The 114,491-nt window shown below is 38.2% G+C and overlaps 6 protein-coding genes across 11 annotated transcripts; 3 read left to right on the top strand and 3 right to left on the bottom strand.

Annotated features, from left to right (window-relative positions):
• Positions 1-3,291: 3,291 nt before the first annotated feature.
• LOC139134393 (amidase-like) lies at positions 3,292-13,377 on the bottom strand. The gene is made up of 13 exons (XM_070701254.1): positions 13,267-13,377; positions 12,914-13,054; positions 11,854-11,961; positions 9,661-9,787; positions 9,366-9,538; positions 8,897-9,036; positions 8,077-8,277; positions 6,826-6,900; positions 6,386-6,548; positions 5,780-5,842; positions 5,018-5,118; positions 4,592-4,784; positions 3,292-3,437 (listed from the first exon to the last, which is right to left on the bottom strand). The coding sequence occupies exons 1-13, from the start codon at positions 13,301-13,303 to the stop codon at positions 3,292-3,294; spliced, it is 1,668 nt and encodes a 555-aa protein (XP_070557355.1). The 5' UTR covers positions 13,304-13,377.
• Positions 13,378-13,580: 203 nt separating this feature from the next.
• LOC139135221 (sulfotransferase 1C3-like) lies at positions 13,581-32,437 on the top strand. 5 transcript variants are annotated; one of them, XM_070702502.1, is made up of 8 exons: positions 13,581-13,680; positions 16,247-16,386; positions 19,734-19,931; positions 20,841-21,067; positions 22,008-22,125; positions 28,727-28,821; positions 30,230-30,407; positions 30,927-32,437. In XM_070702502.1, the coding sequence occupies exons 1-8, from the start codon at positions 13,673-13,675 to the stop codon at positions 31,043-31,045; spliced, it is 1,083 nt and encodes a 360-aa protein (XP_070558603.1). In that variant the 5' UTR covers positions 13,581-13,672; the 3' UTR covers positions 31,046-32,437. The 5 variants fall into 5 exon arrangements, with proteins under 5 accessions (XP_070558603.1, XP_070558605.1, XP_070558604.1 ...); XM_070702504.1 differs by having other exon boundaries at positions 13,592-13,855; XM_070702503.1 differs by having other exon boundaries at positions 13,592-13,855; positions 16,235-16,386.
• LOC139135220 (RNA helicase Mov10l1-like) lies at positions 32,182-54,960 on the bottom strand. Its single transcript, XM_070702498.1, has 20 exons — positions 54,861-54,960; positions 53,215-54,077; positions 52,622-52,765; positions 51,460-51,651; positions 50,615-50,851; positions 46,672-46,786; positions 45,976-46,074; positions 43,760-43,909; positions 43,018-43,109; positions 42,344-42,402; positions 41,418-41,783; positions 40,756-40,865; positions 40,302-40,379; positions 39,554-39,775; positions 38,761-38,925; positions 38,091-38,267; positions 37,415-37,564; positions 37,132-37,239; positions 36,576-36,716; positions 32,182-36,065 (listed from the first exon to the last, which is right to left on the bottom strand). Exons 2-20 carry the CDS (start codon positions 54,054-54,056, stop codon positions 34,263-34,265), a joined length of 5,250 nt encoding a protein of 1,749 aa, XP_070558599.1. The 5' UTR covers positions 54,057-54,077; positions 54,861-54,960; the 3' UTR covers positions 32,182-34,262.
• Positions 54,961-56,450: 1,490 nt separating this feature from the next.
• Positions 56,451-71,121, top strand: LOC139135217 (potential E3 ubiquitin-protein ligase ariadne-2-like). The gene is made up of 14 exons (XM_070702496.1): positions 56,451-56,639; positions 59,916-60,218; positions 60,807-60,874; positions 61,289-61,361; positions 62,593-62,743; positions 65,225-65,346; positions 65,769-65,878; positions 66,040-66,157; positions 66,813-66,863; positions 67,128-67,173; positions 67,897-68,024; positions 68,503-68,646; positions 68,804-68,956; positions 69,454-71,121. The coding sequence occupies exons 2-14, from the start codon at positions 59,973-59,975 to the stop codon at positions 69,523-69,525; spliced, it is 1,482 nt and encodes a 493-aa protein (XP_070558597.1). The 5' UTR covers positions 56,451-56,639; positions 59,916-59,972; the 3' UTR covers positions 69,526-71,121.
• Positions 71,122-72,599: 1,478 nt separating this feature from the next.
• On the bottom strand, positions 72,600-77,552 carry LOC139135219 (uncharacterized). Its single transcript, XM_070702497.1, has 10 exons — positions 77,446-77,552; positions 76,902-77,060; positions 76,268-76,474; positions 75,597-75,698; positions 74,938-75,033; positions 74,520-74,645; positions 73,802-73,906; positions 73,392-73,496; positions 73,047-73,142; positions 72,600-72,801 (listed from the first exon to the last, which is right to left on the bottom strand). Exons 1-10 carry the CDS (start codon positions 77,510-77,512, stop codon positions 72,650-72,652), a joined length of 1,215 nt encoding a protein of 404 aa, XP_070558598.1. The 5' UTR covers positions 77,513-77,552; the 3' UTR covers positions 72,600-72,649.
• A 2,153-nt stretch (positions 77,553-79,705) lies between these two features.
• LOC139135204 (uncharacterized) lies at positions 79,706-97,763 on the top strand. Of its 2 annotated transcripts, XM_070702475.1 has the most exons (14): positions 79,735-79,897; positions 82,445-82,606; positions 83,037-83,088; positions 83,607-83,642; positions 85,205-85,439; positions 85,837-85,938; positions 86,318-86,503; positions 87,375-87,581; positions 88,537-88,687; positions 89,003-89,186; positions 90,193-90,976; positions 92,506-92,705; positions 93,310-93,467; positions 93,867-97,763. In XM_070702475.1, the coding sequence occupies exons 1-14, from the start codon at positions 79,807-79,809 to the stop codon at positions 94,064-94,066; spliced, it is 2,748 nt and encodes a 915-aa protein (XP_070558576.1). In that variant the 5' UTR covers positions 79,735-79,806; the 3' UTR covers positions 94,067-97,763. The 2 variants fall into 2 exon arrangements, with proteins under 2 accessions (XP_070558577.1, XP_070558576.1); XM_070702476.1 differs by lacking the exon at positions 83,607-83,642 and having other exon boundaries at positions 79,706-79,897.
• The last annotated feature ends 16,728 nt before the right edge of the window (positions 97,764-114,491 follow it).

Here is a 114,491-nt window from a genome sequence, read left to right as displayed (position 1 = left end):
GAACTAATTTTTGCTTCCTACTTCACTTTGAATTTGTTTTTATTTTTTTAAGTGTGCAAATTCTGGCTGCTATTTTATTTATTTTCCCTCTAAGGGACTAATTCGAGTACCTAATTGCCAATATTCCCAGTCCTTTTTGTTGAAATGTTTTTATTTACAAAAGCAAATTGTGAACAAATGCTCAAAGGCGCAAAGTTGACAAGTAATTAAAGGGATATTAAGCATCTGCTTCAGAACGCTGTAAAAATAGAACAAAAAGCAGGCTGTACTACAGTAAGATATACTAGTGTAGGCAACGAAGATATATTGCAGAGAAGTAGGAAAATAAATAATGCAGCTGAAGGTATCAAACTGAAATGATTTAAAATTATTCATAACATGGCGTTCAATGGATGAAAACGGGGCAGCAAGAGGGCGCGACGAAAATGTTTAGAATATAACGAGTAAACGTAACTGTAGTCATAGATCATTTTTACTTCAAGTCTGTTGGCAACTTTTTTCTCCTGACTTTTGTTTTCCAAAGGCAATCTCTTGGAATGCCCCTTCAATTTTCTAGACTTTCAGAAAATCAAAAATGGTCCACACCACCCAGAAGAGAAATCAATTTGTTCTCATTTTCCATAGGGTATGTTGAATCACCAAGCAATATGTAGTAAAATGCAGTGTTCACAAATGTAAATAAAAAGAGTCCAGACTCTAGTTCAGTACAATACAAGCAAGCTATGTTGACTGGAAGATTACAAGGCAAGCATTTCGACACTATTTTTGTCGTACGAGTAGCTCAGTAGCTGCACTTACAAAACCAACAAACATGCTGGAAAGGACATTAAAAGTCTCCGCTAATGAGGCCTTGAAGAAATCTGTTTTGAAGACACTTTCGCCTCAGCTTTACCTTGAAGCATTATTTTCCCAGCAATGGCAAACCGAAGTTCCACTCTCCCCCACTGCCAGCGAAGTAGAGTTTACGAGATAGACGATTGTCCGTATATAAACGTCAGTCAAATGTAGGTCGATTGCGACTTCTTGCAATTATTGAGACATCACGGAGATGTGTGAGCTACAAAGGTGCTTTCAATATGTTTCCATGAACTCTCATCGGTCACATGCCTTATGTGGTACGAGATAAATGATAAACCAAGCACTTAAAACTACACCTTCAAGGAATAACGATACAAACTCACAATTGCCAGCTTTGGGGACCACTAAAGTCGTTGTCTTCAATTCTATGTTTATTTCAATGCATTGCAGCATTTTTTTCTGACAGTCACCCTGCAATAATTTTTCACTGTTTTCAACTACACTAAAGGAATCATTTTTAACATTTGACAGGCAACAGTTATTCTTCCAAAATCCTCCATCTCAGGTATCAAATGGGTCATCTCTACCTTTGAGAAGGGATGACTATGGCATTGATAAAGTCGACAACGGAAGCAAGCCCTGTTGACCCTGTCACATTCTTCTACCGTACTGATTTACTGTACTGGGCTTCTGTTGTATGATTTACAATGACAAGTAGGATCTATACCTGCAGTGGTCAGCAAGGTTATCATCCACCGGCCGTAACTGACCTAGACTTGGTTCAATTCTGTGATTTGTGAATGTTTGAGCTTGGTGAACGCGATGATTTGTGTTCTGTTTTCATATGAAACGCGTGAGTGGGTGAACTCGATGAGTGGGGTGAACGCTAAACAGGGGAGTTTCTCCCGGAATCCGGCGGAAACTAACTCACTGCTGCGCAGACTCAAAGGTGACGCGTTCAATCGCGAGGAAAACCTGGCCTGCCAAATTTCCAAATAGGTTTGTATGAACTGTGCAAACGATTTTATTTTTTAGACATTCACCGACTTGAACCAAGTCTATAACTGACCCTACTTCACCTCTGTTACAGTATAAAGTCCATCGTATACTGTGCAATGCGGACTTTGAAAGCGGTACAGGGGTTACGGTATCTGTGCACATGCTCTGTGTGTTGTCAAAAGTGTACGATCACGTGTATACATATTCTGTTTTAATCAAACCAAGAATTAGCATACGATATTATGTATCGCGATAGAGCAACGATGACCCGTACCCATCTCTTTGAACGAGCTGGAATGAATGCGCTCAGGATCGCCTTCTTCAACACCGAGATGAAACGATGATGATATCATGACAGCCCTTTCGCCGTATCGGTGTATACCCGACAATTTGACTTTTCAAAAGCACAACATTTTAGCGTGTTGTCAACCATATCCTCAAAGCTCCAGTATTTCATCGGAATTTTTAACGATTTCATGAACCAATGAATTACTCTGTAGATCTCATTCACGACACACGCGATCTGAATCCATGATGCTAAGCCTTGCCACCGGATTGATTTTGTGTCCCAGAAATCACGGTGTGAAAAAGGAAAAGGGGTCTTCCCAAATTAACAGAACTAAGATGCGATTTTCTGGGTCTGACGTCGGGAAAAAAGTATTCAACTTGCAGCAACGAAGCAATCGGTGCTCTTGTATCAATCATTCAAGGGTGGTGGATTTTTGCACGTGCGTCGGTGAGCTCGATTATCATACAAACTGACAAAAACTCCTTTTCAAACTGTTCATGTCCTGCGTAGGGAGACAGTATCTTCAAATTTGTCACATTAGTGTTGTGTTTCTATCGGTGTAAACTTTAAGGGACTTCCAATCCCCGTCCATCTGGCTTTAAAATCGGACTGAATCAAATGTGCGGCCTTTAAGAATGGGCCTCTTTTGTAGAATTATCTAACGTTCACGGGCCTGATCGCTGGATTTATTGAGAAGCTGCTCGTCCGCTGACTTTCCTTCAATAGGTTTAAATTTGAGAATAATCTGTCTGCTATGAGGTTGTTTCTCATTTACTATAAATATTGAGCGTATAAGATTGGTATTACTTTCAAAATGTTAAAGTCAAAAGAAATATCACTGTTGAATATTTGATTTATTAACTTATTTGCGAGCAAAAGCCGTGTGGCACATTGCCCTGTAAACATTGTTAGAAAGAATTATAATCTTATGTAATTAATATAGATAAACGTGATGAAATATGGCTTGATCCGTCCTCCACGTACATACTAAAGTCGTTCGTTGTAACCTGTCTCGACTAAAATTATTTAAGGAATCGCTACAGGTTTATCAAATCTGAGGATACCAATAAGGACCGCAGCCTAGCTGTAAATGGTTACTCGTTACATTAAATAAACGTCATTTGAAGAGCTCATATAGTGTCATTAATTTTTTGAAAGAGAGCAAGTCCAAGAGAAGGCCATTTATGACATCACACAAACTCCATTTAGTGGGCGTTCTGTTCGTCTCTCAGCTGCTCGAACGCATGGGCAACCTTCAAAAGCGTCGACTCCTCAAACTTCCTTCCAACAATCATCATGCCAACAGGAAGGCCATCGGAAAAGCCTGTGTTAACAGTAATCGCTGGATGACCTGTCAGGTTGTACGGAGCAGTATTGTCAATCATATTCAGAGCGACATCAAACATTTCGGAAAGGGCAGAAGAGAAGAGAAAGTTGTACTGTTACTGGCCTGAATTCGCTTGAACAGATTTACCCGAACACCCTAAAGATTGATTGAATGGTCTTGTTGTGTTGAGCTGACAAATAAAGACCATCGTACTAATTTGCTATTCATGACATTCGTGATATCACTGTAACAACGCAATTTCATTTGCAAATTAGTAACTAATATTAATGAAAAATTGTCATACCAAACATTTTAGAGGATACTACACCAACGAGGTTTAAATCGTACCTCGACATTATATTCGCCTGATAGTTCATTTCTCGTACGGCGTAATGAGATCTCGCGATACTTCAGTATTCAATGAGTAGTCAGTTGCCAACTGGGTGAAGCAAGCAGACAGACTGTACAGTTCAACTCAATTCCACTGAAACGAGTTACTTTTACGCTACCCATGAGACTGAAATAACGCTCCGTTTTAGGCCTGAAATCATCGTCCTATAAGATGCTATGCAGTGACTTTAGATGTATTTCGAAAGTTATTCGGAGTTGACTTAGCTGTCACCATGAGGATGATATTAATCTGACGTTTTTGACATAAAATCACTTTGTCATCTTTAATGCTAAAACGTACATATTGTTTCATGCTTCGAATGGCAGAATGGCAGCCTGCCTTGCCTAAAATCATCCATCCACACTTTGCTTATGGCCATGCCTCACTATGCAATGAGTGTAGATTTTAGATTCTTTTATGGAAATGTGAAGGTTTCAACTGTATCTTCTTATGATCTTTGCCCCGATTCATCGTTAATTAAGACAAAAAACAAGTCATCCTATATTTGTGTCTACATGATATGTACACTGTTAATTAATTTATATGCAAAAGTTCACGACAATGTTATATAATTATTTATGATGAGTATTCTTTTCAAGTTTTGTTGAGTATAATTCTTCTTTTTCTGAAAGATTTCTACTACTAAATAAATAAGATATCGATTCCTTATTAAATATTACACCAAACACGCTCCCTAAAATATGGTCAGGCTGTCTTGAGACGGACGGATTGGAGAATAGATGCTGAAACTGTGCAAAAGTTAACGTCACTCTGTAAAAAGTTGCACATATACCTCGGATTGAGACCCCTTCCTTTGGTAGTTTCGGTGCTTTGGCGGGCACTGTGGGCATTACCAAGACATCGTAATGCTCGAATGTCTTGTCAAATTCTTCAGTGACGTCCATACGAATGTTCTGAGCCTTAGCGTAGAAGTAACCGCCGTATTCGTGTTTCATATAATCTCCGAAAAGCAAAATTGTCTGTGGAACAAATTAGAATGCACTTTATTATAGCGCTCAGGGCGACTTCAAGATTTAAACCACTCTTAAACTTACGACCATCTTGAAGATAAGACAGAAAACGGTCGCAGGCGGATATAAAATGAATTGTTTAATCGTGTCTTGTTCAATTGCAACTAATATAGGTTCCAACAGTTTGCCAGTAGCAAGATCACAAAATTGGGTTACATAAAGTACCAATGAGGGCGCTTTACCTTCAAGACGTGAGACATGTCATTTATCCTCGTTCGATACCCTCTGTGTAAGGCATTCACAATACTTGATGGGTAAAATCCCTTGTACTGCGAACCAGCACCTACAATGGACACATGAAAACAAACTGATATTTTGCCGAGCTGGACATATACAACCACCACAAAATTACGCTTGCAAATTTGCGAGTAGCACGTACCCATGCGTTCTGGGATTTGTAGATGGGAAGTACATGTTTTGTGCACGTGTATTCGGCAGACATAGCATTGAACACAAAAATATCGGGCGCATATTTTCAGATGTAAGAAATTTGCCGGATTATAAAAGTCAAAGATACTAGTCGAGCTAAGTTGTGCAAGCCACGTCTTGAATAAATTGATTACGAGTATTTTCAAACCTCTCTTGGAATATTCTAGCTTGTACTAGCTTGTAAGCCAATCAAAATCGTTTACAGACTCTTTTGCATATGTTGTGCCATTAACAGTAACACCTATCATAATGGTTTTAGATTCATCTTCATTTTATATTGTATCGGAAGTTGCCAAATTCGAAGTGTAATCACATAAATTTAATGAGTAATATACCTGCAAACGTTGACCAGACGGTGTCACTTATGTTTTCCTTAAGATGGTTATTGAATTATTGGTCATAGTGCCGACGATACCATTCTTCGTTGAAAATTTCCACCTCGAGTGGATTTTCTTTTACGATAACCACGTGACTAGGAAGCATTTTTCAGTGCAAAGAAAATCTTAGAAACTTACCGCACCCTTTCAGGACAAGATCGGCACAACCTTCGAAGTCAATCGCTGGGAAGAGTTTGTTTGCTGCAGAAATTGAAACAAAATTATCAAAGAAACGTGCTATCAACATGTATTAGATCAAAATAAATGCACCGGCTATCAGAGTTGTACTATAAATCATTTGGAATAATCGAAAGGCGTTGTTGGACGCACGTTGGTGAAGTCAAAAACAGAGAAACTGCTCCTGATACCTGGAGAATAATTTTTGCACGTTTCATTTACTTCGAACCCATTTTGCATCTATTTCTGTAGTTTGCATGTTTAAGTCAGCTGCTCTACGTATGACATTGCTAGGATAGTCAGCACCTCTCAAGTGCGTCATAAGGGCGTTGTTGGACGTCTGTTGGCTCCTGATAAAGACCAAAACAGATATTTCCTTTTGATACCTGTTGGAGAATTATTGATTATCTTCATTGATTGAAGATAATCGGGGTTGACAAGACACGTGTATTCATTGAGTACACAATTGTGTACACAATGGAAGAGCCAGGGACATGGTGCACCTAAAGCACTAGCTTTCGGAGACACAGAATTATTCACCTTTATCACCACAGTTTTAATACTCACCGATTCTGTGAGCAGGTATAGAGATCTCTTCAATTGTGGCACCAATGTCAACCATTTTAAATGCTGAATCCTTAACCATAGCATCAACTTCTGCATCAGATTTTGCAAGACCAAACCCTTCTTTCAGAATGCCAATTTTTATTCCTGGTATTGTAGTTGTTAACTGAAAGGAAGGTTTTCCCACATTTAGTCGTTGAGACTCCAAGAGTCACGCAAAATGCGATCTACATTTAGATCGGGAAAGGTCGCTTGGAGCGAATGTGAATGAAGACATTGAAATGGAAGACATGGATGGGAGACCAAAGAGCTGAGGGACATGAAATTCGAGTATATTAAAATGAGAAAGACACCTTGACCTAACCATTCCACACCTTTAGCTGGCGTCACATTTACCAATATCTATTCAGGCAATATCTTTACTCGACGCACATATGCCTTACCATTTTGGTGTATTCGGGAACTTTGAGATCCACGGGTTGCCTTGGGTCAAGCCCGTCATCATAGCCAGCAATAACCTGTATAAAAGAAAACACATATATTGAGGAAAGGGTCTTTCCTTTAGCAGCTGTAGATAGTTTCTCAACGAGGAAAGTACCGTATCTCAGTAGTTTTTGTCAAAATGGAATGCCATTGGTATTTACAACTCTATCAGTGTGTCATTCCGGTGAGTTTCAAAAATGAAACTTCTGTGCTGTGCAGTTCCGTGAAGTATATATTTTGACGATCAATACTTGCACATCTTTGAGATTAGCATTTTATTTGTTGACACACTCCTATTTGAGGAACGTTTAAGAAAGGTATCAGTCATCCTTATGCTTTCTGACATACGTATGTCCCGTCAGTCTGTCTTTCCGTCCCTTTCACTCGGTCTCTCATCTGTCAATAGATGCTCAAGTTCAAGTATTATATTCTTATAGAGCTTTCATTAATTAAGAGGTGGGGTGAGGAGGGTCATGTTTCTCAAACCTTGCCTTGCAGAGGGTCATATTATGTAAAATCGAGAAAAAATGTCGAAATACGAAGCAGAATAAGCTGCTTCAGTAGTTTCCTTCATCTCCAATTCAGGAGGATAAATCATAGGGAGATAGTCACTGTATTTGAAATTATTCAGAGAAATGACATAATCGATGTATCTGAATGTAAAGTTGGAAGTTTTAGCCAAAGAGACTTTCTTTTGTTCGACTAAGTTCTGGATGTATTCTGCTTCGTATGAATATAAAAATAGCTAAGCAAGCAAAGGGGCGCAAAAAGTATTCTATGGGAATGACCAGGCACTGTTCGAAAATGTGTACTTGCAAATTCATGTACACCTACCAGGTAGTGAGTTCTCCATATGGGTGAATTATAATGAGTACTAGTTCTTTTTTGGTGAGAGTAAGCCTTAGTATGTTATGAACATGAGAAACCAGGTCAAATTCCAAAGAATAAACGAATGATAGGGGCACAAATGAAGGGGTATAAAGAAATGCTAAACATTGGGGTTAATGATGGGGCAAAGCAGCTCTGGTAAGGTCGTACGAAAATATAAAGCGTTAAAAATGTCATGTTTTACAAATTAAAAAAAAGGAAGGAAAAGGGTACTGGGGAGGGTCACATTGTACATGATGGAACACCACTGATTTCCCCAGGTCAATCCCCTCATGGTAACTGAAATCTTCCTTTCTTCCACGGCATTTATTGCACAAACTTACTTCCAGAGCCAAGGCTGCGTCACGGACATTTCTTGCAATGGGTCCTGCGCAATCGATGGTGAACTCGAGGGGTACGATTCCAGTGTAAGGCACTAACCCAAATGTTGGCTTCAAACCGACCACACCGCACCAAGATGCGGGCAGACGAATTGAACAGGCTTGGTCACAACCGATGGATATGTCCACATCACCGCTGGCAACCTAAAAAGAATCAATCCGAGATTATGTAGACGTTTAGCTGTTGTTCATTGGATGAGTTTGTTTTGAAGATGGTGAAGACCGCAGTCATCGCACCAAGGAGACACTGAGTTGATGGAGGGACGTGTACAGACCAGCCTCTTAAATTGTCAACACAGGAAAATTGAAGCTTAGATCAAATCTAGGATCCTAAACAATTGCTCTTTTATATATTCTGTCAACGAATGTACTACTCGGGAATTGGCAGGAATATATATCTTTACTTTTTATGTTTCTTCTTACCTAATGTTCTCAAAATCTACCGTCATTTTAAAGTCGAATATTGAGCTTCATTTTCCTTTCGAGACATTACGCTCTCGTCACTTGCTATTTCATTGATTTCGAATGTAGAATTCATTTCCTTAGTTGTATTTCTTGAATAATTGCGTAGAAAAGCTTTCATGGGAATAGCAATATATTTATCGTAAATCACATTATCCTCAACAAACAAATAATAATTATTTCTCCTACTTCTTTTGCTACTACAACAACTACTACTACTAGCGCAACGAATAAGCTCGTTCGCAAGTAGCAAGTAGCTGTTATATACTGCGCGAATCTTTGTAAAGCATTCGACACTCACCGATGCACAACTCCCGCTACTGGATCCCCCAGCACAGTGGTCATTTTTAAAGGGATTTCTAACTGCCCCCGTGGCGGAGACAAAGCTGTTGCCAGAGAAACACAGATCTTCAGTCGACGACTTGCCCATGATACGACCCCCTATACTTGGCAATGCAAATAATAGATTTTGTTAGTACATAAATGAAGCAGCTTTAAGAACGGTAGTCTCGTTCCAAGCGAATGAGCACGTCTGCAATCATGCCACACTGTCACAAACATAACAAAACACGATTAAATACACCAAATTCTCCCTATTCAGTGGCAAAGCTACATCTTAACATTGTTTTGAATTCATAACAACTCGTCACACCACGTCTGAAACTCCAAGGCACAATGCACCATCGAACTAGTAATAAGGTATGTACTGAAAGTGTGTATAGCCAACTAGTGGTGCTTAGAAAGTTAAGAACTCCAAGGGCTTGTCGCACCTGCATCCAATATCCTCGATATGACAGTGGCGTCGAACTCTGGCACGTATCCCTGCAGTATATAACTTCCGTCCATCATTGGAACACCAGCTACTGGGATATTGTCCTTGATGGAGAAGGTCTTGCCTGCTAATTTGCCAGTATCTGCACCCTTAATGTCGCATCGCCAGTACCTGAAGTGTAATATCTGATTTAGCTCACAATTTGCAGTAATTCAAATTACACATGTAATGATATCTTTCAATTAAAGACAAGAAAGAAATGAACATGTGAACATGTCAAAAATCAATTTTACCAGGCATTTAGTTTGTTTTCTTCAGGTCTTGGTCTGTAACCAGGTGTTCTTGGATACTTGACTGGGAGTAACGGTTCAGGTAGACTGTCCACGACATCAAAGGACTTGCATGCTGATGCCATGAAGTCTGTAGAAGGGCAGAACAAAACACCCGTTACCAAGAAAAGCCGATAACTATTATCTTGTAGTTGTGCACAACAACCCCAGTAAATAATAAAGTTCTGCAATTCGCCGAATATGTTCTTCATATTGTAGACATACGTCTGTGATCTTGTTCAAATACGTAAAGGGTTTTTACCCCGATCCAAGGGTACTAACTATACTGAATTAATCGACATGCGATGTATCCTCTATTCAAACTTTCATGAGACTCGTTGCATCAAGTATATTTCAATTCACTGCACCCCTAGGCATAGGGGAGCGTTCAGTTATCACAGCCAGGGTGGACCGGCAAATTCCTCTTGCACCTTTCTGAAAATAATAGAACCCTCTACCCACACAAAATACTTTGATGCCCCCTTAAAAGATAACAAAAAATTGATGACCCCCATTGCACACCATTGCCAGGGAAAATTTTGATATTTTGTTATTTCAATATTTAAGCTTATGTTGTATCTATAAGCGCTACAGTAACTCTAACTTTTGACAGTATTTTGGTATTTTTGTTCCATGTATCAACTGCAGATTATTGGTCTCCTTCCAACAGCATTTTGAAATACCAAGTATTGTCACAACGCGACTTGTCAGCGTGACATGTGCAATGTTATTGTTGAAAACTAAAGTCCGGACCTGAATTTGATTATCAACACTAACAACGCAGGACACAGACATACAGTCAATGTCAACAGACTGGGTACTGGGTATTTCAATATGCTGTTAGAAGTACACAAAGAAACTGTCGCTGGCACATGCAACAAAAAACCAGTCCTTAAAAATACATGCATGTTGCATTGAGCATGCATTATTTGGTGTGGGATTTTAGTTTGTGTATACATTTATACACAATGTATACGGAATATGCCATGTTTCATATGTCAACACTTCCCAATTTGGTTTGAAAGCTATTGAAATTGAAACTTCGTTTAAATATACTGCAATAAGTGCAATATTCTTAATACATCTTTCTTTGATTAAGATCCAATATCGAGTGAAAATAATTTGTGTCAAGAATAGCATATGTTCTGTTATGTGTGCCCCAATGTATAAGGTATAGACCAAGCTATGTCTTATAGGTAAACACTTCCTTAATTTTTATAAATGGGCTGTTACCATTGAAACTTGAATTAAATATCGTGTACTAAACGTATTATGCTTAATTAACCTTACTTGATATCAACCACGGACTAAAATAACTCAAGTTGTGTCAAGTATCATATGTTCTGTGTTTATGTATTGGTCCGTGTATAAGCTATATGCTAAGCCATGTCTCACAGTTGCACCTAACTTCAACCGCAGCTACAAAGAGCCTGCACGACCCACTCTGCTGGTCGAACCTGTTGCAAGATAAGTATATATAAACTTGCAAAGACAAGAGGTCAATAAGAGTGAAAACCCATGTATTTGTATAAAACGATTGGAACTAATTTGGGATAATTGGATGGTGAAGTAATGTCTGTTTAACCTGCCAATGTAAGCTCGTCTGCTTTCCTTTTTAAGGTATACACTTGTTTTTATGGGTAATTTGTAATATTGCAACAATCAGCTATAGGGCTCCTAACACCTGTGAGAAATTTTAAAAATATGAAAATCCAATTATCTCAAATTAGTTCCAATCGTGTTGTATTCAAACCACAGTGTACTGACTTCAGAGTCGCATGTTTTTGTACTCTTAAAATCAAGTGACCCTCTCTGCACTGTTTAAAAAAGCATTCCCCCCCCTGCAGTTTTCCCAATTTCAGATAAACCCCTCCCCTTCCTACCCGGGTTGTAATGACTGAACGTCCTCTTACATGTAAGAGAACAAGATATGTCACCGGTTGCCACCATTAAATGTATTTATGGTACGCGTTCCTATCATTCAACCACATTCTCCGTGCCTACCATAGCATAAAGACCGCTCTGTTTACTGTCACTACAGATTTTCAACTCGTTTAATCCTTATATGCGACTGAAGGTACATGCAATACTTCAATTTTGTATATATCCGAGAGAGCTTTACATTCATCCATCGTTTTGCTTCAGTTCTGAACTAACCTCTATATTGCAGTAACTCGTCCGTTGTTGCATCCAGTCCATATTTGTTTGCTATTCCCCTTAATTTGTTTAAAGTTGGAATGCGGACAGCAGGAGCCCTGTAAGTATCTACAATGAAACCGGAATGTAAAGGTATTAGATAACAATAACTTTATGAAGAGTAACAGCTCCATAAACTGTATCTTTTGATATTGTCCATTATTTTTGAACATCACGTTTCTGTTGATAATTGAATTCCATTCCGCAACTCATTTGTTAACAATGACATTGCACATTAAAAACAGCGAGATGGTGTTGACATAGCTAAAGATTGTAGTTCAACACATTTTATTTTAGAAAACAAAAATCATGAACATATCATCAAACTTTATAAGCAGCGTCGCTTAATCGAAACATAGATGTAAAAAAGAGACCCATGATCGAAAGAACAGCTATCTTTCCGGGTTGTACATGTACTCCAGACGGATCATTCAAAGAAACTTGTATTTTCATCACAGTCACTGACACACTTTGAAGCCCTTTGACCTTTGATCTAGACTAGCGACACCAATAAGAGACAGAAAAGGCGCAAGGGACTGTTGGTAGTCTACCTTTGATCGAATGTGTTGGGAATGTTGAAAATATTATGTCACATTTTCGAAAAAAAAAGATAGCTGTAACCATATTAGTGATGAAGGCAGCGTTACTACTCAAAATCATACGGTACGCTTGCCGGCAGAGAAGAGTATAGCTTTGTATACACCAGCAAAACGGGCTTATAAGAGATACGAGGATTGGGGTCAAATAAGCGTTCGCGTTAATACCAGTTTCTTCATCGCATCTAATCGTTCACATTTAAATCCCCGCCATCATAGGCTCGCAGTTTTTTTGAATCTTCATGACCTAGTAATTTGTGATATAACAACAGAGATCCTGGTCTTTGCGAGAGAGCACTTGGTGCATTTGTTGAACACTGTTATAGAGGCAACCATGCCCTCTTTCTGACTCTGACCCGGAACGGATCTGTAAAAGGTGGCTGCGGCTTATACATTAGTGCATTGGTCTTCAACATAAAACATACCGTCAATATCTTTAAGCGACTCGTATTGACCACTTTGCGATGTCGAGCTGAAGTTTTGTGAACCAAATAATGCCGTTGACGTTCGCAGGCATTTCGAAGGAGACTTCAGTGAAAGACTTCGTTTCCATAGCCGCTGCATACCTGTAAAACAGAGGTCGATGAATGGATTATAGGGTCTTACTTGTATGAATTTTGTAGAGACAACGGAACTAATGTCCAAGTATATGTGATAACAATTTTGTACAAAAAAGCAAACCTAAATTACTTGTCCGTTCACACTACAACAAAACTGTGCTGTCTTACAGTCTCTGAAAGGGCAGCCCACTCGAACCTTTACGAGTCGAAATTCGTACCAGTCGATCGTCTGTTAACGTCGGGAATTCTAGTCATTTGCACCGGTGTCACCTGACCTCTCACTGACCGTTGTTGGTTGAAGAGTTTGGTTCACCTACCGTATATGACCCTTTAACCAACTGAGGCCAGAGCAAGCGATAGTCTGATGATATCCAATTAGAATTCAAAACAACTCCAATGATGAGTATCATTCAAGGTAAATAAGTAGTTTACCAGGTCCAAGAAACAAATAGAAAATGACAATAACAATTGAGTTACCTTGAATTAGTCGTTCTAGCATGTGTCTGGAATGGGTAAGTCCAAGGTCATTCAAGTGGAGTGACCGTGGCAAATCACGGTTGCTGTGCCGCATAGTTACTCTTCCCCGCTGGTTTGGAAACTCACAAGACTCGTTTGTTTCAATCCATGTCTCGGTAAGCACTTACGATTATTTACCTTCCAGGTAAAAACTGTAAGTGAAGAGCGAAACAAGATAGGGGTAGAGCGACCATCCATCGGTATGTGTACCCTGCGAGCAAGATTGACGCATGTGACATTTTTAATGTAATCTGGTGAAGCCACAAAGTTACTGTTGTGAGTCAAAACCAGGTACGCTGTCACTCATCATTCAAGAAACAGGTTTTTACCATATTTCTATACAGCATCTCCATACCTACAATAGAACTGCTCAAATGATTTCACTAATCTACTTTCCGAGAATCCTTGCCTTACCAGCTTTTGCGCACAAACAGTCTGTGTCTCTTTCGAAAGTCTTAATGTGAGATACAAGCTCTTCCTATGTCAGGAGTTGCAAGTTGCAACATGTGGAAAGTATGCACGTAAGCTGAAGCAGGTGGCATATTACTTGACGAAAGGGAATGTTTATTATTTCAAAATGAAATTCGTCCGTTTTGTCATCAAGCTTTACATCCTGTGTGTCTTGTCTAATTTCGAAAAACTGAGTCCGCACTTTAAGTTGTTTCTTTGATTACATAGTCATCCGGGGTAGATGTTGTGGAGATGATTAGATGTACAATGATTGTGTAAACGTATGTGATCATCACTATATTTATGTGTTATCAAAACGCTAGGCAGTCCTCTTACATGCCGATCTGTGAAGGGACTACATAGGAATACAAGATTAAGTCTGTAAGAAGCACTACACAGTTTGTTTTTCATGAGAATGCCTATAGTTTGCCTTAATGTCACACCAGCAAATTTTATAGATATGTTGTCTATTCGGAAACATAGCATCTTACAAGCCTGTAGAGTAAGTGACGTTTTCACTGTCGTTTTAGCGGAATTCAAAAATTTAATTATTTTCCGTCATCATAGCGTACAGCGGGGAATAGCAGCCAATTTTTAGTCCAAATATAGGCAACTTTGGGGTAACTTGCTTCTCTTGTATCAAAATTGCAAGATCACCCCTGATTCCAGAGGAAAGTTGCGGGCACGTTATAGTACGGCACAGCTTTGTTGAGGCTGCATATGAAGGGCAGCTGTGTACAGAGTGCGGAGGACTCAAACAGTAATTTAATAAATAATCATTCACAGTCAGCTTATTAGAAATACAACCATTTTCATTAATAGAGCGCGAAGCCACTGCAGTGAACTGCAGTAAAACTGCTCACACTTAGTGTGAGGCTGCATTCACATACACTGGGTGAGTGGGGCTGGAGGAACTGCGATTGAAATCTTAATTCATCTTAGAACCCCTCAATATCCTTAAGTCCATCTTAGTATATGATCAAAAGGTTTGAATCTCCCACTATTATATATCCTAACATTTATTAAGCCAAAAACATTAAACTAAAATTTTGATATTTTTCATTATTATTTGTGCGCTTTGTAGTTACTCCAATCTCTTGTTCCACACCCCATTAAAGGACTTTCATCACTTTTTCATCAACCTGCTAAAAAGAAATGACATTCGGCTGATGATGCAGTGACCGAACGTGCGATGCAATCAATAGTATTGGTAGTATTATGTTGAGCCTCTGAACATATACTGTACATTTGTACTGTTGACAAAAGAATTTTATTCCGGACGCCAAGGCCAAAGTAATTAAATTCTTTGTTTTGCGTCCCCACCCGCTTAGGTTTTTTAAGGTGTTCACATAAAACACACACAGTGTATTTGAATAGGAAATTTTAGGACATAACCGCTTAGCTTTTCTAAACTAAAAATTGTGGTACAATTTTTTTATTTGCTGCAATCAAATTACATTGTGTTCATTTTCTTGTGTGCGTTTTTCAACCGCTTGGACGCGTACCTTGTCCCATTTTGAGTGGACGCAAAACAAAGAATTTAATTACTTTGGCCCAATTCAATCATGAACAATACTATAAACATATACAGGTTTTGTTGACACGTTGAATATTGTGGGCACAGTGTAGGGAGATAGCAAGGAAATGTAGTTGAAAACAATTATCAGAACTTGCAGCATCTGTCCCCTGTTACGAGGTCCCCTTGTTGATTTTCTGATTGAAATTCAATGGCATTCTGTTTTAGATTTTTGAAAAGAACATTTAAGGTCATGGGGGCTATAAGATGATTCCAGAATTTGTTTGATTATAATTAACATCAGAGCCATTGGATGGCATAATTCATTGTTTGTTGTTGTTGAATTACCTACCAAACTATGGAATCTGGAAAAGCAAAAAAAGGGAAGCAAAAATAATTTCCGATCCCACCCCTAAACCAAGTGCAAACCGTTCAAATACATCTATACTACCCCAGAACATTCAAATCCCCCTTGCATTCTTCCAGTCCCCCAACTCCCCCGCCCACCCTTTACTTGTGAATGCAGCTTCAACAGAGTACAGATCGCGCCGTAGATACACGACGTAAAAGCTAGAATATTTGTATAGGTTGGGTGCAGTCATCATCTCTCTTACTGTAAAAACAAGGTCATGAGTTGAAAGGTCACAGTATATGATATACCAGCGTTTTACTTTTCGAAACCTTCCCGCTGATGGTCGCATCAGTTTCACTTGCAGTTCAAATATAGCAGTCCTTCCAGTTCACGACCTGATTGCAATTCGTAAACCATCAAGCCAGAGCTCTTCGGACTTCGGATGGGCTGTGACTGAGTGGCACTTCATTGAAGACCCGGAAATACAAGTGTTATTTATCAGAGGTAAGGGTGTAACTGTAAGTGCCATTTTCAGGTCTTTCGTTTGATATTTGTCTTTGAAATGGTGCTGAATCGCACAGTATATGTATGCCGAGACTGTCGACGATCCAATGTGCCGCCTTTTCTTTCTTTTACATGTATTGGTACAGCCTCTCGCAAATACTGGGGTTGGATTGGGGTCGCAAACCACAGTCACCTGTGGTCGGTCTGTTCCGCTCGGCGTCTATGCCCCCATAGACGTGTGTACATATGCCTGAGAAGTAGATCTTCTCAGGCATGTACACACGTCTATGGGGGCATAGACGCCGAGCGGAATAGACCGACCACAGGTGACTGTATCGCAAAAGTAGCGCCCAGGGCGCAATTCGTGTCTCTCTGGAGGCACTGCTCTGAGCCGCTGCGCCCTCGCCGACAACAATACCAACAATACCGGAGGAAACCCTGTGTGCTTGCTCTAGAAATCGACAGTCGACCCAACCGTGTCCAGCGCTACTGCAGCGACGAAAATGGCACAAAAGCCTGTCGACAGTCTAATGTATGCCCTGCCGGGCTCACAATCGCATACAATGAATAACAAAAGGGGTGAAAAAAGAATTCTTGTCCGGAGAAGACTTCAAACTTTTTACCAAGTTTGCTAAATGAATTGATGAGAGAGAGAGAGAGAGAGAGAGAGAGAGAGAGAGAGAGAGAGAGAGAGAGAGAGAGAGAGAGAAAGACAGACAGACAGACAGACAGACAGACAGACAGACCATTACAAATAAAATTCATCACTTAACCGTCGTAATCTTTGAACTAGACTTTTTTGCTTCTTGTGCCGTTGAGCAGAGTACTCAACATGTTTTATATTTTTTGCCGCTGCGGTCATTTTGTACTGTCATGTGATTTCCACGCGCACACGTTATTAAAATTGACGTCACTTTCTCTGTCGCACACAGTGAGGAATTTTCCTCGCGAGGCAAAAATATCAAACATGTTGAATATTCGCTCAAAGCCACAAAAGGAAAATCGTCCACATACGAGAGTAAAATGGCTGAGCAAACACCCTCAAAGGAAATTTTTTTCAGCTGACTTATCTCGTGTTCCGCTAGCTGCAATAATTGTAGCCCACGGGCCTACGGGCCCTACTTACCGGCGCTTCACAGCCCAACACGTCGGCCCGTGGATTACAATAATTGCAGCTAGTGTTCGGCAGACTTTGACTAACGGGAAAGTTCAACCGTGCGCCATCTGATGATGGCATTCAGAACCGCTGCTCATCACTCTCCTCGCGTAAATCTACGATTCCATAAATGTCACAGTCAGTGAGTTGCGACAGACAGACTCATTCCCGTAGGAAGCAAGTCCAAGTCTAAATTATTTTAAAATGCCACAAGTTAGTATCAAACACGGTAATCATTTATTTTGAGGGAGGTATCGCGAAAATGCATAGGAGCGGGTCTACAATACCTGAACAAGTAGACCTAAAGTTGAGTTCACAAAAAAAACCCGGAGGGGGGGGGGGGGGCTTGAGGAATTCGGGGGGGAGGTCGAAAATTTTGGGGTAGTAGAGGGAAACTTGAAAGTTTTGCTCTGCCTATAGGGGACCAGAAAAATCTTTGGTTCCCTTTTACTTTTTACATTTCCCGATTCCGGTTTTGTAGGTATAAATTCAATGAAAAACGAATAACATCTTAATATCATCAAATTGTTGTAATGTTAGTAATAGTTAAACAAAATCTAAAACAATTTTGCACATTTCATGACTTTCATCTCGAAAAAATCTAAACATTTATGATTCTTCATTAAAAGACTTAGGCCTAGTGACGGGGCAGAAGTTACAACTGTTGACTCTTTTTTCAATATTTCTATGCATTGTATCAAATACAATTTCTTGCTGTCTCCTTGCCGCATTCGTCTAAAAATGAATCAATGTAGAACTTGCCTTGGGAATATGGCTCTACAAACCGTTAAAACAGTTAGTGTCGAACACCTGCGCGCAGAACTGCCCAATAAATGATTATTTTTACTTTGTGTGTATCCCTCATAAATATGCAGCTATATGATAATAGGGGACTTGAAAAGTTTTGATCATATAGCCGGGGGGACTTGAAATTTTTCGAGGGTATTGAGGGGGGATCTGAAAAAAAATAAGATTTCAAGATTCCTCCAGCACCCCCCCCCCCCCCACCGCACCCACCGTTATTTGTGAACACAGCCTAAGATAGAAAATATCGATATCGGAATTATGTGAACATTGACACTTAATTGGACACACATTCACGTGACAGGTAAACTCAGCTTTCAGACAGTACACGGATTGTTATCATGTAAGATATATTTTGCATACTTTTTAACACTTCCCTCACCTCCTCAGCTCTGTCAAAAAATTCTCTAAAAAGGGGTACAAAATAAAACACAACAAAAATAAAAGAAAATTAAAAATTACAAGCATTGTAGAATTTAGATATTATTATATTACCCCTGGCTGGATTAATATTCATGCTGTGTGTGAGGAGACTCACAAAGTACATGTTATTATAAGATGGAGGTCGAAGTATCGACCATAAGTAAATAAAGCGTAATGATGGTGGACCTAAAGACGACGCATTCAGACGCACTGCATTTGGATCCATTTTGCTTTTCTTTCACCTAGAATTACAACAAGGGAATCCTATTTCAATTATTTTTTTTTACTATGTTACCCTTTCTTTATTAACCTACCCATAAATCCCAGTGGAAATAATCCATAGATTTGCACGCGTCGGCATTGTGGCAAAGGTGAAATGTGATCGTGCGCACCTTGGCAGTCGCGAAAAGCTTTATGAGAGAAACGCTCATGACGTCATCGGCGATATCTCCGACAATTAGTTTCGTCTCAGGTGACACCTGCAAAGTGGTAGACGGTAGGAGCTTCTTGTCGTTTCGCGCTAATGTTTACTTTCTACATTTCGGAACCATTTTTGTTAGTGTCCGGTCATTCTAACGCATGCAAATTGTTGAGAAAAACCGATCTAGAATCATTAACAAGTTTTACTCGCTGTTAAATAAAATTTTGTTCAGTCCATAAAACACATTGTCAAAACCGGCCAGTACCTCGATTGCTATACTGGTATACACAAGTCAAAATGATTCGCTTATTATCGTCTGAAACAACATCCATGGCGTCTCTGTTTGCTTTGACAATATGTTTGCCTTGCAACGCGGTCAGTTGTTCATGATCGTAACGTGTTTTTTGCTCGTACTTTGGTCTCATTGATAAAAAACCCAACAATCACGTCGAGATAATTTTGTCAGTTGTCAAAATGAAAAGAATATATACACCATAATTATCACCATAAACCCACTGTACGATACCATTTGTTGTATTGCAGGTCCGGCAGTTCAGTTGCACTCAAAGTTTGAGTCAAAAATTTCACACGACAAAAACATGGCAAACTTAGTTGGCGGATCCTACCGGTACAAGGGGATCCCATTTCTGGACAAGGTGTTTCCCAAATATTGCTTGGAGGCCATGGAGACTTTTGAAGTGAGAGAAGACGATGTATTTGTCGTGACTTATCCTCGATCAGGTGGGCATAGATATTTGAATAACGTTGTGAGGGGTAGCTACATTTTACATTAGACGCAGTCGTCTGACATTTGACCTCACGCTACCTGACAAGTGCTACAGTAAAACTCTGTCGATTGGAAATTAAAACTTTTCTTTGAGCTTGCTACCAACACAGAGTTTTTTCATCTGAACAATTTCATCGTCTGTCTTACTTAAAGGGAAGTGGTCGTCGGAACTGCGCACGTGCAACTTTCTTGTTTACAAACATTGTATTTCATGCACTATATATAGATGCATCATGTCAAAATAGCTGCGACATTTAAATTCTACGATGTACATTAAGACAAACATGTTTTAACTTTCATCAATCGCCAACTTACTTTGGATATAGTGTTTATATCAGTCGTAGGGGTCCCTAGCGACCTTTGAGTGCCGTTCCGACGACCACCGCCCTTTAAGGTGAGATTCTATAAAGCATTGACCCGAAGAAGACATCATTGATTTTTATTTTGTATAGAGAGCTTCAATCCACCGAGCGTGTCATTGTAAAATTTGTGCCGGATTGGGTTCATGCTTCATGCACAGTCACTCGGTCAAATCAATCAATCAATCAATCAATCAATCAATCAATCAATCAATCAATCAATCAATCAATCAATCAATCAATCAATCAATCTTTATCGCTTTCTGTCATTTAGCTGTCTCTCAGATCTGTCTGTCTACCCACCCATTAACTCACCGATGTGCAGCGATCCAGCCATCCACTTACGTACGAACCTACCTAGACCGACCTACCTACCTACCTACCTACCTACCTATCATCCTGTGTTGGTCCATACGTCTGTCTTTGTTATACATTTATCTTCCGATACGTCAGTTTGTTCACGTGTATGCTTACACACACTTGAACACACTTTTTGCTTCGCAGGAACCGTCATGATGCAGCAGATTATCTCTCTCATCGTCGATCATGAAGACGCAACAGCTCCAACAGAAGTACAGCTGCGAGATAGGATTCCTTTTCTTGAGCGTCACCACCCCGGGAAGGAAAAGCCGGAATTTGAGATTTTGCAAACCCTTCCATCGCCTAGATTCATCAAAACTCATTTAGCCCGCCAATTAGCGCCACCTCAGATGTTTGAAAAAAAGGCAAAGGTGCCGTAATCTCACAGTGTTTTCCATAAATATAGTTGAATCAAAAGAGAGGCGGCGGGGTGTTCTTGAAAGCATTACATAGATTTTGTCGATATATATATATATATATATATATATATATATATATATATATATATATATATATATATATATATATATATATATATATATATATATATATATATATATATATATATGTATATATATATAATATATATATAGTGTGTATGTGTGTCCATTCTCATGTAGCGATGCCTTCTCTAGCAGCTTCAGGCACGGTCATTCGGGTGAACGTTACCGATGCACAATATAAGAACACAGCATTTCATTCAAACCACTCAAAATGCAGCAATTCACTTTTAAACAAACTCGTCTGGTCCAAATTTCACATTGATATGTATGAAGAATAATTTGTCATCGAGCTGAAGGCAGCACAAAATTCATATGGATGCGAAAATGAATTTGCCATCATCACTGGTGCTGTTGCCAGTAACAGTGTCAGTAACAATAATGTACGACTCGTAATATACAAATTAAGTGAAGATGATCGTCAACTTTAGGACATTCATCTTGAACTGTTTTGATTTGCAAAAAACCATCAAACTGCCAGACATTATCATTGAAATGCTAATTATATATATTGGTACAATTATTTAGGGTGTGTCCAATTTTGTCTAGGTAAAGTAGTTGCATAGTAAACGCGACTACACTTTGCGTCCTTGCCCCACATTGGAATGTAGTAACGTAGATTAAATTTTATTTATCCTATATTATTCCTCTGCCACCGTTGACAGTAATCCCTTATATTTTTGAGGACATGAATCTCAGTAGCTGTTATGGCTCTGGTACGAATTGCAGATTTTCTCATCGTTTCATGTGATTTGCAAACATATGATATATACATTTTTAATATTAAATCAACATCTTTGTTCCTTTCCAGGTACTTCACCTAGTTAGAAACCCGAAAGACACATTCGTGTCTAATTATCATTTTCAGCAGGCTTTCAATCCTAACACATCCTTCAATGACTATCTGGACAATTTCCTTGATGGTGAAGGTCAGTAAAATTTCCACTTGTGTCACCGTCAGAAGTATTGTATTCTCAAGACTAGATTTGATGTTATTCAGTCTGTTCTGTACGCGACTGGAAAATGTCTGGTAGCCCTCATTTTTAGGGGGCATCAGCACCTAAACGGAGAACATAGTCAGTCCTGTTTGTATGATCTATGCTGTAGCATGATTGGTTTATTTCCTCCTGCATGCATGCATGCACGTACCCGGAGCACAGTCATCATTGGTAGCCATGTCTTACTGTTCTATGTAATCCTGCCCCTGTCGTAATATGAATTTGTAAATGGGTTATTATCAATAAATTTTTATTCTGGAATACGATGATTCCTACAAGGTCGGAATCTATATGGGAAGTTCACAGTCACATGAAATCTCATCGTAATCATGTGAACAGAAAATACAGGTTATTTGAAGGCATGCTATTGCCCCTAGTTGGCCATCTTTGCTTAGATTGTCAGTTTCTTTGTTATGAGCATCTTGTACGGTGGCCGATATAGTCATTCACGGTTCAAAACAACTCGGCTTGTTTTGCCTCCCTAAAATCCTAATTCGCAATAATAAATAAATGTCATAAAAATGAATAAATCAATATCGTCGACAAAATCATTAACGTGGTTCGAGAAAATAAATGCTGTCAAAATACTGCTATATTGCTTTAACCCTTACTATTAGTGCAAGATGCGAGGTATAATGATATTCAAATATGCAGATTACACTAATGAGCATTGTTTCGGTATTAAAATTCTATGCTAATGACCCTTAATCAATGTGGAATATTCATGTACCTCGGATCTTGCATTGTATAAACCCTTACCCGAGGCACTGCTTCATGTTTAAAACTTGCCTAGGCTACTACTATTATTATTGTACTTGGGCCTCAGCCCAAGTACATTTGTTTTCATTCCGTGGGAAAAAACTGTAAGGTATAACCATTTCTGGCTGAGACCAGGGAGGGCAAAATGTATTGGCTTCATCTTTCTTGGCATAATAAATGGCGTAATGATGTTAACTGAATGGAAATGCTGCTCTCAGCCAGTCTTGAATAAGTGAGATGTGAATATAAATGCTTCTCTATCTGAGTTTTTGCCACAAAATCTTCTGAATATAATCAAAATGTGCATCGAAATGCAACAATTAATGCACCCTCCGTTTACTAGGCGATGGCACGACCCTGTGCTACACCCACTGGACGAGCCAAAGTGGGAGGGGTAATTTCGGTTTGGTCGAACAGGAGGGCTCGAGACCAGAATTTAACATTTAAACTTGAAACATGTTTAATCACTGACAAGATGTGGATTAGTGTTAATCAAAGAGAAAGTTTGAAAAGGAAAGGTTTTATATCCCGGACACAATGAAAAACATTACGACTGGAAACTGTACCCCCGGTTGAGAATAGTAACGCCCACAGCGATGGAGAACACTTATCCTTGAGCTGAGAAAACCAGACTATCATTTCGAAATAGAGCTGCAGATTCGAGAAGCTCGTTAAAAATAGCTAGGTATACCCCGTAAGGGGTGGTTTCGAGTCTTGAGGGCAAATTTCGCCTCCTTCATTTAGAAATCGTACGTTTGTTTTTCCAGGGGAACACATCATTTGACACAAAATTTGCATGAAAAGGGGTCGCCAGTAAGCACGTGGTCAAATCTGGCATAAGAAACAATATGAAATGTTGGGTAAAGCCAGTCCAAAATAAACTGATTTGAACTTTTGTGTTTTGTAATTATACCACTGCAGTAACATGACTTTTTTTTGACAACATCACACAATGTAATACGTTTTGAAACTGAATACTCCGACGTATTCTGTGTCCCCTTTGCTAAAAAATACGGTATGCCGATTACCATGTAAGGAGATGATGACGTCAAGACAGATTTGTAGTGCGTTTGGTCTTGGATGGTGCACGAAGTTTTGTCGAGGTAGCTTGTGTATTTATTTCCTAAATGGGAGATATTAGGGTCGATCTAAAAGGCCGAAAAATGTTATGATACTCTAAGCGAGCTGAACTCCAATGCGAATGGTTGGATAATTTGGAGGATGTCTAGACTGATCTCGTCTCATTTATTTGGCGGTCAGTATTGAATTTCAACTGCGTCACAAGTTTGCGTCGAACGGTCAAGGAACGATATTTTAGAAATCTGGAGATATGGCACATCGCAATTTTATTTTAGTATTTTATATTTTACAAAAGATGTAAGAAGCAATGATTTTGTTGAAAATTCTGAAAAAAATATAGGAAGATTTGATCGCGAACACATTTTCACTTGGGGGTCAACTAGCCCTGCGTACGATGCTGTGTGTTCCGCTGCAGCTAACCGCCCCGCTCACCACAGCCCTGCAAAGACCCGTACGTTGGGTCGGTGACTTCAAATCCATTTTGGGACTTGACGTAAAAAGCCAAATTACTGCCGAAATTCAGCGTTCTTGGGCCCAAGTCGTATCCCAGCCTACCTCAGCTACTCGATCGCTTCCAAAAATGACAGTCTTTTATTCACTTCTCGTAAATAACCGTCGATGTCGGCAACTCTCTCGCTGGCCCTGCGTACGATGCTGTGTGTTAGCTGTAGCACATAGCATCGTACGCAGGGCTAGGGGTCAACATGGGGTCGCAGCCATGTTAATTGCCTCAAAACTTATTTCTGTCTGCACTCAAAACTCAAAAATGTCGCATATGAACCTGAAAAATCGATGTAATTTTGTCAAACTTCGGCGAAATTTCAGCCTATAGACAAAATTTCATCTAGGTAAGGTAAATTTACTGAAATTTGATCGACAAATAATCCTGAGCTTGAACGTGACAGCTCGCCTTCTCCGGGAAGTCATGCATCCGGCCACAGTCGCTCGAGAGCTATTCAGCTCTGGGACTATTCGCCCCATAGACGAGTATACAGAAGCGAGAAATACCTCGCTTCTGTATACTCGTCTATGGGGCGAATAGTCCCAGAGCTGAATAGCTCTCGAGCGACTGTGATCCGCCAGCTGCCCATATGGCCGGGTGCATGAGATTGTTTTCAAGCGACGGCGGCAGACCGTACGGGGCTCTGGATATGAACCTACCGCCGGTGTAGCTGTAATAACTGTTGCGTTTGTTTTTAATCACCACGGACGAAGTCCGAGGGGACTTATAGGTTTGGTCATGTCCGTCCGTCCGTCCGTCCGTTCACGCCTACAGTACCCAACCCCATACAGATGCACGTCGATTTGTTTCACAATGCTATCAAATTTGGCCGTGTTAGAGGACTTTTTAGTTTACACCTCCATAGACTCCCATGTATAAGGCAGTTCTCCATAGACTCGCATGTATGATGCCAAGAAAAATAAAAATTTAGTTTCTCATCGTATTCATATTGCCTAAAGGATGCAGTGACACAGTTTTTTTCCCACGGATAAAGTCCAGGGGGCTTATAGATTGGCTCATATCCGTCAGTGAGTGCATCAGTGAGTCCATCGGTTCACGCAGATATGTCAGACATTTTGACAAAATATCATGTGACCTTGGTGACCTTTGACCTCAAATATACATTATTGTCCATGACTCAGTAACCACAAGTGCTAAACCTTTCATATTTGGTATGACGGGACACCTTATGATGCCACATATTGTACTCCATTAATTATGTGCATATCTAATTATGAGCGAGCCAATAGAGCAAGAGGTCTGACTTCTGGTATATAGGGAAAGGTTAACAATATAATTTGTTTGACAAAACTTCACGTGACCTCAATGACCTTTGACCTCAAATATACATATTTGTCCACAACTCAGTAACCACAAGTGCTACACCCTTCATATTTGGTATGAAAGGACACCTTATGACACCATATATTGTACCTCATTAATTATGTGCATATCTTATTTTGAGCGAGCCAATAGAGCTAGAGGTCTGATTTTTGGTATATAGGAATAACTTAGCAATACAATTATTATGACAAAATGTGACGTGACCTCAATGACCTTTGACCTCAAATATATATATTTGTCCACAACTCAGTAACCACAAGTGCTACATCCTTCATATTTGGTATGATAAGACACCTTATGACACCACATATTGTACCTCATTAATTATGCGCATATATAATTTGAGCGCGCCAATAGAGCTAGAGGTCTGATTTTTGGTATATAGGAATAACTTAGCAATACAATTATTTTGACAAAATGTCACGTGACCTCGATGACCTTTGACCTCAAATATATATATTTGTCCACAACTCAGTAACCACAAGTGCTACACCCTTCATAAATGGTATGATGGGACACCTTATGACACCACATATTGTACCTCATTAATTATGCGCATATCTAATTCTGAGCAAGCCAATAGAGCTGGATGTCCGATTTTTGGTATATAGGGATAACTATAGGGTAGAAATCTAAATATGCCCATCTAAATATTAGACATCTACCATCGAGAACAAAAGAAATTTGCTGTAATTTGAATATTTAAGGAGTTTAAGCAATTCCCGCTATAAATAAAGAACCCCTGCCTCAAACTCCACAAAAGTTGCTAGACATATTTTGCCGTTGTCATGCCATTGCTTCGTTTAATAACCAGTTAATCAAATGCCTCATTGACAGGAGGAAATTCAAGACCATATTTGAATAGTAGTATATATTGTCCTCAAAATTACTCTATCACGGCCCAAGTACTCATTGCCTTCAGCAATACTGCCTTGTTATTATTATTATTATTATTATTATTATTATTATTATTATTGTTGTTGTTTATTTCAGATAAAATAATCCATACAAAAAAAAACAAAAAAAAACCAGAAAAATAAAAAGTAAATGACAGAAAAGGAGTTAAAAAATCCAATTACACCAGTTTTTCCATAATTTACTACATGTGAAAATGGTTCAACAGCAAAAGTATGCTACTTAATTATCGATAGGATATATTTTCTTTCTTCCTGTCCTTTTACGTTTTGTTTGTTCATTGCTTATTTACTGACATATATACCCTTGCTTTAATGTCGATGAATTCCTCGGAAATAGTGTCTGAAAAAATGATTACAAATGTGGCAGTCTTATGGTAGCATTTGTTTATTTTTCACTAGCAAGTCGGTTCACCCTGTCAATGACATTGCTTCATTCATTTGGATCGTATTGTTTTATTTGTTTGATAAATTTTAGGGAAAATGTCAGTCAAAGTGGCACTACTATCCTCAATCAATGGCTCTCACACTTGTTCTTGTTGACATTAACTTATTTACGTGGTATTATCCTTTGTCTTTCCTTGAAATTTAATACATTTGTTTTCGAGATGAGGCCGACAAATGACCCGAGCCTTTTGGTTGAAAGGTATGGGCCTTGCGCGTTTCTGAGTTTTGAATTGAGCATTTAAAAAACCTCTCTGAGCCATCATCAAATTGTGACAGCCCGTTTCGCTTGTGTCTATAAAATCCGACAACATCGGGGTCGCTCACTGGTTTGAGATTACGAATTTTCTTGAAAAAGTTTGTCATTCATAATATTTTAGTGACAGAGGACGAGGGCTTGATAGTAATGCTTGAACATAGACCCTCAAGTTTTCTTCTCGGTCTATGATTGAAAGACAAAGTAATATGGTACCAGTTCATGAGTGGTCTAATTAGCTGTAAAAGTGAGTAGTTCATTTAGGATTTAGTTTGCAAACGGTGCTGTCCCGACAAATTGTCTTGTTGACATAAATTGAGGTGACAAAGAGAAGGAAGTGGCATATTGCAGATATTGCCTAGCGCGCAACGGGAGTGTTCTCTCATGTCTCCAGTTAAAGGGATATAGTCGTCGGAACTGCGCCTGTGCGGGTTTCTTGTTTACAAACAATGTATTTCTTTCACGATATCAAGATGCACCTCATCATCATAGCTGCAACATTTAAATTATACGATGATAGATTATGACAGACATGTTTTAACTCTCATCAATCACCATTGTGCCTTGGATACATTGTTGCCATGGGTCGTATGGGTCCCATACGACCTTTGAGCACAGTTCCGACGACTATATCCCTTTAAGTTTCGCAGGGGCTGATGATATCGCTGATCGGTAAACGTTCAGCGTACTGTACTCTTTGCCTGCCTCATTTTGTATTGGTAATTTATGATGATAGAATGGCCGTTATTTTGTGAATAACCTTTACACCTTCTGTTTTTATGAGAAAAGTCGAAAGTATAGTCTTTTGAGAATGCCATGTTGCACACTGCATGGTGCTATCGTGAGCAGACTGCACGACTGCGACTGAGAACCCGTTCAGTGTGTTACAGAAGTGCAGTGCACGTGCTAGAAATTGCAGTTCAGCAGCAGAATTTCACATAAATTCACAGGTTTTAGACTGAAAATCATTTACTGCATGATTTAGTCAATGTCAGATGTAATTTTTTTGAAAAAAAAGTGAAATCTCCTCCCCCCCCCCCCCGATGTTCACACACAGAAAACTTGAGGTTAAAGGTCAAATAGTGCAATTGACACCAATAATTATTTGTTCTCCGCAATACACCCTTGTATACTGAAAATTAGTACGATGATACTATTTAGCTTACAGATATATGTGTACAATTATAACCTTTATGAGCCTGCATTAATCATTAGCTGTTTTCGTCCCTCTAGTTACATTTGGCTCGTGGTTTGAACATACCAAGCATTGGCTGTCCTTAAAAGATACAGAAAATGTTATGGTTCTACATTACGAAGATGTCGTACGGGTGAGCCTATTATTGACATTTTTTTAAAAAACCGAAAAATAGCATGGATTACACTGTGTTCCGATTTGATCAGAAATGACGCACAACTGACAGAAGAAATTTAAAGGCTACTTCAAGAGTCATTCCTTTCGCTGCTCTTCCCAACGTCAAAACAGGGCCATTAGACATTATTAGTCAAAACAAACGTGTAAAACAATGGTTGTTAATAAATTTATCATTATGAATACTGTTGATAAAAATTTAATATTCCTGTTGTTACTGCATACTTACAAAAAGTATCAAATCTTCAATGATGATCAGTATGTATGCCAAATTCACTGTTGTACTTGTTACCTTAGTATTAATAGTTCTATGATTACAATTATTGTTGATAAAAATTTCATGTTTTCGTCATTGGGTTGTATTTTTGAGGGTCTCTACTGCAACTGCGTGACTTTGGCATAAATACTGATCATTCAGGATTCCAGTGTAGTTGGTTACTTTCTCATCAGTTTAATACATCAACATTGAGTCATCTCTGTGAGACTGTACATATGATAGCTTTAAGCTGTGATAAACGTCTTTGGAGGGAAAAAACCTACTGTAAACAAAAATGGGAATATTGGCTCCAACATGTGAATTTTGCCATCATTTGAGTAAATTTGGATAAGGTGGTTTGTATGATTCTTAAACCAATAAACAAAGCTATCAGACAAATAGCTTCATATAAAAGTATTTTAAGATTTCTTCCAAAAATGAGGAAACATTCTGAAAGTTTATATGGAGCTTTCATGTGCACTGAAACCTACCTAGGTCACAGCACCGCAGCGAATACATCTACCAAATATGAAAGCCGACCAGTATTTCCAAAGTTTTGGTTTTTTGGGGGGCATTTTCACTTTTATCTGTCATATTCTTTGCATATTCTTTGAAGCTGCCCATTCATCTTAATAAATCCCATCTGTGAAACTTGTGATAACTCTACACACTGGACAGGATGTCTGCAGAAGTCTGCAAGTTTTACAGGGGACATATATACATGCATATATACAAACAAACAAACATACATACATACATACATACATACATACATGCATATATACAAACAAACAAACATACATACATACATACATACATACATACATGCATACATGCATGCATACATACATGCATGCATGCATGCATGCATGCATACATAACTACATACATATATCCTTTTACCAGCTTACATGATGAGCAGTATAATGGCCTAATAATCAAATGTATGCTTTGCCTGAACTGAAAACCTCTTCACGCAGCACTTCTTTTCACAGCAAATACACCCAGTGTATGGTCAATGGTCAAAATGATACACAAAAGAGAGATTTCCAAAGTTATCACCATTGTTTGGAAGGAAAACTGTTAATTTTCAATGTGTTTCTCTCCATAGGATATGAGCCATAATATCTTGAAAATAGCTGATTTCTTGATTGCCAAAAAGATTTCGGAAGAAAAGCTGGAAGAAATAGTAAAGAAGTGTTCATTCGATAACATGAGAATGAATAAGTCTGTAAATCATCGTGGAATTGATTTTGGCAGCAAGGAAAAGAACATAGTTGTTCGCAAAGGTATGCAAAAGCAAAATGTGGAAACAAAACCTATCCTATTAAATCAACTTTTGCTGCAATGAATGATCTCCCACATTTATGGGATCTTTGTGCGTTATCTCTTCTATGAAGTCTTATTATGCCCTGCAAAAATTTCATGGTTGCTTTTTAGACATTAAATAACACACAAAAATGTTGAAAACGAATTCACCACTTCCACCATTTCAATGGCATTTTACAATGGCCGATCAAATGTCCCTGATGCATTAGATTTACATGTGAGCTGTTTAAGTTGGTAAAAAATAAAACGTGGATTTACACTAGCCAATCAAATGCCCCTGATGTATCGGAAGATTTTCATATTGAGCCATCTAAGTTGGTAAAAAAAAATGTGGAACAGTTACTTTGCCCACAACTTTGTTTTAATAAAACTGCTCAAAAGCAATCCTCTCTAAAATTCAAACAAGTGATTTGAATTCCTGTATCAGATTATGTGGGAGAATCATTTAGTTTTAACAAGTTTTGGTTTTTTACTTACAGGGGTTATTGGTGATTGGAAGAATTACTTCACTGTTGCTCAGAATGAGCGCTTTGATGCAGAGTATCGCAAGAAAATGGCAGGTGTGGATGTAACTTTCAAAGATGCAGAGCTGTTTTGAATCGAACTGGAAGGTATTTGTACGTGAATGTTTCGGTAATCTGCACCTGAAAGGAAATAACAGTGCTTCACTCCAAATCAGTTCTGTCCTTTTTTTGAAGGTTAAAATTTGTCATGAAGCGATGTGAGCCGGATGAGATTCAAGGGTAATATGCACTTCGACAAGATGTATCTCAATAAGCAAAATGGTCATGACTGTTCAGGGATGATGACCTCGTTCAGTTTTCTTTACAATGATGATGAAATTTGCATATACACATTTTTAGGCAACTTTTCTATTTTTAGTCAAAACATACTTAAATCATAGGTTTTAGAGCTTTGAGATTCAATGTGTAGCTTCTTGGGGATATAATATTAATTTTATGTTCATAATCACTTCTTTATTATTTGGCATTTGGAATTACAAATTTGTGCATTTCTTCAATGCTATAAGCAAATACATGTACCAAAATCAGTGGCCTTCACTACAATGCATATCTGCAGGTAGCTCACTCTTCTCATGTAATAGAATGACGCACCATTTGACTAATCTGAGTTTTAGAAAAATTGCAATTTTCCCTAGCCATGTCATTTTTCTTCAAATGTAATTTTGGTTGGCTAGCAGTGACTCTATTTTTTGTTTTCGTAAAAACTAAGAGCGGAGCTATTTCTGCCCCTAGGTTGCTTTTTATCATTATATTTCTTGACTTCCCGCTATTACCTACAACATATAAAATTGCAATACTTTTACTGTGAGTAGTCACCCACCTTAATAAACTATATTGGTATCCTGGGATTCTGATCATACCCTTCTGTAGAATGTTGCTACTACAGTGAGAATTTTGACCATGTATGAAGAGTTTGTGTTAGAAAAAAAAAGTTCCTATGAATGACCACTACTGAAATAAATGTATTTTAGTTTACTGTAATTGGACTATAACAGAGTAACTTTACTGCCCTTCATTGAAATTTTCAATTTCACAATAAAATCTAAATTGAGAATAAAGGGGTGACATTTCAAAAGAAACACAAATATCGGTAATTAATTAACCACAAGGATAAGCAAAACTTCACTAAAACATTCACTACCTCTGATCTCATGGCACTTCCATGGCAGAGAGTGTTGCCAGTCATAATATGCAATTGTGTTTCATCAAGGTTTTACCTGGGTGGATGGCGTGTGCAAAACAGATATAGTGTGAAACAATTGTTGTTGAATCATCAAGAGCTGTAGTTCGCTCCAGGAGATTACTCAAAGAGAAAGATGACAGGACAAGAAATGTCGTACCCCGCTGGGTACTATATGACACTATTAAATATTGTAAAATCAGTACCCTATATCCCACAAATGTGTTTGAACCAGTGTAAAAGAAGATACATTTCATTGATACAATTAAAGAAAATGATAACATCACTTCGTCTGGGCCTCTTATTTTTTGCCTGATCTTAAAGTAGAATGCGTCGCTAGGACTTTCAAACTTTCAATTCTTTTCCGATCTATGACCTGTGGGGGTTCATTTTAAAGCCCCACTAGCTGTAACTCTTGAAATTTGTTGACCTCAAAATATCTTCCTATTCTCTCCTGGTTGCCTTTGAATTATACCCTCTGAAGGGATATGGGCTTTTACTGCATTAGGAAACCATTCCTTTGTGAAATATTTGTCAAGTAAATTCAAATTTTAACAGTCATTTTGATTTCCCGGCATTTTCAAAAATAGGTAATATTACAAAGGAAACGGAACATACAATGTCACAGTTGAAAACATTCACCCCTATGCATTACCGTACATTGGACTACTCTGTGCAGTTTATGTGAAGATTTCAGTGCAGATATGCACAGTATCCACGGTTTTTGCTTTTCTGCATGGGGCTGGGATTTAATGTTTGGACATACATTTAATCGCAGTGTAATCTTTATCTTGTTCAAAATTGCATAGACAGTCCCAGAGAGGACTTAATAGTAAATGTATAAACACCTAAATTAGTACATTCTCACAAACCTATTTAAATTTTAGCTTGAAAGAAAAATTATACCAGTAAAAATAATGCTAAAAGATACAGCTAGTGGGGCTTTAAAGCTCTAGGTGAAAGAAAACTTTTTACACTCTTAGTTGTTCAGAACTTCCATTTTTCTCCAAAGAGTTACCACAGGGATGGCAGTCATTGAGAATTTCAAATACTGTTAAATCTTGGGTAATTTGTATCTCTAGTACCGAAACTTGCATGGTGACCTCCGATTTTTATTTGTGATTTTGAAATAGAATGGTTGAAATATTCCTTGAGGAAAGTTGGCGCAAAAGTTTACACACTACCTTAAAACATTTGACACAACATGTGCTTTACTGTAATGATGTACTAAAATGTCAGATTACTGTTCTGTACTGGAAATGTTAAACTGCTGCCCATTGTCGCATGAGCAATCACAATGATTGAGATCTTAGTGATGACTTGATTTGGCAAAACCAGAATCAGCAATGCAGAATTCAATTTTACCCTTTAATGTTACAAATTAGAGTAATAAAATCCTGTTGGTCCCGCTGTACAATAGTCGTATGTGTACTGTTCAAATGACATATGACTTTGTGTGATGTTTTCTTACATTGATACATCAGTATTGAATGGATGTATTGTCACCAACACTGCTCATAGAGCTAAAAAGGTATAATTTAGAGGGAATGAGACAAAAATTGAATATTATCGATGTTAAAGAAAAGGTACATAAAATGGCGCTAGTGGGGCTTTAAAATGCACTGCTTGAAAGTCATTTTGCCAGCTGTGCATAAAAACACATAGAATACAGCAGAAAGAGGGCTGAAGACTGACAGGATAACCTTGCCTCTGGAATAATATGTGACGTACATTCATGAACATATTGTCAAACAGGCATTGCATGTCTACTGTGATAATAACAAGATTTGGTTGCCATCAATTGTTACATGCAATATCATACCAGCCCCTGACAGACAAATACTTCATGAAGTTTTTGAAATCAAGTCATCAATATCCATACAAGCAGGAAAGATTCTTGTACTGCATTAAAATAGGTTCTCATCAGCTGTCTGCTAACAGGTTTTCTAATTTATGTCAATATGAATGTCCTTGAGGGGGTTTTTCCAATTATCATATCAGTCCTCATCATTAGACCCCTTATGGCTACTTTGATCCACACCATGTACCATCTGAACGCAAACAGGGTTAACTTTGGGTGTTAAAATCAGCTGTCATGTCATGGCTTGGAATTAATCCTCTGCAGCAGACTCCTCACAGCTACTTTCAATGATCACATCCACATCACCATACTGATCCTCCTCATCCAATGTGCCATCTGATACTTCAGACAAAGACAGACTCCCATAAATCTCTTCAAAGGTAACCATCCTCTGATCGTCTGCAGACTCCCTTCTGTGTCTGCCAGCTTTGCAGACAACCTTGCATCTTGGTTTTGTAAGTGTCTGCCTTGCTGCTTCATTCTGGTCACTAGGGTTGTCAAATTCTGTCGGGGCAGAATCACAATCTTTTAGGATGCACTCTTTGCCATCAGCACTATCGCTACTTTCCGTGACTTTTTCCGGATCCACTTCTTTATTCAGACATTTCCCCTTTGTTGTGCAAGGTGTAGATGTATGTACTTCTTGAATCCTTGAAGAGATGAATTCCTTGCAAAGGCCAATGGCTGACTTTTGTGAATCAGACAGGTGACTTAAGTCTTCAACTACAGCTGGAGATGATACATGGCAGGTTGCCCTCCTACTTTCATGAACGATATCCATCATCTCTTGCTCTGGATCTTTTTGGATATCTGCTTGATTGTCATCTTCTGATATATCATTCTTCGGTACAGTTGCACCTTTCTCACCAGTACCATCTTTATCTTCATCTTCATCTTCATCGGCATCATCCTGCCCACTCCAGATGTCAGATGAGTCATCCTGCCCACTCCAACTGTAAGATGAGGAGTCAGATGCAAGTGATGAGGTGCAATGAGTTTTTGTACCAGAGACCCTCGAACCTTCATCATTGGAAGGAGTGTCTGACGCTGCATCATCATCTGAAGACTCTGTGAAGTCAATATCTTCAAAAGAGGACATCTCGTCGTTTGTGGAATTACTTGCTTCATCACCCTCTTCTGTCTCTGATAGAACATTAGAATGACTGGAGCATGGAAATTCTGTAGGAGCCCTGTCAAGATCTGTAATACTACCAACAGGAGGTGTTGTAGATCCATTTGTTTGATGAATAGCAGCTTCGTGATTCAACTTGTTTATGGGGTCTTTAGAATTCTCAAAATCACTACTATTACAAGTAACTGAGAAAGGCCTTTCAATATCCCGATCCACACTAAAGACCTCATCATTTGCTTCCTCTCTGCTGTTGATGGTGAAGCTGTTGCCTGGTGATCTCTTTTTACCTTCTCCTTCCCCATTCATGATGTAACTGTTGTCTTGCAATGCCTTGTTATCGCCAATGTCATCACTGCAATTTGCCTTATCATTACTGTTCGTAGTATAATTTCCTCCTTGGCAGCCTACTGAAGTGGCACTACTATCAGTTACAGCCTCTACAACAGTATTCTTCACTTTCCTTGCATTATCACTTGGTGTGACTTCATCTACACCCATATTACACTCGACCTCTGCTGCTTGCTTCTCACTTCTTCCACAAAAAGTTGCTTTGTGTTTGTACTCATCGGCATTCTGACTCGGTGTGCCGAGGCGGTTCTCTGTTGCTTGAATCACCTCCTGTCCGCTATAGCCTGATAGATCTTGATCGTTACGGGTATCTTTTACATTAGAGTCTTCCTCTGTGTCATGGCAGATGCCTTGGTCAGCCCTTGAACATAGACTTTGGGTGTCTTCGTTGTCCTCTTCTGCAAGACTTGGTGAGTTAAGGTTTTCCCTTGTGTTCTGTTTAGATGTGTCCTGGTCCACACCATGCTCAGTGAAGAGAACATCAGCCACTTCCTCATCAAAGTTTGGGAGTTCACATCCTGTGTAGGCATTGTTTCTGACACAGTAACGCAACAGCTGTAACCAGTAATAGTCCTAGCAGAATGGAAAACATTGTCCATGTAGTTTTAGACACATGAAAGTCAAAATTTTAGTGTTATACAGTTATGATCATTATAAGTTACGTGTTAATAGCAAAGTCTGAAAGATGTTTGACAGAAGTATTGTGCGACCACCAAACGATCAAAGTTCTCCTGACTTCCTCATATTTTTGCTTCTATAGTCTGTCTTGAACACACAATTGCACCAAAATATTTTGTCTCTTATATAGTTCTCAAGAAGTAAGAGTATCCTTTAACAGTACCTTTGAAAATTCATGCAATTCGTATACATGTTAACACACTGAGTTTTCAGGAATGGATCTCACGGTCACCTTCTTCTTAATTATCTACTTGAAATGTACACAGTATCCAGCAAAGAATAATTGCATTGAACCTTTGAAACTACCATTTTTTCAAACTGCCACTTAAGGCACCTCGGCTGGTGAATGCTGGCAACTCATTTTTGGCAGTCCTACCACACATGATAGTTCATATTGAAACATACCTGGACAAGGACGTGTGGATTACCAATGATGATGAGCAATGCCTTGGCCCTGGTGATGGCAACATTGAAGCGTTTTGAATTGCTAAGAAACCCTATATTGTGTCTTGCGTCAAAACCAACTAAGTTCTCAGAGGACCTCACCTTCAGTGGGAAAAACGGGAAATGTTATTGATTTTGCATCATGCATCCTACTGAGTGAACTGCTGTGCCTCTTCATGTCTATCTTTAACACCATAAAATAGACAATGAACTCGTCATTGTTGATTGTCTGCAACTTGTAGTCCACCAGGCAACCACAAAGCAAAGAATTTCCATACATGCATCTCACAATTGAGAAAATATTTGAAAATGGCAACTCTGAGTCAATTTGAAGGGCAAATATCTACAATACATAATATCAGAGTCTAAAAAGAATTAACAGAACTCAACCCCTCCCTAAGATTGGGAAAACATAACACATACTGCATCAATCTCTCTAGCAGTTCCAAAGGTTTTGCATGCTTTATAATAGTTCTTGCTCCTCAGCATGTAAGAAAGTTTAATGAGTTCACTTTACCGTGGAGATGATAACAACCAATCTTTCTTGTCCTTGAAATTCTTCCACTGATCCAACTTTGATGTCTCCCATTCCCAGGCTGTCTTTCAAAAGACGTATCTTCTCCACCTGAATTTCAAACATTGGATTACTTCAAGTGACATCAGCACTTCATGTCTAAGAATTAAATCATCTGGATTTCAGAGTTCTGTTTCCAAGTTTGTACAAATGTCTTTGTTGGGTCCTGTCAGAGAAGTTTTGATAATTTACTGACAGATACTCTGAGTCAACTTTAAAGATTTACCTGTTTCCTGTATGGTGTAATGACACCAACATCACTCCATCGCAGGTGGTGGACACCGTTATTCATCACAGCGCTTAGGTACTTCATTACTTGGACTGCTTCCACAGGATTGAACCAGGATGGACTGTTACCTTCTCTCATATCTTCACCCTATTTCAAAGGTAATTACACAACGGAAAAGTAAGTTAGGTGCCCGATCTCTTATCATTGATATGTGTTAACAGCACTATCAGCATGTTAAATCAAGATGCGCTGACAAAACTAAATATGTTTCCTCAAAATTCGTCTTGTGTTTAGCACTGAACATGGAAAAGAAAAGGTAAATTGTTGACATACCATTTTTCAATTTGAAATATAAGACACATAGATATCAACTTGCAATTCTGGATGAGAAAATATGAAAACTAACTTTGACCATTACTGTTTAAACAAATCATGTGACCACATGAAATATGCCAAGTGAAACACACATACAGCATGTGCGTGGCACGTGGTCACTTGATATAACCATGTGACCATAGTAAACACACCATGTGATCACTTCATCCATTACATTTGGAAATTAGGGGAAGATGATGACCATTATTTAGGTGTTTGAAACTGGATGCAAATACCAAAAATAACGCTTTCACAATGATAGATGAGATGAAATATCATTGCAATATATATTATTTACCCTAATGCCATGGAACAGAATTGGAAACGCATCCTTGTTTGGTAGGAGATCCAACGTACATAGAGACTCTCTAATCTTGACATCAGCTTTTGCCGATAACTCATCGTGATAAAAAATCTGTGATGGAAGCTTGAGTAGCGCTGGATGTGATCTATAGTTGTCAACCAATTTAGAGATCTGTATAAGGAGATAATGGTATATCAATGTGTTGATGACACTTAGCTTCAAGTCTTGTGAAATTTCTGGGTTTTTTTTTCACAACTCACATTGAGAACAAAGCTTTGTTTTGAGAGCATTGCTTTCCTTTAGGACCATGCAATCACGACCAACTAACCTGAGCTGCATTTGTTGCACATTGCTGGCAATTTTACACCTTCACCTTTTGTACTGGTTTGTAAAACATTGTAATTTGTCATGAATATGGACAAACAATTACTTAGACTATTTCATAGACAGAGGAGGAAACTTAAAACAGTCTCCTGTAAATGCAAAGTTGATTTATGTATATAAAAGAAATGTAATTGATTTTTTTGCAGTAGGCTCTGTCAGGTGAAAGTGAAAGGAATATTGTGTTTGTAAATGATATTAACTTGGACATAATGATATTTTGGTAGCGGTGTTATCATGTCCACCCATGGTCTGACCAAACATTCCCACAAGATGTTCTTACCAAATATGGATTGTAATTTCCATGTGCTTTGTACTTCGCTTCATCCCTACAATATGGCGGTCTTGACGTCAGTCTCTCAAGGAAGGACACGTTCAGCCCATACTTGATGGCCGCCCTGCTGGTCAGTACTGGTCCGAGCTGCCTTGGATCTCCTGCAAGAACAATCTAACATACAAATTCTCCATGACAAAACTCTGATGATTAGAATATCCAATTCACATTTGCATATCCTGTCCATCTTCTCCCGCTGCTCCCAACTACTTGACTGATAATATCACACCGATTGTACAATGATGGAATGAGCTCCCCTCTCTTATCAACCTGAATTACGGTAATCCAGTGTTTTTGCTTGGGTCAGGATATGTCCCTACAAATACATGAATTGGAATCCAGGGTACCACTTTAGCTTTCCATAGAGAGTATTTGTTGATACGGAGGGGGTACCCCATTAAAACGGTGTGACAGCCAGACAACATTACTCCTTTACAACCAAGTTAATACTTTTTGATGAAGATGTCATTACCTTTTGAATTTCACTGACACCATGGCATTAGAGTTACACCCATTTATTTCCATGCATGTCTAGTTATCACGTTCCCTCCGATTACCATAGTTTCAATTTTTTTTCACTCCTGCTGGTTTTTGGTGTTTGGTGCTTGACAAAATACAGACACTTCATAAGCTTTATGAGCTCTGCATCTTCAAGAACCATTCATACGCTGATTCATCTAGAACAGTCACTTCAATTACTTTGAGCACAAAATACAGTTATATACAAGAGCACAGTTCTTACCTGTCCATCTTCTCCCGCTACCAGACCCACAGCAATCAAGCACTCTGGTTCTGTTGCCTGTCCAGCCTCATCCACAAACACATGTGTGAAGTGGCCTGACTTTAAACCCAACTGATACAGCATGCCAGCTGAGGCGCAGGTGGACACGACAATCCTGTGGTGAGCTACAAGCTCAAGGTCGTTGCCATCACTACAGTATGGTTTAATCACATCCGATACGGTCTGTTACCATATGAAAAGAATTGATATTGTACAAATACGGTTCAAATGGTGGTGACTCAAATGCATGATATTCCATCGTTATAACACCTGACATCACAATACCTACACATCCCATACCACATGGTCAAATGACATACGTGCTCTTGCATTATATTGCCTTTAACAATATCAGTGACAGTGATGTGGATGCCTTAATTTGCTCTGATAAGATCCTTACCTCTATCACATACATGAGCAACAGACAATTCACATATGAAAAGGACAAAATCTCAAGGCAATCGTGGTGTGGTTTGTGAATGAAAAACTGCATTGTCACAGGTGACATGATCCTTCAGTATTGAAAAATGGTATTACCTAAACTGGTACTAAAGCAGATCATTTGTTTCTGACTGTCTTAACCAGCCATAGACTAAGTAAGTTAGCAATCGCTGCCTGAGGGTCATCAATTGGATCTCTACATCAATATCATTTTACACTTTAAACATGAACAGTTGCCATCATGTATTGACAATTTGCAATGTCTTACCTCCTCATGCCTTTGAAAACCATTCAGTCTTGACATATCTGACAGCTTCACTCGACCACTTTCATGCAGCCTTTCGGCCTATCGAATTTAAATGAGGGAGGTGTACATAGAGAAGAGATTTGCTAATTTTGAGAAACTTTGCAGGTACAATATCTACCTAACAAAGCCAGGATTACAGATGACAAAAGTTTAAAGTTTTATGGAAACATTGTTTTGGATTCACTACATCACAGCTGTTGACAACACAGTCAATCAGCACGTACTGGTTGTTTGATGTGTGCAAAACCAGTATTTAATACTTTCCCACATTTTATTTTTACATTTTGAACATGCATCAGAATATTACATGAACAACCCACACAAATCTGTAACTTTCAAGGTATGTTACTGGATGAACTAAGACAGGAATATGTGTCCAACAAAAATGGATAAATGGTCAAAAACATGTACATACCAGCAAATCAGCCGCACTGTTTGACGGAGCACACACAATAATTCTGCTTGATGGAATGTAACTGAATACTTGAAGAATAGCTTCAGCTACGGTAACAGTCTTTCCAGTGCCTGTAACAGACATTTGGTTTTCAACATGTTGTAAACACTAAACTTTTTGGGAGGGGACGGTAAATGATAGGTTTACTTCCCACCAGCTGAAATTATGCCAAGATCTGTCTCCAAAGGCTGAGACATACATCAGCCAAATATCATTTTTAATTAGTAAATGGTAAAAGGCAAAATTATTCTGGAAAAAGTGTGTTCACGGAAGCAAAAACTATTTTATCTTGGTGTGAGCCAACACACATGAGAAGAGTTCATACCTTGGACATTTACGCCACTGGAAAGAAATTGGCAGTTTACAGCTGTGAGTTAAGTTGGTTTCTGTACCTGCCTGTCATTGCAAAGATACTATTACATACTTACAGCTTTCACAGACTGCATTTCTACCTATATTACTGCTACAAAGCTTCAGAAGATGTTTAAAATGTTGAACTTGACTGTTTCATGATACACCTGACACATCACTGCTGTAGGTAAACACAGCGTCAGAATACCAGTTCTGATACAAAATCGTACACAGTGACAAAGCTATGATGTCATACCTATAAATTGACATACCTGGTGGTCCAAATATCACATAGGGTGTGGGTCTGGCCAGTCCCTCCAGGATTCTGAAGACTGTTGACCTCTGCCTTTCATTCAAATGACTATTGAAAAAGGGCGCCATCTGGAGACCATTGACGTGTTCAACACACCCATGATCCCTATCTGCTTGTGTTGCTGGTTGCACTGGGAACATGGAAGTTTTGTCCTTTACAGCAAAGTTGCTAAATCTGTGAAGAGCTAAAATGTCTGATACATTTATCATCTCTGTAGCCACACGACATCTTGTCAATTCTTGTGATTTATTCTTCCACTGCAAGTTTTTTATGGCAGCCAAACTCCACTGGGGTGATTTCAATGCCACTGTTGTTGGAAAAAGCACTGTGGATGAAGATGAAAAAAAATGAGAAGACAAATTCCTCAAATGCACACAGAGAAAGTGTCAGAAACTACCATGCTGTCATTGGTAGCGCAAAATGACTGCAGACGAACCAATTGAAATATCATGGTATACTATCCCACAACAATTATGAATAGCATACATATACAAACCTCATTAATTTAATATTTATCTGGTAAAGACTAAAACATAATGGAATTTATCAAAATGGCTAATGTACATAGATAATTTAAAGCCCATGAAGTGTTCTTCACTGAGTGAATTTTACATTTGGAGAACATTTCATTTGAAGAAAGATGATGGTGACAATGTAAACAGTCAAGAAGGTATAAACTGGTCATAAACATTGCTACTTATTCCTGTATCTGTCACAAAACCTTTTCAAAAAAGAGCACCTCATCATGCTGGTTGCCATTTTTATCCACACAACTAAATAAAATACTTAGAAATGATAGGCTTATTGTTAATGAAATGAAAAGACAGGAATATATATATACACAGAAGACATGAGACCAGAGGTGACTCTCACACACATTCCTACCTTGTTCACCCACATTTCTGGCAAATTCAACAGCTTGATGGCATCTGCGTAAAACAGCCCTGATCAATTTAAGAATACATTATGACAAGTTTTAGAAAATATTTTTTCAAAGCCTTCTTTCTGCTAATTTCCTCAGCTGACAAAAATAATAATTTCACAGTCTACAATTTCACAAAATACACTGTATATTATATATGTTATTCTTAAATTTACTCTGATGTGCCACCATGAATCTTGTTTGCACTGTATGCACGACAGGATTGCCTTGCTTAATTTTTCATTAAAAGGTTAGAAATTGACCACTGTGCAAATTTGTTGGCCATTCCAGGTGTATGTACATGTATCTTGTTTAGAAAATTGCAAATTTGTAACCATCAGGACTCATGAATGATTTTCAAGCTAGTGACAAGATCTTATGAAACTCTGAGATATAAAATGTACAAGGCAGTATCAGATTGTGTGAAACAGGTCAACTTTGCATGGAAGTGAGCATGTGTTGCACGACTGTACTGCAAACACTACAGACAAAATAAAGTATTATCCAGTGTGGGTTGCCCCATCTGGAAGTCCAGTGTGTGGACATAATCTTGTATCATACTGCAATCACAGAACAGAGGTGTGAGACCAAACAAAAGATGGTTTCCCTCAACGTGACAAAAAAAACCAAGACATACCTGTTGAATGTAAACATAACATCATATTCCTCTCCTTTGTACCTCTGATGGAATTCAGGATGAAACTTCAACAGCAATTCCTCACTCAGCACCTGTCATAAAAACAAAGTCGTTGGACTAAATTGACACTATGAATTTGTGAATTCTTGGGACATTGTGTATTTTGAGTTGAGTGAATGAACTGAAGTTTGGTTGTATCACTGCAAACTATTGGTTACAGTTGGCAGTTCAGCTGTCAATTACAAATGGCCTTATGCTATCAGGAATATTATACAATGAAAGCTGAATTCTATCGACTAAAGACTATGGCACAAATCTTGACACTATAAGTAAATAAATAAATAAATAAATAAATAAATAATAAATGAATAAATAAATAAATAATAAATGAATAAATAAATAAATTAATTAATTAATAAACAATCATAGCCAATGTTGCACCAGCAGACAATACACAAGAATGAAATGGTAAAACTACACTTTAAATGCACATGTACCAAGGAAGAAGTGAAGCATGATGGATGTGATATACCGTACTTCCCACTGTGAACGTGAAACATGTGCAATTGCACACAAAGTTAAATGAACAAGCAAATAGCTCAACTGTAATAAAATAGGCATCTGTAAAGAATGTGATCCTATGTTCAGTTACAAGAAAACAGAACTCAGTCACCAGCAGTATTGAAAATACAAGAAATTGGACCTTGAACAAGAGAAGACTCTTGAAAGTATTTTCACTTACTTCATGTACAAATCCTTCATACTGTGGGCTACCAATCACTCCATCCGGTACACTGAGTATAACCTTATCACCAACTAACACAGAGGGTCTACCCTCTGCCAGGCCAGGTACTTGTAACACCAAGTATTCATTCAGTGGTTTCATGCTCACCTTTTTCATGGGCAAAAAACACATCTAATTACTTGTCATTGACAAGATATCAGTACATCATATCTCTGTAAAGCCCAGTGAAAGCAGTCTTGTAAATATATCATGATGGCTGGAACTCATTTTCATCACTTATTGTCTTCTTTCTGGATACATACGTACATACATACATGCCTTCATACATACATGCATGCATGAATGAATACATTAGCCTGGACTCCATTCTCCTCTTTGAGCCTTCGTCTACACTCCGTCTAGCTCCGTAGAATGAAAAAACAGCTCATTTGAAACAAATGTTCTTCAGGAGAGGTGATGATTTCACTGGTGTCCCTTTAAAAGTTAATCAGTCATAATGGTCATCTCATAATTGGCCTATAATTAAATGGGTGTTGCTCTCATGAGAGGAACATTTGGACTGATTGACTCTCAAAGGGACGAAAGTGACATCATCATCTCTCCTGGAGATGATTCACTTTCAAATGAGCTGTTTTTTTAGCTACTATAGACTATAGTCTATAGAAGCTATTGGGATGGGTATCCGTCCGGCGTCCGTCGTCAGTCTGTATGTATGTATGTATGTATGTATGTATGTATGTATGTCCGTTTGTGAGGCGTCCGTCCACTCAAATATCTTGAGAACCGCAGTACTTACTGATTTGATATTTGTTGTGTAGATGAAAAATACGATTTTGAGAAACTATTTTTTTTAATTTTTTGATATTGTTGAAAATAGGCAAATTAATGCCAAAAAAGGTGTTTTTGGTAAAAATCTTCTTCTTCATAACCGCTGGTCAGACAGCTTTGTTATTTGGTATACAGGTCCCTAGGGGTAACCCAACTTAGACTTGTTCAAATTGTGATGAAATATGCAAATCTGTATTTTTAAGGAATTTTTTTGTCATTTTTGGTCAAAATTTGACTTACATTGTATGTAATTCTTGTACTGTATAAACCCTATCAATTCACCCAGAAAAAAATAATTAATATGATTTTAAATAATTGAATTAATTAGGAAATCATCAAAGCCAAAATAATTTTAGTGTAGAATTATCAGAAAGTTCAACTTTTTTTGACAGTTCATAGTGAAACCATCTTGGAGGATTAAAACATGTAAAGGCAACTTTCCTTAATCCCAACTTTGACATATTCTGAACCGTCATTTATTGTGCCCTGTATGTTATCTAAAAGAAATTGCTCAAAATAGTCAATAGAGATAAAGATAGAGATAGAGATAGAGAAAGTTCTAATTTCCATTTATGGTTGACTTGGTAAGAATAAAATAAAATTACTTTTTGAGGAAAAAAATAGAGTGGTCAATTAAAAGAGTGGTCAAAGTGATAGGGTTTTTATGGTAAAGCTGGGCTGTATAAAGATTCCTCATGTGCTATTTATAGCAATTATGCAATCTGTGTAAACAGTGCAATGAAAGTGTAACATGATTCCTTATAATGCTTTTGATGACCTTGAACTTCTTAAGTTTCAAACCTTTGTCTCTTCAGTGTGCTCTCTCTGAGTATGTACAGTCTCAACTTATTAAACAGAACTCACAATGTTAATCAAAGATATCCACCTTCTTCATCAATACATGTATCACAAAAGGTTATTCTCTACATAACTCAACAGAGCTCTGTCAACTGTTGAGTTGCTTGTTCTTTCAAAACCGCTGGTCAGACAGCTTTAATATTTAGTTTACTTGTCCGTAGGATGACCTTAGTGAGATAATTTCATACAGTCAGGAGACACTTAATTTTGTATCCATGTCTATAGTAGCTTCAGGGACTTTGGCCCTATGTTTATTCTAAGGCGCTAAAAGTGGATCTCGAGGCCAGACGGTGTGTGGACCAAGGCCAAAAGCAGAGAATGGGGTCCAGGCTATGAATATGCACACACACACACACACACACATACAAATATTCAAGAGATAATAGACTTTGACATGTTCCTACTTTTGTGCTATACTATCAACAGTCACATGGGAGATACAATTGTGAATGATAAAGAATACATCAAAGGGCAGACATCTTTTCTTTCTGTAAAGAGTCATCTAAAAGAAGGACAACAACTCTTACCTTCTCCAAGTCAAAATCTCTTATGTCAATCTCCATTTGCATTTCTTCTAAATGCAGCAATGTTGAGAAATGTGAAGAATAGTTTTGAAGGCAAAGGTCCTGTCAGGATGTGAATAACAATGCTATGATACAAATGATGGAATGTGTGAGCGTTCAGTGATTGGTTCATGTCTGCTGTGGATGGTTCAAAATGACATGTGAATTCTGTCAATTACTAGATCATTCATTTCATTCATGAATAGTAAACATCAAATACTCCATCTGTAATTATTTGTCAAATATAAAAGGATCATGACAACATTCCTTGTGTACTCGATAAGGTAAACACCACGGGTAAAAACAAGGTGTTTCTGGCAATTTGCAGCAGCTAGGAAGTTTGTAGCTTATTGGTAGGAGATGTTGTAAAGGAGATGTTGCAAAGCAGACCAGGTGTTTCTTTTCATTAAAACTTTTCTTTGAACTAAAATGAGAGGCATTATTTAAATACATATGCATTATTCTCACAAGGTGAATTTTGTGACTCAATAGAGTTGCTCTGGGTGTAATACCAGTATATAAAAACATGGAATTTATAGACTGGAAGCATTTTATTTTTTACATGATAAATAGAACCTGAAATATTTTCTCCTTTTTTTCAAAGCTGTAAGGTCAACTTTTTACATCTATGCAGGATAAAGCAACTTTATTATCCTATACCTGTGAAAGTTCAGGTCTTATCCTACTCAAATCTTGTCCATCACTGACACACTCTCTGAGCTCCATGGGAATGAAATACTGGGATAATTTCACTGGTAGTATTACATTTTTCACTCTGGAAGAGAAAAAAAACAAGAGCAGATCATGTTTTCCACAATCATACAAACTGTCTGGTCAGAAATGAACAGCCATAGGATGGAGATTTGTATATTTAACACATTTTAAACCTTGATTAGGATCATCTCAAACCAGCTGTCTTGCCCCCTGAGAAAATCCCTACAGAATGAATACCTGACATTGTGACTTCAATATTTTTTTTACCTCCAGCCTACATCTGGCAAAATCTACAGGCAGTTTTTCTCATGACTGGACAGGGAAAGACACTTATTTTTTTATCCACTTGCCCTTCGGGCAAGTGGGAGGTTCAGTTCACTTGTCCGAATTGGAAAACCACTTGCCCAGTATAATTTACGTGTTTGAAAGAAGCTAAAACATCGGTTTTTCATTTCACCCACTTTCTTTTGAAAATTATCATGTTATCATGAGAAAATGTTAGACATTCTCATAGGGTTCTCCTCACACTTCTAAGAGTGCAGGACGGCTCATGTATATTCAATTAATTATTAGAGCCCCACTAGCTGTATCTTTTAGCATTCTTTATGTGATTTTACTTCTGAACTAAAAAACTAGTTTTTGGGAATGTGCTCTTTGAGGGGTTGGAATACAAGTATTGTTAACTGCCCAGTGAGACCGCATGTGCAATTTTGAACAAGAAAAATAATAAATGTGTGCCCAAACGCAAAATGGCACCCCATGCAAATATAGCAAAAACAGTGTACACCGTGCATATATCATTTGAATATTCACGGAAACAACAGAGTAGTCCAATGTAATGCATTGTGTTTAATATTTTTCAGTGGGACACATATGCTTTGTTTTCTTTGTAGTATGGCGGGCAATCAAAATAATGGTTAAACTTGTCCAATTTTTCAATAAAGAATGTTTTGTAAAGCTGTGAATGATTATATCCTGTAAATAGGTAGAATTTAAATAAAACCACAGAAAATAGGAAGCCTTTTTTAGATCAACAAATTTCAAGATTTACAGCTATTGGGGCTTTCATATTCATAGAAAAATTCTTACAGTTCGTATAATAACAGCCATTTCAATTGTACCTTCAAGGTATTTTTGCAGTTAAAGTTTTAACTTATCTATACTAAAAGAAAACAAGTCATCGTTGATGACACAGTCCCCACTTGTTAATGGGTGCTTTAATTACAGGTCCTCAGAGAGGATAGAGTCCTCTTCATTCGGTCTGTGATAAAAATACTTTTGAATAAATTAGCTTGATACATGTCTGAGTTGTAGTTCAGGACATGAAAAAATCGTAATAAAATGGTCACATGGTGGCCACATTGGATCGAATCACAAAACAAATCAATGTGCATATGTATGACATAGGTCAATGTCCTTGTACCAACTTTGATTAAAATCGGTTGAAATATGCCTGAGTTATGGCTTTGTACATGAAAAAATCATAACAAAATGGCCGCACAGCAGCCATATTGGATCGCATCACAAAACAAATTTACATGCATATGTATGACATATATTACCAATTTGGTCAATCTCCTTGTACCAACTTTGAATAAATTTGCTTGATACATGTCTGAGTTATGGTTCTGGACATGAAAAAACGTAATAAAATGGCCACACGGCGGCCATATTGGATTGTATCACAAAACAAATCAATGTGCATGTGTATGACATAGGTCGATGTCCTTGTACCAAGTTTGAATAAAATTGGTTGAGATATGCCTGAGTTATGGCTCTGTACATGAAAAAATTGTAACAAAATGGGCGCACGGCGGCCATATTGGATCGTATCACAAAACAAATTGATGTGCATAGCTATGACATTGGTCAATGTCCTTGTATCAACTTTGAATAAAATCTGTAGAAACATGCCTGAGTAATGGCTCTGTACATGAAAAAATCGTAATAAAATGGCCGCCTGGCAGCCATATTGGATTGTATCACAAAACAAATTGACGTGCATGTGTATGACATAAGTCAATGTCCTTGTACCAATTTTGAATAAAATCGGTTGAGATATGCCTGAGTTATGGCTCTGTACATGAAAAAATCGTAACAAAATGGCCGCACGGCGGCCATATTGGATCGTATCACAAAAAGAATTAAAGTGCATATCTATGACATTGGTCAATGTCCTTGTACCAACTTTGAATAAAATCAGTTGAAACATGCCTGAATTATAGCTCTGTACATGAAAAAATCGTAATAAAAATGGCCGCCTGGCAGCCATATTGGATCGTATCACAAAACAAATTGACGTGCATCTGTATGATATATGAAGTAATCCTTGTACCAAGTTTGAATGAAATCGCTTCAGGCATCTCTGAGATATCTGCGTGAACGGACGGACGGACCCACTTACGGACATGACCAAACCTATAAGTCCCCCCGGACGGTGTCCGTGGGGACTAAAAATCTGTAGCTCTAAAGGTATGTTTTGAAGCTTCTGAAAAATAATGTACTTCTTTGTCATGTTTTTTACTGCACTTATATCATACACCAGCCCTATAAAGTTTGGATTACCATTGCACTACCGGTATACCAGTATCCTATGTTTTTCTTATAACCTAGGTGGTCTTTAATGCTCATGCGCAGACTAAATAGAATTTAAACCAGCAACCTAAGGTGTCGGTGTTTTTCAATGTATTTTGGAAGCTGAATTTGTCGATGTCAATCTCGCTCCAATTGCTTCTTGACAGTCATTTTAGAATGGGAAAATTCACAAACAGAGAGGTTGGTCGCCACGGACAAGTAACTATTGGCTTATTGACCTGAAAATTACGTCAATGTTCATTGAAAATTCAAAGACTGGACCCGTTGACACCAAAGCTTGCTCATGACTTTCATTGCATGCCGTCTTGCCACGATGCCATCCACTGTCACTCAACAAGTTAACATTGAAGAGTACGTTTTAGTAAAAGTCCCATTTTTGTGGTGATTTTTCACCACTGGACTTTATTTTTACCTTATTATAAACGCTCATACAAAGCACAAAAACCGCTGTGTGTTTCTCTTTTTTACCGTATCGACATATTGTGAGACACCGTAACCTCACAGTCAATGCGATGAACTTTGGTGAACGTACGCTGCACCAGCTGAACAGCTTTTTCATATGCAAAATCAGCGTACGGTATTTAACCGGTGGTATTGTTTGAATTGCATTTTATTGGAAGCGATTATATGATTCTTTTCATCAATTCTTCATGCAATTTTATGAAAAAATCTTATGGAAATGTTCACAATGACATAATATGATACCGTGTTCCCTCGCTAGAAAATCGCTCTCGTGAATTCGATTTCTAGGTAATTATTTTTTTTCACTTGTCCCGTAGGGCAAGTGGCATCGGAGGTTCACTTGCCCGAACGTGACTTTCACTTGCCCCGGGCAATCGGACAACCCTTAGTGTCTTTCCCGGCTGGACATTGTCCAGTATTATGACACACTTATTTTCACCTAGGGTAGAATGCTCCCCGGGGACAGATATTCAGACTCTCAAACTTTTACAATTCTTTTCTGATACACCACTTGTTGGGATTCATTTTAAAGCTCATTTAAAGTTCATTTTAAAACTTTTCACTGGCTTAGTTTTTCAAAATTCGAAAATTTTATTTTCCTCCATAGATTTAACACAGGGATGGCAGCCATTTTGAATTTTAAATATCCATAAATCTTGGGTTATTTGTTTCTCTAGTACCAAAATTTGCAAGGTGACCCCTGATTTTTATTCTTGATTTTGAAAGAGAATGGTTGAAAGATTCCTTGAGGAAAGTTTCAGCAAAAGTGTAAGTCTTTCACTTTTAGAGGCGCATACTACCATTGGGTACAATAGAGAAAGTCTACACCTACCTTATTGGTCGTTCACCAGGCATGATCCATTGATCACTAGGTAATCTCTGTTTATCCCCCCTTCCTCTTCTTCCTCTCTGTGATTGGCAGAATCTGGAGTATTTGGAACTCAGTTGAAACGGCTGACGCTGGGCAAGCGCTGTTTGCTGCGGGTCCTCAACTTCAAATTCAACATGTCTTCCAATGGTGAAAATACCAAAATCGAACACTGCTAACTGACTGTGACGACCTAGGAGGCTGGGCAAAATGTAATAAAAACCCTTAGTGGGAAATATTAAATGATTTAACCCTCACAACCTAGTTTTGGCGAAGAACATGTTACCAATCCAGTGAATGGAATGAAACAAATATGCATGCTCTACCTTGAACGTGTAGTCAAGAATACTAACAGAAACTCTTCTGGGTCTCCATTAATGATCTCTCCCGCTGTGGTGAGGTTTTCAAAGCAAATGTAATACTTTGATGCCTTGCATTATATTGATGCTCCATATAATATGGTCAGCATTACTGTAACTACGCAAAAGCCAGAAGTTCTTGTCGTTTCCTGCTACTAATCATGTTAAAAAAGAACAAAAGAGAAGAAGGCTGCATCAGCTGTAACTTGTGATGTGTTTTGCCGTATTAATGTTCACATCGTTTTGGTCTAGAAATCATGTCTAAATGCTGAGTATTCAATTTGCCAAGGAAATCTGGACATATATAATTTCCATTGCTATGGATGACAACTGAATTTAAGCCTGAACCAGCTTTCGTATGTCAACAAGATAATTTCACTCCAAACAAACATATTCTGTAAAGAGCCCTCTATTGATACATAATATCAAAGAATCAATACAGATAAATACCTTGCATTACATATAATGTTCACATACACGGACATCTGTGGATAAATGATGATGTTCAGAACTGGAAAGCTATCGTGTTTCAGAGTCACTTGGCCACATGGTTGATTGACATTCGGAATTTCAAACTTCAACTGGATGTCTGTGCTGATGATTTTACATCCTCGAAGACTCCTTGGAGACAGACTATTGTTCCTGTGGTAAAGTATGGCAACAGATGTTCTTAAAGGGACAAAGTCGGCCATTTTTTCATGAATTTTGTTTGATACAAGATACTACTTATATTGTTTGACATGTTGAAAGATACTGAATAAATGGGTGACCATGCATATATTTGACCCAGGTTTGAGACATGATACATGCGAAAATGAATTAATGGTCATGATCATTAATTCATTTTCGCGATGGTTTATTGTGTCTAAAATCAGGGTCAAATACATGCATGGTCACCCATTTATTCAGTATCTTTCAACATATCAAACAATTTAAATAGTATATCGTATCAAACAAAATCCATGAAAAAATGGCTGACTTTGTCCCTTTAATGAAAAGATGTATAGAGGAGTAGTTTTTATTTGTCACTGGGTGAAAACATAAGTTATAACGATAAGATCAAAAAAAAATTTCAGCACTATTGTTGTTGATATCTCTAAACTCAAGACTTCTTTTTCTGAAAACATCTGAACTAACTTGGTTAATGTACATTTCTTGTGATGTACCACAATGCGATATTATCAATTGCAAAGAACATTTTAAAGATCACTCTGCTTGTGCAAAAAAAAAAAAGGAAACTGAAAGGAATAATCAGTCAGTGATTAGATGTCACAGAGAAAGTAAACACAGACAGGTAAAATAATGAAATATATGAAAACTGTGAGCAGGGTACATTGAAATAGCCTGTCCTCTGATCAGTATCACTATGACACCTTCCACACCAAACTCAGGTATGGTCCCCTTGTTTCTGATATGGTGGGTGGATCTACATACAGGGAAATGGAGGGGGTGACAGGTTTCAATTATCATAGCAATCAAAAGATCCACAAAGGTATGATGCTTAGTCAACCACGAAGGGTGTCAAGGAATATTGCTTTTACTCCTGGGAGAGATCCTGATACTCTTTCAAGGATAATAAGGATAATATGATGGATATTGATTGGACACGTACTTCATCCAGACGGTGATGTATTTCTCTTCTCCCATTTTCAGTTTTCCAAAAGTCAAGGGCGTGGAGATAGCAATTCCTCCTTTGTTTTCCAACAGTTTAGCTAAGTTGCTGGCTGGCAGTGATGGGAGTCTCCTGTCCACGGACCTACAAAACACACTGAATCATTGTCAATGTCTCTGCACAAGCAAAATTAGTTTACTTTTGAGTGGAATATCAGGCTGCTCGATGTGGAAGCTGGATGCACTGATGACTGACTGACTGACTGGAAATAATTCTGAAACTAATTCCCAGAGTTTGATTTTTTTCCTGTAGTTAATTCAACACACTGAAAAGGTTAGAAATCAATGTGGACATGCTGTGTCTGATGTACCATTCATTTCTTGGTATACTCTACATGCTGTGGCAACCAGCATCTATATACATATAGATAACTTTTGATTAATTTGCAACAAGCACAGGAGCATGTACACAAACGAGCAAACAAAAAAATCAAACATATCAAGGAGTCCTTATTGTTATAAAAGTCTGCAAAGTTTCCAGGCTCACATTGTCACATAGAGCAAGACATGATCATCTGAGTGAAAGAGTCCTACCTCATAAAGTCATGTGATGATTTGGGCTGCACAGACAATGCTCTCCAGCTGCCAACATTTTGTTTGCTCTCAATAGCTGACCCGGTCACACAGTCTCCTTTCTTGGGGACGTAATTTCTTGGACAGACACGGAAGGAAAAGTAAATCTCTCCATCGATCACGCCGTAGCTGTGGAGACAAGCCGTCACTTCTCCTTCAAAGGACCTTTCTCTGAGTGGTTGTACAGACACTGCAGTCACATCCAAAGTGATATCATTTGTCTGTGTTTGGCACTGCACCCAGTCACCACGGAACGGCCGATAGCCTGCAGGCAGGACGTCAGCAGTGAATGTTACATTGTTGTTGATGGTTCCTCCATCTTTGGATGTCTGTGTGACGGTGCCAACCAGGGTCTCAGCTACAGGTGGTGAGGGGGTTTCTTTCACGTCAGCATCCCATTCTGTGAAGGGCATCACAGACCTTGCTTTCCAGCCCCCCTGGTCATGCTCTCTGTGAGCAGTGACATGGACCTGGCTACCAACTGGTGGTCTTGTCCCGCCAATGACAGTATCAAACTTGAAGTAGATGTCATTATCAATCAGGCCGTAGCCACTATGTAATTGAGTGACCCTACCAGTGATGTGTTTGACATTACAACATGGCGGGTCTCCCTTTTGGATTATGACATTGCAATCTTTCTTTGGAGGAAGTTCCTTAATGCCAGCTTCAGAAGACACATCAGAAGTGGGAGCTGTTTCTCTTACAGTCTGATTTTTATCAGAAAGGCTATCTCCAGTGTCAGCATCTTCACAATTTCCACCGCTGAAAAAACGACTCACTGCTTTTCCTATTGCACTGAACATGGCTATTTCTGAGCATTCAACCTGAAACAAATCAAATTATTTTTACTGAAGATGCTGAAAGTGTGTCCTGGTGAGTATTGACCCATAATCCATTCGGAAAAACAAAAGTAAAAAAAGTGAAATGAAAGTGATGAAGCTAAACCTTGCATGAAATCGACCCGCAAGAATGTCAGTCCCTACGGTGAGGGGTCGGCCAAAAGTACATCTACTCAAGACCACTGCTGCGCTTGGTGTGCGGTGCATCATCTGTCTGCTGCCCAAGCCCCAAGGGCCCTGGGCTGAGTGAACTATTACTCCCAACACCACACTGGCATACAGCCGAGGGAGTGGTTGGCACAGTCGCTCGTTGTTAGGTAGACGGCATACGGCCCATTTTTTCAACGTCTGGGTACTGTCCGCTGTGTACCAAACCATGAGTAACTGGGGTGGTTGGGCTCGGCAGCGCGTGAAGCGTTAACCGATCGTCACTGACGAACAGCCGCATGGATGATCCAGATCCATAGGCTGCGTTCAAATTCTCTACGTGTGGGTCCGATTACTGTATCAAACTTTAGGAAAAAATTGTCAAGGTAGGAGTGCGATTTCAATATTCATTTCGCGGATAAGTGGCCTGGTTTTCATAAGTATGATAAGCCCAATGCTCAGGTCAAATTGATGTCGGGTCGCACAACTTGCCAACCAACCAACCAACCAACCAAAAGACTGAGTTGAGTGTTTCATTGACGCAAACTTTATATATATTCTACATTATTTACAATGTGTAGACGACCCTATTACATTAAAAACAACTTATACAATACTCACAGTCGACGAAAATACATAGATGTACCAATACTTTGCTGTAACTTTCAGCAAACTGCAGACGCAAGTTCCGGCCAGCGCCTGGTAGTAATGGTCGCTCGAGTTCTCGATCGATCAGCTGAATCTGCACTGAAAGCGAAATATAGCGCCCTCACACCATCACGTTATTTTTACCTTTCCCTTCTTCCCTGCAGATATCCTTTTCCTGGTCTTGTTCTTTTGTTTCGTCATTTGGAGTAAATGTTATGAGGACGGAGAGGCACACATTCTCTTATTAATCTTCACAAAAATAGTAGGAAATGCAGAGTTTTAATACAGGGTTGTTATGCTTGCAGGTTCTGAAATATTTTGAACACACTAACATTCCTCATCTCTTCTACAATTTTTTCCTCAAGGTGAGGCGAATAATCTGATATCAACCTGTATCAAATAGATATAAAAGAATGAAAATATATAAGCACTTCATATCAATCAGTAAAATATGTGCATACTTGAACATCAGCTTTTTTATGGGATTTTATTAGTAAAAGAAATGTGGACTTTCGGTTTCACTTTCAGGTCATAAAAATTTGTAAATGCGAATAGTAACGAGACTGACATTGGGGAGAAGATTCAAGGCTTCATTACTTCCCATTGCGAATCAATACAATTCTTAGCCTGATGGGCTTGGACAGCCCCGTCGTACACTAAAGCATACCCAATAAGCCTTATTACATGTAAGCAATTATTATACCCTCCCCTATCTTTAGATTTAATTAACCTCTATCCATGCTTTTGTTATGCCTAAACATGCTGTAATAGACGATCATAACACACAGGAAAGATGTTTATTTTTCAGTGGTGTTTCATTTACTTTTCATGTACAAAGTGTTTTAGTTCTTTATTTTTATTTACTCTCTGATAACAGTTATACACAGTGATTTTTTTTTTTTAAATCGAGAACGATGACCATAATGATACTCATCATCATCATCATCACCACCATCATCGTCGTCGACGAATTAGCAGATACTTTTTGAACAATTGCATATATATCATGAGCGCTTAGGCATCAACTTGGCATTCGTTTCCTTCTATGTCTTATACATTGTAAATTGATGAAGTTTGATATAGCATGTATGAGCTGAACTTGAGATCGGACTTGAGACAAAGTAAACGAAAGTAAATGACACATACACGATGTCTGTTTATGGTGATTTCATTACATAGAAGGCATAAAAGGGAATTTCACTGGAACATGAGTCTTTTCGTCACTTGAGTTAACTTTGTTTTTCAATCGGGTGGACATTGCTTTATTTTTCAAATTTGAGTCTGTGGGGGACAGTGATTTATTGTTAACTATGGAAGGTGTGAATTTGTCTTCACATTGGCACCCCCGTGTACAAATGAAGACTTCCTAACACAACATGCAGTGCTGATCTGTGATGCATTCATCCAAATATTTCGACATAAATATATACTCAGTTGGTCTAATTGGCTATTTCTGAATTATTACGGTGTTCTTTGGACTTACAGATGTTCTACGGAGTTGGATACGACTCGGTTTTACGTCACCATATTCCATATCATTATGGTTCTCGGAACGAGGTTAACCCGTTTTCCAGTGACGTCATTTTAATATGGCGGACGGTATGCTCGAAGCGTAAACTCGGCACTCCGGGAGGAATCGCACAATCTGGACATTTTTTTCGGAGTCGACCGATTTTACATAAGCGATTGCGTTTCAACAACTTCGAAATCACCGATTGTTGACATCCATTGGTATTTTAAGGAGTCTTAACGGTAAGAATCGTGCCATCGTCCCCTGACCTTCACTACTTATTTGTATGTGGAACTGGAAATTCTATCGCGATTTAAACGAAGCCCTTTCTCTTTGTTTTGAACGTGACTGTCTCTCCGAAAATTACTTTTTGTTCACCGCTTTCAGATATTGTTGTTTTGGTGACATATGTGCTCCAAGAGTGACAGCATTTTCGAAGCTTTCGTCAATTATCTCTCTGTTTGGCGTTGTTTTGTGGATTGTTTTGAAGAAGTGGGTCAGAACACACATTTCAATACACATACAGTCCTTTGGGTGACTCAGTTGACCTTCGCATGACGAAATGCAATGTTTACTCCAGAGTGACGACGGCATAATATCGACGTAGTGGCCTTGAATCCGGAATCTTTAAAGCTTTATTTTTATCTCTGGACAAGGGACATATAGATCGACACCAGATAACGAACGTGCTGGAAAGATTTATTAGTGTGGTCGTTTTGCAAATGGCCGTCACAGTGTAGTACAAATACTGAGATAATAATGAACACTGCTTTTCCGGCTAAACCGGATAGGCGTACCCATCATACTAGTTAATTAAACAGTGGTCAGTAATTCCAAAGAAACAGACTGTACAGAAAACAACTTTCAACATGACATGAAAGTCGTGAAATATGCTATTTCGTGTGTTGCATGTTTTATGGTAATTTTGGTTTCTTGAAGATCTTATAATTACTGTATTTGCCATTTGGTGAACATTTGCTCAGAACTTCAACATAAATTGGATGTTTGCCGAAATGTGTCTGTGTGCCAGTATCAGTGTAGAAAAAAATATCTCGATAGATCAATAGTCACAGTGTCATGCCCACTCCTATACTTCTATTCCCCCATTGGCAAACAGAAATAAACAAAACTATTTTTTGTGATCATGTGCTTCAGTGTACATGCCAACATTGTATCATCATGGGTGTAAAATTGTCAAATTTTTTTCGAGTGTCTAATTATTTCATTTAGTGGGATGCATGAATATTTCAATAACCAACTGCATTTCAAATGAAATGTTCATCCAGTCCCTATGAGCCCATACACGAAAAAATGACTGAATGACAAATCAGGAAACAGGTATTGTAGTGTAAGCACCATAACACCTGTTACAAAAAGAGGAACTCTCTTTTCCTGTCACCAGAACCTTCCTCTCAGCACAGACCCTGATATGAAAGCAAAGAAAAGCGGGGAATGAATAGTTACGCAGAGTGGATGGGAATAAAATACTGTATGATGGCCAACAATCTACTGTTATTTATTGTTATGAGTGCATCAAACTATTGGTTTATAATGTGCATATAGAGCGTGAGGTCATCCATTTTCATGGGAGACAAAAGCTTCAGTTTTCCTATTCATTTACTGATACAATCATCGACTGAAGGGACTATGACAGGATGCAGTCCTCTGGTGAATGAAAGCGAAACTGAATAAGCTAAATGAGAGCTGATTCTGTGAGTGAGAAGTGACTAGCAATACAGTTGCAGCTCATATATTTCTAGGAGAACAGATGGCAATCACCTGCATCTCACTCTTTCATTGTCTCCTTTACAAATTTAATTAAACCTTCAATATCAATCTATTACTTTGCAACGTAGTAATGTAACCCCGCTGGATAAGACCATCGTCCAGTCAACTGCTTTGTTAGGTTGGTGTACCTAGAGTCTTCATAACTGACCTGTACACAAACATTGCTCAGTCTTTGCGTTCAGCATTCAGGCAACAGCTTTCAAATCTGTGGCCCGATCTGAAGTAGTTATGCTTCTGGTGTTGTCTTATAGGGGTTTGGCAAAACAGATGGCCTGCCATGCCATTTACAGTTCTGCTTCTGGCACAGGCGTTTGATGCTCTTTAAATTCAACTCCTATTGGAAAAAAGTTAGTGATGTATTCCTTCAGGTTGCCACTACCATTACTCATTGCCATCTTGACTTTTGTAAAGCGCAGCACTGATCATGAGGAAAGACATGATTGGCTATTCATGGGTCACGTCCGACAACATCATTGCATTTATCGATTTAATCCATTCACAAACATTCTGCCGAGGGTTAAATTGAGGGAGTAGAGGCTCCCTGAGCAAGCAGACACTGCAAAGCTAGCAAAAAAATGGGATAAGCCACGATTAAAGAGGGATTGATCTGCTGGGCTGTCAATCCATTATTTATTCAGATCTGCTGTTATGCAAAATACGGTAATACCCTAAATTCAATTTATTAGCTTCTGAGCTCCCTCTCTTATTTTGTGAAGGAAGGCTGTCGTGGTACAACATTTCACTCTGATAGTGTTTTAGAATCTCCAGATTTTTTTTCAGAAAGTTCCACAATGACTCCTTATCCTGCCAAGTTCATATTTCACCGTCAGGTCCAGTAGGTTAAAACTAATGAGCCATAACATGTTCCGTATGTTGCGTTTAATAAGACTCAAAAATTGGAAAAACCCTAAAAACAGAGATACTGTAAACATGATGTTTACTCACTCTGTCTACTGTGACATAGTATATGGCAAAGGGATGAAAATATGAACAGGAATACTAAAGGGTTTGGCTCTATTGTTACTGAATCAACAGATAGGGAGTTTATACAACCAGGCAGGATAAGGGTTACAATGAAAGCATTGGTTTATTAGTGAGGGATTAAATTTACCAGTTTGATGTTTGACACATCTATGTCTCACTTGGAATTTAAGTTTACTTATTTGCCATTAAAGCAATCAGTCGCTTAATATTCAATTTTTTCTCCAGGCTTCAACTGTTTCATCTGTCAGTAAAAATAGTGAACCTGAACTCTAATGAATACTGGTAATTAATGCTTTTACAGTGTGTATGAAATATCTCATCTCTCAAAGTCATTGGACTCTATTTTTAGTACAATTGCAAATATAATAGCCTTTCGTGAATATGAGATACAAGTATTGAATTGCTAATGAGCTAGCACAGAGGATATCCTGAAGATGTATACATCCCTATCGCTACTTGGTGAATGTATCTGAAGTCTCTTTACATGGTATTTGTCCAGTGTTTGTTTGTTTGTATCTCATTGAAATCGTGACATCAGTGTAGAAAAACTGAAATTAGCTTCGTTGTTGGACAGTTTTTCCTTAATGACAATAGGACTTGTGAGTTCAGGGTAATAACAGTTGTTAGGCAACCAGTGATCTATATGCTTGGAAATATGCATTGAACATATTTTTTGAAACTACATTCTGTTGTCATGAGCTAAATTAAGCCAGAGATTATGCGGATTTACTTTAATCACTCTGCAGGTAAAAGGGTCGGGACCTTGCAGTTGTCAAACCGGTCATTGGACTATCATTTCCACAATGTCGGTCGACATGAATAGCCAGGCGTCTGATGACAGCGACTACGGCGAGGACAACAGTGACTATGGTGACGATGTAGAGGATGATGACATGTACGATTACTATGACAACGACGACCATGAAGATGGAGACAAGCCCTATGACAAGAAGGATGACCCAGAATATTTTGAACTCCAGTGCTTGACAATGGAGGAGGTGGAAAAATACCTGTCTGAGCAGGTAGACAAAGCAAGTAAGGCACTAAAGGTGAGAATTACTTTTTCGCACATTTTCCAAAATATTACTAGATGCATTTTGGTTTGTTTTTCAGAGTGAATAAGATAGGTGATTTTACGTAAAAGCACAGCAAGTCTTAATGCTTTAGATAAATTCGGATTTTTGTAATGTCACAGACACAATATATCTCTCATACAGCTGCAAAATATTTTATATTTTTTTATGAGAATACTTGTTGAAGATTAACATAATATTTTCAGTGTCTACCAAACATATACATGTATTGGTTAGTACATGTACAGCATACTGTTCAATGTACACCTTGAAAATTCACTGGAACAATATGATACAGATGATCCAAATTAAAGTCGTGTGATATTCATAATCTTTATGCCCAGACACATTTTCTGTAAATTACATCACACAGATAAAAAAGTCCATTAGTGTAAGCCTTCTCCAAAAAAGGGAATAACCTACCCTTGCTATACAAGGGAAGGTACTGAAGTATGTTGACGAAAATTAGTGAACACAAGTAAAATATCTTTGTTGCTAAGAAAATTGTGCATGTGTTATTTCACTCAAATCTACGAAAATATGCGATTTGTCTTCTGTGTTTAGGTGTCTCCTACAAGTGCTAAAGTGCTTTTGAAAATGCATAATTGGGTGCTAGCAGACCTTCTACAGAGGTAAGTATATTGTATTCATTACATGTGTGACAGTGTAGAATTTAGTCAGGTATCTACTTTACGTTATTACTGTTTATTTCTCACTGTATGCGTGCTCTCAAATGCTATTCTTATCGATGGAAATTTAACGTCAGCTTGTAATGTATGAAGCAAGTCAAGGCATGTTTGATAAACAAAGCCCCTGAAAGGCAACATCTGTTGCAATTTCATGGTCAAATAAGCTATGAAGGTATGCATTTCATGCCCTTAGCTTTGCAAAGCTGGCAACATGTTTCAATTTCATACATATTGTGACGATATTCAGCTACAGCCAGATATACAATTGCTGTTGCTTTATATCATTGCTGTGTTATGCAACGTTATTCATAATAACATAAACATTTATTAATTCTATAAATATCTTTTATTGAACAGAAATTCAGAAGATAAAACCAATCTTCTGGTAGAGTCCCACATAATACCGCCACCGTGTGCTAGGAAATCTAAAGTAAGTCAAAATTTTTCAAAATTACACAATGTTGATACTGCCATGACTTTCTTTGGTTTTGAATGCTGTGCACTTTTATGTGAGAAGTGATATCGTGTTAATCATTGGTATTGGGGCTCATTTTCACATGCATATTTGAATTTGTGGTGCAACAATAAAGAATACCAGAAGCTGTATGATGAATACATGAATACATGCAGGTGTGTAGTGACATGAGTGTCTTTTCAAAGTCTGCCATTTTACAACTGTTTTGTGAACATGGCCATGTGCCATTTTATTGCACTCTTGTTATTTCACAAGGACGTGAAACCAAAAATAATCTTTCTTAGGATTTACTCATTTCAATATTCTTGTAGAAGTGGTCACTGTTGACAAATGCTTTTGCATCATGCAAAAAATTCTCCCTGATATGACCGTTTCATTTTACAACTTATCAGGTGATAAAGAGCTTTTTTATTTTATTTTACTGTCACTGAGTGAATGAGAAAATATCGTGCTCAAATTTCAGAAATAGATTGTTTCAGCCTGTAATGACAGGTTTCTACAACCAAATATCTGCCAGAAACCTTTCATTTCTCTCTGTGATATTGGAAATAGATCTGATGAAAAAAAGATTATAATATAAAGTCCTTATTGTGTGATTGTTTGTAAACAATGCAAAAAATTATGTGCTTACACAGGCTTCAAATCATGATTATGTATGTCTTGCCCGGGTGTTTCTATTATACAGATACAGTTTGGTATCCCATGACCTTGTGAGTTTGTCTTGTACAGCCAGTGTTGTCACAGAATTCTCTCACGGGAATATTGTTTGCAGACAATCATTAAAATGTCATGAGTTTATGTGGTCTCAGTCACAACCTCAATGTACCCATTATACTCTGAATTGTACAATCAGCAGGGGAAGGGGAGTATATTTGTAGACTCAAAGATGGGTGTTTTAGATAGATTCTGTTGCTTTTTGTAGACATTCTAGTCAAACTATTACCAAAAGTGACCACTCCATTATTTTGTGTACTGAGCAGCCTGCAAACAACAATGTTTATGATCCTGGATTTGCTAATTTACATCATAGCCCTATCAATATATTTGAGCATAAGGAGAAAAGCAAATTTAGAATCTTTAGGGATAGTCATCTTTGATCTTGGAATCCTTGGTTGGTTTAACTTCAATCAACGTATATCCATCATGATTTCTGAAGTCACCCTTTCTCGTTTTGTTTTCCCAACAGAGCAGTGCTCCTCCAAAGAATCAACAGTGCCCTGTCTGTTTACAGAAATGCAGTCTTGATAAGCTGAAAGCCCTGTCCTGTGGACATTACTTCTGCAAGGACTGCTGGACTATGCACTTCTCTGTCCTTGTGAAAGATGGCGTCTCTACAGGTCAGTCGGCTCTACAACAAGTCAGTCCTCTCTGAACTATTCTATCAAGGCAGCTGAAGAAGGCTGGGCCCAATTTCATCATGAAATAAATGGGGTTTTCCTAGGGGGACCCCTACAGCTTCATCTGCAAAATTTGACCCTCTAGGATTATGTTGATTGGTAAAACTGTTGAGTGCGAACCCAATCTCCATCAGTCATGCTCTTTCAATACAGCAACTCTCAAATAGATAACCTTTAAACCTGATTTAGCCTTCAAAAAATTATTATTAATTCACCATTACAACAAAGAGGTGTGTAGCTTTGTCTGGGAGCGTGCATGAAGAATGTAACTCTGAACAACTGTAGACTGAGGGTTTCCCTTCACAATTACTTATGATGGCGTAGAAACATACATTTTTATGTGTCATGTCATGAATACTCAGGTATGTGATGTTGTTGATGTCTGAGAATACTCATAACGCTCGTAAATTCTGAGGCTTTAAATAAACAACCAAAAACGAAACAGCTCTTCTGTTGAGAATGCCCAAACAGGAAAATGATGCATTTCCATGTTAAAAATCAGAGACACTATTAAAGGTATACTGTCACCTGTTCCAATTTTGCCACAGTTACCATGGAAAGAAAATCTAACCAATCACAGATGCCTCACATGGGCATTTTGAATACGAAGGAATGCCCCTTTGACCATATATGGGCATATTTAGATTACAGGTGACTGTATAAGCATTTATAGATGAGAGCGTACACACTCTGTATTTATTTTCAAAATCACATCGGAAATAAGCCAACAACTGCCTAGTGAACTTGACTACTAGGTGACTTATTTTACTGTAAATTATTATGGAGAGCATCTTCCACATTATAATATTTATGGTTTGAAATACCTACTGTGTAATATCACCCACCTTTTCTTGTGGCCTGGAGCTTCTGGGATTCAAATAACTGCTATCAATTACACAGTTGACATTTTCGGTTGAACCGTAGACCCTCTGAAAATAGTGGTTGAGCTATTTTTTGAATCAGTTTTATGAAGGTATGGCAAAGTACACAGTACAAAGTAATGCATTTGGTTAGAAGAGATGTTCCCTGATCTCAACTTCTTTGATAACAGCATGATGATGTCTGCAATTTCACTCTACTATCTGAATTCAAACAAGACCTGTGGTCATCTATTTGCTGGTAGTACTTTTTGGAATTTCATTCAAATGCCAGTGAGGTTTTTACAGGGAAAATTATTACAAACTTTATGTCTATGCTGGTAATATAAATTTTATGGATGATTGAAAACACATGTAGGTGGATAATGAGTGTGTCAAACAGCAACAATAAAACCTTAATGTATGTGTATCACAATGAGAATATGGATTCAGTGACATGAATAATAACAACCAGGTGGTTTGTCAAAACCAGTGTACCAACAAAACAGCTGCAGTACTGTTGTAGTTTAGCTTTAATGACTGGATATTAGCCCTGAAAACATACCCTGAGCAATTGTTGAGTCCAAAACAAAACCATAACATGTATATTACGACATGAATGGCCTGGGAATATAATAGGGTATCCTTGTAAATGGTTTCATACAGTGCAAATGTGTGGGAAGTGCGGGCAAAGCACTCTTGTTAGTACATGTGCATACACACAGAAGAATATCCACGAATAGTCTAATTTGTCAGATTTTGTTATCAGTATATGTGGACAGAGAAACAGGGTCTTCTCAATGGTGCAGTTTAACATACCTGCAGCATTCTCTGAATCATGGCTTAGGGTAGAGTGTATCTGTGGGCATAAATTAGGATTCTCAAATTTTTACCTTATTTACTGGCCTGGTACTTGTGTGGACTTATTTCAGAGCCGGAATGAGTGAAGGTTTTGCCATCTCGCATTTATGAAAATCAAACATTTTAAAATTTTCACATAGAGTTAACTCAGGGCATAGGAGCCATTTTAATTTCCAGTGTTGGTAAATGTTGCGTGATTTATTCCTCTAAGACCAATCTGTGAGTTTTGACTCATGATTTTATTCATGATTACTGAATAAAGTTATTTAATTAGACTAAGAGTAGCTTTGAGGAAAGAAGTTTCAAACATTCAGTGTTGACAAGTGTATTCTATAACCAACAGTCTCTTCAACAAAAGAATGACAGGGATATCACATGTTATTGATTCATTTGCCATGTAAACATACCGGCATGAAGTCGGAGCAAAACACAGCAGAAAAACACTTATTGAACTTCCATGTTGTACTATCAGTGCCTCATTGACGTGTGATGCAAACCGGTACAGAGTTTTACATGATTTGCAAGCCACATTAGTGAAAAAAAAAAGGCATATGTCAATACACAATGTTTTGCCCTGCAGCCATGCCAACAAGGGCTGTCCCTTACTTACAAAGAAACAGCGTCATGCTAGCCTCATGACCTTGATTTTGTTCATTGCACGTAGCAAGTAACTAACATGTCTTGATGTTGGGTTTCATTTCAGGTATTCAGTGCATGGCAAACAACTGCAATATAGTTGCCCTTGAAGATTTTGTATCCCCACTTCTAGTTAGAGAAGATATAGTTAAAAAATTTAAGTATTTTACCTTCAAAGACCATGTGCAGGTAAGTGTGTGACTTCATTCTTTCAAAGATGACCTGAATAACCAGGAAGAGGTTTCCATTTTGTAACAGACTGAGAGGAGAGAATAATTCACTTCATTGATATGGCTTTGTAGAGATTTTCATTGGGCCAAGTTCTTTGATGAATTAATAGGAGGACATGCAAAGTATATAAAATTTAGAGATCAGAGCTGGGTGACTTTTAGGCTTTCTGTCATTCTGAACTCTGAGTCAATCTCAGGAATTTTTTTAGTCACTCCTATATCGATACAGTACATGTAACATGTGAAATATTTTTGGAGTCAATGTGATTTTTTACATCAAATAGGCTTTATTGAGGCCATGCTTGGACACAGCCTTCAGCCTATGATTGTTGATGGTGTCAGTCTAGTGGTCAATTTATCTTTTTCCTCACCTCTTGACAGAGTCATTACAACTTATGCTTCTGTCCTGGCCGCAACTGTGAGATTGTGATGAAAGCTGAAATCCCCGCAGCAAAGCGTGCTACATGCAGCAAGTGCAATGTCTCATTTTGGTAAGCTCTAAAGGATGTTTATTCAGAATTTTGACGTAGGTAAATGAGTGGTTGTTTAACTTGTAATAATTTCGTGAGTTCATCGCTCTTTTATCTGGCACATTTCCTCTGAATTCAATGTTAACGGAATTTAGAATATGGTGTTTTTTTCTGATTCCAAGTTTCAGATGTGGTAATATCTACCATGCCCCTACAGACTGTGAAACTATCAAACGATGGCTAACTAAATGCAGAGATGATTCAGAGACTGCAAATTACATCAGTGCACACACTAAAGATGTAAGTCAACAAAATGGTTTTGATCCTCACAGGTTCCTCTGTACAGTACAACAATCTTTCCTGGAGTGGCCATCACTCATTTGTGTGGAAAAACACAATTTCCAGTTCTGAACAGCTTGATTTAATGCCAAACAGCAGTTTACATAGTTCTGTAAGAATTTGCGTTTATTGAATGAGGTGTTTGAAATACTACCTTTTTGCAGGCCACTTTGGGCATACCTTGTCCCTTTCACTCTTTTAACCCCATTTTTCTGTGTAAAGGTCCTCCAACCCTGTTGAAAACAGTGGGAACACCCTATTGGAAACAGCACTGTCCTATAGGCTAGTGGTTTAAGGGTTAAATAGATAAAGGGCATTAGTTTGTAATAGTCATTCATTGCAAGTCTTCAATCATTGAAATTGCAGTCAGTTTCAGAGTTAGCACCATTACCAGAGAAAAGATGGTAGTCGCAGGGGTAAATCTTCAGGGGCGACTCTTCATTGAGTTCAGAGGGGAATTAATGTAGTTCAGAGAAAAATGCTTTGCACAACTGTTACAAACACTATTTTAAGATAAACAAGAAAAGTTATGAAATCAAGCATATTTTGTAATCATCACAGAAATCTTTTTACCACGGTTACAGCAGTTTGATGTAGTCTATGCTGTCTCTTTCAGTGTCCCAAATGCAGTGTGTGTATCGAGAAGAATGGTGGATGCAATCATATGGTAAGCCAAACTTTCAAAATGATACATGATATGATTTTATAAATGTACTGATAATAACACATGGTGTGCAAAGTAAAACAAACTTCATGTCAACAGCTCTTGCTGCTATGAGTGCATCGTGCAAATACAATTGCTTTCAGTTTAATTTATCAATGTCAGTGAAGGTCATGCATGTTATAGCTAGTTGTTGTGATTTTTTGTCCCAGATATGACATATTTGTTTGATTCCTTCTCTAAATGACTCTTTTTTTTCTTCATTTTCAGCAATGCTTTAAGTGCAAACATGATTTCTGTTGGATGTGCTTAGGAGGTAAGCTCACTCTCAACTTTTTTAACTTATATCTGCCATATGTGGTAAACCATTTTATCAAGCTCTTCCCCTAATTAGGTAATGGTACCAGTTGACAGTGATCTTAAAAAAGATAGTTTCAAAACTTATTGTATCCTCTGTGCCTTTCATTTAGGTTTTGCTATGTACCGGCACCCATCATACCTAATTGATCATGCATGGCAAATACCAAGACAAACAATTCACTGTCATTGTCTGGTTTGATAAAATTATACCCTAAGCAGAGTGTAGTCTATCTCAGAGTATGAGGTCATTTACTTCAGAACAAGAGTGGAATTCACCTTCAGTGCACAGCTGTGTTTGAGAATAAATGGTTGATGAATTTGCCTGAAAACTGTGTTATTGTGAATGGTGTTAAATGTGGAGCAGTGATAAAAGATATCTGAGAGATGTACCATACAATGTTGATGCCTCAGGGAAGAACAGTGAAATTGATTTCTGAACAGATGCAAATATTACGAAATGTAACAGCAGAGAGAAGAGGCATATGTCATGTTTGATGAAATTTGCCAAATGTTATCGGCAAATCCTCACAGATATTTGCTTTATAGAGGCCTCACGCCATCAACCCAGGCTTGTGCTGCATTCAATACTGAATGGGATGGTCGGGCATTTTAGAAAAAGAATATAATAATTCATGATTCTTCTAATGAGATGGTGTGCATGACCCTTGGTACATTTCAGACTGGAAGAATCACGGCAGTGAGTACTACGAATGTAGCCGCTACAAGGAGAACCCCAACATTGCTAATGAATCTGTACACGTGCAGGCCAGAGAGGCCCTGAAGAAATACCTCTTCTATTTTGAAAGGGTAAGGTCACTAGGATGCCAGCTTGCTTTTATTTTGGACTCACAAGAAATCATTCTTTTCATATGTGAAAGCAGGATTTTGTTGTTTTGATGGTTGAGATGATAAGGATGATGATGAAGAGGACTTACAACACTGACATTGGCATAGATAATATGATAATGATAATAATAACCATCATTATCATCATCATCATCATCACCTTCATCATCACCTTCATCATAATTATTATTATGATGACACGATGATAACAGTGATGATGATAATTGCATTTATGATGATAAGGTTGATGATGATGAAGATGTCAGCAGCAACATTGATGATGATGATGATGGTGATGACAACGATGATGATGGTGATGTTAATGAAGTCAATGTCGGTATTGCTAAGAACCTGTTTAGGGTGTGTATAAAAGTGCATTCAGTGATCATGCGTGTGATGACCAAAATGAATAATTTTTTTAATCTGTACTTTCCTTCAGTGGGAGAACCACTCCAAGAGTTTGAGACTGGAACAAGAGACTCTAAAGAAAATCAACCAAAGAATAGAAGAGAAAGTGATGAACAGCGCTGGAACTTGGATTGACTGGCAATATTTACTTGATGCGGCCTCATTGCTGGCAAAGGTATGTCACAAATGAAAAAGACAGGTATTATGATCAGTTTCTGCACGTTAAAAGGTTATCTGACAAAATGGCAATGTATGCCTAGGTGCATGTTACAATTGTGATGGGCGAAAGGTAAATCTTGTGTAACAAGTTGGTTCTTTTTTGTCTCCTACAGTGCCGCTACACATTACAATACACTTACCCATATGCATACTACATGGACTCTGGTCCCAGGAAGAAACTGTTTGAATACCAGCAAGCTCAACTGGAGGCAGAGATAGAGAACCTGTCCTGGAAAGTGGAAAGAGCAGAGACAACAGACAGAGGGGTAAGAATCATGAAGTGTTTTGCAAGCAGCACCGTAGTCTTTCTGTGATGTTCTCTATGTGTAGAACAAATGTTGACCAAAGTAGATGTGCAGTGAAAGCATCCATCTTGCAACCAAACTTGGGTATGAGACCGTCTTTTGTCCAGGTCTACAAAATGTACACCTGGTAATAATAGGCCCTTGTCATCCTTGGTGATAATGTATGTGTGCTAGGGGGCCTTTCATAAGTAATAGAAAGAAGTGTAACCCCCTAAGATAATTTCAAATTGCAAGATGGTTGATGACACCCTGGAATTCTTTGATCTAGTGCATTCAGGAGTGGGAAACATAAGTATGTTTACACAGAGTGCTTTAATTCATTGTCCATGTGATAACTTGAAGTGTATAGTGTAACTTCAAAAATGTCATCAAATGTTTCACTGCCTTTGTGTGGAGGTGATGCTATTCCGAAGTCCCTGACCATGAACAGTAACTCTTGCATTTGTTCATTCCATCAGGACCTGGAAAACCAGATGGACATTGCCGAGAAGAGAAGGCAGACTTTACTCAAAGATTTCCTGGTAGCTTAAACTGGGATGCGTCTCTCTAGATGTAATAATAATAATGGTGCAAAGAGTGTTTATGTGAAAAACTTACAGAGAATGCCAAGAGTACAGTCACTGGAGTCCAGCAGAGACTAACCTTCATGTCAAACAAGTACAGGAACTTCAACATGTCCCACTTCTACATCTTCAGTAAATGCCATAGTTCTCAGCAAGATTGGACAGTTTACCTAGACTTGTATTTTCTGCGCTGTTCAGGGTATTCAACTCACTGGTGGGTGCTGCCCAGTTTCAAAAAGAACTGTAGCCAAAGTTGACCCATTTTTCACTTGTATATGCAACATTAGAAGTTGTTTTGCCAGCACTTTGGCGTTCAATAACATTCTACTGCAGTGCATATGCACAAGTAATACTGACCCAGTAGAAGGATTTTATGGGTTAAAAAGAGATGTGAATGAAGCATGCCTGTGGGACTATTCTGTACTTGTAATGTAATTCAGTGTTGTGTCTGTCAGCTGTCAACATGATGAGCAATGCTGGCTAAGTCACGAGGCTCTGTGAGTACTTCTTAAATTACCAGCAGTTACATGGCATTAGCTTGGTGCATAGGAACTTTACTGATACAAAGTAAAATTCATAGTGGTTGAAATCCCACTTTGATCTTTTTTACACATAGTATGTACAGTACACCACAATGACGGAGGAGGTACCTTGAACTTTCACACAACTCTCTTAACAAAAAATTGTGCATTTTCTAAGGTCTTTCCTTCATCTTTATCTCACTTGTTTGTTTTTTTGTTGTAGATGTACAGGCATAGCTAAAACATAGTGCTTTTGTATTATTTGATTCCCTATTCCTTATTGTGTGTTCTTCTCTTCTCTTTAAACAAAGGTAACATTCCAAACCCTTGGACAAGTATTCTTTCAAGTTATGCTGAATTTCAAATTGGTTTGCTTTTTTCTGGGTTCAGTGTGCGTGAAAATTCCCAAACCAAGCCAACTTAAAATGTAAAACACATATCCCAGTAAGAGAGGTTTTCAATGGAAACATGAGAGTCTTCCAAAATATGTCATTTTTTTCGAGGTGATAAATTTTGTTGTTGGTCATTTTGAATACCCAAGTGATGATCTTTTTTTCAGGTCGGGGATTATGAAAATGTATTTCAGTCACGCAGAAAGAGGCAGCCACTTTAAATCTCAGATGTTTGATAAGGTAAATTTGTCTCTGTTCACAGAAAAATTGCCGACGGACAACCCAGTGGATTGTTTTCATTTTCATAAGGAATAGTTCAAGTTTGTGAAAATAGTTAATATTTGGATCATAAGGGGCAGATTACCTGTAAAAGATCCTTAGGAAATGTTTCCATTGTCTATGATTTTGCGTCTTGGTTTGGATTTTCTCTCACAGAGTCTACAGTGGTTTATTTCATTAACATCTCATCTGACATCGAGAAATGTCTAAACACGGTATTTAACAAAACAGGCCCTTGTACGGAAGCATCTAACCCACTTGTATTGAACTTTTGTGATTTCATTAATGACTGCATATTTTGTGAAAGGCAAGCTCATGAACATGTCAAATTCAACATCGCTTATTAAATAATTTAAAAAGTTTTTATAACACAGTTTTTGTGTGTCTGCCTTTTGTACTAACATAGCTGTGAAGATCTTGTTTTCTTTTTCATCAGAAAGGGAGGAATCTCAGTGCCAGGTATTGAGTTTACCCATCTTGTTGACCACATTGCACAGGTGTATCCTGATATTACCTCAATCAGTCACAGATGCATATTGAGCAATTTGCTTTTCTGATATTAAAGAACTTTATATAAAATTGTATTTTGTGTTTTAGTGGAGGTGCAGGAAAGGGGAAATCGCTTGGCTTGTCTGTCAACAAACGGTGTGTACTGGTTACAAGTCTGCCAGACACCATAAAAATCTCACCAGATACTTTTAAAATAAGTGTTGGATTTTCTCTGCGAGAGCGCAGATCGGTGGATACAGACTGCTGAGTATTATGGGCCTCTAGATATGTACTCTATTCTGACCATCACGACTCCCTAGGTTACTGGTGATTAATGTAAAATACAGTCTGGGTCCACCAATCTTTACTCTTGCCACTTTCAGCCAAGAGTTAAATAAAATGTGTTCACATCCAGAAGTGTACATGGTTGCAGTACCTCAGTTTTGTGTTAGAATAAAGAAAAAATGCCCCTTGCAGCCCCATTTTACCAATATACCTTCTGTGTGTCCACTTGACAAGCAAACCACTGCTATTTTCTATAAGAGTATCACTTTCAGCTATGCTGTTAATGAACAATTGACCCTAAGAAATATTAAATAGTAATAAATCTAAAATCAATAGTGACTTGTGGAGTTTTTGTAAATATCAAGTTGCCGTAAACAACTGTTGCCAAGCCGTTTTCGGTGTATCAACCTATCCAAAGAATTGAATATTGGTAGTAATGTGACACCCTGATACGGCTCAATCTCATTCTTAGCAACTTTTTTATCTTTGATAATTCTTCATGATTATATTCTTTCAATTCAAGTGCAGGGTTTTATTTTTTAGCTGATTAAAATTTGTGTCAGGTGTTTACCTTAGCATATGGAAAATGACAAAAATTAAACTAAGCATAGCAATATTATGCTGGTAGTGGAAAAGAAAAGTCATGTAATTGAAGTCTCAACAAACCATTTGTGTGCATGTCCATTTCACAGTGAATCTTTGACGCTTGTCCCAGTGCTGGGCAAACATTTTCCATTGTTGGTTTCTGATGCCCATCACAGTGTCGGGCAAACTTTGCAACCATCAATAAATCAGGCATGCTATCTGAAGTGAGGCCCTCAGCATATGCTATGTAAACACCGACTAAAATTCCCCTTGAGATGTTCCATTTTCAAATCTATGCATTCACTATTGAGGCACCACTGTGTACAAAAGTTTTACAATGATGACACTGTACAGGCCTCCCTATATTTAATAAAGGACGAGGCAATTGCAAGACTGAAACAGAACAGAACAACTGCATTTCAAAATGAATACAGGAAAAAAAGACACGTTTGTATTTCTGAAAATCACATCCTTCTAGACTGTGGCAACCTCATTCTTATACTTCCACCATGGCTTGACAATTTCAACTGCTGGCACTTCTCATGGGTGCTGTAACCTGACTGTGGTGGTGAATCCCGAGTACACGTAGGGGCTGGCCCTGCACTTCAGAGTTGCACAAGCTCCTTTGAAAACACCCTTGGCTGTTTGCCCTGTTTTCACGATGTAGGCATTGGGAGCTGGATTTGAACACTCTGTTGGAAGAAGGCAAAACAAAATATGACGTTAAGTGCATATAGATATTCCGGTAAGATCATCCACCTCTTCACAGGTCTCAAGACGAATTTCAATACAACTGTTCCAGAAATGATTAAGAATAACTTGTGATTCAATCAAAAACCATGATGTCATCAGGTCAGTCCGGACTCAATAATATTTCATGTACCTCTTTGCCAAATGCATAAAACTTGAAGGAAAAATAAAATGCAACAATTCTTACTGAATGTCCCTGCTGAGTGTCTTTTACTCATGCTGTAACGTGGTTGGTCAGCTATTGGCTTAGGAAAGTAGGCAGCCGGACCAGGACTTGCATTTTCTGAAATGAAATATACGATTCGCAAAACCTATAGCTATGGAGGACATTGTTTGTTGAGTCAAAGTGTATCGTCTTTCGTGAAGATCTTCTCATGGCATCTTTTATCCCTGTTTGGAACATTTCAATGTTTTTATCGTGTTTTTTGTGCGTTTTATACATAGCGTTAAACACCTATGCTACGATGGCACAAACTACTATCAGATAAGTTTACTTGAAGTACAGATAGATATTAAGGATTTCATTACTTACTTTCGATTGGTCTGAATTTAGCAGTGATTGAAAAACTTGGTGCTTTCTTAGCGTCAGGGCGATGGGGTGTGACGATATTGTAGTGGTTTGGTCCCGGTACTTCGTCTGTTGGAAAACAAATTTGGGTAAACGGTAAAGACAAAAGAGTGAACTGTAAAGATAAAAGAGAAAATGCTGATTGTCATAGAGGGCTCTACACAACGTAAGTCGGCGTGAAGATGCTGTACATCTTCACACACATGTAGACCCTACGCAACCATAAGTATGCCCACAGGTGTCATCATTCATGTAGGGTAAAAAGTTAATATATTTCCGAAAATCTACTGAGTCCTATATATTCAGAGGTATAAAAACTGAGAGAAATCCATCAAACCATCTTTTTCAAAAATAAGCAGGGCTTTACGACTTACTTTTCACATGATTAGCTCTTTTGCCCATGGAAAACGCAGGATTATCGTTGTCTGTAAATTTCCCTGGTTTGTGATAATGACCTGGTGCCGGGGTCACATCTTTTACTGTTCAATAAAAAGAATACAGAACATATTTAGTATCGATCAAAGTATATAACAAGGTGTGGATGACATCATTCTATCACATATTCTAGTGAAGCAATAATTCAAAACCAAGCTACGGTGCCTTATTTCAGCCATTTATTCAGGAGAAGAGAATATCTTTCTTGCCATTAGTTGACGTGTGTTTGAATCGCATTTTCAAAGTGTACATGTAAGTCTCGTCAACTGCAAATGAGGTCAATGAACGGAACGAAGGCGGGAACTATGCTATTGTGTGTGTGCAATTTGAGTACATATATAATTTGTATTATATACTCTTCAATGTGCGGAGCCTTACGATGAATAAAATATTTCGTTCAATATTACATATCTTGCCAAATGTAAAATACAGTCTCTATCCAAGTAACACAGTGACATAATCATCGTAACATCATACGTGTATAGTTGATAGTGAGAAAAAGCGTGCAGTCTGAAAAAGACGGTAATAATGAAGTCAGCATACCCCGTATGTATCAATGAAACGAGATTACTATAGGCAAGCAATCTTAAGGTATGTTCAATCTGTAGATAATATGGCTTGTTTGAAACTCCAACATCATTAAAGAGTTGTACTCACCTTCTCTAGGGTAGTGTAGAATATCTGGGAAACAGGGCTTACATCCTTTCCTGCACGAATATGCAGGGGCCTTGTTGAAAGTCTTGTCGTTCAGTTCATAGTGCGTCGGTCCTGGTTTCGCCGCCTCTGTTGCAAATGATCGTAAAAAGTCTGAATGTTAACTAAATTACGTGAACAAGCGTCCATCAAGTATGCCTGCAGCTATCTTTAAAACCGACAATCATAAAGATCTCTGGTTTCCATTGAATTCACAAATATTACATGGCGTAATTAAATCTGGCCCCTTCATTGAGTTCGAGGGAGAACGGGATTGATTCACTAACATCACGAAATCGAACTACGAAAACTATTACAACTTCCTGCCAGTTCAGTGAGACTGTGATCCTTGTATGAAAGCAAAAAATATGTTATACTTTACCGTTTGGTTCAAATGGTTTGTACGTCAGTGTTGCAGTGGGTCGTCGTCGAATGCTATCAGGTAAGTTGTAAGCGTTTGGGCTAGGACCAACTCGTTCTGACAATGAGTTTGAAAAACGGTATTATACAAACGTTAGATTCAAACAGTAAACTCAGATATCAAGAATGCTTATTGTGGGGAAGTTAGAATCCAATCATTTCAGATTACAGTTTGCAAATTAAAATGACTAGAGGAAGATAGTGTCCCCCAATCCTCCTGTACATTACGTCTAAGTTTCTAGGACGAAATTCTTTTAAGTATATTTTAAACTTTCCCTGTAACAACAGTCATTGCTTGTAATGAGTGCAAAATTTAGTCAGTTGTAATTGCTTTATCGCACTCTCAATGATACCATGCTAAGCTTATACATTAAAGTGAAAAAAAAACATGGGAAGAATGTGCACTGTGAAAAACGGAGTTCAAGAAAATATAGCAACAGAACGGGCATAATATTATTTCAACATTGTTTTACTCGGTAAATTCATTTCACTTGCATTATCTATAAGCTTTAAGTTTACATTCTGAGAACAAGCTCGAAAATTTTACATTTGAGGAAAGGCAAACCGTCCATGAATTTTCAAGAACGGTGTCATGTTGTTCAGATGGTCTAGCTCACTTACTCTCTTTGACTGGTTGACGACTGCGCACTGACATGGCCACTCCTTTCCCCACGGTTGTACCAATGTTGTATGCATTTGCTCCTGGAACACAGGCATCACTCACTGTTCGGAAGAAATTACAAAGCTTTATAAGCAAGGTACTGTAGCAATACGATTTCATTTTGATTTGATACCAAATAGTAGTATCGCATTCTTTATTGTCTTTGGCTGAAACTAAAAAATATGGACCATCAGCAAAAGGAGATACTTGTAAAAAAGTCCAAAAACGAGAGAAGTGCAAAAAGGACCACGTGTATATTTACTGCAAAAACACTATAATCTTCCTTCATCGTTCATTAGTTTCTAGTTTTAACGTAACACATTCATAAGTTTCTTGTTTTATATAACGTAACAAAAAGGAAAGTGCTAACAATGTCAGCAGTACTAGTATCTGCAATACGATATTGGTAGAATTATTGAAAACAATAAATCACTTTACCATTCGTTCTCTCTTCAGATCTTTACAAAGTCTCATGATTATTTTACGATTATTTAACTTCGAACTAACTGGGTCCAGCTTTTACGAGTCAAACATGCCAAATTTGATATACCGGTCTGACAGGTCACATCGAAAGAAATTATAATAAACCGTTAGCACTTTCTCGGTTGGATCTGTGTGGATGAACAGTTACCTTGTTGCCAACCCTCTCCTTGCTCGTCGGTGAGTCTCTCTGCCAGAGAGTAACTGGGCATGCTCTTTGGATTTCTGATGGTATACCCAGCAGGACCTGGTCCGAGAGTTTGGTTTTTGGACGGGTTGCTGAGCCCAAATGATTTCTTCGGCCCTCTTCCCCAGTATCCTGAATTCGGTCTGTAGTTTGGCCCGGGTGTCCTAAAGCCTGTGCATTGTACGTAAAAATATCGGCCCCTATTTTAGAAATTTGTAGTCGTGCTTTGAAAAAATATATATTTGCCAAGTGAAAAACTACAGAACTAGAGTGTTATAGGTTCGCAAATAAATGATATTTTGTATGCGTTTGTAACGTAACACGTCAAGATTTCTTCTAATTTGTCAACGCTTCTATTTTTCTGCCATCAACACATTCCAATGTTTGGTTCAAACTGGAGAACGACGAATACCAACCATCGCGAAAACTGTCCAAAGACTGCAACTCCTGTGAAATTTATGGAATCTATAGGTTAGATGTTCCTGACTGGTTTCGTCAAGGTTCTCGTTCGACTTATAAACAGTCCTCCTGGAGGGACTGTGACCTATAGTAAGTAACTCGTATTGTGTAGCAACCCTCAGTCAGTCACGTGACTTACCGTGTGTATCAACAGGTTGCACCAATCTACCTGGGTGACCTGCGTTGACCCCATCGAGATGTCGTGATGCCACACTGATCTCGGGAGCGTGTTTTCCCGTGTCCCTGTACTCATCGACGTAGTAGGCAGGTCCAAGACTGCAAGTCAAGTGACGCTCCGCTACATGCAGACGACAAAATAATTGCTAAGGCCGTCAAACGTTTACATTGCTGTTATTACTCCAAGGTTGTTGGGACATGTGCACGGGTGACCAATAAACAAGAGAAGAGGTTACCATGGAGTAAATTTTGAACAAATAACGTTTCGTTTCCACACGGTTTCTATATTTAAAGTAATGCATCTTAATCTGAAATGTTGTGTCTTTGTGGTGACGTTACTAACGTGTTTGTGTAGTCAATATTAATGTACGGATACATAAATGGATGAACCGACGGATGAGAATCTAACATCAAATTCATTGAGGCAACCAATTGAAACACAAGAATCCCCCACACATTAGTATTTAGGTTTTCAAGTCTCGAAATAACTTACTAAACCAACTTACCATCGACATCATAAATGCACATCTTTCCTTTGTTCTTCAATGACAGTTTTTTGTCCTTCCATATCATGTCTTGACTTGTGTCATAATCTGAGGCCCCAGGGAATCTTCCGTCTTTCAAGAGATAGTATTTAACGTACAATGGATTCAAAATATATACCAAGAAATGCGCATGCACTCGATATAATATTTTGACGCGCTATCAAAAAATATCGAAGCACGAACTTGCTGTATTATACTAAGGACCGCAGCAGGGTGTATAACAGGCTAACAAGTTAGATTTCTAACATGGGCTTCAATCAGGAAATACTAATGACATATACTTGTCGACGGTGTTTATAAAGTTTGACCGATGTAGCAAACTAGATCTTGTCATGATATACAAACTTTTAAGCTCTTCTTTTAAATTGTATTTGTGAACAATGTGTTATAGCTCCATTACTTAGAATTGGCGGAAAATATTTCAACAAGAATATCGCTGAGAGAAATAAACGGGTGACGAATCCACATACCTCTTCTTGATTTCGGCCTGCTAACTATGGAGTACTGAGGTTGGGACGGGCTGGTGATCTTTGTCTTCGGTGTGTAGTCAGAGGGGCCGGGTAAGGGTATAGCTGTTCAAGAACAAAGTTGGTTGGAAGGAAACATCACAAAGTGTGCCGTACTCCGAATCTCAACAATTTTTTTCAAATTTGAGCACCATTTGTGGCACAGTCGTGAAACCTATGACTGTGAGCGGTTATAACGCAAAGGCAAAACAACTGATACAGAACTGCTACAGAAGTATTTTGAATCTTCTGTGAAAATCTATTCAGAAAACGTCCATTTGTAATATGTAAAAAAGGGGATCGCCCGGTTTTCAATCAAAAGCAGAAACGTTTTGCAAGATTGCTGTTTACCCTGCTGTGTAAGAGGCTTTCCTCCGGATGGTACGATGTATTCACCCATTGGCGTCCGCATGCTTGTCATATCTGCCAATGAAATAAATCAACAATGCATGTTATTTTCATGTTGCTAGTCGTTTTTCGGGAATGCACACAATAATTATTTGATTTTACGATGTATGTAAATGAATTTTGATTGTGAAACTGTATTTATATTTTTATTCAAGTTAAACGCTTTCGCCTGATAAAGAATGGTAGAAAAAAACGTAGTACTCACTTTTTCTTCTCTCTTTTCTGTTTCCAAAGCATTCTTTTGTGCTCTCGTCGACTTCTGGTTTTGAAACATCTTCTTTAATATTATCCATATTTTAAAGTTTCCCAGTATTTTGAGTAGCCAGACTCCCACAATACTATGATGCAAATTTCACAGTTTGTTGTTTTCGGAGCATGTGTTGCTTGACGTTCGAATCGCCGTATCAGTGACAAGTTGCCATGGAATCGAACGTCGCACGGCGGCGATCCAGAAGTTCCATGTCAAAGCTTGTCATCAATGAATCTACGTTATGCGCGTCAAGATAGAGTTCCGCTGTGTGTCTTCGAGTTTCGTGTTCGCCGCCCGGGCACTGGCTTTGGGTGGCCAAATGGGGAAGACAGTTGCTGTTACCATTTGCAATATAGAAACACTCTGTTCATCGACAAAAATTGTCTTTCTCTTGATTAAATCTCACGTTTGTTGTACGCTATTCGACATATTCAACTTCACACATTGCTTCTACTGTAAACAATGTCTTCGGCACAAAGACTGAAAAAATAAAGAAATGCAACTCCTATTTCACATGTTATTGTCATCAGTGTAGCAATTGTCTACTTCACACATGAGCTCTGGATCTAAATGTCAGTCTTTCATACTCTAACATGACAAAAATCTGACATTTCATTACAGATTTGTGACTCTGCCATTCTCGCGTTCCTTAACTTCTTTCCATTTAGGCCTATCAGGTCACGTCAAAATAAAAAAAAAAGGAATCAATTAAAACGGCCCCTCTATCACTTAACGAATAATAAAACACAAGGAACATTTCCGATGATACAATGCCCATCCTCGCTTGCCAAGATCCCTTGTTCGGACTGCTGGATGCTCCCCGAAATCAGACCCGTACGAGCGGACCGTGACGATGTCATGCATAACAGTGACGCGCTGTGAATTGTATCAGTAACTGTGCAGTTTTTTAATCTTTCAAAGGGTAAAAACTAAAATAGAAAATGGCCTACACCGTTGAATTTTTGGTTTGCGATGTGGCAGAAAAATCTGTATGCGTCAGACTGGTGACAAATGGTACTTTGCTCGTCGAGCAAGTTTCGAAAGTTTACCACACCGCAAGGGACGACGGGGCCAGACTGTCACGTGATGAGACATAAATGTCAAGATGGCGCATCGCGTAAGCGATTGAGTTCACTTCGCTCATAGCAAAATTAAGATATGACGTCTACCGCCGAAGACGAGTATCCACGCCTGCTAGACTTAAGAAGCAAGAAGACTTATCACATATCAAAAAGGACGCTCAAAATTGGTATGGATATATTATTTTTCTACAATATATTATCGTGTGTATTGAGCACAAACAATGAAAATATATACTGTCTACAGGTAACACGGGGCCAGGCTTCTAAGCTTGTAATCGTTGACGTTGTTTACTACACTGAATACTGCTTTAGTCGGACTGCTGCAGTCTTCCATCGATATCGACACACCACTGAGAGGTACTGTCATTCAGCTGAGTGTTGTTGCGTGTTATGGAAATGTCTGAAAATACGTGAGTGACAGAACATCAAAATCGTGTTCGTGTCGGCTACATGGACGATCTGCCAAAGACTCACTACTACCTCCATGGTCAGTCACTGTACATGTGGAAAATTCAATGCTGGCAACATATATCAGTACAAGTAGACTTCAGTTATGTGTAGCTTGTAATTTTATTGCTTTCAATTGCGTATGGGGAAATTTTTATTTGCTCGTTCTTTTTATGTTGTTGTATATCCAAAGCTACCATTTGCCAATTTGATCATGGACTACGGAAGATCGCATAGAACAAGAAGCAGGGCCCGTACTCTGAGCTTCGCTTCTCACTAGCAGTATAGCACCGCTGTAACAATTGAATAATGTGGTTGTTCATTCTAAGACAGAAGAAGTATGGTTTAATAACAATTAAAAAACCTATAATATTGACTCAGAAAATATTTAGTTTACTTTAACTATTGATGTTTTTCCATGTTTTCATTTGTTCCTCGTTGTATTAGTATATATAGCCAATACAGGTTTTACTCTAATTTACGCAGGGCAATTAGAGTGACACCTGACCTAAGGAAAACAAAGAATAGTCATATGACAGTTACACAGTGTCCACGAAGCCTTCATGACTCGTTGAGCAACACGCCCATTGTGTGGGTTGCACTGTCATAAAATGTAACCTGTTATTACCTTAGGCCGTGCTTGCATTGTCCACAATAGGGGGAACTGAGGGTTTCACCTGGGCACACCTGTGTGAGTCATCGGAATCAATGGCAGATTTCACTTGTGATTTCAGGAAGACTTGTGAGCAGTGTGTCTTCACCATTACCTATAAATAACACTGCTTCCAGGAATCTCAAAGGGCCGGCCATACTCAGAGCTGTGATTGCTTTGATAGTTGGTGTGTGTAGGTGTTTAAGCAGTAAATATTGAGCTCGGCGACATGAGGAAATATAAATTTCATGCTTTCTCTCCAGTAAAATACCACTTCCACATACCAGGCGTAACTGTTTTTCTGCTGTTTACACCATGGTATTTGATAAGTCTTGTCCTGGAGAAACCTTTTTGTAATAAAACTGACTGCGTTAATCTTTGGTAATACGTAATAGAGTCAAAGGTCAACAATGTTCTTGTGCATTGTTGAGAAGCTAAATGACCGTGAAGTTGTTTTTGGCTTTGTTACAAGTATCTTTAATATTTTTTCATGTTTGCCTTGAGCTTGTCTACTGTAAACTGATATGCCTCCATGCTTTCTCTGTTGGCCAACACTGTGTGCTTTACCTCGATACAGTACCGGGGATACAGTAGCATAACTGCTTCCTGTATTCATGTGATAAAGCTTTGACAAAGCGTCTTTGATTCCACAAATGTGTTGTTATGATTGCAATGTACAGTTACTCCTGAACAACAGAGATCACAGTACAAAAGGTAAACATTATTTTAATTATGTTAATCAGATTTATGGTAATAAATCTGATATAACTGTATCTTGATATTCACTTTGTTGCAGTTTTCAAAAGATAAAGAATTTTGTTTTTGCTGTTAGTTTTACACACTGGTGTCTCAGTTTCAGCGTTGACCCATATATGCTAACCTGTCACTTCCCAATCCGCCAAGTCAGTAAAAAGTGGTATTGAGCCAAATCTGTAGGTGTTTCCACCAGCCACTAGGCATATTATGTTATTTTACAAACAATGCATGTTTACAGTATGTCCATGTCTTCAGAGGCCTTCAAATGTTCAAGATTTACTAAGTGTCTTGTGATGTTCAAGGGTCTTGAATGACAGTGCAAGGCTTTGTTTGCACAATACATTGTCTTTGAAGGTGTTCTTCATCAATATTCAATACCGTCCCTGATCAAAAAAACTCATGGCACCCCATTTAATTATCATTTATGTTTTACCTGGGTCATCAATTCTCACTGATTGACGTCACCCAATACCTGCATGCTTGTTGCATTTTTTATGATCAACATTCTAATAATTGTCTTTTACAAAAGCCAGTGTCTTTTCAACTATTGATACATTGAACTGTTTGTCCATGACAAATGTAACCTGGTGATCCATTTAATACTTTCAATGTAATCACTAATTGAGAAAAGATCCTATCTCTGTATTGTTGTCATACAATAGCACCATTAATGTAATACTCAGCTACTCATGCCATAATGGGTTTTCTCAACAGGTGCAAAAGTACTCTACATCTGTGATAGTCTTCAATTTTGTACATTATGTCAGAAGGTTAATTGTATTTGTACTTTGACCTGTGATACTTTTAATTTTGTATCTTTTTTGATTTGTTATCTTCTGTGTTATGTTTGGATTTGCAGGCTGGGGAGATTATGATTTAGTTTTACCAGATGAAGACTGTAAAGGACTGTGTTGTGAGATTGTCAGCAAGGAGAATGAGGTCATTCTATTTCCGTTTTCCATCCTGACTCCATGTCTGGTGAATGATACAGAAGTGGACGAACAGACAACACTAAGTCATGGTGTGTGTACAAATACTATGCATTAGTATTTTTCTCTCATTACTGAATAGATTCCACCTGGCTTTGCTTATCACAGAATGCATTTAAATAATCAACTTCAAGTTTTCAAATTGGGACATAGTCAACTTTGTTATTGTGAAGTTGAAACTCTGCCCTCCAATTATCGTTGCAGCTGTGAACTTCTCACACACTGATACACAGTACATTCATAATCCCATTAAAATTCACCAATAAATCACCTGAAATGATTTAAATTCATAATAAATAATTGTTTATTATAAATGTATTCAGATCACGTTTGTTTAACATTTGTCTTAGTTGTAACTTTGCAAAACATAGCTTTGTAAAGCATTGAAAGTGTGCCCTGTTTAAATCTGCTGTGTATACAGGTTCTCTTACTCATGTTCCCATCTTCAAAATATATTTTCAGGATGCACAATAAAGCTGGGAAAATCAAGTCTGTATAGGTATGAGCAGAGCAGGTAAGTACAAAATGTTTAAATTTTACATGATGTCATAAATTTTTTGGTTGAACTGAAGTGTAACAATTGAGAGGCCTTCTTGTAATGTTTAATTACATAACACATACATGTATGACTGTAGTTCTGATAATCTTATTAAATGAACAGAAAATTATATCATTGATCTGATGGTATCAGTTTGTTTGTGAGTAGGTTAGTTTATATTGTGAATATTAAATGAATTAAAGTGTAAAATCAAAACGTGACAGTATACCAATAAAATTTGGTGGTTAGGTTTGACAGGCAGATGTGATGATCACTGCATAGGACACATCTCAATGTTTTTGACTCTTTGTCACTGTATGTTGAACTTCCATCACTTACACAGAAATCAGTGGCTGATGTACTGAAATCTTTTTAAAAGGGATGACTCATTAAATTTCCATTTAATCCTTGTAATTGTCATGAACTGCAACAGGAATGCTCCGTAACATTGGAATTCTGCGTTTAATTTGACACATGTGCTTTGCTCCCTCCAGCTGCTTACCACCACCGATCAGTCTTGTACATGTAATGTACGTATTCATATCAAATTCATTTTCTTGTACGTTATCATTTCACCATTGATCCGTAGTGTCCTTAGTTAGATTCAATAGTTCCATTAGTCTTTCCATGTCTTTTTTATTTTTTTTGTTCATCGTTTAAGCTATATTTTCAACGTAATATCTTGCTTGAGAAGTAGAAAAACTCTTAAACTGCAACTTACAGCTCCATCAGCTTTAAAACTTCATTGTTTTCCAGCACTTCTGTTCGATTTGTAAAACACAGTTTCTTGTTCTTTTCCCAATATCATATCAGAAATCCAAGTGTCCATCATGTCAACACTGCCTGTATGTGCGTGATGTCCATTGTTATTGTTTACAGCTGAATTTAAGTCCGGACTAGAATTCATTTGTCAACAATGACATCTTATATTGTACACACAATCTATTAGCTTTGCAAGGGTAATATTTTGTTGTTGCAATATACTGGGCGGAGAAGGAGATGACAGCTGACATGTCTTCTAAACCAAAAACAATGAAAGCAGTATCAAAAGTAACAGCTATCCTTTCTGACTATAGCTGTCCCTGACTGACAGGGTTCATTGAATGATTCATGTCAACAGCAAATTAATGCTACAGCACAGTCCACCTTGCATTTGTGTGTTGGTAATATAAGTATGTCACACTTGCACGTAAACATGATTTTTATTTTCCATAATTCTCCATGCATTCTTTCGCTTTCACTATTTTTTGCCACTTTTGTATGCTACCTGTATTTTTTTTAATTTTTGTTTCTCTCAATTTTACTAATATGTTTGCCATTCTTTCCCATGAGAAATAAAACTTTCAAATGGTGGTAAATATGAACTGTCTAACATCTCTAAGTTGAACATTTCCTATCAACAACATATGTGCATGTGGCAATTTAGTCCAGCTAACATTTTTGCATTGGTAATATTTAAAGTATTTCATAATTATACTTGATAAATAGGTCAGAAATGGAGAGGTAATAAAGATGAGAAAAAGGATCTTTGATGTTCTCACAGGTTTAGGTGAAAGGTCATTTGCAAAACAATAACCAGCTGGCAGGCATGGTGAGACTCCATCCAAATTTAGATTGGGAAAATATTTACAGGTTTTGGACTTGTCAAAGAAAATTTCCCCACATAAGCCAAGGCATCAGGGAGGAATTTATACTCTTGATTTATTATCCCATTGAAGTAATGCAAACGTGACTTGTGAGCATGAGCTATGGTACTGTTCTGTGTCAACGTAGAACACCACTGCAATGGGAAAAAGTGTGACACATGTAGGTTTCCCTGTGTGTAAATGTTTGTTTACAAGTAACTGATTGATGTAGTACCAGTATCTTGGCTTTGTAAGTGATTTTGAAGCATTTTCAAAGACTGCCCTTCACAATAGCACGCATTGATTTATTTGTTTCCCACATCTCTCCGGGGCTGAATCAGCACTCACCTCCACATAACCAATACCAGACAGTGCTTTGCACTGTTAAATGTCATTGTTCACACTGTAAAACCTACAGTGATTAGAGAAATGAATTTTGTGTGTTATGGTACTCTATGCATTTACAGTTGCAGAAGCAACAGAGGCAGCGTGTCAGATCAGGGAGATCTTGGGGTGGACGGACCTCCGCCAAAACCCAAGAGAATATACAACAACAAACCACAGCTGCCTGAGAATGCAGTGGGTGGTGCCAGGCAAGGCGATCACAGAGCAAGTTACAGTGAGCTGTCAGATGAATGGTGTGTGGTGGTACAGCCGAACATCGATACAGAGTTGATACAGCAACTACAGACGCCTGAACAGGTGAGTCCAAAACAAACATTAGTATTCTAAAAATCTTGTGGGACTGATTGCAAAAGTAACTGCCCTGTTCTCGTCGTAGTTTTGTGCTTCTTTTGTAATATTTGAGGTGCATTTTCAGTATTGAGTTGATTTTATTTCAAATGGCCCTTTGCCCGTGTTTGTAGAAAATGTAAATCATCTACAGAAGGTAAGTTGTCAAATTTTTGCAGATGCATTTGTATGTTATCAAGGAATAATTGATACACTGATGCCAAATGTACATGTACCCTGTATTTTGTAGAAAACAAAGTGAAAGTGCAAAAGGGTATGAAAGTATATCAACTGTGCTGGCTATGGCTGTGTCACTGCCATTTACTTGCAATGGTTGCAATGAAATTGACTGATTTTTGCCTTCTAGATTGCGCATTTGGCATCATCCTACATGAGCAGACAGCTGTTGATGTTGACGGATATGGACATATCACCTCAGATTGTGGACAAAGTCTTCAAGGCTCTACGGGTATGCAGTCCAACCACCGTTTCAGTGTAGTGTTCTCTGTTTGTGCAAATTGTATGGGTCATGAAATCAGCTTAAACACGAAAAGTGAATCACCAAATCGTCTTGAATTTGACAGACTTCATGCAAATTGGTACAGTTAATCAAGCACTGATGTATGTTAGCAATCTGCAATGTTTCGCGTGATGTATACCTAATTATTCAACAAAATTATTGCTATTTCATAGTTTGTCCCCTTGTGGTCTTGTTGAATGTGAATGTGATGCTGCCCTCCATGCACTTAATTTATATGTCGTAACATAGCTGGCATTCAGTCTGAATGTAAATCTGGTGCCAGTTATCATACACCTTACACCTGTGTTGGCATTAATGTCTTTCATAGGAGGTTGTAGACACCAATGAAACGCTGATATTGGACTTCCTGAGGCAGTTTTGTGAAAAGAACAACACTTTGAAGGAAAAAGATTTTAATAAAGAAGATGATGCAGGCGGAGAGAGTCCATCACCAGAACTGCCATGTCACGGACCTCTCATCAAACTGCTTCTGGATCTCTTGAGATTTTCACTGGTAAGTGTTCCATATGCCTTGATACATTTTACCAGTGTGTTTTGACAGGGTACATCATATTTAAAAGCCATAGCGCAGTTTCAAGCCTGAAGACCTGTGTTTTCCATGGTGTTTTGCAGAGGTTTTCTGTATCTTCAAATGCATGAGTGACACGCAAGTTACAACAACACTAAAAGGAGTATACCGTAGATGATTCCATTTGTTTAGTGGCTGTGTTCGTACAATGAACCAACGAACATCACCTAGTGACGATGCATTACAAAATAATGGTCTAATAACTTTGATGATTTGCAAGATAACATTGCATGTTCTTCGTGTGCTGTTGAATGCAATGGAAAGACAGGCAAATGAGAAATCAACCATTACAAAGAGAATATATTCATTCAGAATGCGTGTAGAGTGCAACAATAACCTATACATGTATATATATACATGTATATGAAATGCTATGTATTCTGTCAATTTGTATATCAGTGTTTCTGCAGAGGTTTCGGAAGATGGGTAAATTGTGTGAGAACCCCGGTGTCAATGTGTCATCTCCTAATAGGATTACATTGAAATACTAGTAGTAGGGGAACCTAAGTAACATGATTGGGGAACCCTGGTAAAATTCACTTGGGCACCGGCCTTAACAAAAACACTGTATACCATATTCCACATCCTGCAGATAGCAATTGCCTGTCTATATGTCTATGGACCGAACCAGTCATATAATATAGTTATTCAATCAAATGCATACACAGTGGGATCCTGTAGATCACAATTTTATTTGGGAAAATGTGTTAATCCTGTCAAGTTGCATACACAGATCTTGTACATCACAACATACTGTTGACCATGTCCACCATGTGTTCTGTCAATCTGTATCCAGGATCCTGTAGATCACAACATCCTGTGGATAAGTCTGTTGGCCAAACTCAGTGTACTGGAGGAGAACCAGATGATCTTACTGAGGAACAAGGCAGGGGCTGTGTTGCTAGGTACCATGGCAGCACACCTACAAAGCCATGAAATACAGGAATACGCCTGTATTGTACTAGCCCAGCTTGCCAAGTATAAACCAACTCCAAAGGAAAAGGTATGTATTGCAAAGATCTTTACACTTTTGACAGTGAGCATAGAATGCAGTAGCAAAATGGTATCCGCTGATTAAATTCCTGACATTTCATGAGTCTTTCGCCATTCAGTACCTTGTGAATTCAACTCATTCATAGGGAAGTTTTTGTAAACTTTGATGAATTTATCTTGTTTTTTGAACTTTTTTAAGCATCAACAAACTCTAATATAACAGTTGGTTGGCTGTGGGATATTTCTGAGGATGACTCTTTGTAGTTAATGGACATCCTGTTTTAGAATGTTGCTGATCTAATAAGCTCATGCATTTTAGTATACCCTTCAAACAATGATAGGTTTCTATAGTGACAGCAGATGATAAAACTTCTCATACGTAAACTGTTCACCCCCGTTTCCCTGTAAACTGGTCCACGATAACCATTGATTACAATGGGTTTGAGCCGAAGCATGGTAGTGAAAGGGCTTTCATTATTTTCAACTCTTTCACCGATGAAAAATAAAGTAGCTAGTACAGGCAGCTAGCAGAGTGGTAGACTTTATGATGGTTTTTGACATTGTTCAACACAGACTTTGTTTAGACCAGTTACAGTGGATTTCATTCAAGCCACACAGCTCATTGTTTTAAACAAACATTTTGTATATATAAATCATATGCTGGGTCATCACAAACAAAGTGCTTATGTCACACAGTTAGTTGTTTAGCGTGTGTGAAATCGTCTGTAGTAGTGTACTGGTACCAGTTATTTTGTGAAAACACCCCCAAAACAATGGATCAATCAAGCAACAAAAAACATCTAATTGAAGGTACTGTCAATTGTCAATCATTCTCTCAGCTTTCAAATTTGCTTATGAATTATCTTCGTATCTTATCGAGGTTAACAGGTGTGTACATTTGGTATGTTCATCTTGACAGTAAATCCAAAATGAAAGTTTTACATGTAATGCTTTTCAAACTCCAGGGTGCAGTCCGTCAGTGTGCAATAGAGCTGGTTGTCAATGCCATGGAAAGACACCTGGACAGACCCAATGTACTGAGACCGGCATGTCGTCTCCTTGCTAATGTTGTACACACAACTTCAGAAGTCACTGCCATGACAAGAGAGCATGAAGGTAATAATCTCAACTTACCTTTTTTAACCTAAGATAAAATTGTTATCCATGGAATATATTTGGTGAGTGTTCCTGTTGGTAAATACTGAAAAACTGAATGTAATGACTTTTTCATTTCCAAGTTTAGAGCAAGGTATAATACCAATATCATTATTGCACTGCAATTGTATATTTTATTAAGCTTTCAAGAATTGATTAGTGTATGGTTTCATATTATGCCAAGATTGTGAATGCACATTATTGAGGTTTAGTGCATGCAGACGGTAAACGAGTAATATTTTCCGCATAATGCTTTGAATAATATTGCTTTCGTAGGTTTTAATGTCCAGGAGTTTGATAAGATGGTGGTTGCGTCGCTCGAGATGATCGATTACATCCGGGACTCAGCCCTGCCAGTCTTGGAATCGGCGATGCGGGAATACCCAAAAGATTTCAGTATCAATTTTGATGGAAAACAGGTCAAAGAGTACTTCCAGTCTCCTTCAAAATTTAAACAGAAGTAAGTTTCCATTGTTACAATTTACGTATCCCTGCTTCTGTGACATTTCATTGTAATAAATAAAATATATATTTTTACAGATTGTTAAACACATGTGAGTTTTAAATTTGATCGTGAACCTGATTCATTTAGTATTATAACACCCCATCCGCAGTCTGTGTTCTAATTTGCCAATTGATAGTCACGTGGGATGCATTCTTTTTGTGCTGATCCACGTAAACGACGTCATCAGGCATCATTTGTTGGAACTGTTGCCTGCCAGGCATCAGTTCCGAAAAATGATGCCCGCTGACGTCAAAAAAAATTGGCACATGTGCGAACTGTAAACAAAGATGTCGTCTGCGGCCGAGCGAAACGATAGTTGAGAAATTTCTCGGTTTATGAAGAAGAACTGAATGCTCTGGTTTCCAACAAGGACTCTAAACGAACGAAAACGATAATCAAAGGTGCATTGAATGTTTTGCAGAAGTATTGCGACCCTGTCGGGAAAAACTTTTTCTTGCCGAACCACTTCAACATATTACATCATACATGTGACAAGTTTTGTGTATAGTACATTCTTATGTCACCCCCCAATAAAAGGCTGTTTCCCGAGGCTGTAGGCCGAGGGAAACAGTCTGTTTTCCGGGATGACACAGTCCCTCGGGATACAGACGTATGCTGTTGCGCTCATGGCCAGTCAATATGTGTATACTGATCCCTACAATAGGAGTATAGCCACAGATTTGTATGGTTAATTATGTTATGTCTGTATCATTAAATTTTATACACACCAGAAACTCAGTCTGCAGTAGCACCAGTGATAGCCCCATCCAGTCACTAGTGTATGAATGACCTTTGATTTGTTAGTTATTTGATGTAAGTCAGAAATCAGGTCCATTGCACTTTATACCATTTTTTATGAACCATTGACCTTGGAAAAGACCCTACATGTAGGCTCCGTGACTAAAGTGATATCTCCTGCAGAATGCTGGGAATAGATGTTGTATGTGGCAATTTTTTTCAGGAAAGAGATGGAAAGAGACAAAGCCCAGAAAGATGCAATGAAGAATATCGCCATGGAAGCAAAGAAAGTGAAAAGGAAGTCGGACAAGAAGAAGAAAGGATCTCAACTCCCAGAGGCTGGTAAACCAGAGTCAGGTCAGGTTTATATACATTCCTTGAGGAATGAGGACAAGGGATCTAACGGTGGGCTTTCGCCAAATGAATTCCAGAATGGCAGTGAGTTGAATGCTGCTAACAATGGCATGGCTGTGAAGGGATCAGTGGCATCCGTGCTTGATTCACCGGACAGGGAGGATGTTTATACCTCTGAGAGTACGGAGGATGACGACCATGGTCAGTTTGATGAGGGAGACAGTGGTGCTGACTCCACCGATGGCAGACAGTGGCAAGGAGTCAACAGACGTCAGCCAAGGGGACGGTCAGCAAGGGGTCAGGGTTCCGATGGATTCAGGGGAGAGAAGGCCTCCTCTCCAGAAACTAAGAAGGAAAGGAAGAGGTGGGGAGTTGTCAACGAGCCTGTCATCCCGGCTGACCTCGTGGGTATGGATAATACCATACACAGCAGGAGAAATATGGCCAAGAAAGACGTGAGGAGCCATGGCCAGGTAAGCGCCACCCCTGCTGCCACTGCTAGCCCTGCAACTACCACCAACACTTCAGATGCCACTGATGCTGCAGTTGTACCTACTGCTACACCAACCACTACTGCTGCAACCGCCGCCACCACCACAACCACCACTGTCCAACAGAAGCAACGTCCAAGGCCAAAGGTCAACCATTCTGAGGTAACTTAAGTGAATTTGTCATACAGTGGTTGAACTGTTGGCAATATGGGAACTAGGCAGACTGTCTAAATTGAGTTGCCAGCACTGTCAGATGTAACTATCATCTAGTGGTAATAGGAGTGAACAAAATTAAAAAAACCACAGTGAAGGTTGAAACGATGTCTGAAAGGAGGTTAGATGCAGTCAAAACAACACTTCCAGATCCACAAAAATAATACTTGCAAAGTATGCTTGCCAGACAATTAGCAGGATGTGTTGGTCTTATTTTGACTACATGTGACCTCTTTCTGGGCAGTTTTTCAACTTTCGTGGAGTTGATTCCTTTGTAATTGACTGATACATGTATTGCTGCCCAGACGATAGTTACACCTGACAGTGTTGACAACTCCTCAATTAAGAGAGTGTGTCTAGTTCCCGTATTACCAAAGGTTTGATGCAAACCACTGTAATTGTGTTCAGAAAATTTCAATGTTTTGCTCTTAACAACGTAATCTGTTAAAGTGAACTTTGAACTTTCTGTGTTTCATCACAACAATCTCACACAATATAACCATAGAGCTTTAAATGTCAACAAAAATGAAACGACTACATAATAGAGGTTTGCAGTAAAATTCCTAGAACAGTCATAAGGAACAAAGACAGATATACAGCAGGAGGGGCTCTGTTTTGTTCCAATATTTTTAAAGGATAAGCAAAGACACACAGATGCCCATCCATTTCATTCATTCTGTTTGTTCACTTGCCATGAATCAGAAATATGGTAGGCAAGAGTGAGCTTGGCCTTTACAGTCATGCCAGATTCAATACCAACTGTGTAGCATGCCAACTGAGTCTTGAAATTGAATGCAATCAATAGTAACTCATTTAATCAAGTTAATTTGTCATAATTGTGTGCCATAAGGTTCCTCTCTTGCCAGCATAATCTGTTAAAGTGAACTTGTGATTTTCAGTGTAAATAGTGAAGTGTGTCAGCACACGTTACTCTTTGCAGAGGTCATTACTTGCCAGCAAACTTAACAGTTTACCTTAACACTCAATGACAGTGCTTCCAAACAGAAAAAAACACCAAGGACACTTAAAGGATAATTCAAGTATAGATTTTTTGTTACATTTACACTTGTAATTTAAAGTATTGTTGACTTTTGGACAAACATCGACAAATCATCACACAATTTAATTTGTATATATGGCGTTCTTGCTCAAAATTCTCTTTTGGAAAATTTGTCCTCCAGGCACACTCAGTGGAATTGTATGGTTGCTTGTGTTTTATTGCATCCCAGCAAATTTCTGAAATAGCCAAGATTTGTTTCCTTTATCAGCTCATGAACAAAAAAAGCATTTACTCGTGCAAGATTTTGATTGGTGTTGACTGTTATATAGTAAGCAACAACCAAATTCCTATTCAAATTCTGAAAATACTATGAGCTGGTGTAGTCCCAAGGTCATGAATCAATAGTATGTACCGTCATCAAGTTTGCGATTTTGGGGCCAAATTAATTTTAAACTTCACCTATTGCTACCATTTCCAGATCATCAACTTCCTTGGAACTCTATGGATAACAGGTAATCAGATCCAAGCAGTTGAATCACTGACAAAGGCAACAGAAGAAATCTTAGCACCACCTGTAAAGGAAGAGAACAAGAGAGATTCGTCTTCACCTGACAACTGGCTCATCCAAACAGATCCTACTGTCTGTGCTGATGCACTCAGTGTATTCTGCTCACACAAGTAAGTTTTCCTTTATAGTTGTGGAACTTAATGCTCATACTGCTTGAGGGCGCTGCATTAGGTCTTTAGGAATACAGTAAAAGCACATGGAAATTAGCTAGTAGAAGCATTGCAAATGTACAAAAACGGATAAAGTATTCAGGTTAAGGTAGTTTGTGCCTCGAAAATGAAGGACTTAAACTTTTGCACAAATTTACCTCAAGTAAACTTTTACTACTCACTTTCAAAATCAAATTTTGGTGCTAGAGAAACAAATTACATGTACCTTATGTTTACCGGCACTAGAAATTCAAAATGGCCGCCATTCTTGTGTTACCTCTGTAAGGGAAAATAAAAATTCCCAATTTTCACAAAACTAAGCTTATGAAAAATTTATTTACTCCACAAGCTTCAAAATGAATCCCCACAATTATTGGGCCAACAGAACATTGTAAAAGTTTGAGAGATCAAATACATGTCCCCAAGGCACTTCAACCCTAAATTTATGACAATTGTAATATGTTTAATTTAATCGTATTATACCAGTAGAATGTATTTGTACTTTTATCCCAAATTTTAATGTTGAGGGTTGATTTGAGTGTCTGAAATTTTTTTAATTTTGTAGATCCAAATGGACCCTTGTAGCTGCAGCCAAAGTGATGCCATTGACAGAGATGCTCTTTGCCAAAAAGATCTTGATGAGACCGGCTGCAGAAGTCGTCTCCTTGATACTGTCCATGTATGGCCAGGATATCCTAAAGCATGCTGAAGCATTGGAACAAGGTATTTATGATGTAATAACATGGCCTGTCACATGTCTATACGATTTGAATCTTAGTGAGCAAACATAGGAAGTCTATTCCAGATCTTCACTTTGTATACTTTGTTTGCATATTGCTTCCCAGCATGCACTGTCAGCACACATGCAGAACCAGATTGACTTTGAACACATTACGAATTATGTGATTGCCATTGTATTTGTATTGTTAGCAATTGTCCTTTGGCTGTGCAGAAAAACAAAAAATTCTACCTGTGGTACTTCAGCCGCACATCGGTAAAACCCAAAGTTGCATCAGAACTCTCTTCCAAGTAACCAATCGCTTTTCACTCGTGCTCTCTTGAGGCAACATTTTTGCCCCACTGATGACCAAACAGTAAGTATTTGTCTCTTTCATGCCGTAGGTTGGCCAAGTCCATTCAACAAAGACAACAGAGTCCACCTTGATATCTGTTACAATGAACTGAGCAGAGTGCATGACCATGTTGATTACGCCATATCCAGAGTCAGTGACAGTGGCATTGACAGCCGGGAACTCATCAAGCGATTGCAGGCATTACAAGAAGAACTACTCTCTTACAACGCTCTGATATCCGTCGCTTGAAGCCAGACTCGCTCACGCTCATTTGTCTTCTCATATGCTTGTGATGTAGTGATGTTTTGAAGTGTGAGTCGTAACATGCACAAGTAGAGCAGGTCCTCTTTCCAATGGCAAATTTGTCTTGGAGTGGTAGCCAGGGAAGGTGTATTTCCCTTCTTGGAAGAGAGAAATTTTAAGTGGAAGATATAATCAGCAATTAAAACTTAAAACACCATCCAAAATCACTGTCATGATTGGCCAATTTACAGTCATGTGGTATATTTGTCACTTGAGCACTTATACTTGCAAAGAGCAAGTTACCGGTTAAATGTTTTCTAAAACTATTAACCAATCAGTGAACAGTTATGACAACTGTTGCCATGGCAAGTTTCAAAGTTCTGTCTATGCATGGGCATGTTTTGGAAAAAAACACATAAAAAGGGAGATGGCAGTATTGTTCTGCAAACACGATGAGTGATAGCGTAGGAACTTCTTGATTTTTCAGAGAGAAAATTGAATAAGTTGTGTGACAGAACACATTGACTGGACATATTCAGGTAGCGGGCGTGAATCACCAAAAACAGTCTGTTTCCCTTGGACTACAGTCTCCTAAAACACTGTTTTGGGTTGACTCAAGCCCTTTTGGGAAGTATAAACATGTACTGGTACCCTTACTCTGCAGGTAAATACGTTTACACTGAAGAATAGCTAGTCAATATGTCTCATGTACTGTTAAAAAATGAATACATACCAGTGTGGTTTGTCAGAGACAACAGTATTCATGATAAATTTGCTGCCACTTGTGTCCATTTTGAAGCACATTTCAGTGTGATTTTGTGACAGTGACAAAGGACACCCAGACAGAAAATTTCTCAATTACTGAGATCAACTTTATAGGCCAGAATCAACAAGTGGCACTGCTGTCTATTATTATCATTACTTATCATTAACTGCATATTACATAGTGGAATCATCGTGGGCCTTTCACCTGTGAAATTTCATACCAAATGCTGTGTTGACCATACAAAAGCTCATAGAAAAGGGAGTCAAGTGATTAATATATATTGATAAAGAACTCATTTACATTTGAAGGGGATAATTGAATTGGCTTCTCAATCCATCATCCCAGGTATACAAATTTAATTTTCTCCAGCCGTCCAACCTGTAATGTGGCTGGGTGCTCTGCAGTACAAACCTGATCAGTTTTTATATGCTGTATATTGCATGCATTATCTATCATGATCCCAAATAGCTTAGCTTGGAAATTTCATAGATAGCTCGAAGAAAACATTTCTTTTGTCGTGATGAATCACAGTGATTTGGGAACTGTGCTCATGATTCATTTCAGGTTGGTGTATAAAAAAATCATGTATCATAGCTGAAACTTAATTCTTTAAAAACTAGTCAGAGATATACATATCCACATTAAAAAAGTAGATCTGACTTTGATCTAACCAACACTGTACTCTTTCCTCTATTTGAAACGAATTATGAAGGAATATGATATTTTGCAGGCGTATTGCAATTAAATTCAACAAATCATAACACTTAATGAAATTTCCTTCAAAAGTAGAGGGAAAAAGTCCAAAATGTATCGATATATTATATTGCAGAGATCTAACAAATTTGTATAGTGTTTGATATTCAGCCAGGGAGCTCATGAATTACATGTACAGTACAGCTAAGGTTATTGCAGAAGACCAGATCACCAGCTCTGTTAATATTTTACCTGTCTAAGTGGACAGCTCTGGTAATACATATCACTTTGAATTCTTCGTAACATTACTTTTGTGTGAAAAGATGTTTAAAAATTACTTTGTATGAAAAGTTATAAAATCTGTAAGCATACCAAATTGAAAACCATAGCTTTCCGTAAGGAGGTTCGTTAAATGATTCATGTCAACAAATGTGTGCTTTGTTGTTGCATTGCCGTCTCAGCATCCATATTTCTGATGTGTTTTTGTGTTGTTTGACTGCATTATGACACTGCAAGTGCTTTGATCATCTGAAATGAATGACAGTTCAGAGTGACAGAAAAAGTCATCGAGCATGCTCCGAGGTAGTTGTCAATGTACAGATATATGTGTTCTTTTGGCCTTTACACCAGGTTCAAACACAAAATAATATCTTGCAGTGAGGGGCTACTGCAGTTTAAATTTCAGTGCTGCAAAAGGTGAATAAATGTTATCAACCCTCTGCTCTTCTGTTCCTCACAATATTGGCAGTTGTAGTAGACTTTCATTGAGAAATCTTTCTTGAGACTGAATGCCTTGGCAAAACAGCTCTGCATGACTATTTCCAGTATCTCGTTCCACAGCACACAAAACCATCATCTCTCACACACAGGTTGTTTTCCATAGTGTGGTAGAGATTTTCCAAAGTGAAACAGGGATGGATAGTAGTAGCTTAATTTTTGTAGTATCTTAAGAAGATGCCAGCCACTAGAGACAGCAGGCATTTCTGTCAATAGGCGTTAGAAACAGATATTCATATACAGAAAATATGAATAGCAGACTTTAGACTACCCCATCATAGGATAAGATATGTACTCCCTACTTCAGATGTATCATGACAAAAACGTACACAGGGTATGCATTTTAGTGAACAGTATCAAGTTTTCATATCCATTAGAATGTGCGTAGCAATAGACTGTATTACAAACATCTTAGTACATCAAGGATTTCAAAATACTCAAGTTTTATTTGAAACATGCAAGTACTTTTAGGGTTTCAAGATATTCGTGTTTTTTGAGACGCTATCACATTTCTCATTTTGTAGGATGTTGCACTGAGGTTTATATAAAGCATTATCTGCCAGATTGTTGCTATTGGTATATTATGCTCATTACATTTTCATGGTAAAAATTAAATTATAATGTTGAATGTGTTGGATCATAGTAAAGTCATAGGTTTTGTTATCATTTGCATGTGAAATGTACACATGTTAATTTTGCCAATGTGACAGTGAACACTAGGATAAACATTTACAACAGGCGAATTTCCTTCATTGCAAGAAAAAGAGGTTATTGAATGGTTTTGTGGTTGGAACTTTTGAAATGGTAAAGCCTTTCTGCAGATCAATGCATGTTGCAAACGTCTGTTGCATACCTCTGATTTATACTTAAAACACATGTATCTATCACTGCTCATTGCTCATTTATCTGATGGTCTTTTTTTGGTTTTAATCTGAGATTATTACGCTAAGGATCATGTACAGCTATCCAATACCTTGCAGCTTACCAGTAACTTAAGTTTCCACACCTTGAACTTCGGCAGCTAGTGAGATTCGCTTTGAGTACATTCCATAAAAATTTATTCATACAATGTCATGTAATCTACCAAACGGATGTAATGATTTTTTTTGGTCAGAAGTTGATTGTATATTTCTGTAGTATTTAAGAGATGGCAGTATCTGTGCAGAAAAGAAGCGGTGCTTTTATTATTATGTATATTCAGATATTTATTTTGAAGTCTATTTTACTCTGTCAAAGACAGAAATCAAAGTACTTTTTCCGTAAATTTGTCTGATTTCATTCCAAACTCCTGGGATGTTTCCGTTAAAGTGGTATTTGATCAATTTTGTTTTCTTCATTTTGACAACACTGTAAAGTCAGGCAAACATTTGTGAGCAGATTTTCAAATTTTTTGTAAGGCTTTTGTTTTGTATCATAAGAGCTGCTTAATATCAGAGGCAATAAACGGTCAACTGTTTGCAATGAAAACTTGTGTCTGTGGTGCTGTAATGTAACATTTCACTGTACATAACTTTGTCTGTCCTGAGTGAATGCAATGAAGAGGAAAAAGTCGGCCATTTTTCATGAATTTTTTTTGATACGAGATACTACTTATATTGTTTGACGTGTTGAAAGATACTGAATGAATGGGTGACCATGCATATATTCCACCCCAGGTTTAGACAAATGAAACCATCATGAAAATGAATTAATGGTCATGACCATTAATTCATTTTCGCGATGGTTTCATTGATCCTGATGATTGTGTCATGATCAAGATTATTAGGGGCCCAAGCCGACCGGCTGGGACCCTATTGTTATTGCTCAAGTTCTACTACTTCCTCTTCTTTAGGGGCCCAAGCCGACCGGCTGGGACCCTATTGTTATTGCTCAAGTTCTACTACTTCCTCTTCTTCCTCTTTTTCTTCTTCTTCTGCCGATTCTTTGTCGACCTAGATCTCTTAAACGGCTGAATGAAAACTTCTCAAATTTGCAGAGCTAGTAGGTGTTAATTTGTACTCGTGCACCTGACCCTTGAAATTTTGATTGGTCACGTGACCTAGCGACCATATTGGATTTTCCAAAAACCTAAAGATGGCTTCTCCAGAAGACCTAGGGGTCTAGTCGATTTGAATTTTTTTGTATAGCAAGCATGACCTAAGGTCTTCATAATTTGCACATAAAATCGCATGCGGTCAAGTGACCTTGGCCGCCATATTGAATTTTCTAAAATACTCATTTAATCTTTAAAAATCTTCTTCTCCAGAACCAAAACACTGATTAAGCTCAAATTTTACTCATGTCATCCTTTGAACGATCTCTTTCAAGTTTGCAAAAATCATTTTGATCGGTCACGTGGTTTGGTCGCCATATTTGATTTTGAGAAATCACAATTTAATCTCTAAAAATCTTCTTCTCCAGAACAAATTCACCGATTCAACTAAAATTCCACATATATCATCTTAAGTGTGAACTCTTTCAAGTTTGCAAAAGGCGTTTGGATCGGTCACGTGGTTTGGCCGCCATATTGGATTTTGCAAAATCGTAATTTAATCTTTAAAAATCTTCTTCTCTAGAACCAAAACACCGATTAAGCTCAAATTTTACTCAAGTCATCCTTAGGGTGATCTCTTTCAAGTTTGCAAAAAACATTTCGATCGGTCACGTGGTTTGGCCGCCATATTGGATTTTGTGAAATCGTAATGCAATTTTTAAAAATCTTCTCCTCCAGAACAAATACACCAATTGAACTAAAATTTCACATTTATTTTCCCTAGTGGTAGTCCTTTTAAGTTTCAGAAAACATTTTGATCAGTCACGTAATTTGGCCGCCATATTGGATTTTATGTACATCGCAGTTTAATCCTTAGCAATCTTCTTCTCCAGAACCAATGTACAGATTGAACTAAAAATTTACACTCATTATCCCTAGTGGCAGTTCTTTTACATTTTCGAAAGGCATTTGGATCGGTCATGTGCTTTGGCCGCTATATTGAATTTTGTGAAAAATTGCAATTTCATCTTTAAAACTATTCTTTCCAGAACGATCCAACTGAAATTTTACTTCTGTCACCCTTAGTGTGAGCACTTTCAAGTTTGTGAAAGGCATTGGGGTCGGTCAAGTGGTTTGTTTGCCATATTGGATATAGCGACAATCGCAATTTCATCATTAAAAATCTTCTTCTCAAAAACCAACACACAGATTCAACTGAAATTTTACTCATATCTTTCTTAGTGCGAGCACTTTAAAGTTTGCGAAAGGCATTTGGATCGGTTAAGTCGCCACAATGTTCATAAGGCTGCAGTGTAAAACCTCGTCAGTCAGAAGATCGATCAGTGATGTATGTTATATTGTACACTTGAAAGTCAAAGACGGCACAACAGACTGCAATGCCCGCTGTCAAATTCAGCTAGCAGTCACACGAACCCTAATATCGGCCCTTTGTTTAAGGCAACTTTTGCGACCAGCTTTTGTACGCCGGGTGAAGCTTTGTCGAGTATACTGCCACGGAAGTATTTAGAGGAGTGTGCCACTAGCTTTAAGGGGTGGCCGACTGCTGTGATTGACTGAATAAGAGAAGGTCCCGCCAGGGCACGATTACTGGGGTCTACGCGCGCACAGCTGATATGTGAGTGTCAAGGATCATAAATGAAGCTATTCCGGTAATTTTATATGTAGGTGTCTGAATGCACGCTCACTTATTCATCACGAATAAAAAAGAAAGATACATGACATTGCAAGGTGTGGTGATTTGTTTATGTTTCTCTATCTGACATGCATTGAGTGGCCCTGGTGTGTTGTGTAACTGAGAGCATGTACCTGATTAAAAATGTAAACAAGACCACATCAAGCCCAGCTGTAAATGTCATAAAAATCGCTGATACACATCTATTAAAACAACACCTTGTTTAATGAAGTTCTGCAGCTTGATCTAACTTCACTGTAATTGCTGTGTGCCATTGCACGCCCGGTCTGTGACCGCCGAAATGTACCCTTTATTTATCAGCGATTCGGGGACTCTAATATCGATACTAGACAATAGTAGAATGACTTGCCCTATGCATCGGTACGCCAGATCTGTGAAATCGTCGATATATTTACTGCATGTTTATCGGGAATTTGGGGACTCTAATATAAATAGCACACAATACTAGAATGACTTGCCCTGTGCCTCGGCACACAAGGTCTGTGAAATTGCCGATATTTTAATACCAGATATTTATCAGCGATTTGGGGACTCCAATATTGATACTAGACGATACTAGATTCTGTCAAATCCCGGGTAAATATCCGATATATATCGAAGAATACACCACCTTGCAGTTCTGGTCAAACCCGACTTCCAAGGACTGACTTTAAATTCGATACTGAACGATACTGGATTCTGTCAAATCGAGGGTAAATATCCGATATCGGAGATTTCACTACCTTACAGTTTTGGTCGAACCCGACTTTCAATGACTGACTCTAGCTTCGATACTAGACTATATACTTTCTGTTAAATCGCGGGTAAATATCCGGTATATATCGGAGATTTCACAACATTACAGGTTTTGCCAAACCCGACTTCAAAGGACTGACTCTAGCTTCTATAGATTTTCTCAAATCGCGGGTAAATATCCGATATATATCGAAGAATACACCACCTTACATGCAGTTCTGGTCGAACCCGACTTCCAAGGACTGACTCTAGCTTTGTTACTAGACGATACTAGATTTTCTCAAATCGCCGGTAAATGTTCGATATATATCGGAGATTTCACCACCTTACACTTCTTGTCAAACCCGACTTCCAAGGACTGACTCTAGCTTCGATACTTAACGATACCAGATTCTGTCATAACGCAGGTAAATATCCGATATGTATATCGGACATTTCACCACCTTACACTTCTTGTCAAACCCGACTTCCCAGGACCATGGATGTAATTTTTTACATCCATGCCAGGACTGACTCTAAGCTTCGATACTAGACGATACCAGATTCTGTCAAATCGCGGGTAAATATCCGATATATATCTGACATTTCACCACCTTACTGTTCTGGTCAAACCCGACTTCAAAGGACCGACTCTAACTTCGATACTAGGCGATATTAGATTTTGTCAAATCTGCTCACAGCCTGTCGGTAAAATTGCTATTCAAAGCTGGACGCTCTTGCCATAGTTCTAGGTCTAAATAGGTGTGACCATTTCAGTTGATAGTGTAGCTGTTCAGAAGAATTGTTTGCACAACTTATTACAGTGGGAACACTCAGTAAACATGTACTTCCTTAATTTGTGAAGTTTATTAGTGCAAAAGTAGCCCTGCGTTCAGGTGTGTTTGTTCCCGGCAACAGTCTGTGGTTAACTGGAGTCTCTGCGGCGAGATTCACAATGGCGATCTCCATGGGTAAATTTAAACGGCCAAAGCATACGGCTTTTTTAACAAAGTAGAGCGAGTAAGGCACTCCTGAACGGCGAAAATGTTGGTGGTGTATAGCTGCCAATAAGCAAATATCCTTACTGATGTTAGAAACTTGTGTGAATTGGCTTCCTTGAAGATGAATTCACAAGATTTTTCAGCTATTGTGACGTTATATCGGAAACAGATTTTCAGAAAAGGCGCCCGCTCGTCCGCCGAGTACAGTCGACGTACTTCCGCATTCATATTGTGCAAATCCGCAAGTCTTGTCGCGATATTTGAGCATTTAACTTGATCGTCAGTGACACAAAAATATGTTTCTCCATATCAAAACATTATGTGTTTTATATTTTAGGGTTCTGTTTAAGTAATAGACATGAACATTTGGATTTATGATTCGTGATTTCCGCGATCCGTGGCATGATTCAACCTGGCCGTGGATACGCACTGACTTTTTTGGTGATGACCCCTGACCCAATTGTCATCGATACGCTGTGCGCTGTCCGAGCATCGCTTGCTAAATTCATGGAGCTACCAAAGCTCCATGCTAAATTCAAGCGTAAAGCAAATGTATCGAAAGTCTAACATGCACAAATTTGTCAAGTCTTTGAGTATTTTACTTTGAACTGCTATGAAAATGGATATCTACGTATAATTCGTTTGAAAAACTGGTATGCTGAAACAGTTTTCGTGCCGTTATAGTGCGATATGTACAGTACAGCAGTGATAGCGATTGCAGGTTTGTTACTAAGGCTGCGTTCACAAAAAAAGGGGGGCTGGAGGTATTCATTCAGGAAGGGGAAATCGAAAATTTTGGGGGTAGTAGAGGGGGACTTGAAAATTTTGCTCTACCTGCAGGGGGCACTTGAAAATTTATTGGTTCCCTTTTATGTTTTACATTTTCCGATTCCAAGTTTTTTTGTAGGTAATCTAATGAAGTGAATACCATTTTTATGTCATTCAAATGTTGTTATGTTAGTAATAATTTAACAGAATCTAGAACCATTTTGTCACATTCCATGACTTATATCTTGAAAAAATCTAAACATGTGTGATTGTCGTAAAAAAATCTAACTTGAGCCTAGTAACAGGGCAGAAGCTGCAACCGTTGATGATTTTTGCAATCTATCTAATATATCAACTACAGTTTCCTGCTGTCTCCCTACAGCATGCTCAAACACACAATGTTCAGTTTGTCGACAAAACCTGTATATATAAATATGTATTAGGTGATAGTTTGATTAGAGTCCAGACTGACAGTCAGTTGTCAGCACTGATACGTGGTACACATACACAGGCTGTGCTAGCAAGCTGAATACTGGACAGTTCAACATGCTGTAGAGAGTAGAACAAGAACGCAGTTGTATGATAAACTGAACAAAAATAGTGTCAAAATTATCAAAGTTAATACAACTTCTTCCTATGGGCAACTGTCACTATCAGATACCGCCCTGCTACTGTAGTATATACGTGAGCAGTGACAGAGATACCTCTGACTCCGATATACATTGTAGTTGAAGAAGAGTTTTTGTCTCATGACAGTAAAACATTACCTAAACAAGATCAGGCCAGAAAGCAACACAAGGAAGAACACATAAAAATTTTTGCATTCTAGCATATGAGAATAATCAAATATTAAAGAAAAAAGAGGGGGTCACCATGCTTGATTTTCTAAATTTTCACAGTTTTGTCAAAACATTATACAAAAGTATAACTTTAAACAGTAAAGATGAAATGAAAAAATATATGACTAATTATTTATTTTTTAACCAAATTTGCAATTATTGCGCCAAAAATTTCAGAGATTAATACATTTATTTGATGGAATATTTTAACCTTCCCGTATTGTAAATTTTGAGTAGTATCTAAATCATATATGTCTTGTACTTTTGAAACAAATTTTTGGTAGGTCACCGTGCTCAGTTTAAGACGCCATATTTGATTTCTTGAAAATCGCAATTTATCTCTACAAATCTTCTTCTCCTGAACCAAAACACTGATGGAAGTGAAATTCCACTTTTGTCATTCTTAGTGAGAGCTCTTTCAGGTTTGTGAAAGGCAATTAGATCGCTCACATGTTTTTGCCGCCATATTGTATTTTGCATGGAACAGATAAATGTGAGATGATGTTCAAAATTCTTCTTTACAAGAACTTGACTGTTTTCAAGCTAAATTTTTGCACATAATATAATCAGTGGAAGATTTGGAAACCAGGTTAATCGCTTGGGCCCCACCAACGCTGCTTGCAGCTTTAATTAGGGGCCCAAGCCTACCGGCTGGGCCCCTATTGGTTTTATAGGAGTTCAATATTTAGGGGCCCAAGCCTACCGGCTGGGCCCCTATTGGTTTTATAGGAATTCAACTTTCTTCTTCTTCTTCTTCTACTTCTTCTTCTTCTTCCGCTCTTTTTTTGTCGACCTAGAACTCAAACACCGCTTACCGCAAACTTCCGAAACTTGCAGGGCTAATAGGTACCTATGAGATCTCGTGCACCTGGGTATACAAATTTCGATTGGTCACGTGACCTGGCGGCCATATTGGATTTTCCAAAAACCTAAAAATGGCTTCTCCAGAATACCCAGGGGTCTAGTCGATTTGAAATTTTTTGTATAGCAAGCATGGCCTAAGGTCTTAAGAATTTGCAAATAAAATCGCGTGCGGTCACGTGACCTTGGCCGCCATATTGGATTTTTGAAAAATACCAATTTAATCTTTAAAAATCTTCTTCTCCAGAACGAAAACACCGATTCGACTGAAATTTCATATGTAACATCTTAAGTGTGATCTCTTTCAAGTTTGCGAAAGGCGTTTTGATCGGTCACGTGGTTTGGCCGCCATATTGGATTTTGAGAAAATCGTGATTTAATCTTCAAAAATCTTCTTCTCCAGAACAAACACACCGATTCGACTGAAATTTGACATGTAATATCTTAAGTGTGATCTCTTTCAAGTTTGCGAAAGGCGTTTTGATCGGTCACGTGGTCTGGCCGCCATATTGGATTTTTGCGAAAATCGTGATTTAATCTTTAAAAATCTTCTCCTCCAGAATCAACACACCGATTCGACTGAAATTTGACATGTAATATCTTAAGTGTGATCTCTTTCAAGTTTGCGAAAGGCGTTAGGATCAGTCACGTGGTTTGGCCGCCATATTGGATTTTGCTAAAATCGTGATTTAATCTTCAAAAATCTTCTTCTCCAGAACAAACACACCGATTCGACTGAAATTTGACATGTAACATCTTAAGTGTGATCTCTTTCAAGTTTGTGAAAGGCGTTTTGATCGGTCACGTGGTCTGGCCGCCATATTGGATTTTTGCGAAAATCATGATTTGATCTTTAAAAATCTTCTTCTCAAAAACAAACACACCGATTCAACTTAAATTTGACATGTAACATCTTAAGTGTGATCTCTTTCAAGTTTCTGAAAGGCGTTTTGATCGGTCACGTGGTTTTGCCGCCATATTGGATTTTTGAAAAAATCATGATTTAATCTTTAAAAATTTTCTTCTCCACAACCAACACTCTGATTGAGCTGAAATTTGACATGTAACATCTTAAGTGTGATCTTTTTCAAGTTTGCAAAAGGCGTTTTGATCGGTCACGTGGTTTGGCCGCCATATTGGATTTTTCGAAAATCGTGATTTAATCTTTAAAAATCTTCTTCTCCCGAACAAACACCGATTTGACTGAAATTTTCCATACACCATCTAAGTGTCATGTTTTTCAAGTTTGCAAAATGTGTTTTGATTGGTCACGTGGTTTTGCCGCCATATTGGATTTTCCGTAAAATATTAAATTCCAAGTGATACGTACAGTAACTATTAGATGATGTTCAAAATCCTACTTTTTCAAGCTCGAAGTTTGCACATAATATCATTAGTGCAAGATTTTTCAACCATGTTAACCGCTTGGGCCCCGCCAACGCTGCTTGCAGCTTTAATCTTCTTCTTCTTCTTCTTCTTCTTCCGCTCTTTTTTTGTCGACCTAGAACTCAATCACCGCTTACCGCAAACTTCTGAAACTTGCAGGGCTAATAGGTACCTATGAGATCTCGTGCACCTGGGTATAGAAATTTCGAATAGTCGCGCGACCTGGCGGCCATATTGGATTTGCGAAAAATACCGACTTAATTTTAAAAATCTTCTTCTCCAGAACCAACATACAGATTTAGCTGAAATTTTACTCATGTCATCCTTAGAGTGATCTCTTTCAAGTTTGCGAAAGACGTTTGGATCGGTCACGTGATTTGGCCGCCATCTTGGATTTTATGAAAATCGCAATTTAATCATTAAAAATCTTCTTCTCCAGAACAAACACACCGATTTAACTGAAATTTTACTCATCTCATCCTCAGAGTGATCTCTTTTAAGTTTGCGAAAGACATTTGGATTGGTCACATGATTTGGCCGCCATCTTGGATTTTATGCGCATATCTAATTCTGACCCAGCCAATACAGCTAAAGGTCTGATTTTTGGTATATAGGGATAACTTAGCAATACAATTTTTTTGACAAAATGTCACGTGACCTCGATGACCTTTGACCTTGAATATACGTATATGTCCATAACTCAGTAACCACAAGTGCTACACCCTTCATATTTGGTATGATGGGAGACCTTATGACACCACATCCTGTACCTCATTAATTATGCGCATATCTAATTCTGAGCCAGCCAATAGAGCGAGAGGTCTGATTTTTGGTATATAGGCATAACTTAGCATTACAATTTTTTTGACAAAATGTCATGTGACCTCGATAACCTTTGACCTTGAAAATACGTATATGTCCATAACTCAGTAACCACAAGTGCTACACCCTTCATATTTGGTATGATGGGAGACCTTATGACACCATATCCTGTACCTCATTAATTATGCGCATATGTAATTCTGAGCCAGCCAATAGAGCTAAAGGTCTGATTTTTGGTATATAGGGATAACTTAGCAATACAATTTTTTTGACAAAATGTCACATGACCTCGATGACCTTTGACCTTGAAAATACGTATATGTCCATAACTCAGTAACCACAAGTGCTACACCCTTCATATTTAGTATGATGGGAGACCTTATGACACCACATCCTGTACCTCATTAATTATGCGCATATCTAATTCTGAGCCAGCCAATAGAGCTAGAGGTCTGGTTTTTGGTATATAGGGATAACTTAGCAAGACAATTTTTTTTGACATAATGTCACGTGACCTCGATAACCTTTGACCTTGAATATACGTATAAATCAATAACTCAGTAACCACAAGTGCTACAGCCTTCATATTTGGTATGATGGGAGACCTTATGACACCACATCCTGTACCTCATTAATTATGTGCATATCTAATTTTGAGCCAGCCAATAGAGCTAGAGGTCTGATTTTTGGTATATAGGCATAACTTAGCATTACAATTTTTTTGACAAAATGTCACATGACCTCGATGACCTTTGACCTTGAAACTACGTATATGTCCATAACTCAGTAACCACAAGTGCTACACCCTTCATATTTGGTATGATGGGAGACCTTATGACACCACATCCTGTACCTCATTAATTATGCGCATATGTAATTCTGAGCCAGCCAATAGAGCTAAAGGTCTGATTTTTGGTATATAGGGATAACTTAGCAATACAATTTTTTTGACAAAATGTCACATGACCTCGATGACCTTTGACCTTGAAAATACGTATATGTCCATAACTCAGTAACCACAAGTGCTACACCCTTCATATTTGGTATGATGGGAGACCTTATGACACCACATCCTGTACCTCATTAATTATGCGCATATCTAATTCTGAGCTAGCCAATAGAGCTAGAGGTCTGATTTTTGGTATATAGGGATAACTAAGCTTTACAATTTTTTTGACAAAATGTCACGTGACCTCGTTGACCTTTGCCCTTAAATATCAGTATATGTCCATAACTCAGTAACCACAAGTGCTACATCCTTCATATTTCGCCGCCATATTGGATTTTACGTAGAATATGCAATTCCCACTGACACGTACAGTAACTATGAGATGATGTTCAAAATCATACTTTTCCAAGATCGAATTTTGCACATAATATCATTAGTGCAAGATCTTTCAACCATGTTATCCGCTTGGGCCCCGCCAACGCTGCTTGCAGCTTTAATCCTCTTTTTCTTCTTCTTCTGCCGATTCTTTGTCGACCTAGATCTCTTAAACGGCTGAACGAAAACTTCTCAAATTTGCAGGGCAAATAGGTGTCAATTAGTACTCGTGCACCTGACCCTTGAAATTTTGATTGGTCACGTGACCTGGCGGCAATATTGGATTTTCCAAAAACCTAAAAACGGCTTCTCCAGAAGACCTAGGGGTCTAGTCGATTTGAAATTTTCTGTGTAGCAAGCCTGACCTAAGGTCTTTAGAATTTGCAAATAAAATCGCGTGCGGTCACGTGACTTTGGCCGCCATATTGGATTTTCAAAAATATTCATTTAATCTTTAAAAATCTTCTTCTCCAGAACCAAAACACCGATTAAGCTGAAATTTTACTCATGTCATCCTTAGTGTCATCTCTTTCAAGTTTGCAAAAACCATTTCAATCGGTCACGTGGTTTGGCCGCCATATTGGATTATGTGAAATCACAATTTAATCTTTAAAAATCTTCTTCTCCTGAACCGGTCAACCGATTGAACTAAAATTATATATATATAATCTTTAGTGTGATCTCTTTTAAGTTTACGAAAGGCGTTTGGATCGGTCACGTGGTTTAGCAGCCATATTGGATTTTGCGAAAAATCGTAATTTAATCTTTAAAAATCTTCTTCTCCAGAACCAAAACACTGATTAATCTGAAATTTTACTCATGTCATCCTTACAGTGATCTCTTTCAAGTTTGCAAAAAAAATTTCGATCGGTCACGTGGTTTGGCCACCATATTGGATTTTGTGAAATCGCAATTTAATCTTTAAAAATCTTCTCTTCCAGAACAAATACACAAATTGAACTAAAATTTTACACTCATAATCCCTAGTGGTAGTTCTTTTTAATTTCCAAAAGGCGTTTGGGTCAGTCAGTAGGTTTGTTCGCAGTATTGGATATAGCGAAAATCGCAGTTTAATCATTAAAAATCTTCTTCTCAAAAACAAACACACAGATTCAACTGAAATTTTACCCATATCTTTCTTAGTGCGAGCACTTTCAAGTTTGCGAACAGCATTTGGATCGGTTAAGTCGCCTCAATGTTCATAAGGCTGCAGTCTAATACCTCGTCAGTCAGAAGATCGATTAGTGATGTATGATATATTGTACACTGGAAAGTCAAAGACGGCACAACAGACTGCAATGCCCGCTGTCAAATTCAGCTAGCAGTCACACGAACCCTAGCTACACGAACCCTAATCTCGGCGCCTTGTGTAAGGCAACTTTGGCGACCAGCTTTTGTACGCCAGGTGACGTTGTCAAGTATACTGCCACGGAAGTACTTAGAGCAGTGTGCCACTAACTTTAAGGGGTGGCCGACTGGTGTGATTGACTGAATAAGAGCGGGACAAGGTCCCACCAGGGCACAATTACTGGGGTCTACGCACAGCTGATATGTGAGTGTCAATGAAGCTATTCGGGTAATGTTATGTATAGGTGTCTGAATTCACGCTCACTTGTTCATAACTAATAACAAAGAAAGATACATGACATTGCAAGGTGTGGTGATTTGTTTATGTTTCTCTATCAGACATGCATGGAGTGGCCCTGGTGTGATGCGTAACTGAGAGCATGTAGCTTATTAAAGATGTAAACAAGACCACATCAAGTCGTAAAAATCGCTGATACACATCGATTAAAACAACACCTTGTTTAATAAAGTTCTGCAGCTTGATCGTATTTCACTGTAATTGCTTTGTGCCACTGCACGCCCGGTCTGTGAAATCGCCGAAGTTTACCTGATATTTATCAGCGATTTGCGGACTCTAATATCAATACTAGACGATAGTAGAATGACCGGCCCTGTGCTTCAGTACGCCAGATCTGTGAAATCGCCGATATTTACTCGATGTTTATCGGCAATTTGGGAACTCTAATATCGATACAAGACGATACTAGATTCTGTCAAATCGCGGGTAAATAACCGATATATATATTGGAGATTACACCACCTTACAGTTCTGGTCAAGCCCGACTTCCAAGGACTGACTCTAACTTCGATACTAGATGAAACTAGATTCTGTCAATTAATCGCGGGTAAATATCCGATATCGGAGATTTCTCCACCTTACAGTTTTGGTCAAACCCGACTTACAAGGACTGGCTCTAGTTTCGATACTAGACGATATAGATTCTGTCAAATCGCGGGTAAATATCCGGTATATATCGGAGATTTCACCAAATTACAGGGTTTGCCAAACCCGACTTCAAAGGACTGACTCTAGCTTCGATACTAGACGATAGTAGATTTTATCAAATCGCGGGTAAATATCCGATATGTATCGGAGATTTCACCACCTCACAGTTCTTGTCAAACCCGACTTCCGAGGACTGACTCTAGCTTCGATACTAGACAATACTAGATTCTGTCAAATCGCTGGTAAATATCCGATATATATATCGTAGATTTCACCACCTTACAGGTTTTCACAAATCCGACTTCTAAGGACTGCCTCTAACTTCGAAACTAAGCGGTACTAGATTCTGTCAAACGATCAACTCCATGACTCATTTAGCACTTTCCTTGTGTATTTTATCCACACACTCTACATTAGGCGCCATACAATAAATTCTTGTTTGCTTTTCGCGTGCGGGTAGGATTTTCAATGGACGAAATCTGAAAAACAAACATAAATCGCCTGCTTGAAAATAAGGTGCGTTGTGGCCTTCCTTTGTTCGCAATGACGCAGACAGTGTTTCCGCTGCCTGCTCGCAAAATCGCAAATGCGAGAAAAAAGTAGCGTTTGCCGAGAAGATTTAGGCAAAAATTAGCCAAACCTGCGAATCGAAAATTGTACTATGATATGTCATCACTTAGTCTGTCCACGCGCTGTCCTGCATTCAACTTGAGAAGTAATGCTTTATCTCTGTTCATCCCCGTCAGAAGATCGTATTTGTAACACATACAGTAATGAATAACATTGTAACGAAATAGCTCACAAACCAAAAGTACCCCATATGTTTACCATGACTATTTGACTAAAATCTTACTAAGTTTTGGGTTGGACAACTTCGCACAATGTGCCTACAGATTACTCCGTGCACTGTGCAGTACAGTGTCGTCGTCAACACTGAAGGATTGTAGTGACGGTGAAACTAAGCAAAAACGGTAAACTTTCGTTTTTTGACTTAGGCAGCTCCACCAATATAGCACAAGTAGAGCTATGAAATGGAAAGAAAGATTATGATCAGAGTAGGAAAGTCGACTGGAATTTGCATGGTCAAAAGCTTACGCCTTTTTTGTCAACGTAGAGCGAGTAAGGCACTCCTGAACGGTGAAAACATTGGTGGTGTATTGCTGACAACAAGAAAATATCTTTACTGACGTTAGGAACTTGTGTGAATTGGCCTCCTTAAAGATGAATTCGCAAGAAATTTCAGTGTATTAATTGTGACGTGATATCGTAAACAGATTTTCAGAGAAGGCGCTCGCTCGTCCGCCGAGTACAGTTGACGTACTTACGCATTCATATTGTGCCAATGCGCAAGTCTTGTCGCGATATTTGAGCATTTAACTTGACTGTCAGTGAAACAAAAAGATCTTTCTCCATATCAAATCATTATGTGTTTTATATTTTAGGGTTCTCTTTACGTAATAGACATGAACATTTGGATTTATGATCCATGATTTCTGCGATCCTGGCATGATTCGAGCTCGCCGTGAATACGCTCTGACGTTTTTGGTGATGACCCCTGACCCAAGTGTCATCGATACACTGTGCGCTGTCCGAGCATATGCATCGCTTGCTAAATTCATCGAGCTACCAAAGCTCGCTAAATTAAAGCGTAAAGCAAATGTGTCGAAAGTCTAAAATGCACACATTTCTCAAGTCTGAGAGTATTTTACTTTTGAACTGCTATGAGAATGGATATCTAATTCGTTTGAAAAACTGGTATGCTGAAGCAGGTTTCGTGCCGTTGTCTATAGCGCGATATGAACAGTACTGCATTGATAGCGATTACAGGTTTGTAACTATTAAATATAGCTGCATCGCATACGCCTAACTTTTGACAAGTATAACTAGCCTTTAAAGTTACTGCTAAGGGAGCATTTCACTCAACAGAAACAGTGCTCAGGACTAGTATTATTTGACTCTTAAAAAGGAGGATTCGTACTCAAGGCTGTTATGATTTGTTCAGCTACCCACTCTTCTTATTGCAAAAATTGTAATCTTATAAAAGAGACAGTATTTTCAACTTTTACCACGATGTTTAGCATTTATTTCCTGAGTGACAACTCCATACTTTGTTATTGCCAGTAACTTTTGCAGTTTATTATTTGGAATCTTCAGGTTTTGAAGAACACCTTTTTGTTCTACCCAACATTTTCAAATTCATAGTATACAGGTCATCAAAACAACTAGTATGCCAAGAAAAATAAAACATTTCTTTGTTATCCTAGACATATTTCAAAAATTATGTGGTGACGCGGGTTTCTTTATTTATTCTTCAATCAACAACGCGGGAAAAAATGGCAACAACATATGAATGCACGCAGAGATAAATGAACAGCAGTGTTGCTTTATTATTTTTGTACAGCAACAGTTCAGCGGTTTGACTTTAAGTGCAACATTTGCAAATTTTTCACAGAGTAATATAACAGTCAAATATGTGTACAGTTCTGAATGATATGTTAGTGTCAATTATTTAGTTTACAGTTCTGTTTTATACATGCACTATCGTGATGTATTTTTTGCAGTTTTTTTCATTTATTTCCTCATTAGCAGAAAATAGGTGGACACAGCAGATCTGAATTGACACGCGCGAGGATGAGAAAAACAAACTTTATTTTTCTTGTCATCACATCAGTCTGTATGGCTTACAAGTGACCACATAATCAGTTGAAATTTATTGTAATGCTATTTACCGTTTGTCTATGACACACACACTTTTCAAAGTGATGTAAATGGGAACTCGGGAAAACGATCTTTGACACGAAATTTTCATGTATAACAACTAGTTTAAGGATTAATCAACACATAGGACACATGGTAAATTTACAGAATGAGCTAAGATGATATACATCAATTGTCACGTACTTAAAATGCTTGTTCGCCTCTCTCTGTCAAGCATACTTTTCAAAATCATTTTAAATGAGAATTGAGATGCGTCAGCTTTTAAATGTATTTTCAAATGTGTTAACAACTAGTCTAAAAATTTCTCTACACACAAGACACATGGAAGCTCAAAATGTGCACATAGTATCATCAGTGCAAGTACTTTCAACCATGGCAACCGCTTGGGCCCCGCCAACGCTGCTTGCAGCTTTAATTGTACTTTTAAGATTGTAATATTGCTGTCATATTTTGCAGAAAAAAAAATCTTTTCAGAAAGCCCTTTACTGATTACTGTAAAACTTGGTTTCCTGATGATACAGAACATTCTTATTCAGATTTGTTTGAATTAGGATGAGGATAGAATATTGTTTCTGAAAATTTTTCAGTCCTTTGGTCAAAACTTTTTCATCAACTGAAATTGCATGTCAGATATTTAGACTTACACCCAGGGACAATGTAAATTATGCATCAATTTGTATAATAGCAATGGTGCTTTCAGAATGTGTTTGTTTTTTGGTCAGAAAATCTCAGATTGCCTTGAATTTTGGTCCCTATGAATGTTTACACTGTTGGTCTTTTAAATAAGGGACAGCCAGCCCATCATTGTTTGATCATTCCCTCATTACAGGGGTAGGTTTTTTATCAGCATTATCTCTGAGCAAGTTGCACACAACTTTCAAAGGAGAACAATGGACTAAAATCACATAAATACAGTCAGTGTCAGCAGCAACTAGGGTAAGGAATGAGGAATTACGACTGCTGTAGTGACTCTATCCCTGGTGGCGCAGCCTGCGTAATCTGTTGAAAATGGGCAAAAAAATAAACTAAATGTACCCCTTCAAGTTACCTGGTGTCGTTGATGCTGATTTCGTCAATAATGAAATTGAGTGCATGATTGTAGGCTGTAACTAAGGTTTTGATGGTGATGAGATACAGAACCTGTCCTTCTGCATTCATAATTCAGGATTAAAAACATAAAAAAGAAACACGTTTATGCAAATTGCTGGCATACAAATCTTCCTTTGATTTTATATATTTCTATTATTACAGCAACACAACATTTGTCTGATATGTATTGACTGCAGACAACACCATCTGTTCAACATATGTTTCGTTACTTTGGGCTATTCACTATCTAAAGGACACAGCCAAGCACTAAAAATCTTAACAGCTAGAGTTTGGAATCAAAATGCATGAAGCGTACACTTACTCTACATTGTCGACATTTTTATAACAAAATGTAAATACTTGATAATACATACTTCAAGAATCATGATAATCTATGTTGACAAATATTTCCTTTTTATTTAAAAATCTCACAGTATGTGTGTACAGTTTGCAAGACAAGAACAGTTATACGATGCTGACAGGATAGTGAGACAGATTTCTGTAAATACTGACATATGAAGTCCTCAACATTTTTGAATAGAACAACAAAACGTCATACAAATTCTCCACTGAACTACGCTGGGCTTTGAAATACTGGGTATTCACTGGCACAGAGGGTCAAGAAACTGTCCAGTGTGACTGTCCCACAAACAGTGGGTGTAGATGCTTTTTTTCGTTAATTTGTGTCTTTTGG

Source organism: Ptychodera flava, chromosome 6, assembly GCF_041260155.1.
Source record: "Ptychodera flava strain L36383 chromosome 6, AS_Pfla_20210202, whole genome shotgun sequence".
Classification (NCBI taxonomy): domain Eukaryota; kingdom Metazoa; phylum Hemichordata; class Enteropneusta; family Ptychoderidae; genus Ptychodera; species Ptychodera flava.
Note: the sequence above shows the minus strand (reverse complement) of the source record. Positions and strands in the feature narration are given on the sequence as shown.

What these genes read in the sequence shown, in the direction of transcription:
- LOC139134393 (XM_070701254.1), bottom strand. Translation starts at nt 13,303, where the DNA reads ATGACTAGAATTCCCGACGTTAACAGACGATCGACTG. An exon ending in CGTTAACAGACGATCGACTG is followed by an intron (nt 13,055 to 13,266) that starts GTACGAATTTCG and finishes TCTGTTTTACAG; the next exon opens with GTATGCAGCGGCTATGGAAA. An exon ending in GTCGCTTAAAGATATTGACG is followed by an intron (nt 11,962 to 12,913) that starts GTATGTTTTATG and finishes GTTTCATTGTAG; the next exon opens with ATACTTACAGGGCTCCTGCT.
- LOC139135220 (XM_070702498.1), bottom strand. Translation starts at nt 54,056, where the DNA reads ATGTTCAGTGCAATAGGAAAAGCAGTGAGTCGTTTTTTCAGCGGTGGA. An exon ending in CCTGGTGAACGACCAATAAG is followed by an intron (nt 46,787 to 50,614) that starts GTAGGTGTAGAC and finishes TTTCTCTTCCAG; the next exon opens with AGTGAAAAATGTAATACTAC. An exon ending in ATCCACACGTCCTTGTCCAG is followed by an intron (nt 36,066 to 36,575) that starts GTATGTTTCAAT and finishes CCATTCTGCTAG; the next exon opens with GACTATTACTGGTTACAGCT.
- LOC139135204 (XM_070702475.1), top strand. Translation starts at nt 79,807, where the DNA reads ATGACGTCTACCGCCGAAGACGAGTATCCACGCCTGCTAGACTTAAGA. An exon ending in ATCTCTTGAGATTTTCACTG is followed by an intron (nt 86,504 to 87,374) that starts GTAAGTGTTCCA and finishes ATCTGTATCCAG; the next exon opens with GATCCTGTAGATCACAACAT. An exon ending in AGTGTATTCTGCTCACACAA is followed by an intron (nt 92,706 to 93,309) that starts GTAAGTTTTCCT and finishes TTAATTTTGTAG; the next exon opens with ATCCAAATGGACCCTTGTAG.
- LOC139135217 (XM_070702496.1), top strand. Translation starts at nt 59,973, where the DNA reads ATGTCGGTCGACATGAATAGCCAGGCGTCTGATGACAGCGACTACGGC. An exon ending in CGTGTGCTAGGAAATCTAAA is followed by an intron (nt 61,362 to 62,592) that starts GTAAGTCAAAAT and finishes TTTTCCCAACAG; the next exon opens with AGCAGTGCTCCTCCAAAGAA. An exon ending in ATGGTGGATGCAATCATATG is followed by an intron (nt 66,864 to 67,127) that starts GTAAGCCAAACT and finishes CTTCATTTTCAG; the next exon opens with CAATGCTTTAAGTGCAAACA.
- LOC139135219 (XM_070702497.1), bottom strand. Translation starts at nt 77,512, where the DNA reads ATGATATGGAAGGACAAAAAACTGTCATTGAAGAACAAAGGAAAGATG. An exon ending in CAAACCATTTGAACCAAACG is followed by an intron (nt 74,646 to 74,937) that starts GTAAAGTATAAC and finishes CATTTGCAACAG; the next exon opens with AGGCGGCGAAACCAGGACCG. An exon ending in AAGAGCTAATCATGTGAAAA is followed by an intron (nt 73,497 to 73,801) that starts GTAAGTCGTAAA and finishes GTTTTCCAACAG; the next exon opens with ACGAAGTACCGGGACCAAAC.
- LOC139135221 (XM_070702499.1), top strand. Translation starts at nt 16,182, where the DNA reads ATGATATACCAGCGTTTTACTTTTCGAAACCTTCCCGCTGATGGTCGC. An exon ending in CAATTTCCTTGATGGTGAAG is followed by an intron (nt 22,126 to 28,726) that starts GTCAGTAAAATT and finishes TCGTCCCTCTAG; the next exon opens with TTACATTTGGCTCGTGGTTT. An exon ending in GAACATAGTTGTTCGCAAAG is followed by an intron (nt 30,408 to 30,926) that starts GTATGCAAAAGC and finishes TTTTACTTACAG; the next exon opens with GGGTTATTGGTGATTGGAAG.